Genomic DNA, 144,179 nt, shown 5'->3' with positions numbered 1-144,179 from the left:
GAGTTCATACATAACTCTATATCTTTGTGTTTGTTGTATTCACGAGTATTATTAATTATTGTTTGTTACTTCAGGTCTTGTTGATAAGGCACCAGCTAGTCAGGACAATCGGTGGGCAGGATCATTTTAGCATATAGCCATTCTGAAATCCAGCAACCCAACGCGACATGTCTATCCTGTCACCACTCCCGTAAATAGTCCCTTAGTAGTATAATTTAATAATACTTTTTATTGTAGGTTAAGGGATATAACTAAACCTAAAGAGTAAGCCCTAGACTATAGTCGTGCTTTCCTAAGAAAGTACTAGTTCGCAATAGTCAACAACTCTGACACCAATCTGTCATACACCGACCGTCGGCTGAAACACCAGGCGATGTAACGTCATTCCTTGTATCACAGTTATATAACATACACTGAACAGTACTAAAGAATTTTATAAAATACATACCTTTATTGATGGTTGAAAGTTATATTATGTTTTTCTAGAACCTATTGCATAATATATGACTACCGTATACTTCTTAATGAACAGAAAGGTAATAGTAAAACTTCTCCTGTTCGAATAACATACCAGCTTTATCAAGTTACTGAAAACACATGCATTTTAAAAATACGTCAACATAAAGTTGGTAGGTCCACATGTTTTGACTCCAAATAAAATAATACATCTTTCAAGTTCAAAAGTATAGTTTTGAAAGTATCATTTTGAAGCTCCAACATTTAGTTGATATATTAGGTATAATAGTTTACTTATCAAATAAGTGATATACCTAAACATTCCGTGTACCTAGGGTATAAGTATGGGGACACTTATACTTAACATTAATACTTGTATCACGACAAAGTATAATGTTTCTAACAATTTGCTACCATGAGTCGGTAACTACTGCTAAGACATACAATGCCTTTGATAGATCCAACTCATGCTTTCCATGAGGACAACCCACTCATGATTTCCATGAGGATTTCCACAACATATGTTCAACACCGCACGCTTCATCGACGTCAGAACAATAAATAAAAGGACAGTCGTCACTCGCTTTTGTTGGGTTGTAGCTAGCAACAACGAAACATGACTTCCTCGCTCACACGAGATTAACGGTTATAGGTCAGAGGACTTTCACTAAGATGCCAAATCTTAGTTGATGAATACAATAACTCATGTAGACTTTGTCGGCTTCTTATAGCTCTAACTGCAAAAGCATTTTCATGTCTAAAACCCTAAGTTACTAGACTATGCTTTTAAACATTACTCCTAAGTTCATAATACTTTAGGCAGTACAACGGCTATAACTTGAGGCAAAACCAACTTTTATCTTGAAATAAAACCAAATAACATACATATAACATACCTGGTTTTATCTTGACATAAAACCAATAATAACAACATATAACATACCTGGTTTTATCTTGACATAAAACCAACAATAACAACATACTTATCAATTAGTATATAGAACTTCCGAGTATAACTCTGGAACTATATCTCACACAAAATATTTATAGAATCCTAAGTATAACTCAAGATCTACATTAATATACAACTATAACAATAAAATGCTAACAAGTTTACGATAGTTGTATAGATACAAAATAATTATATCCCGATTAACGAACATACTATCATATAAGTATAGTATCACCTTGTATTCAATATTTAGCATGCATTCCCCCCCCCCCCCCCCCGAAAACATTAAAAAGTGGGGCCGTGAAACTCACCCTAGTAGCATGATCTATAGAATCTAAACTGTCAGAGGCTAGTCATTGTCAGGCTCGGGAACGGAAACGGCCTCCGAAAATGAGAGAGAATGAGAGGATAATGTGTAAGGATTGAATGAGCTTTGATCGCTATTTATACGCTGTTCTAGGCTCATTAACGTCGTGAACATGATAATTTCACATCGTGAACTTCCATGAGTCATCTCATAGCCTTAACGCGTGTTTTCTAGCTCTGATTAGTGTCTATTGAATCCTCACGTCATGAGAAATGTTGCTTACGTCAATAGTTTAGTCTGATTAGGGTTTCTGATAGCTGTATCTTAGGGAGGTCATAACTTTTGCATACGAACTCTGTTTTTGATATTCTTTATATCCACACGTAGGTATTTATGAGCAACACAACTCTCTTTTACACTCTAATAGTTAATTCTCAGTCTATTTTATATTCCTATTATTATAGAGATTCATAGTGTTCGGTTTATCATAACTTCTTCATGCGAAGTCAGATTTAGATGTTTTGTATGTTGTTGGAATTGTATGGACATATACTTTGAGTTGTATCATAAAGAAAGTTCATATTTGTATTGGAATTTATCATGAACTACATAGTTAGATTATCACATTACTAGTTTAACAAAATCACATTACACGATTGGTATAATCACATGTGATTGTTATTGACCTATTTTGACTGGTGTAACACTTTTAAATGAGACTAAGCCCCCAAAATCTAGATGTAGCCTTCTAAGGATGAAATATCACGTAAAGCTGCAAGCTTTACGTCAATGCATGGCATTTAGGGTTATGTTTGCCAAAACAAACTCAACAAAAGGGTTTATGGCATGGAAGTTGGCCAAAGTTTGATAAAGCTTGAGTCTTTAAGCTTAAAGGGCCTACTAATCTCCAGACTTGAAGTCTTAGCTTTGTGGTAAGCTTAAAACCATTAATGACTCAAGAAATGCTAAAATTGTCCGTAAACTCCCTAGTGGAGAGATCTAGTAAACGAGTGATAAAGGTAATGGATTTTTACCTCCAAATGGTCGTAAACAATGAATGGATGCTAGATTTAGAGACTCCTTCTCGTTCCGTGCCTTTTACTCCTCTAGTTCCTTCAATGGAATGCACGAAAACACACACTCTTAGCCTCACTCTCCCTCACAATGGAAGATAGTTGTATTATGGTTTTCCTCAGGGTGATAAAGTGGTGAGGGAGGTGGGGTAAAGGATTTAAGGTTGTTTAAATTGGGTGAAAACCCTGAAAATTAAGGTTTTCATGCTGAACTCCTACTCGTCGAGTTGACCCTAAAGTCCACGCGGCTATCTCAATCTCCATTCGACGAGTTGGGGCCTCCAGCACATCGAGTTGCCTTGTCAAAATGAATAGAAAACAAATTAAATTTATACCTGGGATTCGAGATGTTACAATTATCCCCCACTAGGATCAGACTTCGCCCTCAAAGTCATTCTCCGGACACAGCTCTGGGTACTGCTTACACATCTCGGACTCTGGATTCGAGATGTTACAATTGCCACTGGATTCTCTATGTAGTTCAGGCGATCATCAACCTAAGTGTCCTCTAAAGGGACCGCTTCCATCTCGTCAACTACATACTTCCTCAGCTGGGATACATGGAAGGTGTTATGAATCTGGCTCAACTTTGCATGAAGCTATAACTGATAAACCACCTTACCTACTCGAGTAATCACTCTGAAAGGACCAATGTATCTAGGGACGAACTTCCCCTGCTTCCTAAATCAGATCACCCCTTTCCATGGGGATCCTTGCGGGAGGACAAAATCACCGAACTGGAACTCTAGCTAGGAACGTCTCCGGTGTGCGTAACTCTTCTGACGATTCTAGGCCATCGGCAACCTTTTTCTGACATGCTGGATATGCTCTGTCATCTTGAGCACTATCTCAATGCTCCCCATCACTCTCTACCCGACCTCCCCGCAACAGATGGGTGTTCGGCACCTCCTCCCATATAAAAGCTCAAAGGGAGGCATACCGATACTGGAGAGGTTGTTGTTGTTGTATGAAAACTTAGCCAAGAGCAAGTAAGTGTCCAAACTCCCATCAAAATCCGTAGCACATGCACGTAGCATTTCCTCGATTGTTTGAATCATCCATTCGCTCTGCCCGTCTGTCTGTGGGTGGTATGCGGTGCAGAAATGCAGTCGGGTGACCAACTCCTCATGAAATTTCTTCCAGAACCTAGAAGTAAAATGCACATCATGATCTGACACTATCTATGTTGGCACCCCATGCCATGCCACCACCTCTCGAATGTAGACCTTGGCCAATTTCTCTGCATAAAAGAACTCACTTTTAACCAGGAAGTGAGCACTCTTTGTCAACCGATCTACAATCACCCATATCGCATCGACAGCCCGTGCAGTCCTCAGTAACTAGGTAATACAATCCATGGACATCTGTTCCCACTTCCATAGGGGAACCTCCAAAGGTTGCAACTGGCCATGAGGACACTAGTGCTCCGCCTTGACCTCACGACAAGTCAAGCATCTATCGACTACCCATGCCACATATTTCTTCATACAGGGCCACCAATAATCCTTTTCCCCCAAGATGGATCGAGAATCTCCACCTATATGCCTCCTGTATCAAAATTCGTTACGCTCCGCCCGAATATGGCATGCATACCCGCCCACAGAAGGTCATACGCCCTCGACTATCAGTCTCAAACTCAGAAATCTGCCCAATCACCCGCTCTATCTTACGGTTCTCTGGTATCATGGCCACCTCTTGAGCCTCTCATACGGTATCTAAGACTGGAGTCATCACCGTCATCCTCATACACACATCTTGGATTGGAGCACTCGTCATCCTCATACGCAGCCTTACAACTCAGGGCATTAGCTACCTCATTAGCCTTTCCAGGGTGATATAAAATCTCACAATCATAGTCTTTCACTACATCCAACCATCTCCTATCTCTCATATTTTGGTTGGGCTGATCCGTAGGGTACTTCAGGCTCATATGCTCCGTGTATATGGTACATCGGACACCATAAAGAAAGTGGCGCCAAATCTTGAGGACGAATACCACTACCCCCAACTCTAAATCATGGGTGGGATACCTCATCTCGTGAGGCTTCAACTACCTTGATGCATATGATATCATGTGCTCCCTCTGCATCAACACGACACCCATTCCAGATATGGATGCGTTAAAGTAGACTACGAAATCCTCTACTTCCTCCGGAAGAGATAACACTAGAGCTTTGCACAATCTCTGGCAAAGAGTCTCGAATGATGCCTGCTGCTCAGGCTCCGAAGTAAAGATAACACCCTTCCTGGTCAATTTGGTGAGACGAACAACAATCTTGGAGAAATCATTGATAAACCTTCGATAGTAGCCTGCCAGGCCCAGGAAACTCCTAATCTCGGATACAGATCTCAGTACCTTCCATCACATAACTACCTCAATCTTGTCCGGGTTGACTAAAATCCCATTTTGGTTAATGAGGTGTCCTAAAAACTAGACCTCTCGTAAGCAGAAATCACACTTAGAAAATTCGGCATAAAGCCCCTCCATCCTCAACACCCCAATAATCTCCCACAGATGCTCCTTGTACTGTTCCCTAGACCACGAGTACACTAAAATGTCATCATTAAACACGATCACTGACCAATCCAACATGAGCCTGTATACCCAGTTCATGAGGTCCATGAACGTTGCCGGTGCATTGGTGAGTCCGAAAGGCATCACCACAAACTCATAATGCCCATAACGAGTCCGAAAGGCCGTCTTCTGGATATCCTCCTCACAGACGCTCATCTGATGATACCTAGATCTCAAATTAATCTTAGAAAACCAAGATGACCACTGTAACTGATTTAAAAAAATCGTTGATCCTCGGTAGTGGATAACGGTTCTTGACCGTCAGCTTGTTCAATTCCCGGTAGTCGATGCACATCAGGTGTCAACCACCCTTTTTCTTAACAAAAAGGATCAACGCTCCCCATGGTGAGCCACTTGGTCTAACGAATCCCTTCCCCAAAATCTCCTAGAGCTTCGAGGATAACTCCTGTATCTCGGGTGGCGCAAGGCGATAGGTGCCTTAGCAATAGGCGCCGCCCCCTGAATTAGATCGATCCTAAACTCCACCTGTCTCTCAGGAGGCACACCTGACAATTCCTCGGGGAAAATATCTGGGAACTCACATACTTCTGGAACATCGAAAACAGAACTCGGCCTCTCAGTCGCAACTCGTGTATCCATCATATATGCTATAAATCGCATGCATCCCTATTGTAGACTCTGCCTGGCCGTGGAGGCAGATCAAAAGGTTGATACCGATCTAGTCCCCTCGCCATAGATCGTAAGCACTCCCCCACTAGGATCTCGTATCATCACCATTTGACGCTCACAGTCAATCACGACTCCAAACATGCTCAACCAATCCATGCGCACTATGACACAGACATCACCCATCGCTATCGGCACCAGATCTATCAGAAACTCAACACAAAAAAACTATAAAACACATTCTTGATATACATCATTGGCAAAAACTGCATGCTCATCGGCTATAGAAACCCTCAACAGTCGACTCAACGCCTTGCGTTAAAACTAATGTGAGGACTAAAGGATAAGGACACGAAAGATTGACTGGCTCCCAAGTCAAATAACACCAAAGCAAGCACAAAATTTACAAGAAAAGTACCTATATGAAACACCGTATAAGCATAAAAAAATCTCAAAATAACATGAATAAGGACACTCGGCCTTCCGGTGGCCAGTCTGGTTGCAATGAAAACAAACCGAGAATCCCTTGGGGCAGTCCTTTGCCATACGCCTCTCCTTACCACATTTGAAGCAAATCCCTACTTGGCAAGATCCCTCATTAATCTTGCCGCACTTGCCACAAGTGTATCCCCTTCTGGCCTTCTGTTCACGTATTAGCTGGCTTAACCTGCTTGGACGCTGGATGCGACTATACTGGTCTTCTGTCTCTATCCTAAGACTCCCCTTCCTCTCTGCCCTGAAACTCTAGCTCAATCTCCCTCCTCCTAGCATTGGTTTGTAGCTGAGCCAATGTCCGGTAAGATGAGTTCACCACAAAATCCCTAAAATCTCGCCTCAAAATGCTCAACTACCGGCTCATACATGTCTGTTCTGTAGACACGTGCTCAGGGTAGAACAACGCCATCTCATGAAACATCCTCGTAATCTTTGTCACAGTTTCTGTCTTCTTCTTAAGAGATAGAAACTAATGGGCCAATCGCTCCCTCTATACGTGGGTAACATACTCATCTCAGAATAACTTAGTGAACCTTGCCCAAGTTACTACTTTTTGGTCTGTAGGAGAATAATCAGTCTTCAGAAACCTCCACCAGTCCTTTGCTCCCAAGCGAATCTGGTTTAGTGCAAATCGAACCATCAGGTCCTTAGGGCATGAATAAGTATAGAAACATCCCTCTGTATCAGCAATCCATCTGATAGCAGCAATTGGGTCCTAGGTCCAATCGAACATCGGTGGCTTCGTGTTGCTGAACTCTCGGAGAAACAACGAATCACCCCTTGTGGCCTCGCAGGTGTAAGGGTTGCAGCAGCAACAACCTCTGTGACAGCAGCATATCACTCGTGAAAAGTCTCATTCAGTATGGTCTTAATAGACCCAAACATCTCTGGAATGGCCTTCTAGATAGCTGCGACCACCTCCTCGGCAATGATCATGCGGATCTCCTCGTCTTTAGTACCACCACCCACGGGGTTGTTGCGAGTAATCACCATAGTCTCTCTGAACCACAACACAAAATCATCATGGGCTAGATAATGTGCACACACAATTACCGACCCCCTACATTCTCCTTAACATCCTAAGGTTCTTACTTTGGTCACATATAGAACCGGTGCTTTCAGTAGTATGAGCCAAATACTACCTTCCACACCAACCCATAGCCGCCCCAAGTCCTCCTCCTAGGATCCTAATTCACAAGTACTCTATCCCTCACATATATCAAACTACTCTCTCAGTAGATTTCTCAAATGCACATCTAGGTATCTCACTTAGATTACTCCTCGACTCAAAACTCTCTCTAACAGATTCCTTCCAGGTACCCCTACTCATCACACACACAGAGCAAATAGTAGAATATATCAATTAATAGCATCCCCTTAGGGTAAGGCATCATGAATCAGGCAACTCCATCTCTAAATTCCTGAAATACCTAGCCTACCATCTAGCATGCACTTCTAATATCTTATAAGTATCTCATCTCATAATATAAACAAGTAATGGTATTTTGGGAAATCATCGTTCGGGCTCTATCTGATTATACACATTGTTTCATCTCGTTTCCTCTTAAAATCTTTTGCTCATTTAGAAAATCATTTCTTCTTAGAAAATTTTCTCAAATCCTCAGTATGATTCTAGATCTACCCGAGGGTATATCTGAATACCTCAAACCAAGGCTCTTATACTAACTTGTAACACTCTACATTTTCAAATAAAATTTTCATTTTTAAATTTACACAAAACACAATTAACACTTCTTAAACCCAATTTTGTAAATTGTTCCAAACACTAAACAATAAATTGTTTAACATTATCCCAGAATCCTCCAAAAACACAATCAACTAGCTGGTGTGTATAATCATGCCGACGCCTTCCCGCGATCCTGAGATGTACCTGAAACACATTTCACACAACACTGTAAGTACAAAGCTTAGTGGGTTCCTCAAGATACCAGACACAAATAATTAGCCTCTCATGGCTATATCTCGATAAGGACCCTCCAGTCATGTGTCTCCGTAAAGACCCTCCGGTCTCACAACTCAGTTGGACCCTTTGATCCTATCCCTATAAAAGCATAGAATAATATACAACATAAACCACAAAGACAGAAAGCATAATATCACATGTCCAAATATAATCACATAAGACACTCTGGTCGATAACACAAATAAGACCCTCCGGTCGCACAATGATTATCACTCAGGTAGGTATAGTGAAAAGACTCACCTCGTAAGTAAAGAAAATGTGTCTCGTACTCAATGATTTGTCTAGACTCCGTCTACATATATAATAATCATCTCTAATTAACAATTTATAATAACAACTCCAAATATGTTAACCTAACTCCTTTACTAACTTCTTGGAAAGGGTGAAAAACCATTTTACCCCTCCATGGTGTCCAAAGTCCACAACTTGACCAAACCCTAAAAGTCAACGAAAGTCAATGCTTAAGTCAATAGTCCATGTTGACCCAACTCATCTAGTGCATCTATGTGACTCGTCAAGTTCCTTTTATTCTCAAAAAATCGAGAAAATTCAACTCAACTCACCAAGTTATCCCACCAACTCATCGAGTTTGTTCATCATCCAGGATAACAAGGAAAACCCTAACCAAATCGTCGATTTAGCTAACCAACTCGTTGAGTTCCTCCATCCCAATCACTCATTCAGATTCTGTTAAACGAGACTTAGGTCCCAACCTCTAGATCTAGCCTTCTAATGTTGAAATACCACGTAAAGCTGCAAGCTTTACGTCCATGAATGGCATTTAGGGCTAAGTTTGCCTAAACAAGCTCAACAAAAGGATTTAAGGCATGGAAATTGGCCAAAGTTTGATAATGCTTGAGTCTTTAACCCTAAAGGGCCTAATAATGTCCAAACCTGAAGTCTTAGCTTCGTGTTAAGCTCAAAACCATTAATGACTCAAGAATTGCTAAAAATGTCCATAAACTCCCTAATGGAGAGATCTAGCAAAAAAGTGATCAAGGTAGTGGCCTTTTACCTCTAAATGGTCATAAACACTGAATGGATGCTAGATCCAAATACTCCTTCTCATTTCATGCCTTTTACTCCTCAAGTTCCTTAAAAGGAATGCACGAAAACACACACTCTTAGCCTTACTCTCTCTTACAGCGGAAGATAGCTCGATTAGGGTTTCTCCCAGTGTGATAAGATGATGAGGGAGGTGAGGTAAAGGACTTAGGATCTTTTAAAGAGGGTAATAACCCTGAAAACTAAGGTTTTCATGCTCAGCTCCTACTCGTCGAGTTGGGTCCTCCAACTTGTCGATATGACCCTAAAATCCACGCGGCTATCTCAATCTCTACTTGACGAGTTGGGGCCTCCAACTCGTCGAGTTGCACTGTCAAAATGAATATAAAGCAAATTAATTTTGTACCTAGGACTGAGGGTGTTACATTTTCACTAAAATTCTCTAAACTTTATCATCTTCAAAAAACCTTTGCACCTTTAGCAATGGCGACTTCTACTACAAATGTTGATCCATCAAACAACACAAATGAAGAAGAGATTTTACAAACTTTGTTGAAGATTCATAGTTCGAATCTTTGTCTTCTGCAAACTACTTATCAGTATCCTGAATAGCTAGAAATGTTGATTTTACCCTTAAATCATTATGTTCTTTGAACTGTCTTATCATCATCATTTGCAGTTCCAATGATCTGGTTATCTCTTGTTGGTTCAACGACATATTTAACAAAACAACTAACGTTGTTACTTTCCAACTGACGAATAATAAGTTATGGAAACTAACCAAGAAACACTTTGCACAAATTATGAAGCTACCATACTTGGGTACTTTTTATGTAGTTACGAATGAATAGGTTCTTCATATGTACAATGAGATGGGTCATCAACCTGTTCTTATTGGGATTAGCACTTTTCTCAAGTCCCGTATTCCCTGTGTTTGGAATTTTCTCTTTGGCATTATACTATAATGCTTGACTTGTCGTAGTTCAGGGTTAGATATAGAGAAATTGAAGGTTTATGCGATGATTGCTGGTTTATATTATGATTTGAATGTTGATTATGTTACTCAACTTTGGGAGGGGTTTGGTACAACTATTACTGGCACAATTGTATCAAATGGTGTTTCTTGTGCATGCTACTAGAGTCTAATCCTCGAGGAGGTTTATAAACAGGAAGGGATTTTGGTTCCCTCAGAAGATGAAAAAGCTGAATTCTCTACTTTGCAGGCTCCAAATTTCTTTGTTGATGATCCACTTCTTTTTCCAAGTGTTTCTAGCATTCCAGACACGATGTTAATGCGAATTGATCCTGCAAACCCATTTCCTATTCAGTATTTGTCATCCATTGATACAAATGTTTCATTTGGAGTTCTCTTGCCAAAAAGGGATGAGGGTTCATTGAAGGTTGTTAAAGCACCAAAGAAAATGAAGCAGACTATGCAACCAAAACCTATTTGAGGAAGTCTTTAAGGAAGTTATTCCATCGAATACTGGAATTCTCAAGACAACCAAGAAACCAGTTAATAGACCTGATCATTTTGCTATCAGGCCATCTGTTCTAGAGCTTTAAGTTGATATCACTACACAACCTCAACATGAGTCTTCACACACTCAGTCTTCCTAAAAAGGTATAAAGAAGATTTTTAAAGCTTATATTAACAGACGAATTGTGCTATTTCGAGAATTTCATGTTCCTCTTTCACCCGATTCAAAGAAGCGTCAAGCCCGGTAAATGGTTAGAAAGATTAAGAAGAAGAAGAAACAACTTGAATACCCACTTGACAAAGTCATTATGGAAACAGATCATGGAAGTGATAGCAAAAGTTCTGATATTCACATTAAGAACTCTTGCTTTGGGTCACCTCAAAGGGATTCTCCTGTCAAATCGATTTTCAAGCAGACTGGAAGTCCTGGTGCAAATGTAATCGTATCTAATATAGATAGAATCACCGATTCGAGTAATGCCCCATCTAAATCCATCCTTGAGATGACCGAGGTCATACCACCTGTGGTTTCGTTAAATGATTCCTATAAGGAGGAGGTTCGAACCTTAGACATCAATGTGAATGTATTTAATATGGACATAAATGTCAACAAGGGTGAGGGGGTGTTGAACAACGAAGCTTTTGCTACTTCAAATCTTGAAACATCTACTATTCCTACATCACTCATACTTCCATCCACCATCGAAACCTCAATCCTTGACACATCAACTTCGTTACCACCATTATCTTCACCTATTCCATCTTCACTTCCTGTTTCCACCATATCACCAACATATTCCACCATAATGCAAGAACCAATTACCACTCACTTTTCTTCGTAATCTATAGAAGCTGAGAGGATAGTTCAGTACGATGAACCAAATGATGATGACAACATGGTTTTTTTTGCTGAATTTTAATTCGATCCAGAGGAAAATAATGTTCTTGATAACATGATAATGTCAGGTAAACAATTCAAGATCCTCAGCAACAAACTCAATTCTCTCATATAGATCCAAGCAGATATTGGGGGTCAAAATTTCGTTACTGGGGTCGAAATGGAGTACATGTTAAAGTCACAAGATAGTCATCTTATAAGTTTGGTGGAAAATATTGAGAAGCAACAAGTTGAAAGTTTGGAAGTTCGTACCAAAAGTTTTGAGTACAAGATTCAATAGCTTTGTGATATTGCTAAGGAGCGTCATGAACTCTTCATTGAGGAAGTGAAGACTATGAAAGGGTCTGTTGATCTCAAGATGGCTGAACTATAATCGGAGATGGCCAATGAGGTTGAGAAGATAGAGAAAAGTTATTTTTTTTCTACATGGAAAGTTGATGTGGATGCTGAGGCAATTGCAAAGATGGTTGAATACAATACCGCTTATTCGAATAAGCTTGATTCGAAGACGGAAAAGGCTTCCGAAGTGTTTGAAAAGTTGGAGGAATTCTTAGTTAGTATCAAGGAATCCCTTTCGAAAGCTACTCTTTAAAATCAATCTTGTCTTTCTCAAGAGTCAATTTCTCAGTTGATTTCATCTATTGAGACAAATCTCAAAGCGTAACTTGCTCCCATCCTTGAGTTGGTTCTTCTTTTACCAACTAATGCTCCACCTACGAAGCAAGTGTCACAAGAAGGAGACAAAGGATGTGGAGGTGTTGGATCTTCGAAAGATACAAATAAAGGAGCAGTTATTGCGAAGGTGATGCTCACTCAAATACCTACTTCACTTCTAATTTCATTAACAACAACCTCAATTAAAACCACAACAAGACCTATTATGAAAGGGATTGTTATAGGAGAAAGTACTTCAGGTTCTGGATCATCCTCTATGCCACATCCTTCCAAAGACAACCTGGGAAACTTCTCATGTATTATGCTTTTTCCACTCATGTGGTACCTGAAGACATAAAATTACTATTTTCGCTTAATAATTTCTTTTTTATATTTTTATATTCGTTATAGTTTTTGAATAAAAAATAAAATTTAATAAATACCACCCCCCCCCCAACCATACATCCACACCCTAACCCAACCTACTCATTCCCCTTCTCTTTCCCATTCTCCTTTTACCCCCTAGATACCAGGTTAAATAACAACCTCTGATATATTCAACTCCGACTACCACCGCTTCATCTCAGTAGGTGATCTCTATTTTAACTGCAACTCCGATTGTTTTCTTCTCCCTTTCGAAACCTACAACTCCGACGACAAGGATAAAACATATATTTTTCTATTAATTAGGTTTATGTTTATTAGAGTTCTTCTGTTTGTCTGGAGGCGCAATTGGAAAAGGCGAAAATGAGTTGAAGGATGGAGGTGGTGGATTAGACAGGTGCAAGTTTCCGACAACTATTGCAGCTTACCCACCAATTATTTCATCTTACCCTCTCTCTCTCTCTCTCTCTCTCTCTCTCTCTTTCTCTCTTGGTTGCTCACCAACACAAACAAAAAAGGTGTCATTGTTTTGTGTTTCTCTGATCTTTCCCTCCTGATTAGTAACAATTTAGGGTTTTGAGGGTGGATGTTAGGTGATAGGATTTAAGTAATGCGACATTTGGAAAAATGAGAAAAGAGGGGTAGGAGGAGACATGTGTGTGTTCAAATAAAAAATTTCATGTTAAAATTCATAGCCTGTAGATGCAATCGATGGTGGTCCTTGCTGCGTTTTTAATCAATGGTTTGTTCCGAAAATACAAGATTAGCAATAGAAGACTCTAAAATTTTAACATAAACTACTTTTATACCCACCAAAGGATCTACTTGAAAAGATTGGAAAGAAAACAATAACCATAGTGTTGGTAAAAGATTAACAACCTTCGTAGTCCATTGAGTCCTCAAGGGGAGGCTTGAAAGTTGATGAAACCGGAAAGTATTAAAGCAATAAACTCTCTAGGTGTATCCATCAACAAGTCACCAAATAACCATTAGATTCTAGTCTATCACTTGTATATATAGTTTTTCTTGAACCTCAAAGACTTATAATAAATAAGTCCTCAAAGGTGAAGAAAGTAGAACACCAAAATCTACACAAGAAGTTTGCTACAGAGGGGAGAGGGGAGCTTGACGAGCTCTCAACTTTTCAAGCAAAAAAAGAGGGAAAGAATAAAATATCTTTGGTATACTCAATTACTTATATACTTACACATGCTAATGAAATCCCATGCTTTCATTAAATGACTTCATTACATGCAAGAAATCTATGTGTAAGATAAAGTCAAAGCAATAAACCAACCAATATCTTGAATAGATATGGCAGGCCCTTAAGAGATAGAAAAAGATGGAGTGCCTAACACTTCTTCTTATTATTTTAATGTACGTATATGCTAGTAGTATTTTATAAGTACAAAATGTTGTACACAACTTATTTAATCATACCATGAGATATAAATAAATAGTTACACTCTTTATTATTATTATTTTCATAAAACAATAATTCCCCAATTAAATACAAGAGTTAATTATATTTATTAACAACATATTACATAATAAATAATAAATTAGAATTTACATGTTATATGGTGTGGCCTTATAGGATCATAGGTTATTAGCAAATATCATTTGCTAATTATTCTTGATCATAAAGATCTTTCAATCTCCCACTTGCACAAGTTTCATTACGAAATGATAATAACAGTGGTGAACGACTACCAACATTTAATTCTCCACAATAACACACTATGAAGTGTTATTCATCAACATTCAATTCCCACAAGCTCAAAGCTACAAATGATGTGCAAGGTAAGTAATTAGTTATCCCTTTGTCACAAACATCATGGTAAACATGAGATACGGATCACAATCAATCTCATTAAGTGTTCAACTTTTGTAAGGCCTATAATGTCTAAATTTCAACGAATAAGAGCAACAAATCTCATGTTGACTACATATGCCTCTTGCATGGTTCATATTAAACCTAAGAACAACCTTCTTATAACTGACTGTCTAAAGAACAACATTTGAATACATCAAGGCATAACATTTCCCATACTTAAGTCCCAAATAACAACTCAGGTATTAAGGATACAAATATATTACCTTTGTGAACTACATTCATGATAACGATCCAGTAAGTGATTTTGAACTGGTTATTTCCAATACTTGTTCTCTAGCAAGTACATATGAACCTGGTTATAATGCTTTGTCCACCAATCCAATTCATATTAGTCTTACTTCATTATTTCACCACAATAATAACTGACTATGCATTTTAGACTGACTATATTACTCAAGGATTAAACATGTTGATATAGAACAAAAAAGTAATTATTGAAAAAAATCATATTCTCCCTCTCTCTCTCTCTCTCTCTATATATATATATATATATATATATATATATATATATATATATAGTGATTACATTAGTTAATGTCTTACATTATTCTAATATTCAATACAAAAATAAAGATCAATTCCAATAACTAGAATTGTGAAGTCCAATTCCTCGAGCATCACCTTTAACTTTATCTTGAAAAAAGGGCTTCGTGAATGGGTCTGCCAAACTGTGAAAAGTCTGTAATTTGTGAACACTTATTTTACCCCTTCCAACTTTATCATGAATGTATTTGAACCTTCGGTTAATGTGCCAGGTCTTCTGATGTGATATGGATTCTTTGGCCAAAGAAATAGCACCCTAATTGTCATAGAAGATCTCTAAGGGTTCTTGAATGGATGGGATAACCTTTATTCTCCAATGAATTTCTTCATCTTAGTATATTCCCTTACAGCTTCTGAAGCAACAATATATTCTTACTATGTAGTAGACTGTGCTACAACACTCTGCTTGGAGCTTTTCCTGGAAACTACACCCCCATTGATGATAACAACATATCCTTATTGTGAAATACAATCATCTGTTTGGAAAGAAGCATCAGTATAATTCTTTACATTTAGATCTTATTACACAGCTCCAAAAATAACAAACATATCCTTAGTTATTCACAGGTACTTAACAATGTTCTTTACATCCATCTAGTGATTGTCTCCTATATTTTTTTGTATTTGCTCATCATGCTCAAGGCATGCGACACATCAGTTCTAGTACTAAGCATGACATACATGATGGATCCAGCAGCAGAAGCATATGGAATAGATTTCATTTTTTATAGCTCATCCTTTGTGCTAGGGCATTGAGATGAGCTTGGTATTGTGCCATGTAAAATTGAAACATAACCTCTCTTACAGTTTTCCAACTTAAACCACTTCAATACTTTGTCAACGTACATACTTTGGCTAAAACCTATTAATCATTTTGATATATCTGTATAGATCTTTATACCAATAAAGTATTCTACCTTAACTAGATCTTTCATTGAAAAACACTTCCCAAAATAAGACTTTACACCATGCAAAGTCGGAATGTGACTTCCCACGATAAGTAAGTCATCCACATACAAAAGTAGTAATATCACCGAGCTCCAACAAGTTTTCGTATAAACACAAGATTCATATTCATTTCTAAGAAAAACATACTTTGTGATTTCATCATCAAAATGATGATTCTAATTTCGAGATGCTTAATCTGACCCATAAATTAATCTCTTGAGCTTACACACTTTATTAGGATGTTTTTTATAAAGAAAACCTTTAGGCTGAACCATATAGACATCTTATTCCAAGTTTCCATTTAAAAAAGCGGTTTTGACTTCTATTTTTCATATCTCATATTCATAATATGCAGCTATGCCAAATAGTATCCTAATAGATTTATTTATAGCTCTGGAGAAAAAGTTTCATCATAATTGAGCCCGTAAGTCTAAGTGAATCCTTTCACAACAAGTGTTACTTTAAATGTGTGTAAATTTCCACCCATGCTAGTCTTCTTATTGATGACCCACTTGCTCCCAATAGTCTTACAATGGGGAGGAAGTTCAACTAAATCCTATAGTTAGTTTTCATCTAGGGATTGCACCTTTGCGTTGCTAGGCTCATCAACATTCATCATGATGTAGCTGATGGGTTTTGCACATTCTAACAATCCTATGGTGTACATGCAACCCTAGAAACCTTGGATCAATATTTTTCTCTATTATACATGCAAACTTTCATTTTTCCAAGGTTTTATCCAAACAAGCATATCATGGGGTATATGTAATACAAAAACTAGTAGAATAACATACCTTTCTTGTAGCTTTGATTCCTTAAGACTTTATGAGCCTAGCACCCCAAATGTGATGCCTAAAATGCTTCACACAACACCACCAACAATTGGAATGACTTGAGAGAAGATTATTATGCACCAAAATCGGCTAGGCCTCACTTGTATCTCTTTAGTGCCAATTTTTCTAGGATGACGGTTCATTATATAGTGTGCACATTACGGTTAGACCATGTAACTCATGACTTTCCACATTCCTCAAGATCAATGGATTTTAACCTCCATGGAGTATCCATGGGTCACGACATGGGTTTAGCCCAATCATGAAGAACTATGGATCATAAGCCCACCATATAATAATGAATGATCTACCAAATCAATCCCCATTTATCTAATTAATCTCTTTTGATCACAAAATTAATTCCAAACTAATTCGTGATCATTAGTAATTAAATAATTCATATTAATATATTAGAATTTATTATATATTAATAAACCATAAATATCCTCTTCTCACAAAACTCTATCCAAATTGTTCTGATGTCATGCAACCAAAATGGACCATGCCAAATCGGGTCAAGTACATATCAAATATAGTTATGGACTTAGACACCTTATCCAACAGTCTCCTATTTCGATAAGTCTAAAAAATATAGTTGCGAGTACGACTTAAAGATCTGACGAGCAATCATAGCTCCTCAAAGTCCCGTGGAACTAACTTGTGCCATTTTAGATGAGTGATCATATAATCCTGTGTTCAAGATATCAGCCGGCAAACTACATGGACCAACGTCATAGTTATTGTTTAGCAGTTTGTTTCCCGATTTCCGATTTGTTTGACATAGAAATTAATCAAACACATCAATTGACTTCTTACCGGTCCGGATACATAGGTCAAAACAAAATCATCGAGGGGACCAAGATATCACTTTTAATCCTCCAAGGACTAAAAGCAACAGATAAACTTCGACTCATATTCTTGTACTACTAATGATCAAATTGTACACAGCAACACATTTTATAAAATCAAGTAACTGATGTGTTTTCGTCCTATCAATGTATAACCAACTCATACTCAACAACTCATATCTCTTGGTTTGAAGACTTATATAATATTACAGTCTCACGATCACTCGAGATAAAATTCCATTAAGTGATACAATTGAGCGTGGGTTGAATCCAATACTCAGAACTTATGAGCACTCATGTATGTTGCGGCAACAATTGTTATGTGTAATACAATTTAGAAAAATCTACAAACCCAATTCATGAAATTCTTATCTCAATACCAACTTGCAAAGTATGATCAACTATGGACAGTTTGAATAATATGATATACCATAACATAATTATTCAGGTATTTAAAACAAGCAAAATGAAACAATAGTAAATGATTAACACAAGACAGTACCATACTAGTAAATAAAAACACCTTTTATTTAAATATCAAATGTCAATTACATTTCAACTATTACAAGTTTCGAAAGCTATCTAATTACTAAAACTAATATCATCCTTCAGCCCTATGCGCCTCATATGCTGTAAATGCTTAACGTTGCATAGTCCCATTGTGAGGGGATCTGTTGGGTTCTCATCTGATGATACCCTCTTTGCCACGAGGAGTCCATCTTTTATTTGATGTCTAATGAAGTGTTATTTTCTGTCGATGTGCCTGGATCTGCTGTGATCCCTTGGTTCCTTGGATAAGTTAGCTACACTCTTGTTATCATAGAAAATCTCCATAGGCTCCTTTATAGCTGGTACAACTCCAAGGTCTCCAATGTAGTTCTTCAACCAAATTGCCTCCTTCACCGCCTCGCTTGCTGCTATATACTCTGATTCGCAAGTTGAATCAATTACTATCTCCTGCATGGAACTTTTCCAAGTAGGTGCTCCTTCATTTAGGGTAAAGACCCAGCCCAACTGAGAGCGAAAATTATCCCTGTCAGTCTGAAAGTTGGCATCACTATACCCCACTACTTTCAAGTTATCACTCCCACCAAGGGTAAGGACCAAATCCTTAGTCCTCCACAGGTACTTGAGAATGTTCTTCATCGCAGTCCAGTGAGCCTAGCCAGGATTCCCATGATATCTGATGACCATGCTTAAAGAAAAGACCACATCATGGCGAGTACAAGTCATAGCATACATGATCGATCCTAGAACGGAAGCATACGGTACTCGACTAATCTCAACAACCTCATCCTCTGTACTCGGGCTCCGAGTCTTACTCAGTTTGGCGTTACTTTGGATCATCAAGTCACCTTTCTTCGAATCCTACATGTTGAATCTTTTCAACACCTTATCCAAGTAGGTACTTTGACTAAGTCCAATTAGTCTCTTACTCATGTCTCTTAATATCCTTATCCCTAGGATATAGGTAGCTTCTCCAAGGTCCTACATAACGAAACACTTCCCAAGCCAGGACTTAACCTCCTGGAAGGTTGGGATGTCATTTCCTATGAGTAGTATGTAATCCACATACAATACCAAAAAGCTAAATATACTCCCACTAGCCTTAACATATGAGCGACAGTCTCTACGACATACCCTCATAATGAGATTGGTAATGAAGCTCGACTCATCATGGAACGAACCATGTCTAACAAGGTTCCATTGTGCCTCTCAGTCACACCATTCAACTGTGGTGTCCTAGGAGGTGTCAATTGTGAAACAATTCCACATTCCTTAAGATAGTCAAGGAACTCGATACTAAGACACTCACCACCCCGATCGGATTGGAGCATCTTTATCGTCCTCCCCAATTGATTCTCCACTTCTTGTTTAAATTATTTAAATTTCTCAAAGGTTTCTGACTTATGGTTGATTAAGAAGACATAACCATATCTACTGTAATCATCAATAAAAGTCACATAGAAGCAGTTAGCATCCCTTGTGGCGGTTCTAAAGGTTCCACACATATTTGTGTGTATGAGGTCCAACAAACCTTCACCCCTAGCACAAGTACCAGTGAAGGGTGACTTAGTCGTTTTTCGAAGTAAACAAGATTTGCAACTATCATCAGACTTTAAGTCAAATGACTCCAAGACTCCAGCCTTTTGGAGTTTGCTTATGTGCTTCTTGTTAACATGTCAAAGACGATAATGCCACAATGATGCCTTATCTAAACTAGTGGTACAATTAATATACAACACATTATTTCCTAAGTTGTCTAAAATCGACATAGTTTCATATAAACCATCACAAGGTAATGCTTAAAATTAAAAAACACCATTATGAAAAGCATTAATACCACCACATTCATTATCAAATGAAAAATTAAATCCTTGTTTGTACAAACCATGAAAGGAAATAATATTTCTCGCCATTGAAGACGAGTAACAACATTTATTCAAATCTAATATTAGCCCACTACTAAGCAATAAAGAATAAACTCGAATCTTGGTGACAAGTGAAGCTTTCCTATTCCTGATGATCAAGTTTATCTTCCCGTGCTCCACTTCCTCACTTATTTTTCGGTCCTGCAAATCAGAACCAATGTAAATTCCACACCCTGAATCAAGGACCCCAAGAATTAGTATGTGGTGAGTTATTAGACAATATAGTGTAAATACCTGCATGGGTGGGTTTCACTTTCCCATCCTTAACATCCTGCAAGTACTTGGGGCAACTTTGCTTCCAGTGCCCTTTTTCCTAATAGTAAAGCCATTGTACATCCTTCGGGTTGGAAGAGGAAGTGGCAGAACAATCTTTGGTTACACTCGAAGAGGAGCCATCCAGAGACTTTCCCTTGGTACCCTTCGAAGGGGCCTTCCTCTTTTTCCCTTTACCTTGCCAGATTTCCAGAACAGGGGCGGTGGTAGGAGTGGTAAGAACATTCTTACCTTTGAGACTACTTTCAGCAGTCCTCAAAAGTCCTTGAAGTTTGCTAAGTGTGACCTCCTCCTTGTTCATATGATAGGTCATGTGGAACTGATCATAACAGGAGGGTAAGGAGTGTAGAATGATATCTATTGATAACTCCTCATTATATTTCACATTTAACTTTAGCAATAGGTCCACAAATCTTTACATTTTCTGCAGGTGGCTCATGATGGAATATCCATCCTTCATTTTTGTTGTTATCATGGAGGTGATGATTTCATACCTTTCCTGACGAGCACTCTGATGGTATCTTTCCATAACGTCGAGGTGCATCTCATACGGGTAGAAATCTTTATGGGATTTCTAGAGTTCTACTGTCATGGTAGCCAACATAATACAAGATACCTTAGTGGCATCCGTCTCATGGGTAGTGTACTCAACAATCTTCTCGGGAGTAGCAGACGACTCACCGATGACCTTAAGCTCCTTGTCGAGGACATATTCCTTGTCCTCACAAGCAGGCCCTTGTTGTTGTACATGGTTATCACTGCGATTGGGATTGACGATAACATTTCCACCTATATTTGCGTTGTTATCACTAAGATGCACCAAGACGGCTGCTACGGCGGCTGTGACCGCAACTTGAAAAGTAGAAGAATCTATCTACAGAATTGGCGTTTTTCTGGTGGGTTGGTTACATTTCTTTGGAGGCATGATTCTGTTACACAGTGAGAAAACGAGCTCGTGAGTAACAATGGTTGTTTCTAGTTCCATTCTAATTATTTTTATATACGTATAACTTTTTCGTTTTGTTATATGGATCTCAATGTTTCGACCTACATCCCTATGATGTAGTTCTGGTAAAGAACAGAAGTAAGTTTTTAGAATGGTTATAAACCAAGTGTCGTCCAAACTATGTTATCTTTTATTGATTGATATCATGATCCAACTTTCGAAAAGATTTGAAAAAATTCATAATTGAGACTAAATAAAACAGACTCATGAATTTTTTTTATAAATAATCACTCTCAATTGAGATATCGTGATCCGATTTACTGTTATTACTTAGGACGGAAAAAGGCGATAAGCTTAACACCTAACGTGAGTATTATAATCACTAAATCAGTAGGTTGTATCGTTTTATTAGTTATTAGAGTGATGCAAAAGGTACTTAAACAATTCGCATGTTTCATACATGGCTTCCCTCTGTTCTCTGTTCTACTCCTGGAAGTAAATATTTGTTCTCTCCTGGTATCTATATGGTGTCCATCTCCTTCGTAAGTATATTGAATTTCCATGCCGTCATACTTCAGGTTTTGGCACTAAACCCTCATTACTACATAATGGAGAGTTTGAATCCTAGAAGTGCATACGAACTTCTCATCGGTGCCCTTAATAAGGTAGGGGCACTTAATGATTTCTATAGTCTCTTTAGTCCTCATCTATTTCTGTCTTAGAATCCTCCTAATGACTTTCTTCTGGATCTTCATTGATTCCTCTGTTGATTGTTATTTTGGAGTGGTTACATCTATCTAAGTGATTTATACGAGAAGAGGAATGTCTAAAGGATCTACGAGATTAATAAAACATTTTTGTAAACTAAATTTTTACGAGGACGATCCTTTCCGGTCTTTCTATAATTACATAGTGTGTACAGATTATATATAATACATATCAAATAGACCTTCGAATAAGTGATCCTACTCTAAAACGACAACCAAACAAGGAACAGGACGTAGAGTGAAAATCACTTATTCTGAGTATATAAAATCTCAACTATATATAATTTTAACGTATACACTTAGTAATTATAGACCTAACAGTAAGGATCTTTTAGTTTTCACCAAAGTTATTTATGGAACCTAAAATAATCCTATAGTATTTTAATTATATGTTTGATTCTAGGACCTTCTTGGTATAAGAAGTTGATACATTTTTAGTTTTGTTGTTATTATATAGTATCATAAAATACTAATATAGTATTTTAAACTTTATGTTTGGTTCTAGTATTCCTTTGTGTATATGGTTGGTAAGTCTTAGACTCGTTGCAACACCACTATCACTCCCAAACACATGTTGGTCGTATCTCAAATAAATATAGTTGATCAGGCTATGTTTATCCCAGATATGACTACATAACAGTCCAGGTTTGACTAGAATGTCCAACCTCCAAATACTTTTGTTTTGTTCTTCTTGTGATACTCCTTCTAGTATATATATATATATATATATATATATATATATATATATATATATATATATATTCTACATGTACTTACACTTTTATAAAATATTGTTATATTTTAACATATAACTCTTGGTCAGAGTGTTTTTATCCCTTTGTGTTTATAGTTGTATATCTTTTATGAATTGATATATTGAGTTCATATAAACAATGCCCTGATACCAATATGTCACACCCCTAAACCAGAACCGCGGAAACGTCCAGGGGTGGGTGACTTCATGTCAAGTATCACAACACATGCATTATAGTAATCAAAGTACAACAACTATTCCATTAATAAGTATAAGATTTACATAACTGTTCAAACATTGAAAATTTGACATCAAAAGTAGGTAAAGTAAAAGACAAAATAGGCAAAACGGCATCATGTCGTCTCCTCAAAAGCTCTGGTGGTGTACCTTTCTACTGCATTCCCTGAGAATACAAGTTATTTTGAAAGAGAGGATCATCAACATTTAAATTGGTGAGTTCATAAATATTAGTTTCATTTATCGTTGCAATAGTTTTAAGAAAGTGATTAATTACATTCCAGAAAATCCTATATCTTTACAACTATAAAGTAGTTTTAATCCCATAAAATCGTTCTGTTTAAGTGTTATTGTACGTATAACATGGTATGAAATAATTTTAACTCACCATCAAATTATAAGAATAATGCTTGTTGTTTTGTTTGTGGAAAATAATTGATGTAGTAGTATTTCTTAAAAATACACTATTGGTGTAATAACTACCCTATTATTAAACTTGTTATTGAGGGTTAAAATGTGATATGGTTATAACCATGCAGATTGACTTGTATAAACACGACGACCTTCTGGCGTCGAGACTGATGTAACATTTGCCACCTGTAGACCAATAGGTCCCATTGTATCTAGCAGCGAGGTGTAGGATTTTCAATCCTGTATAGATCTATACACATAATGCATGCTCTCCCTCCATGAGAATCTGGTTATAAAACGCAAGATAACAAGTATATTGCTATATCGTGAAGTAGTATCTGGCATTTTGGGTTGTCTAGTTTAAGTAAAGATTGAATTTTATCCTTTTCTTAACAAAGTAGTTTAAAGCTCGTATACTTATCTAGAAAATAGATTTCTCGTTTGTTTCATAAATTATACCTATTATAATTTATATGTTCTATCTTATTAGTATGATCTCTCATGAATGCACCCCTTTGCTCACCATGATACAAAGTTAATGATACCGACTAAAGTAACCTTATATATATATATATATATATATATATATATATATATAAAAGAAGAAAACGACCTTCGGAGAAATAAAACCACCTTAAGTCCATATCAGTCCTAAGTCCTTCACATCCTATTTATGTATATATACAAATATAAATATGCTTTTGACAAATATAAGGTTAAAGAGTTTATAAAACATTTAAAAGAGTTCAACGGTATTCTAAAAGTGTTTATGGGACTTTAAAAGGGTTTACATGACTTTAAAAGAGTTTACATGAATTTAAGTCATTTTGGAAGTATTTGGTAATCCTTTATTGTAAAAACAATATTTAAAAGCATAAGAAAATCTTTTATGTGATTGATATCACATGTAATTATTATCACAATTAGATTGTCTTCAACTTGTATTCTCCCCCTAAAAGGCATTTAAAACCATTTAAAAGGGCAGATTGTAGGGGTATGAACTCACCTTATGTTGGGGATTCGATTGAAGATTTGGTATAGGACGTTAGCTCCACAAGTGAAGTCTTGTTAACAAAACTAGTCCTAAACACAAGTTATGTAATATAGGTATACTATTAATGAATATACTCCTAAGAATGCTAGGAAATCGAACTAATTTGCAAGTTTAACTTACAAATAAGGGTGTTAGAAGAAAAGATGGAGGGCTTTCTGCTGTTCACGGCCAGACCGTGTGTTTACGGCACAAGAACACTTGGTGTTCTTGAGTTCTCGACCCAATCTGGGTGATCACGGCCCAAGAGTCTTGACAAATGATGAAGAATAAAGGTTGAAATCAAGAGAACTCCATATGAATTTCAAGAAGAAGGGTGCTTCTTATGATCTTGAGGAGAGAGGAGGGTTTTAGGCCGATGATACGTGAGAGAGAATGCTTGAGTTCATGGCTAGAAGTGAAAAAGTGAAGAATAAAATCAGCCAAACTCATATATATGGACGAGTGTACGGCCCGAAGAAGGGTTTATGGTTCGAGGTATGTTCATGGCTGAAAACCGAAGGGAGTTCACGGATGCGAGGGTGTATTCGGTTCTGCGAGGTTTGCAATCCATATGAGGTCTTCTCGGTTCTTAAGTGATTTTCTTCCTTAACACACTACACATTGAATATAAAGTCCATACATCTATAACTTATTACTCTAAGTATTTTAAGGTAATTAAAGAAATAAATTTGACCTTTAATTGCTATGTTGGACTTTCATTGATTATGTTTGACTTTTATAAGAATAAAATTTTCGAGTTGTCACAGTTGGCCTATCTTGGCCAATGATCTCGGGTGTTGTCGGGGCACCCTGATCGCCTAGTGCCGATCCCGATCCAGATCCAGTCACGAAACCCCTCGTCACCACCATTCTGAGATTACACCAGGAAGATATCAGATAATCCTCATAAATAATAGGGTACCAACTCCCAACTAAACCCTAGGGGTTGTGACTTCCTTGCTACCCGTATGGGTCCTGTGCTTTTAGTAGTACGGGTCCATAATACCTTCCACACCTACCCATATTTGTCTCAAGTATCATCACAACACCCTAACAATATACACATGCATGGAGATCGCTCGATCCTCACTCCTACAGGAAGGATAACTATCTCATAACTGGCCTACTGACCCCGCACAACTCAACCATCCATGAAACTTCCACCAACCCTGCAACACTAGTGTATGCTATCCATACATACCATTGGACCCTATAGAATTTCGAATAAATGATCCTACCCTAACCTCTTCATCAAACAAGAACAGGAAATAAGGCCAAACCAAACATTCTCCAGTTATAAGATCTTAATTATGTACAACCGTGATGCATACACTAAGTAACTATAGTAATGATGTAAATTTCATATAAGGAAAACCCTAGGCTACCAGACATCATATAATCAGGAAATTATATCTTGTAATTCTTGAAGATCCCTAGGCTAGTACTAGCATGTTGTTCTAACATATCTCAATATCAAATATCTGCATGGTATTTTAGGGTTTAATTATTGCCTCCGGCTGATCGTACACTCTGCATCCTCCTTTAATTACTTTGAAAACCTTTTTGATAACCATTTTGAAAGTGTTTTCCTTAGTTTGAGACTGGATCCACATGAGTGATTCTCCAATTCACTCAAACCAAGGCTTTGATACCAACTAGTAACATCCATAAAAATCAAGCAAATTTAAAACTTTTTAAAACATTTAGAAACCAAAAATTATTACAAATTTGTTTTCAAAATATACCTATATCAGAGTATCCAAGAAACAAGTCAATGTGAGGAGCTGTATGATCATGCCTTTGCCTTTCCACAATCATCTGAGGTACCTAAAACCAAAATTGAAACTGTAAGCCTGAAATTTAAAGAGTTCCCCCAAAATAATGATACATAACAAATAATACGCATAATAACAACATGTAATAGGTCCACAACTCTGTAGACTGGATTACCCCTGGGCCCACAGTATGAGTTTGGCTAACCTCTCGGGCCCACAACTCACATATGGCTTGCCTCCGGACCCACATCATAAGTCTGGTTTGCTTTCAAGCCCATAGATTATGAATGGCTTGTGCCTTTAGTCCTGAGACTGAAATTTAACTGGTCAGCCCTCAGTGCGATTCTGGCATGCTCCCTTGGTCCTCAGCTCGCAACTGGAACGCTCCAGTACCCTCAAGCCCTCAATATAAGTATGGCTTGCCACTTTATCCTTAGCTCGTATTTGATATGCTAATGAATCCTTAGTATGAGTCTGGTATGCTTTCCCAGCCCTCAGTTCATATCTGGCATACTCTAGGGTTTGTTGGTCACCACACGAAGCAGTGTAACCTTAACTACCCACACAACATGTCTACATATACAGCTAAATGCACATATAGATATTCAAACAGTGACATAAGTAGTCCTACAAATCTACCAAACCGGCATAGTAAACTAGCATGTATAACTATCTCATACTCAACACATCATCAACTACTGGGATATCAAATCCATTGGGTTAGCATTGGTGCCTTCAACCCCTTATTATAGTGAGGATAACTCACCTCACAGTTTTCGAACTGTAGTGATAAGATCAAACTCTCAAATTTTTGCCACTAACTCTACCACCTATATTCACCATAAAACCACTTCCATAATTTCCCAATTTACTAAAATAACCCCGGAAGTCTGACCGGTTAACCCTTGGTCAAATTCAAATTCAACGGTAAAAGTTAACAGTCCATGTTGACCCGACTCGTCGAGTGCAGCTAGCAACTCATCGAGTTTCTTAAGAACTCAGACGTCACCCAAAACCCTAATTGACTCGCCGATTTTTCAACCAGCTCATCGAATCCATACATGTCCAAATGTCGGCGAAGACCCTAACTGACTCGTCAAGTCCTCTTAGTGACTCGCTGAGTTCATGCATAATCAAATACGAGAAATACTTATCCAACTTGCCGAGTCGGCTAAGCGACTCGTCTAGTTCATGAAGTCCTTTACTTGTAAAGATGGTTTTAAGCCACCCTAATGCTCCATATTGCAGATGCAACCTCCTAGGACATGGTTTCGACGTAAAGTTGCAAACTTTACCTGAATGCATGGTCCTAAATGCGAAAACTAGACTAAGGGAAAGGTTAATTACAAAGGAAAAGGTCCATGCTTGCCAAATCTCATAACTTTATAGCTATAGGGACCAAGGGAAGTCCAGAATTGAAGTTACAACTTCAGATCTTGTCCCAATACTCGAAATGACTCCCAAGTGTGCTAAAGGTGGCCCTAAACCCAAACATAAAGAGATTTAGCTAGAGATAAACCAATATAACGACTTGTTACCTTCAAAATGATGCCAACACGAAGTAGAGTCATATCCATAAGCTCCTTTTTCCTCTAAGCTTCTTATACTTCACACCTTCTTCACACAAAGCACCAAAATCACTCTCTAAGCCTCACAATCACTCAAGAACAATATTAATAGCGATTAGGGTTTCTCTCAGCCATCAACGGGGGTGGTAAAGGACTGTAGGAAGGGACTTAAGGTCCTTTAAATAGGGTGCAAACCCTAAAAATTAGGGTTTCATCTCCCACCTCCTACTCGTTGAGTCTGGGTCCTCCGAATCGTCGAGTAGATCCAATGATCCACTCGTTGAGTAGGTCTATTAATATGTATATAATGCTTTTCAAACATGTACCTTGGAGTCAGGGTGTTACACAGATGATCTAGCGGAAACAAGTAAATGAAAAATAAAAATGGGTTATTGAAGCTATCAAAAAAGTCAAACAAGCTAAGAAGTCGATTCAAGATGCAAATGTGGAAATTGATAACTTTTGTGTAGAATGAGACCGTCTAATAGATGTTGTTACAATTAGAGGAGATGTTATCGATTGTGAGAAAAATATGAATCATTTACTTTTACATAATGAAAAACATTTTCATTTTAGAAAACCCAACCATTTCTTTTACAGAACATTTCTTTTACATAATTAAGTTTCAAAAGAAATTACAAATTTTAAAATTATATTACATTTTTAGGATAGCTGGGAACTTGCATCTGGTGCAAACTAGTCGTGTCTACATGATTTTCAAACAATTCCATGTAGGTCTCAAATAGGGTGAACCCATTATCAATAATTTCCATTCGTTCTTCTATTCTTGCATTTGTCGTGCGTTCTTCTTCGATGATCATGTCCATTGTGTTCACAAACTATTGACTTAATTAGGGTGAACCCATTATCAACAATTTCCATTCTTTCTTCAATTGATGCATTTGACGTGCGTGCTTCTTCGATAATGTTCGTTGTGTTCACAAACTGTCGTATATCTTTAGATATTGTGACGAAGAGCATTTGTATATTAGACAATTCTACTTTTCTACGCTCCTCGGTCGTAGAAGGCGGTAATGTGATTTCTAGTATTATCATTCGTTGTTTCGCACGTTGATAATCATGAATCATTTCTAACGCAGTCGTATCAACAAAACGTCTTTTCTCGTCTACAAGACGTACTATTTAATATTCTATTGCCAACACATCATCAACAATCGATTCACTCGATGTTGAAGGTTGAAATTAAAATATATTGCTAAACCGTATTAAAAACCAAGTTCCATACACTTATCAAATAGTAAATCCAAGTTGCTAGAACGTATCCATGACAAAAATTACTAATTTCCAACTAATCTATAATAACAGGTTTGTCTAAACTTACGCTGGTCTCATCTTTTGGAGTTCTATGTACTTTAAATTTAAACTTTAACACCCTTTTGATTTCTTTCTTAATTTTATAGGTGTCTTTGGTTGGTTTTTTTTTCTAACTCAACATCTTGGATTTTTATTGCAAAACAAAATCACCATAACATTTAATACATCATCAAAAAAAATCAGTTTTCATTCAGTTATACATTTGTTGGTCGCAAATCTGAAAGCTCTTGTCATGGAAGACAATTTATCCATCCGTAAAACCCATTTTTTTAACATCCACGTAAATTGGTACTCGGGCTAATACAGGTAATTCATAAATAAATAAAAAACATAATTTAAAATTTTATTTCGGAGTTTCATTCTAGAACATTTTTCCGGCATTGTTTTCTGTATTCTTGGACTAACTTCTTTGGATTCCGGTGTTACACGACCATTCCGGGTTCCCTTGTATTGTCTATTCTAGACTTATTTCATGATTAAAAATTGATCGTAAAAAAACTTTAAGATATTATATGGGTATTATATGTGTAAAAGGAAAAATAATATAGAAAATAGATATTTCGGACTTGTTCTGTGCCATCCTAGAATACTATATTGGATACTGTTTGAAAACTCAAATACAAGTAAATTAAAGGGTATAAGTCACGTGGTTTGTTAAGTCCATAGTCAAAACTATGTCCGAAATGTTGATAGAACGAACTTCGAAATTTCAAAAATCGGAATGTTTATTTTGGATTTGTGTGTGTGGGACCATATATATATATATATATATATATATATATATATATATATATATATATATATATATATATATATATATATATATATATATATATATATATATATATATATATATATATATATAGGGTTAGGTTCATGTGAGACGACCTAATTTTGTGAGACCGTGAGACGCATTATTTTATTTTTTTTATTTTTTTTAGTTAACTCAAGTTCCGAAAATAATATTTAAAAAAAGAATTTTTGGATTTTTCCATTTATTTTGCATTTTAAAATTATTGTTTAGAATATATACAGTGTAATATTCTATTAGAATATTTCATGTATTTTTCAAAAAAAATAGAATTTTTATTTTATTTTATTTATTTATTTATTTATTTTTTAGTTAATTCAAGTTCCGAAAATAATATTTAAAAAAAAACAATTTTTAGATTTTTTCATTTATTTTGTATTTTAAAATTATTTTTTAGAATATGTCAGTGTAATATTCTATTAGAATATTTCACGTATTTTTTAAAAAAAAAACGTGATTTTTTATTTATTTATTTTTATCTTTTTCTAGTTAATTCAACTTCCGAAAATAATATTTAAAAAAATAAATTTTGGATTTTTTCATTTATTTTGCATTTTAAAATTATTTTTAGATTTGGTCTCACAGTCTCACAAAATTAGAATTGTCTAAAATGAACCTAAACCTATATATATATATATATATATATATATATATATATATATATATATATATATATATATATATATATATATATATATATATATATATAGATCCGGTAAAATTTTTTTTTTTTTTGTAGGAAGGTAAGAAGTTTTTTTTTACATACTTTTTTGACGAACAAAAGAAATAAATCATTAGATGAATCAAAAATAACATGATTCACCAAAAAATATATTCAAAAAACACACTGATGATTCATTTATACAATGATTTCATTGTTATTCACTAAAATTGTCATAAAATTGAATTTTTTCTTAATTTACTTAAAAATAAATCATGAAGATGTTTTTTTGGGAATTTTTTCTTGTGAATTATCTTAGCTTTGAATCATCTAATGATTCATTTTGTATGTTCGCTGAAAAAATATACAGGAAAAAAAAACTTTTTATCTTCCTACAAAAATTTTCCTTCTTATTTGATCTTGACTATATATATATATATATATATATATATATATATATATATATATATATATATATATATATATATATATATATATATATATATATATATATATATTAGTGTGCTAGACCCATTTTGACTTGATCCGAAACGGCCCCTGAAGCCGGTAGTTAGTTTTCAAAATAATAATAATAATAATAATAAAATAGTTATTGTATTTAAAATAGATTAGATTAGTCAATTTCCCAGAAATATATTCACCATAATCAATCCCCTTAATTTGAAAACGATATAACATTTGCTTTTTATCATACCTACTTGTTCGAACGTTGTCATTATGTGAGAATTTCTTGTTCATGTTTGGTATACTGTGTTTATAACTTTTTTGGACCTTTGGTATCTTTGTCTCGTTTTCGAAAATCTCTAAGAAAAATAACAATAAAAAATGCATTTTTTGACAAAATATATATGAATAATATTAACTGCCACCATCAACTTCATTTACTTTCTTGATCAAATCAAACTATGAGACAAGACATAAAACCATATATTTGATAGTACCAACAAATGTTGATCTTGACAATCAACCCATACCCTTTTGACACCCCGTCACTCGTTAGTGTTGTTATTCACATGGGCTGGTACCCTTCGCCATTTAACATCGTAGTCTAAGTCATAGTTGATGGTGGGAAGTTTTCACTTCAATTAATAGACCAAAGAACATGGGGACACATGGCTCATAGATCACATATGACCCTTCTACACCACAAATTTAATGGATCGTAGTTTTCTAAGTTTCTTTTGATAGTATTTGGCCCATGTCTTTGACAACTGAATAACATTGATGGTTTTTGTTTCCATAGAAACAAAATGTAAAAAAAAAATGTGTATAGTCAACTAATATCTCACTCAACCTTTTTAAGTCAATCATTAAAATTCTATGGAGTATAAATGGCACTGTCGGTTCACTGTATTACCAATCATGAATCAGTATATTACCAATCATGACAAATTTTATTTGGCCTTAAAAGATGGTGTCATTCAAAATTTATGTATGTCATGTTAAAATTGGTAATATTCGCTTGTTTGTGTTGGTGTATTATTAGTGTATTATTGTCCTTATGTATGGGTACCAGGCCATTGTTCACAATGCAATTTCCTATATATGTTTTTCTTGAGAAACAAGTTGAATTTTACATTAACCTTGAATTACGGTGTGATTCCGGCCCTAGAGGAGGGGTGCGTGTATTGATTCTTCTGGTCTGGTCGTCTCTGAACGGTATTGTAATCAAATATTCACAACTATGGTTGCTAAAGACAGATGGGAATGGAAGACTAGAACAAGAACACGCGAGAAGGATGCAAATCATGTTGACATGGTATTCGTTTCATATTATGTGACTTGTTACCATATCTCACATCGGTGTGACAGAGTCTCTTATGTCTCTCTCTCTCTCTCTCTCTCTATATATATATATATATATATATATATATATATATATATATATATATATATATATATATATATATATATATATATATATATTGGAGCCTCCTCTCTCTCAACTAGGGCTCTTACTAAGAAATAATTTACGGCTCCACATATATTTATATGGTATGAGAGTCAGCGTCCCGCACCCCCATGACTCGGCACATCCATATCTATCCCGATCGAGTCTCTGATTCTGAGGTGAGTGTTAGTATATCTTGATGGGTTTTGGTCCTAAGAACATCCTATGTGCTCATACAAACCCTAATGCTTGGATCTAGGTTTCTCTATTGTACATGCAAGTTATCCAAGACTATAAACCCTAATTCTAGCATTCAAGTAATCATATTAGCATGAGAATAGGTTTAAGATGTTACCTTGATTGTTATGTAGCAATAACAATCCCAAATCTCCTTGTATTGACTTTAGAAAGCTTAGAGTCACAATTGTCACTCCTCTAATGGTTCACAAACACCATAAGCAAGAGGATGAAGAGGAGAGAGGATGGAGGCTACCAAAACCGTGTGAAAACCCTAGCAAGAAGCTTGTCCACGTTTTTGGTCCTTAAGGGATCTATATATAGTGAGGCTATTAGGGTTATCTAACAAGGAAACCCTAATTTGGATGCTTAAGCCCTAAGCAACCCATGGAGCCCTTTCCTTAAGGCCTTGGACGATTTCATATGGGCTTCCCCCATAGAATTCATCCACCTTATAATAAAAGGCAATCCATGGCCCCAAATTGCAATTATCTTATAATTACAATTCCAGTCCCTTAAGTTTAATTAATCTTTTTTAGTCACAAAACTAATTACCAATTAATTATTGACTAATATTAATTAAACAATATGATTTCTCCTTTAATATATTATTCCTATAATATATTAATAAATCATATTTAATCATTTCTCTCCATAATTCATCCTATCAAGTTGCTTTGGTGAAGGCAACCCAAAAGGACCATGCACCATCAGGTCAAGTACATACCAAAATAGTTATGAACTTAGACACTAATCCAACAGTCTCCCACTTGGATAAGTCTAATAACTATTATGCGTATGACTTCAGATCCTGATCTACAATCGTAGATTTCTAAAGCCGCTGTCAACTCTGATCCTATCAGATACGTGTGTCCTTAGATAAGGGATCATATATTCCTCCATTCTAGATATCATATGAGATATGATTTCTGATCATTCTCTTTGTACTATATCTCGATTCCCGATTTATGACGACTGACTAATTGAACAAATCAAATTAGCCCTTGCCCGGCCGAACATTTACGTTTGTCATCACAAAAGCATCAAGGGGCCCAAAAATATCGCTTTTATCCTACTTTGGATAAAAGGAACGGATAAAATTTGATACAATGCTTGCTTGCACTCACTCACCGAATCACACACAACAATATGTTTTATAACACCAAGTTACTAGTGCGTTTACATATTATCAATGTGCAACCAATTCACAAGATACAACTCACACATCTCGGTTTCAAGAATATAAGATGTTATCGTCTCACCAATCACTCGTGATACAATCCATGGAGTGATCCAAGTGAGCGTGGGTTTAATCCAATGCTCAAATCATATTCATAAGCACTCATGAACGTTGCAGCAAACATTTGCTTATGTCTAATGCTCTTTAGACAATCCACACACCAATTCATGACAGTCTTCATTCATATCTACTTCCAACATATGAACGACTGTGGCCCGTTCAAATAATTCGATTATTCTTAATAAATTCAATTATTCTAGAAGTCAAAACATGCAAAGTGAAACACAAGAATAATACTAATCCCATATGGCCTCAAACCTTTGAGCATAAATAAAACACCTTTTATTTATCACCATATCGATTACTCATTATTTGTCGTTTCGGGTAATCAACTTCTTACTTGAATTATTACACTTATCCCATGCTCCTAGCATGCACACAATGTTTACCTATGGTTCTTACTTTGTGAAATAGACCAAATTGAGCACTTTTCCAATCATTCTCATTTCACAACTCCAAATCCTTTTTCATAAGTGAAAGAATATCAAATTCTTGCTACTTATAGAATATGCTAGATTCTAATATTTTATGCAATTGTCCATTCGTAAATTCACTGCACCAAAGTCACAAAGACTATTGCCAATGATATTACAAATTCCTCTATCGGAGATTGTTACAAGACAATTCCTTAGATATGATGTCTCTCACTCAAAGTACACTCCTTTGAACATCCTTTGCACAAAAGTTTCTAATCTAGACATAGATTTTCAATATTCGATTCCCAATATGGACATGCTTCCATATTTTCCATATGACAACTCATTCTTAATAAAATCTTATCTATTCATAATAATGTTGATATGGTCCATCCAATATGGAAACATTTCCATATCTTTCAATATTATACTTCCAACTACTCACAAGCGACCAATCATCGGCGAACTTTGGATTGTCCTTTGATAGTTGTTTAATTATCTTAGTCAAAACCGATTCTTGTAGTTTTTCCCTCTAAATGCGCTAGACATTTGGAAAATTTTAGAATGGTGAAACATTAAAGCATTTGCAATCGATCCTATACCCGAAGCGTATGGGACACGACGCATAATGTTTTATTTGCTATGTTCTCAAAATTCGAATTGTGAAGAGGAATGCCGTAAGCATAATCAAAATTTTAAGAACACACTATGTACCCTTGACTAAGTTTATTAACATTTCTCAACCTAATCCTTTATATTTGAAATGAAGCATAATATTCTCTCCCTTAATTATAGCAAAACAACTTTATAACCCTTACGACTTTGCAAGGTCTTGTTTTCTATAATTAATATTGCCAACTTGCAATACGTGCCTTAATAATCATACAATCATAACTTTTATGTTCCCACTATCATGATGATTATTATAAAACATAACATTTATGCTCCCACTAGCTTCGACATGTATTCATAAACATCTTAACTTTCAGAAAAACAATACCTATTGAATTTCTTAAGTCCATGTTTCTAATACTTAATGCTTTGATAATCTTTTACCAAGGCTTCTTTAACTTATACACTTTTGCCTTAGATAGCTCATATGTGTGTCTAAACAATTAAGACTAATTGCCAAACCTCACAATTCAAATCATGGAAAGGGATACCGTAACCATAATCGAATTCGAGAATGCAATTTTACAATCACTATCTTCTTAAAATCCTTCTTAGTGAAAGCATTTCCTCACAATCATTTTCATGAAGGAGGAAATCTTATGACACTTAGATTTAAACGGTGTATATGTTCTTATCCATGTGAATTTGTCAAAACCAAAGTTTACGACAAATTCAAACTCATATGGATCGAACTTTCTTGATCTCGATTTCTTGCCTTTATGGTAGCACAGTTGCCCACCATGTCTTCCAAGTAGTTAAGCAGCTCACCCTTTTCTTATCAATGTACTTTCCATTGATCAAGGTGCCTTGCCTTTTATGCACTCAAATGAGAACTCATAGGACTCACATGCATAATTAACTCTATTGGAACGACACAGAAACAAAATAATGTCAACATGATAGGTTGTAAACCTCAACTCGTGTGCTAGTGATGATCAATAAGGTTTATTTGATTTGTTCTAGAAACCTTTCAAGACCAATAAGACTCCCACTGACTCCTTGACATATAAGAATCTCTTGTCAACAACCATTTCTTGACAAACAAATATTTAAGAGTCAGTGTAGCTTTTATCAAAACACTTCATAAATGGGTCCTAGTTGGTCTTTGTCTTATCCAAGACATCACAACTTTCCACATTTGATGAATGTTATAAACCTTTTTAATACTTTTCCACTCAATGTCACAATCTTAACTCTAAGACTTGTTTTGGAACGAAGCATGATTGACTTCTTGATTTAACCATTTCTTCAATTCTTGATTTCTCTTCTTAGACATACAATTGTACTAAGACTCACTTAGAGGATCAATTGAGATATGGTTCTTAATCATTAAGACCCATCATAAAGCATAAAAGGTACTCTCCCTTCTTCTTAGAATGGAGAAACTTTTATCCTTCTGCCTACTCGATCCTTCTTATTCGTTCTACTATTGATTTAAACCTTTTTAATCAATTCCGAATTACACGTAATCTTATAAGTGTAGTCATATTTACTAAACTTTTAGTAAACCATGACGAATATCTTGTTACTCTTATGGTGAACTTGATCAACACGCAACTTTGTGTGCTCGATCTCCTAGTCCTTCACTTGACACTTTGTCAACGTATTAGTCTAATTTCCAAATATGAAATTTCTCATTCATCATGCAACCAAGTTGCGTGATTCCAATTTTTTGTCCAATTGAAACTTGGGCGATGAGAAACTCTCCCTATTTGGTAAACTCTCGACTTTCCATAACATAATAAGAACCAAATCCATTATTGCTAATAATAGAAACATTCAAACATCAATTTTTCATATACGCCACTGCAAGGATAAATAAATAATATAAAATCAAAATTTATTTTATTGAGGAAAAAAAATTTGTCCTTACAATGCAATTCATTGAAAAACTATGCTAATACATCTTTCTTAGCAATCTAATTCTAACTCTAAGTAGTAGCTCAAGAATCTAATCTTCAAGTAATGCGATCGAAATCCATTCCTTTACGGTTAGATTCTGCTCACTTCTTCCCTTAAGCTTCCTTTCTTTTCTTCGATCTTACAAAACATCAATTGTAATCTTATCACATTATGTGTTAAGAATCTAGAATAGAAGCTTAAAGGGTTAGTTAATGGATTTTATCTATATTAGAGCCATACGTTTCGACTCTCCCATCTCTTAGATCTCTTAGGTAAATGGGGCAGCTTCGTCTCCAATGCCCTTTTTCTTGGCAATAAAAGCAAATTGACTCTTTTGGAACATGACATGGAACTACTTCAGACATTGCCTTTCTCTTATGATCAAACTTTTTGATCATAGCATGTCTTTCGTTGCCATTGTCTATATCCATAGAGGTCTTGAAGGCAGATTCACCAATCAACATTGTTTTTCTATTGCGCCAAACCATTGCTGATTCAGTAGCAATAAGCATATAGGTGAGATCTATAAGGGTCACATCGCGGTTCATCATATAGTACTCTCTTACGAACTCACTATATGAGTTAGGAAGTGACTGAAGAACCCAATCAACATCCATTTCCTCACAGACAACGGATCCCAACATTCTTAACCTATCAATGTGTGACTTCATCCCTACGACGTGTGCACACACCGACTTTCCTTTCTTTATGTTTACTTGCCAAAAGGGTTTGAGTGATCTTGAACTTTTCAAGCCTTCGAACTTGTGGGTTAGGGAGAATAATTAGAGGAGGTGGAGGAAATGAAGCATGATTTCTTGTTCCTCGATCGAATCGTGGAATATCATCTTCATGTGGAAAGCTTGTTCCACGGGATTTGGGAAGACCATAGTTGTCGAACATTGACATCTACAAAACGGGAGAAAACAAATTCAAGTTAGTTGATTGATTGAGTCCTTAGTAAATAACCCAAATGAGATACTAAGGCTTGGACCCAACTCAATATTCTACAACTCGAGAGAGGGATGCCATAACCCAAATTGCAGAACATTTGAAGGTAAGTGAATGACGATTCACTAATTTCCACCATGAAAAACGAAAAAGAAATTTAAGTTTTAAATCTATGAAAACTCCTAGATCCTTTGAGATTCATTGAATATTTCAATGGCATGTTTAAATCTCGATATGCCTTTCTTGTTTGTGACTGAGATGCTGAGGTTCACAAAGTGGGTGTGAATAACCATGCAAGCTTACATGGTTCCCTCACATGTTACAGTCACCTATTCGATGTGCCGGTAAACCACACACGCTCCACCGAACTATGACAAACATTGAGTCACCCTTTGCTACCTTTGCTTAGAACCATTTAGTGTGTCGGTAAACCACACACGCTCCACTAACGTCTTCGCAAGGGCACAAAGTGTAATTTCATGGAATTGCATCAATTCACTTTAGCCTAAGTAACTAAGATTGGGAATTTTATGAAAACATTTAGTTACTTTAACAATTCATTATACTTATAATGGAAGGTTTCGTCCTATCCTACCCGTTCGGTTAACGACCCTCCACTAGTCAAGAGTGCGGTGGGTAAGAGTGGATACCCATTCAATCGCCATTTTATAGGCAATTTCCTTAAACACCCCTTAAAGACCAGCTTCGTGAATGAGGCCTACTAACGGTAAGACTGACTTTTACTCATACATATATAATGTTAGACTTTTAATGTTATATATATAGTATAGGGTGTATTTTACACTTTTAAAATACTAGGTGGTTTAATTTAACAATTATACTTTTAATTCAATTAAATTGTTCACCTAAACTTTTATGGATTTATTAAACCTCTTTTAATTATACACCTTAATTAATTAATAAAACCATAAGGGAGTGATTTGAACTTTTCAAAACATTACTAGGGTTTTAGAATTTAACATTCCTAATTAAACTTTTAATCAACTTTTAAATTCCAAAACTTGAGGGTAAGTTTTGAAACATTTCAAAACATTAGGGTTTAGAATTTAAATCTACATCAAAATTAAACTATTAATTCAAAATTTAAATTCCAAAACTTGAGGGCAAGTTTTGAAACCTTTTTCAAAACATTAGGGTTTCAACTATTTAAATTTCAAAACAACAGAACTTTTAGGTTTAAATTTAAACTATAAAACCTAAAGGGATTAATTTGAAACTATTTCAAACTTTGTCAAGAACATTCTAGATCACATAATTCAAATAAGGCAATTAACTATAATTGGTGGTTATCTAATTAGATCTAGTTCAAATTCTTGCAAGATAATGATCAAATAATTTCCATAACTTAACATATATCAAATAAGATAACAATTATCTAATTAGATGACCAAAATCTTTTATTTTGACAAGGATAATCATAAGGGATTAACAAAATTCGAATTTTATTAAGTTTAAACAATTATGGCAATTATCCTAAGTCAAAATAGGTAAAAATCCCGAAAATCCGCCTGTCTGACAGCTAAACTCGCCGAGTCCCCTTATGGACTCGCCGAGTAGGGGCCTACTCGCCGAGTACATCAGGCAGGAGGCAAAAAACGATTTTTTTCAAGCATGAACAAATTAACAAGGCATCAATACAATAGAAACCAATCAAGGCTCTGATACCACTGATGGGTTTTGGTCCTAAGAACATCCTATGTGCTCATACAAACCCTAATGCTTGGATCTAGGTTTCTCTATTGTAGCAATAACAATCCCAAATCTCCCTGTATTGACTTTAGAAAGCTTAGAGTCACAATTGTCACTCCTCTAATGGTTCACAAACACCATAAGCAAGAGGAAGAAGAGGAGAGAGGATGGAGGCTACCGAAACCGTGTGAAAACCCTAGCAAGAAGCTTGTCCACGTTTTTGGTCCTTAAGGGATCTATATATAGTGAGGCTATTAGGGTTATCTAACAAGGAAACCCTAATTTGGATGCTTAAGCCCTAAGCAACCCATGGAGCCCTTTCCTTAAGGCCTTGGACAATTCCATATGGGCTTCCCCCATAGAATTCGTCCACCTTATAATAAAAGGCAATCCATGGCCCCAAATTGCAATTATCTTATAATTACAATTCCAGTCCCTTAAGTTTAATTAATCTCTTTTAGTCACAAAACTAATTACCAATTAATTATTGACTAATATTAAGTAAACAATATGATTTCTCCTTTAATATATTATTCCCATAATATATTAATAAATCATATTTAATCATTTCTCTCCATAATTCATCCTATCAAGTTGCTTTGGTGAAGGCAACCCAAAAGGACCATGCACCATCAGGTCAACTACATACCAAAATAGTTATGGACTTAGACACTAATCCAACATATCTCACATATGCATGACATAGTCTTTTTAATGGATGTATATGTTGGACTCTCCCCTGTAACATCCAAAAAAATCATGACCAAATATTTCATTTTTTATTATTAAATAAAACCATAGTTATCAAAATCATCTCATCAAAATATAAGTAATAGTATCTCATATCAAAACATCTGTCAAAATATATCAAAGTAAACATCCCAGGCTAAAACATCATGGTGCATGTAATGCAATCATCCCTAGGTCTTCCATTTGCTACCGGAAGTACATGAAACCAAAACTGAAAACTGTAAGCACAAACAGTGGTTGACGCAGACTGTTTTAGTAGGGGTGTCACTCGTACTTCAAGCCGATGCACCTAATAGAAAAAAAAATTACAATACATTCTGGAAATTGGGTAGTGGCCCAGGACCCCCAATGCTCCAGTAATGTCCGCCACTAAGTACGATGCTTAGTGAGTCTCCACAAACTACCACATACCATACACATAATCACATAATCACATATAAACATATCGTGGGCCCCACCCCTTCATCAGGCCCCGCCCGGCATCAGGCCCCGTCCGACATCGTGCAAACCTCGGTATACATAAAAACATATTAGCATATACGTATAGAATAATCACATAGCATAAGCATATAAACATTCCTCAGGCCCTGCCCGGCATCAGACCGAAATCCGGAAGCATACAAACAATCATCGTGCATTGCCCAACATTGGACCATAATCCGGAAACATATAACACAGACACATACAAGAATCACGAAGACATCAAGCATACAAACATTCCTTGAGCACCGCCTGGCATCGGATTGAAATCCGGAAACATACAAACCTACATCGGGCACCATGCGACATTGGACCTTAGTCTGGAACATACTAATATAACTATACGGGCCGACATTGGTGCCTTCGACCCGTTCATACAGGAGGAAAACTCACCTCGCAAAGCTGAATGCAAAATCTCACGGTAAGGAATCTCTAACGGTTGCTCCGACGACTCCCCGAGCTTTAAGTACAAAATAACACTTGGTCAAAACCCATCAAGTCTTCTTAGGGTACAATGACCATTTTACCCCAAATCTAATCCGATCCATGACCTAGGCCCAAATCCATAACATGAAAGGCACAATTCTAGATAGCCTTTCCAAGCCTATTAATAGCCCACCAATGGGCCTTCCTTTAAGCCCAAACATATTCTTAGCCCAAAACAACTCATTCCTGATGGCCTACTATGGCCCAAAATAGCAAAGTCCATGGATTGGCCCAAACCGAGGCCCAAATGACGAAAATCCCAAATCCAGTGACTACGCGGGGCATACTCCTCTGTACGCTAAGCGTACAAGCTGCATGGCTTATATGTTACGCGTATGGGCCTGTACGCCCATCGTACTACCCTGTTAAGCCATAATCTCCAAAAAGGCTTAATCCCTTAAGACCTTAAGCTCCAAACACATATCTAAGTCCAATAAAGTATCTTAACCAATAAATTCGATTACTTGGTGGCTTGCAAACCCCAAATGGACCCAAACTTGAAATATGGCAACCTACCTCCATAGAAATGACAAATACTCATGCATAGCCACATTAAGACCTTCAAGATGGTAACGTTTTTGTCTTTGGCACTCAAATAGCACTAAGGGTGGCAACCCTAAGCATAAAAACGGATTTGGAATCATAAAGGACCATTCTTGGGACCAAAATGGTCCAAAACCCCATTACAAGAGATTAAGCATTCATGAGGCAAGTTTTGAGCTTTTTACCTAAAATGAGTGATAAATGATGATGATCTCTCAGATCCTTAAGCTTAAGCTACATAAGTTCTTCTTCACCAACATCCTCTTTCTCCTTCCAAGCTCCAAACCACTAAAATGAACTCAACTCACTGGTGTTACAATTATCCCCCACTTGAATTCCACTGCCTTGAACAACTACATATAGTGCTCCTTCATCTCCTCTTTGCGCTCCCAAGTCCACTCGTACCCTTTGCGGTGGCCCCACTGCACCTTTACCAGCTCCACCCTCTTGTACCTCAAGTCCTTCATCTTCCTATCGAGAATAGCTACTAGTCTCTCAATGTAGTTCAGGTTGTCATCCACCTGAATATCCTCTAACGGTATAGCTGCAGAGTCATGCATTAAGCACTTTCGTAGCTAGGAGACATGAAAAGTGTTGTGGATCTGGCTAAGCTCTGTTGGAAGATCCAAACGATAAGTAACCTGGCCTACCCGACCCAACACCCTGAACGGACCGATGTACCTGGGGCCCAGGTTCCCCCACTTCCTGAATAGGATGATACCTTTCCTAGGTTACACCTACAGGAGGACCATATCTTCTACATGAAACTCTAGTTCTAGTCGGCGCTTGTCGGCATAGCTTTTCTGCCGACTCTGAGTAGTCTGGAGCCTGCTCCGGACCTGCTGGATCTTTGTCATAGTCTTGAGTACCACCTCAGTACTCCCCATGACTTTCTGACCGACCTCACCCCAACAGATTGGGGTCCTACACTTCCTCCCATAGAGCATCTTGAAGGGAGGTCATTTTATGCTAGCATGATAGTTGTTGTTATATCAAAATTCCGCTAATGGAAGATACGTATCCCAACTCTCTCCAAAATCTAATACACATGCACGTAGCATGTCCTCTAGAGTCAGAATCATCCTCTCACTCTACCCATCCGTTTGAGGATGTAAAGATGTACTGAGTGAAGACGAGTACCCATCTCTTCATGAAATTCTCTTCCAAAACCTGGAAGTGAGACGAACATCTCGGTCTAACACAACCAACACCGGCACTCCATGATGTGCCACCACCCCAACTACATAGATCTTGGCTAGCTTCTCAGCCAATATACTCTCTTCAATCGGGATGAAATGAGCACTCTTAGTCAACCGATCCACGATGATCCATATTGAATCCACTCCACGTGTTGTCATGGGAAGCTTCGTGATAAAATCCACAGCGATATCTTCCTATTTCCACACGAGAACATCCAATGGTTGCATCTTGTCGTGAGGTCGTTGGTGTTCGGCCTTGACTTTCCTACAAGTCAAGCACCGCTCCACATACCATGCTATGTCCTGCTTCATGCAGGGCCACCAATAATCAGGGAGAAGATCCCGATACATCTTTGTCGCCTCGTGATGGATGGAGAATCTCAACTTGTGAGCCTCATCCATCAACACCTGGCGTACACCACCCCAGTAAGGAACCTAGACCCTCCGATGTAGGGTCAACAACCTACGGCTGTCATAATCAAATGATGCCAGCTGACCTATGATCCCCTCACACTTCCGATGCTCTTCCAGCATACACTCGACCTGCGCATCCCGAATCTATTCCAGCAATGGAGGAATCACTATCATCCTCAAGCATATACCTCGAATTGGAGTTGCAACTACCTTATGGCTAAGAGCATCAGGCACCCTATAGGCCTTCCATGGGTGATAAAGGATCTCACAATAATAATCCTTTACCACATCAAAACATCAACGTTGCCTCATCTTCAGATTCGGCTGATCCATTCGGAACCTCAAACTCTTACGGTGCGTGTAAATGGTACAACGAACCCCATAGAGTTAGTGTCACCAAATCTTAAGAGCTAAAACCACAGCCCCTAGCTCCAAATCATGCATCGGATAGTTCGTCTCATGAGGCTTCATCTGCCTCGACACGTATGCAATCACGCAACCCCACTACATCAGCATTGCACCCATACCCGTGATCGACGCATCATAGTAAACCACGAAATCAACAACGCCCTCCGGCAAATTCAGAATTGGTGCCTCGCACAATCACTATCTGAGAGTCTTAAATGTTGACTGCTGCTCAGGCCCCCAGCAAAATGTCACCGACTTCTTCGTCAGTCGGGTCAATGGAACAAAAATCTTGGAGAAATCCTAGATGAAACTCCAATAATAACCCGCCAAACCAAGAAAACTCTAAATCTTAGATGGAGACCTCGGAACCTCCCACTTCATCATTTCTTCTACCTTGGCCGGATCGACTAGAATACCCTTCCGGTTGACAAGGTGCCCTAGAAACTACACCTCGCACAACCAGAACTGACACTTGGAGAACTTTGTGAAAAGTCTCTCCCTCCTCAGTGTCTCCAGCACCTCCCTTAGGTGCTCCTCGTGTTGCTCCTGAGTCTTGGAGTAAACCAAGATATCATCGCCGAAGACTATCACAGACCGGTCCAGCATCGGTCTGCACATGCGGTTCATAAGATCCATGAACACGGCAGGAGCAATTATGAGCCCAAAATGCTTCACCACGAACTTGAAATGACCATAGCGAGTCCGAAAGGTTGTCTTCTGCACATCGTCGTGTTGACTCACATTTGGTGATAACCCGGTCGCAAATCAATCTTGGAGAAGCAAGATGCTCCCTGAAGCTGGTCAAAAAAATCATCAATACTCAGGAGGGGATAACGGTTTTTCACCATTACCTTGTTCAACTCCCGGTAATCTATACACATCCGATGTGACCCGTCCTTATTCACAAATACGATCAGGGCTCCCCATAGCGAACTGTTTGGCCTAATAAATCCCTTTTCTAATAGCTCCGATAGTTGTGTAGAAAACTCTTGCATCTCGGGAGGAGCCAACCGATATGGTGCCTTGGCTATTGGAGCCGCACCAGGAGCTAGGTCAAATCGCATACTCAGCGCGATCGATAAAAAAGATCGGGTAGCCCCTTAATCAAATAACAAAGTAGATATATTGTTCACAAGGAACGATCCTATAATAAAACACATAAACATAAGCAATAATCAATATAAGTAAAGACATAAGGAGAAGAGACATACCTACCACAACATCGGGAGCGGCATGTGCCTCCTCCGCAGTCGGCTGAAAAGCCCTGATCCTCGCAGTAGGCGCCTCTGTCTGGCCCTGACGACCATCAATAATCGTCAGTGTTGCAGGAGCGGGTGCTGCCACATGTCCCGCTGCTGCTACTGCTAAACTCAGACACTCGGACCTCTTGTGGCTCCTTTGATTGCATTGAAAGCAAATCAGATCAGATATTGCAGTGGTGGTAGTGGTAGTAGTACAATCCCTACTGACGTGACTAGTCCGACCGCACTTCAAGCAGCCCGAACTACCCGCCTTGCACGCCCCCTTGTGCATCTTGCCACACATGCCATAGCAGCTATGACCCTACTGACTCCACGATCTGTGATTTGATAACTTGTCCTTCTTTCTTGAACTCCCTGTCTAAACCCCATCTGATTTCCTCTTCCTTTCCATCTCTAAATGTTGCTCCCTTTCCCGATCCCTCGCTATCATATCCTCCAATGTCTTACATCTAGAGCAGCTAAAAGCTGTCGGATATCAATCTGCAACATCTCATGGTATCAGGTGTTTTTCATCTCCTCGTCCGCCACATATTACGGAACAAGAAGGTCTCTCTCCCTGAACAAGGCGGTCATCTTAGCCACCGTCTTAGCAGTCTGATGTAGGTCCTGGAACTCCCTAGCAAGTTGTTGCACCTCGATCACAGGTGCAAAATCAGCCCTAAATCTGGCCGAGAAATCACTCCAAGTCATCGCATCAATAGTGACATCAACTCCAATAGCTCATCCAACCTCCTCCCACCAATCATGTGTCTTGTCGTTCATAAGGCAGGAAGCTAGTTGGTCCTTGTCCCCTCGAGACAAAGGTTGGTGCGAATGGCATTGGTGACATCCGCCAACCACCTGCTTCTAGCAATGGGGTCCCGTGTGTAACAACTCGTTATATCAGATCAATATATGTCTAAACTACAGTAGTATGCAAGTGATTTAACATCATAACATCTATACAGTAAGAACTTTGAATGCATAGGGCATGTTTATATAAGTTACTGTATAAACATACTTTAAAAACCATACTCCCATGAAATATATATATATATATATATATATATATATATATATATATATATATATATATATATATATATATATATATATATATATAAAGAAACATATATTGATTTAAGTTCTAGTTTAAATAAAGGGGCTTATACTTAACCTAAAATATTAAAATGTAAAGTGTGTGTGTGTGTGTGTGTGTATATATATATATATATATATATATATATATATATATATATATATATATATATATATATATATATAGAGAGAGAGAGAGAGTTAGGTTCAAATGTTTTCACTATCTATTGTGTGCATCTATGATTGATTCTGGACCAATCATTTTAGTTATTTTAAGAAAGTAATTAATGTATATTAAATGCTGAAGAATCAATCATACATGCACACAATAGATAGTCAAAACAAAATAACCTAACCCTGTATATATATATATATATATATATATATATATATATATATATATATATATATATATATATATATATATATATATATATATAGTGTTTATGGATTAGGTAGTATTATCCCAAAAGCACAAACCGTGAACCCTCTTATGGAACAAAGAAGCAAACCATGAATACCCTTTAGAATAAATAAGCAAACCGTGAACACCTATGGAACAAAGACCAAACCGTAAACCCCCCTTCTTTGACTATAAGATCTGAAAACACCATTTCTTTTTTTTTTATCTAAACTGTAAACACTTCATATTTGGGAGTATAGGACTGTAAACTCTTCAAATATCTTCATAGTCCAATCCAAAGTTAGCTTCCCAATGTGATTATAGCCGTAAACCTCACATTCACCGCCTCATGAGTTTACTTCATATTTAAGGTACAAATGAATTCATTTTACACTTACAGTAAACTCATTTCACTCATATGCTCTCAAAACACATATCAAAGTTCTTCGCATCTGCAAGCAGTTACCCAGAAACCTTCAAACTTTCATGTGAGCTTCTTCACAATTTGTAAGTAGTCTATACAATCTAGTGTGTATTATCATGTTAATTTATTATTTAGCTAGTTTATGGATATAATTATGTGTAAAATATAATTAGGATATGGTTAATTACACGTATTCTATCTTGGGAATCATCGCAACCACATTGTACCTAACCAAGAACACATACACGAGGTAAGTTCATACCCCTACGTTTTCATGATTTTTCATTGTTTTAGGGGGGGATTGTAACACCGTAAATTTTCAAAATAATTTCTCATTTTCAAAATCACATAATGTATCACATCACAAATCAAAATCCATAATCAATCCTGTTTTCAAAACAAATCCCAAGATCTCTACATATAAAAATCTCCATCAGTGTGTGTGTACGTGTCAAGCCGTCGCCTTCCCACGGTCCTCGCTGGTACCTGAGACATCAAACATAACAACTGTAAGCATAAATGCTTAGTGAGTTCCCCAAAATACCACATACCACAAATACGCCACTCGAGGCTAACCCAACCCTCTGGTCAAGATGTCTCAGCGGGACCTTCCAGTCCCGCAGCTTGTCGGACCCTCTAGTCCAGTCATAGCTCATTGGGCCCTCTGGCCCGATCTGAATCGTTGGACCCTCCGGTCCGGTCTATATAGTCATACAGCATACAAATAACACATAGCATACAATCTCATAAATAGCACATAGTCTCATACATAGCACATAAGACCCTCTGGTCAACTCATAATACCACTTAAGGTAACGTATAGTGAGAAGAATCACCTCGCGTGTCTCGGTAACTCATAAAGCTCTCAACCACTAGTGCTCGATCTCCCGAGCTATCGTCCTCCTACAACACATGTGTATTTTTACTTAATACTACTTGACTCTGGCTGACTAATACCACGAAGTCGAACCAGTCAACACTGGTCAACGGTCAACCCGACTCGCCGAGTCTGGCGTGGACTCGCCGAGTCCCTATAGGAACCCGATTCCCTCTGAATCTCTTCCAACTCACCGAGTCACTCACCCGACTCGGTTACTCAGTCCTTGGTCCGAAGTCTTTGAACAACCCGCACCAACTCGCCGAGTCTGGGATTGGACTCGACGAGTGCACTCCATGCACAACCTCAAACGACCTTCTAAGGTCAGATCCACTCTAGTAACTCATAGATCCAGTCCCCTTAAGCTTATTGATCACGTAAAGTCCGAGTCTTGGTGCTCATTAAGCATCAAATAGCTCATTAATGGAGGTTTACCCTCAAATACATAGATCCCAATCTAAAACCTCCATGGATGCACATAAAGCTTGGGCAAGGAGGTGCTCTGGACCTCTATGGGTCTAGATTCAGAGCCATAACTCGCCAAGGGATCATGATGATGCTAGATCTAGCCACAAATGGGTTCAAAAACCCTAAATCTATATGAACATCACAATAACAAAGAAGGATTTGAATGGTACCTCAGATGTGATGTCCTGGACCTTAGCTCTTCAAGAATCCACCCCTTTCTTGCTTCCTCGTGGCTAGATCTTCTCTTCCCTTGCTAGACAATAACTCCAAGAATCAACAATGGCTCCTTCCCTCACTTGAATCACTCAAATGTTCTAGGGTTTCACTCTGGGGACTAATGAGCGCAAATGACGGCCATAAGGCCCTTTAAATAGGCCACAAACCCGAGAAATTAGGGTTTCATTAAACGACTCAGACTCGTCGAGTCCACTAAGGCGACTCGCCGAGTCCGAGCATCAATCCGGATGAGAACCCGCGTCTTAACTCGGCGAGTCTACGCACCAACTCGCCGAGTCCCTTCTCAAAACTCAAAATAAAAAGATTAATTAATATACCTGAAATCCCGGATGTTACAATTCTCCCCCACTAGAATCTGACTTCGCCCTCGAAGTCTCATTCCTGAAATAACTCTGGATGCTGCTCCCGCATCTCCCGCTCCGGTTCCCAGGTCAGCTCGGATCCCTTCCGATGCTTCCACTGAACCTGTACCAGAGGCACTTCCTTGTTCCTCAGAACTTTGATCTTTCGATCCACAATCGCAACTGGTCTCTCTGCGTAGTTCAGGCTCACATCTACCTGAATATCCTCCAACGGCACCACTGCCGAATCGTCGGCAATACATTTCCTCAACTGCGAGACATGAAAGGTATCATGGATCTGCCCCAACTCAGCAGGTAGGTCCAACCGGTAGGCTACCCTGCCTACCCTAGCAATTACCCTGAAGGGTCTAATGTACCGGGTTCCCAACTTGCACCTCTTCCTGAATCGTATCAATCCTTTCCAAGGAGAGACCTTTAGGAGCACAAGATCACCGACCTGAAACTCGAGCTCGGACCGACGCCTGTCCGTATAACTCTTTTGGCGACTCTGCGCGGTCAACAACCTCTGCCTAACCTGCTAAATCTGCTCGGTCGTCTGGAGTACAATCTCCGTGCTACCCATCACCTGCTGCCCCACCTCTCCCCAGCAGATGGGGGTGCGACACCTCTGCCCATACAACAGCTAAAAGGGTGGCATACCAATGCTCGAATGATGGATGCTGTTATACGAAAACTCTGCTAAAGGTAGGTAGGTGTCCCAGCTCCCTCCAAAATCCAGAACACATGCTCGGAGCATATCCTCAAGCGTTTGAATCGTTCGCTCGCTCTGTCCGTCCGTCTGCGGGTGGTATGCGGTACTGAAATGCAATCTCATACGTAATTCCTCATGAAACTTCTTCCAAAACCTGGAAGTAAAACGCACATCCCGGTCTGAAACAATCGACATCGGAACCCCATGCCGCGATACCACCTCTCTCACATATAATTCTGCCAACTTCTCCGCAGAAGAGCTCTCGCTGATGGCTAGAAAATGAGCGCTCTTCGTCAATCTATCCACGATCACCCAAATCGCATCAACTCCTCTCGCAGTCCTTGGCAATTTGGTGATAAAATCCATGGTAATCTGTTCCCACTTCCACTCGGGAATCTCCAACGGTTGTAGCTTACCATGTGGACGCTGGTGCTCGGCCTTAACTTGGCGACAAGTTAGGCACCTCTCGACGAACCAAGCAACATCCCTCTTCATACAGGGCCACCAATACTCCTTCTTTAGGTCCAAATACATCTTGGTAGCCCCAGGATGGATCGAGAACTTCGATCGATGTGCCTCCTCCATCAAAATGGTACGCGTCCCGCCCACAAACGGTACCCAAATCTGACCCTGAAACGTCATAAGTCCTCGACCATCGGTAATAAATTCCGATACCTGACCAACCACCTGCTCCCTCTTTTGATTTTCTGATCTCGCAGCCTCAGCCTGAGCCCCTCGGATGGTGTCCAAAATCGGAGTCGTCACCATCAACCTTAAACAGATGTCTCGCAATGGGGCACTCTCTGCCCTACGACTCAGGGCGTCGGCTACCACATTAGCCTTGCCCGGGTGGTACAGGATCTCGCAATCATAATCCTTTACCACATCCAACCATCTCCTCTGCCGCATATTCAGATTTGGCTGATCCATCAGGTACTTCAAACTCTTGTGGTCCGTGTATATCGTACACCGAACCCCATACAGATAGTGACGCCAGATCTTGAGGGTGAACACCATAGGCCCCAACTCCAGATCGTGGGTGGGATATCTCGTCTCATGAGGCTTTTAACTACCTCGATGCATACGCGATCACATGCCTTCTCTGCATCAACACCGCTCCCAACCCCGATATCGATGCATCGCAGTACACTACAAAATCCTCCATCCCTTCCGACAATGCAAGCACGGGAGCTTCGCACAATCTCTGGCGAAGAGTCTCAAATGAGGTCTGCTGCTCCGGACTCCATGAGAAAGTAACACCCTTCCGGTTTAACTTGGTAAGTGGCACAACAATTTTGGAGAAGTCCCTGATAAATCTCCGATAGTAGCCTGCCAGCCCCAAGAAACTCCGGATCTCCGCAGGTGACCTCGGCACTTCCCAACTCATCACGGCCTCGATCTTGGCCGGGTCAACCAATATCCCATTCTGGTTAACGAGATGCCCTAAGAACTGGACCTCCCGTAACCAAAAATTGCACTTGGAGAATTTGGCGAATAGCCTCTCCGACCTCATAACCCCGAGGAGCTCCCTCAAATGCTCCTCATGCTGCTCTCTGGTCCTCGAATACACTAGGATATCATCAATGAATACAATGATTGAACGATCCAACATCGGCCTACACACCCTGTTCATGAGATCCATGAATGCCGCTGGTGCATTGGTGAGCCCGAATGACATCACCACGAACTCGTAATGCCCGTAACGAGTCCTAAACGCCGTCTTCTGGATATCCTCATCCCGAACTCTCATCTGGTGATATCCCGATCTCAAGTCAATCTTGGAGAACTAAGACGCCCCCTGTAACTGATCGAATAGATCGTCGATCCTCGGCAACGGATAACGGTTCTTGACCCTCAACTTGTTCAACTCCCGGTAATCAATGCACATCCGGTGTGAACCATCCTTTTTCTTGACAAAAAGGATCGGCGCTCCCCAGGGAGAGCTACTGGGACGGATGAACCCTTTCCCTAACAGCTCTTGCAGCTGTGAGGATAACTCCTGCATCTCTGGCGGTGCCAGCCGATATGGCGCCTTAGCAATAGGTGCAGCCCCGGGAATCAAATCGATACGAAACTCCACTTGCCTCTCAGGAGGTACGCCCGGCAACTCCTCGGGGAACACGTCCCGGAACTCATGCACTATCGGCACATCATCCACTGAACTTGGCCTCCCAACGGCCTCTCGTACATCCGTCACATAGGCCACGAATCCCTTGCAGCCCTGCTGCAAACTCCGCCTCGCTCTGGCAGCCGAACAGAATACCGAACCACCACGAGTCCCCTCGCCATAAACTGTCAGCACTCCCCCACTAGGATCTCGGATCGTCATCAACTGACGCTCGCAATCTATGACAGCCCCAAAACGGCTCAACCAATCCATGCCTACTATGACACATACATCCCCCATAGCAATCGGAATCAAATCAATCGGGAACTCCACCCCGAAGATCTCCAGCACGCATCCACGTATCACCTCGGTAGCACATACCTCACGCTCATCTGCTATGGAAACCCGCAGAGGTCAACTCAACGCCTCTCTTGGAATACTAATGTGCCGACTAAAAGCTAAAGATATGAAAGACCGACTCGCACCCGAGTCGAATAAAACCAATGCAGGTACAGAACTCACAAGAAAAGTACCTACGCACAACATATAGCAATTACAATAGCATAAACTCAACATAAAATAGATAAAGATTACATACCCGCCACGACGTCAGGTGCTGCGCGGACCTCCTCCGCAGTCAGCTGGAAGGCTCTCCCCCTAGCCTTCGGTGCTTCGGCCTTCACTGGCCGGGTCTCGGTAGCTCGAACCACAGGTGCAGCTCCCTGCGCTGATCTCTGAAGCTGGGGGCACTCGGCCTTCCGATGGCCGGTCTGGTTGCAATGGAAGCAAACCGAGAACCCTTTCAGACAGTCCCTCGCAAAATGTCCTTCCTTCCCGCATTTGTAGCATACCCCAGTCTTGCACGGCCCGTCATGGCTCTTGCCGCACTTCCCACAAGTGCGGCCCCTCGAACTGCCTGTCCTCGAATCAGCGGGCTTTGCCCGCTTGGCGGCCGGCTGTGAATGTGCCGGTCGCCGATCACCCCTCTGCAACTTAGTCTCCTCCCTCGCCTGTGTCTCAAGCTCGATCTCCCTCTTCCTAGCATTTGCCTGGAGCTCGGAAAATGTCTGATAATTAGAGTTCGCCACGAACTCACGAATGTCCCTCCTCAAGATGCTCAGATAACGGCTCATGCGAGCCTGCTCAATGGACACCAACTCCGGGCAAAACAGCGCCTGCTCATGAAACATCCTCGTAACCACTGTCACCGACTCGGTCCCCTGCTTGAGGGTCAGAAACTCCTGAGCTAAACATTCCCTCTCCACCTGGGGAACATACTCGTCACGAAACATCGCAGTAAACCTCTCCCAGGTCACTGCAGTTAGCTCAGCTGTAGAATAGCTCGCGGTCACGAATTTCCACCAGTCCTTCGCCCCCAAGCGAAGCTGGTTGAGTGCGAATCGTACCCTCAAGTGCTCCGTACACGAGCACGTATAGAAACACCCTTCCATGTCTGAGATCCACCTCATAGCGGCGATCGGATCCTGTGTACCATCGAACTCCGGTGGTTTCGTGTTGCTGAACTCTCGGTACAGCAACGAATCACCACCCTGGGGTCTCACAGCAGCAACAGCTGCGGTGGCTGCAGCAACAACAGCATCAGTCAAAGCAGCGTAACGCTCGTCAAACGTCCCGATCAGTGTGGTCTTAATAGACCCAAACATCTCCGGAATCTCGGCTCTGATGGTAGCGGCCACCTCCTTATGGATGATCCGACGGATCTCCTCATCGCTCACCCCACTGCTCTCGGGGTTATGGCGTGTCCCAACCATGATCAACCTCTGAAATACAACATAAGAAATATCAGGAATACTCTCGAGTATACTCACACTCGATAACTCAAACATCCTCTCTCCTAGTACTCCCAAGGATTCTTACTTGGACTGCGCACCAATCCGGTGTCTTCGATAGTACGGGCCCAATACTATCATCCACATCGAATCGATATACAACCCAAGTCCTCCTCCTAGGATCCCAAATCGTAAACACTCTACTCTCGCTATGCACTGGCTACTCTCAATAGCCCTCCCCTGAGCTCCTCACTGCTACCTACTCACTCTCTCAAAGTGTCTCCTAGCAGCAGCGATCTCCTAAGCTAAGGCATCACAAATCAGGCCCACTCTAGTTCTAATAGGAATACCTAGCCTCTCTAACATGCACCACATAATATCTCATAACTCATAACATATAATGTAAAGGTATTTTGGGGATTCACCGTTCGGGCGCGGGCTGACCGTACACACCTTCCACTCTGCTCGTTTCCAAAAACCTCTTTTTCTTTTTAGAAAATTTTAGTTTTATTTGAAAATTTCTCAAATCCTCGGTTTGAGTTCAAACACACCCGAAGGTGCATCCGAATCCCTCAAACCAAGGCTCTGATACCAACTTGTAACACCGTAAATTTTCAAAATAATTTTTCATTTTCAAAATCACATAATGTATCACATCACAAATCAAAATCCATAATCAATCCTGTTTTCAAAACAAATCCCAAGATCTCTACATATAAAAATCTCCATCAGTGTGTGTGTACGTATCAAGCCGTCGCCTTCCCACGGTCCTCGCTGGTACCTGACATATCAAACATAACAACTGTAAGCATAAATGCTTAGTGAGTTCCCCAAAATACCACATACCACAAATACGCCACTCGAGGCTAACCCGACCCTCTGGTCAAGATGTCTCAGCGGGACCTTCCAGTCCCGCAGCTCGTCGGACCCTCTGGTCCAGTCATAGCTCATTGGGCCCTCTGGCCCGATCTGAATCGTTGGACCCTCCGGTCCGGTCTATATAGTCATACAACATACAAATAACACATAGCATACAATCTCATAAATAGCACATAGTCTCATACATAGCACATAAGACCCTTTGGTCAACTCATAATACCACTCAAGGTAACATATAGTGAGAAGACTCACCTCGCATGTCTTGGTAACTCGTAAAGCTCTCAACCACTAGTGCTCGATCTCCCGAGCTATCGTCCTCCTACAACACAAGTGTATTTTTACTTAATACTACTTGACTCTGGCTGACTAATACCACGAAGTCGAACCAGTCAACACTGGTCAACGGTTAACGGTCAACGGTCAACGGTCAACCCGACTCGCCGAGTCTGGCGTGGACTCGCCGAGTCCCTATAGGAACCCGATTCCCTCTGAATCTCTTCCAACTCACCGAGTCACTCACCCAACTCGGTTACTCAATCCCTGGTCCGAAGTCTTTGAACAACCCGCACCAACTCGTCGAGTCTAGGATTGGACTCGACGAGTGCACTCCATGCACAACCTCAAACGACCTTCTAAGGTCAGATCCACTCTAGTAACTCATAGATCCAGTCCCATTAAGCTTATTGATCACGTAAAGTCCGAGTCTTGGTGCTCATTAAGCATCAAATAGCTCATTAATGGAGGTTTAGCCTCAAATACATAGATCCCAATCTAAAACCTCCATGGATACACATAAAGCTTGGGCAAGGAGGTGCTCTGGACCTCTATGGGTCTAGATTCAGAGCCATAACTCGCCAAGGGACCATGATGATGCTAGATCTAGCAACAAATGGGTTCAAAAACCCTAAATCTATATGAACATCACAATAACAAAGAAGGATTCGAATGGTACCTTAGATGTGATGTCCTGGACCTTAGCTCTTCAAGAATCCACCCCTCTCTTGCTTCCTCTTGGCTAGATCTTCTCTTCCCTTGCTAGATTATAACTCCAAGAATCAACAATGGCTCCTTCCCTCACTTGAATCACTCAAATGTTCTAGGGTATCACTCTGGGGACTAATGAGCGCAAATGACGGCCATAAGGCCCTTTAAATAGGCCACAAACCCGAGAAATTAGGGTTTCATTAAACGACGTAGACTCGCCGAGTCCACTAAGGCGACTCGCCGAGTCCGAGCATCAATCCGGATGAGAACCCACGTCTTAACTCGGCGAGTCTACGCACCAACTCGCCGAGTCCCTTCTCAAAACTCAAAATAAAAAGATTAATTAATATACCTGAAATCCCGGATGTTACAGGGATACAAGTGTAACACAAGAAATTTGTGTTAATATCTAAATGTTTTCAATATTTATTAATTGTTACCGTTATTAAATTTATATATATATATATATATATATATATATATATATATATATATACACACACACACACATATATATATATATATATATATATATATATATTATAATTAGGGTTCAACCGACTTAGAATTGATAATTTGACTCAATTTCCTGTTCCTTGTGTGGCTGGGGTTTGGGATAAAATTATTTATTAGACTGTCTATTTAATCATAATTATATAAATATTATATTTTCAAGCTATCTTAATACCATTAGGGTATAATGTTGAATTTCACAGGACAACCGTATCACATAATTTTCGATTTAAACTTATCAAGTTATTAACAATACAGAGGTTTCCATTTCAATAAAACAAAAACATATAAACTATAATAGGTATGGTTTATAGGACTTACATGTTGCTTTCCAAAGTTCAGATTACAATATGGAAAACAAACATATAATCTATATTAAATATAGTTTATGAGATATATTTACATTTTATTGATTTCAAAGTAACTTTTCATTATTCTACACGTAACCGTCAATATAGCATTTGTGACACTTACTTCAAGACTTATCCAAGTACCAACGAAGTCTTGAAATTATAACCAGAGTCTCCTGGAAGGAGAGCATGACAATTGTGTATAGATCTATATGGGACTGACAATCCCGCACCAGAGTTGCTTGCAACAGCTAGTGTAACGCCCGTAGATCCGGTCTAGGCAATTTAGAGATAATAGGGGTTGAAAACGACTTTTTTACAAAAGATTATTTAGAATAAATAATCTTAACCAAGTTTTAGAATACGTCTCAAGGTTTCCGTATATATAAAGAACGTTGAAATCCGAGGTATAACAAAGAAGTTTTGGTCCATCGAAGTTTTACGGCAAAACCGGCACGACACTAGGAGACGTAAATAGTGAATTTATGATAGAGGACTTTTTAGCCTTATAAATCTAAACAAAAGTTGTAGTATACGTTAAACTGAGAACATACAAAACAAGAACGCCCAAATCTGACTTCGTATGAGAAAGTTATGAATTTTCTAAGATTTGGCTTAGCAGTGCACAACCCGAAACTCGAATTTTAGATCGAGCGGTTTTTGGCCTAAGCGACGTAAATGAGAATTAAAGATCTTATTAATAGGAACTCAAAGGTAAAAAGATAGATGAAAACAAAGTCCTTATGTAGAAGTTATTAATTTTACGCGGACATTTAACAGTATAATCTCCCCGTACTGTTACATTTAAGATCGGTCGAGAAATAGCCGACGGAGTCAAAATGAAATTTGTTGATCTTATTTTAACCTACGTGTGGATATAAATAACGTCAAAAACGGAGGTCTTATGTGAAAGTTAAGGATTTTAGAAGTCAGAAGTGTGTTGTGCGAAAATGGGTGATGTGACACAATCTTGGTCATTGCTTTCTCCCCAAGTCTTGCCACTACATGGTGACATGTGGCACCAAGTTCAGCCATTTTTCACCCTATAAACAGAACCTCTCCCACCTTTATTTTCTTCACACCTTTCTCATTCTTTCTTCTCTTTACTCTCTCTCTCTCTCTCTCTCTCTCTCTATATATATATATATATATATATATATATATATATATATATATATAACCTCTCTCCAGCCCTGAAACCCCTCGAAAAGCCTAGGGAACCTCCCTAGCACGAGGCGGTAGCCACAGAGTGCTCAATGGCTCTGATTTGACAACCCGATATTTCGAATCAATGTAATGACCTGAAAAGTCAAGAATTGTAACCTCTTTTGATATAATGAAATTATTATCAAAAAATAAAATGTTCAAAAGTCATCTACTGGATTTCATACAAGATAGATATCGTGTCAAGGGTTTCAAAAATATAAAGAACATTGAAAACCAAGTTACAACGAAGAAGTTCTGACCAACCAAAGATTCACGACAAAAAAACTGTCAATACGGTTAAACGTAAAACGAGAAATTTCAATAAAATACTTATTAGCCTTAGGTATCTAAATTAAAGTTATAGATATCATTAAAACGTGAACATACATAAAAAGAACGCCCAAATCTGACTTCGTATGAGGAAGTTATGATTTTTCGAAGTTTCGGTATAGCGGTAGACAACTAAAAACTCGAAATAGAGATCGAGCGATTTCTAGCCGAAACAACCTAAATGAGAATCGAAGACCTCAACAATGGTAGTACAACGGTAAAAAGTCTGTCGAAAACACATATCGGATGAAGAAGTTATGGATTTTTAACAGACTTTTCGTGTCCCGGCCTGTTAAAAATAATATAGTTAAAATAAATTCAAAATTAGCCGACAGAGTCTAAATGAAAGTTGTAGAGTACATTCTCACCTAAGCATGGATATAAAGAACGCGAAAAACGGAGCTCGTATGCAAAATTTATGCAATTTAGAAATTGGAAAAATCCATTTACGCCCCGCGTAAAGGATTACGCCCTGCGTACAAGAGGATAGGAGCCTCGTCGCATCGGCCACAGGCTATCCCATCAGACAGAAGCCCTCCCATCCAAAGTGCATAAGCAATTACATCCACTACGCCCCACGTAACCTTGTACGCCCAGCGTACCAAGGCGGTTCAGCCTCCCTATAAAAGGGATGTGAGGGTTCCGGGCATAATTGCTCATTTTCTCTCCTTCTCTTGCGTTTTTACTCCGTTTTGCGTGCAAGCAATATCCCGAAGCCCCGGTTTTCATACCCAAGTCCCAAAGGAAGTTTTACGCTACCGAGATTCCTGAGAATCCCGAGAAATCCGCCTTCTCCTGTCAAAGTTCTGCTCGGTTGTCGTCTCACTTTCTTCAATCTATCAGGTGAGTTCATACCCCTATAACTACGTTTTCAAATGCTCGTAAATGATTTTATACACTTTTAAGGGGGGGAATGAAAGTAAACACACAATTATTCTCGCATGAATAACATCAATCTTTTGCTATACTTTTGTTATATAATCAATCATATGTGATTTATAGCTATCATACGAAAACTTTCTCATGCAACTTATCACGATAACACTTTGTCCTTTTGAAAGGAAACATGTTGTTATATAAATGTCAAACACTTTATTTATATTTTGAGTATAAATGTGCAATAATGTTATTTTAAAGGTTATACTTTACATACAAAGACGACACTACACTAGGGTTTACCATACAAACGGAACATACTTTTAAAAAAACTATAATAGGTATAGTTTACAAGAAAATCATGAGATTTTACATACTACAAGTACTATATCAAGTAAATACTTTCATATACAAGAACAAATGGACTTTTCATAACGTAAATATATTTAATACTAAGTTTGTGATTCATTCAACTTCACGTACTTTCAAGTATGCAGTTAACGTCCTGTATTATATATATATATATATATATATATATATATATATATATATATATATATATGTATATATATATATATATATCACAATCTCTTGTAGGGAGAGTGTGATACTTGTGTATAGATCTACACAGGACTGACAATCTCGCACCTAAACTGTAAGCTACAGTTAGACCGGCAGGTCTAGGGTGACAAACATTATAACATTCCAACACTTGAAGAACGTTGTTACAGACGGTCTAGGTCAATAGAATGGTTATAAAACTCACATGAAGTATTAAAAACACGATGACTTACGAGGTTATCAAATGTCTTAGTGCTTTTATACATACATAAATCTATTATTCTAGGCATGATAACTACTAATGCATTACAGTTTGGAACTTTTAAACTACCATACACTCATGGAAAAATATTGGATTTTTCAGAAACAAAATCAGTGATTTTATACCAAACTTACAAATTTTATACATAAACGCTTATGAACTCAACAACATAATTGTTGACACTCTTTCAAAATTACTTGTATTTCTCAGGGATTCAGTAATACAGGTAAACCGCAGCTTTTGGAGAAGCGACGCTAAGGCATTAGTTTAAAACTCATTTTGACATCATATTCTAATTTGTTTTGAACAAGTATCATTCAACAATGTAACTTTTTAATTATATATATGATGGTTGTTTTACTTTCTTTACTATGTATTCAACTGTTACGATACCACATGAAGTCATCCGCCCCCAAACGGTTCCGCCATTCTGGTTTGGGGGTGTGATAGATTGGTATCAGAGCATTATTTATAGTGAATTAAGTATATCGAACCACATAAGATATACAACTATAAATGCATAGGGACTAAAACTCTCTGACAAAACCTTTTTACACCTTAACCACATTTCATTTAGCTTAAATTATTTGGGTCGTAAAAGCACAAATACATGCATACAACGAGTCATTTTCATAGTTAGAACTATACAAGAAGTATTAAGAACAAGTTGGACACTACGACTAGGCCTCAGAATATGTAATCGGATTTGGGACAAGTCAAAACATACCAAAATAACACTGTTGTCAAACATACAAACTTAAATACTATAGGAGTATTTGGTAAATACAATAGTTAACTTATGTATTTAGATGTACATGTTTCAAATTCTAGACAATTCTCATATCTCTATTCTCGCACATATACAATGGCTTGATTCCACCCACCAATGGATCCCTACTACCCGAATCAGGGTAATGGAGGATGGGTAGAGGAAGACCCGGAAGAGGACGAAGAACCCATAGAGTTGGAGGAAGGGGATGACTCTGGGACAGACTCAGAACCAGAAGTAATCAACCTACTAATCGCCCAACCTCCCACAGTTAGGAGGAACTTTCAGGGACCAACTCCCATTAGGGGAAGTCACCTTCACCATTGGAGCCAACGGCAAGGAGTATGTCCTCCCTACGGTATGTGTTGGGACTTCTACGATGTCAGGGATGGAGGTTCAGCTGACCGAGCACTCCCAGTCATGGTAGGCAAACTAGCCAATCAGTCCTATCAATCCGGGGTCCAAGCAAAACGGATTCATGAAGTCAACGTGGAAGTACAAGTTCACACTTCCGACATCCGTTGACTGAACAGGTTGCAGGATGATGCCCAACTCCGCGCTGACACATTTAAAGCATAACTGATTGCAGCCCTCTCTGAGATAAGGGAGCAACAAGCCGCCTTTGATAGGCGACTTATGGAAGCAAAGCAATAAGACACGGAGTCGAGCTCCAAGCGCAACCTACGTCGCAAGTAGAACTTACCCAAATCCCGAAATTTTGTTATAGAATAGGAACTCGGCTAAAAGTATTACTTTTCTTTATCTTTTGTATCAGAGACCCTTAGAAGGATCGAAAATTTCCTAACTTCAAATGTAACTCAACGTATGTTTAATATATATGAAGAAATTCCTTTGCGTGTTAATTCTTTGAATACCATTCAGATTCATAAGTTTATCTATCACTATACAAAATTTTGTTGTGAGTCAAGCTCTATACCTTGGGTAGGACAATCGAATTTATAAATTGATAACATAACAAATTTATTAACACAAAACTTCCAAATCATTAAAAAATTACATTCTTCATTCTATTTCTTTATCAGCATGATGCCGCCCCGTAGATCTACATGCCGTGTCAACCACGCAACACCTCCACCATCACCACCTCCATCGACGGATAATGCCGCCTTGATAGCTGCTGTAACAGCTGCAGTGACAGCAGCAATGGCGCATATGAGTAATAATGGGTCCGGAGGGGGGAAAATAGCTCTATGAATGGCCAAAGTCAGGGTCGTTCAGGGGATTGCACCTTCAAGGACTTCACCAATAGCAAGCCCATGACTTTTAGCGGATCCCGAGGGATAATGGCTCTATCATAATGGATAGAGAAAACAGAAGCGGTTTTCGAGATCTGTCCATGTATGGAAGTGAGCAAGGTAAAATTTGCCACTTGTACATTCTCTAAGAGAGCTCTGACGTGGTGGAATGGCCACGTCAAGTCACTAACTCTGGTAGTGTCAAATTCTATGGGCTGGGAGAATCTAAAGCAAATGTTAATGCAAGAGTACTATCCAAGGGGCAAAGTACAAAAGCTAGAGCAGGAACTTTGGGGCCTTATTATGGTAGGCTCGTGTTGGATTAGTGTCTAAGTCCATAACTATTTTGGTATGTACTTAACCCGATTATGAGCATGGTCCTTTTGGGTTGCCTTCACCATAGCAATATGTAGGATGAATTAAGGAAATAAAGGTTTAATTATGATTTATTAATATATTATAAGAATAATATATTAAAGGAGAAATCATAATGTTTAATTAATATTAGTCAAGAATTAATTAAGAATTAGATTTGTGGCTAAAAGAGATTAATTAAACTTAAGGGACTGGATTTGTAATTATAAGATAATTGCAATTCGGCTATGGATTACTTAAATAATATAGGTTGGACGAATTCTATGGGAAGCCCATAAAGAATTCGTCCAAGGGATATGATAAAGGAGTCCATGGGCTGCTTAGGGCTTAAGCAGCCAGATTAGGGTTTCCTAGTTGTAAACCCTAATAGCCTACATATATATAAAGGCTCTCTATGCACCAAAAACGTGGCTAACACTTGGATTAGGGTTTCTAGCCGTTTTGGTGCCTCCCCTCTCTTCTCTTCTTCATCTTGTTGCTTAGTGGTGTTTGTGACTCCATTAGAGGTGCAACACTTGAGGCACTAAGCTTTCTAAAGCTAAGGATTGATTGTTATTGCTATATAACAATCAAAGGTCAGATCTAAACCCTATTTTATGTTAATATGCTTAATTGTGTGCTAGATCTAGGGTTTATAGGTTTGGATATTCATATGCATGTTCATTAGACAAACTAAATCCAAAAGCTATTAGGGTTTGCATGTACACCATAGGATTGAGGTATTGCTCAAAACCCATCAGTAGTATCAGAGACTAGGGGCTGTTTGTTTGATGTATTTGATGCTTTGGTTGATTATTCATGCTTACAATCGACATTTTTTTGGTTATGGTGGCTGGACTCGCCGAGTCCATGGCTGAACTCGCCGAGTCCATAGTGAACTCGACGAGTCCATGCCTGACTCGATGAGTCGGAGTCGTAGATTGAGCAGATTTCGGGATTTTCACCTGTTTTGGCTGTAGATAATTACCTAAAACGTTTTATATTAATAAAATCCGATTTTTATCAATATTTGTAGTTTATCCTTGCCAAAATTGAAGATAATTGTCAAATTTAGATAGTCTTTTGTTTTATTAGATAAATATTGATTATTTGTAAATTAGATTTGAATTATCTAGTGAAAAAGTTTCAACTTCCCCCTTTAGGTTTTATAGTTTAAATTTGAACTTAAATGTTTTGTTTTTGAAATCTAAATAGTTAAACCTCAATGTTTTGAAAAGTTTCAAAACTTGCCCTCAACTTTTGGAATTTAAAAGTTGATTAAAAGTTTAATTTTGAAATGTTAAATTCTAAAACCCTAGTAATTTGAAAAGTCCAAATCACACCCTTATGGTTTTATTAATTAATTAAAGTGTATAATTAAAAGAGATTTAATAAACCCATAAAGTTTTGGTTTACATTTAATTAAATTAAAAGTATAATTTACTAAATTAAACCACCTAGTATTTTGAAAGTGTAAAATACACCCTACACAATATATAAAATTAAAAGTTTAATATTATATATATGTATGAGTAAACAGTCAGTCTTACCGTTAGTAGGCCTCATTCACGAAGTTGGTCTATAAGGGTTGTTTAAGGAAATTGCCTATAAAATGGCGATTGAATGGGTATCCACTCTTACCCACCGCACTCTTGACTAGTGGAGGGTCGTTAGCCGAACGATTAGGATATGACAGAAACCTTCCATTATAAGTATAATGAAGTACAAAGTAACTAAATGCTTTTTCAAATTCCCAAATCATAGTTACTTTAGGAAAAATGAGAAACTATATGCTAATCCATGGAATGACACTTTGTACCCTTGCCGAGACGTTAGTGGAGCGTGTGTGGTTAATCAGCACACTAATTTGGGGTTGTCATTGGTGGCGAAGGGTGGCTCGATGTTTGTCATAGATCAATGGAGCGTGTGTGGCTAACCAGCACATTAATTAGGTGATAGTGGCATTGAGTGCACCACGTGATTCGTATGGTTATTCACACCTGATTTGTGATCCTCGGCATCCCAGTCACAAATAGTAGGGCATAATCAAGATTTAAACATGCCGTTGAAAAGTTCAATGAATCTCAAAAGATCTAGGAGTTTCAATTCATTTAAAACTTAAACATCATTTTCATTTTTCATGGTGGAAATTGGTAAATCGTCATTCATCTACCTTCAAATATTCCGCGACTAGATTACGGCATCCCTCTTCTAGGTTGTAGAATATTGTGTCGGATCCTAGCCTTAATAACACATTTGGGTATTTTACTAAGGACTCAATCAACTTAACTTGAATTTTCTCCCATTTTGTAGATGTCTGAATCTTACAATGGTCTTCCCAAATCCTTTGGAACAAGCTTTCCAAATGAAGATGACGTTCCGAGATATGATCAAGGAAATGAAAGTCATGCTTCACTTCCTCCACCTCCTCCAATTGTTTTCCCTAACCTACAAGTTCGAAGGATTGAAAAGTTCAAGCTCACTCAAGCCCTTTTGGCAAGTAAACACAAAGATAGGAAACCTGTGTGTGCACACGTCTTAGAGATGAAGTCATACATTGATAGGTTAAGCATGTTGGGTGTTGAGATTTCAAGTAACTTGGCTATTGACTGGGTTCTTCAGTCACTTCCTGAATCATATAGTGAGTTCGTTATAGATTACTATATGATGGATCACGACGTGACCCTCATTAATCTCACCTATTTGCTTATAGCTGGTGAATCAGCAATGGTTTGGCATGCTAATCAAACAAATTTGTCTGGTGAGTCAAATTCCCAAACTTCAATGGACACTGGCAACATTGGAAGTCCAGAAAGAGCTAAGTCTGTGATTGTCCGATGTGTTATGCCAAAGGAGTCCATTTGCTTTTACTGCCAAGAGAAGGGGCAGTGGAGATGAAGTTGCCCAAACTACCTGAGAGATCTAAGAGATGGGAGAGTCAAGACGTATGGCTCTACTTCAGGCAAAATCCATTATCTAACTCTTTTAAGTTCCTATTCTAGATTCTTAATACATGATGGGATAAGATTACATTTTGATGTTTTGTAGGATCGAAGAAAAGAGAGGAAGCTTAAAGGAAGAGGTGAGCTGAATCTAATCGTGAAGAAATGGATTCCGATCGCATTGGCTGAAGATTGGATTCTGGAGCTACTACTTGGAGTTAAAATAGATTGCTATGAAATATGTAATAACATAGTTTTTCAATTGAATTGCATTTTAAGGACAAATTTTTTCCGCAATAAAATGAATTATGATTTTATCTTATTTATCCTTGCAATGGCGTGTATGAAAAATTGATGTTTGAAGGTTTCTATTATTAGCAATAATGGATTTGATTCTTAATTATGTTATTTGTGGAAATGTCGAGAATTTGCCAAATAGGGAGAGTTTCTCATCGCTCAAGTTTTAATTGGACAGAAATTTGGAGTCATACAACTTGGTTGTTTGATGAATGAGAAACTTCATATTTGGAAATTAGACTAATTCTTTGACAAAGTGTCAAGTGAGGGACTAGGAGATTGAGTACACTAGGTTGTGCGTTGATCAAGTCCACTACAAAGAGAGATAAAGATCTTCGTCATGAGTTACTAAAGTTTAGTAAATATGGTTATATTTATAAGATTAAGTGTAATTCTGAGTTGATTGGAAAGGTTTCACTAAATAGCAGAATGAATAAAAAGAATCAAGTAGGCAGAAAGATAAAAGTTTCTCTATTCTAAGAAGAAGGGAGAGTACCTTTTATTGTGTTTTATGATAAGTCTTAATGATTATGAACCATATCTCAATTGATCCTCTAAGTGAATCTTAGTGCATTTGTATGTCTAAGAAGAGGAATCGAGAATTGTGGAACTGGTTAAATCAAGAAGTCAATCATACTTCATTCTAATATCAAATCTTTGAGTTATACTCCAAGATTGTGAATTGAGTGACAAGTCTTAAGAAGGTTTATAATACTCAACAAATGTGGAATTTGGAAAAGTTTTCTTATTCTTGCACATTTGAAATTGGTAAGTTGTGTTGTCTTGGATAAGACAAAGACCAACTAGGACCAATTATGTGAATTGTTTTTTCTTGATAAAAGCTACACTAACTCTTGAATATTTGTTTGTCAAGAAATGTTTCTTGAAAAGAGAACCTTATATGTCAAGGAGTCAGTGGGAGTTTTAATGTTTTTGAAAAAATTTCAAGAACAAATCAAGAATAAACCTTATCGATCATCACTTGTACACGACTTGAGGTTTACAACCTATCATGTTGACATTATTTTGTTTGTGTGTCATTCCAATTGAGTTAATTATGCATGTGAGTTCTATGAGTTCTCATTTGAATGCATAAAGACAAAGCACCTTGATCAATGGAAAGTACATTGATATGTAAGGATAAGTTGCTAAACTACTTGGAAGACATGGTGGGCACTCGTGTTACCATAAGGCAAGAAATCAAGATTAAGAAAGTTCAGTCCATATGAGTTTGGATTTGTCGCCAACTTTGGTTTTGGAAAATTCACATGGATAGGAACTCATACACCATAAAATCTAAGTGTCATAAGATTCCCTCCTTCATGAAAATGACTGTGAGGAAATGCTTTCACTATGAGAGATTTTAAGAAGATAGCAATTGTGAAAATTGTATTCTCAAATTCGATTATGTTTACGAAATCCCTTTCCATAGTTCGAATTATGAGATTTGGCAATTAGTCTAACATTTGGGATAAGTTCTGAATTGTTTAGACACACGTATGAGCTATCTAAGGCAAAGGTGTATAAGTTTAAGAAGCTTGGATAAAGGATTATCGAAGCAACTGGTATTAGAAATATGAACTTCAGAAATTCAATAGGAAAATGTTTTATGGAAGTTCAGGTGTTTTCTGAATACATGTCAAAGCTAGTAGGAGCATAAGTGGTATGCTTATATAATCATCATGATAGTGGGAGCATAAGTGTTATGTTTGTATGATTATTATGGCAAGTATTGCAAGTTAGCAATATTAATTATAGAAAACAAAGATTCACTTTGCAAAGTCGCAAGGCTTGAGAAGTTGTTTTGCAATAATTAAGGGAGAGAATATTATACTTCGTTTCAAAATCTAAAGCTTAGATTGAGAAATTTTAAAAAATTTAGTCAAAGAATACATAGTATGTTCTTAAATTTCGATTATGATTACGGCATCCCTATTCATAGTTCAAATTGTGAGAACGTGACACATAAAGTATTATGGTAGAAGATTGATAAAGTATCATATCTTTATGTAAGACATTATGCATCGTGTCCCATACGCTTCAGGTATAGGATCCATTGAAAATGCTATAATATTTGACCATTCTAAAATTTTCCAAATGTCTAGCGCATTAAGAGGTAAAAGGGATTAGAATCGGTTTTAACTAAAGTAATTAAACAACTATCAAAGAACGATCCAAAGTTCGTTGAGGATTGGTCGCTTGTGAGTAGTTGGAAGTATGGTATTGGATGGACCATATCAACATTATTATGAATAGATAAGATTCTATTAAGAATGAGTTGCAATATGGAAAATATGGAAATTTTTCCATATTGGGAGTTGGATATTGAGAGTCTATGTCTAGATTAGAAAATTTTATGCAAGAAGGATGTTCAAAGGAATGTACTTTGAATGTGAGACTTCACGTCTATGGAATTGTCTTGTAAAAATTTCTGATAGAGCACTTTTTAATTTCATTGGCCAAGTCTTGGTGACTTTTGTGCTATGATTTTGCAAAAGGATCGTTGCATAAATTGTTAGAATCTAGCATATTCTAGTAGTGGCAAGAACCTTGTGTTCTAACACTAATGATAAGGATTGGGAATTATGAAATGAGCATCACTGGAAAAGTTTTCAGTGGATCTATTTCACACAGTAAGGAGCATAGGAAACATAGTGTGCATGCTTTGTGCATGGGACAACTATTATTGTAATTTGAGTAATAAGTTGATTTTCTGAAACAGTAAACAATGAATAATGAGTAATCACTATGGTGTTTAAACAAAAGTGTTTTATTTACTCCCACAAGTTTGGGGCCATATAGGATTAAGTATTATTATTGTGTTTCAGTTTTCATGTTTTGACTTCTAGAATAACTGGGTTATTCGAACCTCCACAGTCGGTCATACGTTGGAAGTAAGTATGAAGGAAGACTGCCATGAATCTGTCGGTAGATTGTCTGAGGTGTTTAGACATAGCACAAGTTTGTTGTAGAGTTCATGAGTATTTTGATAAGATTAGAGTATTGGATTAAACCCACGCTCACGAGAATCACTTCATGGATTTTATCACGAGTGATTGTGAGACGATAATATTGTATATACTTCAAACCGAGACGTGTGAGTTGTTACTTGTTGGTCGGTTGCACATTGATAACAAGTAAACGCACCAGTAACTTGGTGTTATAAAACTTATTATTGTGTGTGATTCGATCGGTGAATGAAAGCAAGCATACGAGTCAAATTTTATCCATTCCTTTTACCCAAAGTGGGATAAAAGCGATATATGTGGGCCCCTCGATGACTTAGTGATGACACCTAAGCACTTGGCCAAGCCGAGACTAAGTTGATGTGTTCAATTGTAGTCTGTTGTCAGTCGTCATAAATCGGAAGTTGGGAAACAATATAGAGAGAATGATTAAAATTCATGTCTTATATCTATACGATATCTTGAGAATGGAGGAATATATGATCCATTATCTAAAGGACGCGCGTATCTGATAAGATCAGAGTTGACAGCGGCTTCTGAAAACCACGATTACTGATCAGGTTTTGAAGACATACGGAAATTAGTTATTAGACTTATCCAAGTGGGAGACTGTTGGATTAGTGTCTAAGTCCATAACTATTTTGGTATGTACTTGACCCGATTATGAGCATGGTCCTTTTGGGTTGCCTTCACCATAGCAATATGTAGGATGAATTAAGGAGAGAAATGTTTAATTATGATTTATTAATATATTATAAGAATAATATATTAAAGGAGAAATCATAATGTTTAATTAATATTAGTCAAGAATTAATTTTGTGGCTAAAAGAGATTAATTAAACTTAGGGGACTGGATTTGTAATTATAAGATAGTTGCAATTGGGCTATGGATTACTTAAATTATATAGGTTGGATGAATTCTATGGGAAGCCCATAAAGAATTCGTCCAAGGGATATGCTAAAGGAATCCATGGCCCGCTTAGGGCTTAAGCAGCCAGATTAGGGTTTCCTAGTTGTAAACCCTAATAGCCTACATATATATAAAGGCTCTCTATGCACCAAAAGCGTGGCTAACACTTGGATTAGGGTTTCCAGCCGTTTTGGTGCCTCCCATCTCTTCTCTTCTTCATCTTGTTGCTTAGTGATGTTTGTGACTCCATTAGAGGTGCAACACTTGAGGCACTAAGCTTTCTGAAGCTAAGGATTGATTGTTATTGCTATATAACAATCAAAGGTCATATCTAAGCCCTATTTTATGTTAATATGATTAATTGTATGCTAGATCTAGGGTTTATAGCTTTGGATATTCAATTGCATTTTCATTAGACAAACTAGATCCAAAAGCTATTAGGGTTTGCATGTACACCATAGGATTGAGGTATTGCTCAAAACACATCAGCTCAGACATCACAACCAATACCAATAGGTTTAGTGATCTGACAATCCTTTGCCCAGGGATGGTTGTTCTAGAGAGCAAGAAGATCGAAAGATACATCTGGGGACTGTCACCCCATATTCGAGGAAGTGTACTAGCTTCCAAACTAGTCACTTTCGATAGCGCCAAACAGTTGGCACAAGCTCCCGTTGACCATCGAATCTGTCAAGGCTTCACAACTACTATCCCGAAGCAAACCATAGGAAACAACAACAACAACATCAGTACCAACAAAAATAGCAAGAAGAAGTTTTGGAACAAGAGGAAGAGTCAGTTTTCACTAGAACCTTCCAAGAAGCAACAAATAGTGGCAGTCCATGCCGCTACTACCCCCACTGCTGCTCCTGTTACCTCTGCACCAGGAAAGCAATACGCTGGGAACCTACCGAAGTGCAAAAAATGCAATTTCCATCACAACGGAAATTATCGGGAGATGCACTGCAACAACTGCAACAAGAAGGGGCACACTGCCCGTTTCTGTAAGGCACCGGCACGACCAATCACTCAAGTCCCTGGAGTCGGTGTGGGCCAGGCGTGCTATGGGTTTGGTGAGACTGGACACTACAAGAAGGACTTCCCTAAGACAAGGAATGCTGGCGGCATAGGAAGAGTGTTGGCAATAGCTGACCCCACGGTGGTTACGGGTACGTTTCTCCTCAATAACGCTTATGCGTGCATACTCTTTGATTGTGGTGCAGAGAGGAGTTTCGTGAGTCATAAATTCAAGCACGTACTAAAACATAACCCTCAATCACTCAATAATATATTTACAATAGAAATGGAAAATGCTAGAACAGAAAGCACAAACGATATGTACATAGGTTGCACACTAACTCTAAACGAACATTCATTTCAAATCGATCTAATGCCGATCACGATAAAGAGCTTTGATGTCATCATCGGTATGGATTGGTCAAGCCTACACCATGCCGATATACTTTGTCATGAAAGGGGCGTTCGCCTAAATCTGCCAAACGGCGAAACTCTTGTCATTTATGGTGACAAGCCTGGTACCAATTTACAGATCATCTCTTGCGTCAAAGCCTAAAAATACCTGCGTAAGGAGTACCATGCCTTCTTAGCCCACGTAGTAGATAAGGAAAGTCAAGTGAAAGACCTCAAAGACATTCCAAAAGTCTGTGATTTTCCTGATGTCTTCCCTGAAGATCTTCCAGGAGTCCCACCAGAATGACAAGTCGAGTTCAGGATCGATTTAATCCCCGGAGCTACCCCAGTAGCTAAGTCGCCGTATCACCTAACGCCAACTGATATGCAAGAATTATCCAGCCAATTAAACAAACTACTCAACAAAATATTCATCAGACCGAGCTTCTCACCTTGGGGAGCGCCAGTCCTGTTCGTGAAGCAGAAGGATGGATCTTTTCGCATGTGCATCGACTACCGGGAACTCAACAAGCTCACTATCAAGAACCGATATCCCTTACCATGCATCGACGATTTGTTCGACGAACTCCAAGGAGCGAGTTACTTCTCAAAGATCAATTTGAGATCTGGGTATCATCAGCTACGAGTCTTGGAAGGAGATGTTCCCAAAACAACCTTTCGAACTCGTTATGGTCGCTACGAGTTTGTAGTGATGCCCTTTGGATTAAAAAATGCACCGGCGGTGTTCATGGACTTAATGAACCGAGTGTGTTGTTCATTCCTGGACAAATTTGTGATCGTGTTCATAGACGATATACTCATTTATTCAAAGAGTAAAGAGGAACATGGTCAACACCTCCGACAAATCTTGGAAACTCTAAGAAAAGAGAAGTTATACGCAAAATTCTCAAAGTGCGAATTTTGGATTCGGAAAGTAGATTTCCTAGGTCGTGTGGTTAGAAAAAACGGGATACACATGGACCCCTCAAAAATCCAGGCAATCGAGAACTGGCCAGCTCCCAAAACCCCAACGAAAATCCGACAATTCTTGGGCCTTGTTGGCTATTACCGAAGATTTATACAAAACTTCTCGAAGATTTCTAAACCACTTACCACCTTGACGCAGAAGGGTGTAATTTTCAATTGGGAAGAAAGACAAGACGCTGCATTCCAAACACTGAAGCAGGCACTATGCAACACGCCTATATTGTCCTTGCCAGAAGGAATAGAAGACTTTGTCGCCTACGCCTCGAGACAACTCAAGACGCACGAGGTCAACTACACTACACACGACCTCGAACTGGGAGCAATCGTTTTCGCCTTAAAGATTTTGAGACACTATCTCTATGGCACAAAATGCACAATCTTTACCGATCGCAAGAGCCTTCAACACATCCTCAATCAAAAGAAGCTCAACATGAGGCAAAGACGAGGAGTTGAACTGTTGAATGACTACGAATGTGAAATTCTTTATCATCCAGGAAAAGCTCATGTGGTGGCTGATGCTCTTAGTCGAAAGGAATACTCAGGCCGCCGAGTGAAATCCTTAACCATGACGATCCATTCACACCTATCCACGCAAATCAAGGAAGCTCATAGGGAAGCCTTGAAATCAGAGAATGTGACGGGTGAAGCCTTAAGGGGAATGGATAAGAATCTTGAAGTCAAGGGTGACAGAGTTCGTTACTTCATGGATCGGATCTGGACACCAAAGTTTGCTGGATTCAGAGACATGGTCATGAACGAGGCTCATAAGACTCGATACTCTGTGCATCCAGGTTCGGACAAGATGTATTTGCACCTCAAGAAACTGTATTGGTGGCCGAACATGAAAGCAGAGATCGCTACCTATATGGGCATGTGTGTGACTTGCGCCAAAGTCAAGGTAGAGTACCAAAAGCCATCAAGATTATTACAACAACCCAAAATACCCGAGTAGAAGTGGGAGCGGATAACCATGGATTTCATAACCAAATTACTCAAGACAGTAGGTGGGCTAGACACCATCTGGGTAATTGTCGATAGATTAACAAAATTCGCAGACTTCCTACCCATAAAAGGAAACCGATAAGATTGAGAAGCTAGCTCGAACATACATCTGAGAGATTGTATGACTACATAGTGTACCAATATCCATTATCTTCGAAATAGATCGTAGGTTCACCTCGTGATTCTGGAAGTCACTACAAAAATCTCTTCGAACGAAACTAGACATGAGTACCCCTTACCATCCACAAACCGACGGTCAAAGTGAAAGGACCATACAGACCTTGGAAGATATGCTAAAAGCTTGTGTAATCAATTTTGGTAAAGCATGGGATACCCATTTACCACTAGTCGAATTCTCATACAACAATAGCTATCACTCCAGCATTAAAGTTGCTCCATTCGAAGCCCTCTATGGTCGGAAGTGTAGATCACCACTATGCTGGGCTGAAGTGGGTGACACGCAACTAACTAAGGGACAAGTACCCGACATCGCTCTCACAGGCCTGGAAATTATAAGAGAAATGACTGATAAGATTGTACAAATTCGGGAACGACTAAAGGCTTCAAGAGACAGACAAAAGAGTTATGGGGACAAAAGACGGAATCCCTTAGAATTTCAGGTTAGAGACCGAGTGTTATTGAAGGTCTCGCCCTGGAAGGGGTTGATAAGTTTCGGAAAACGTGGGAAACTAAACCCAAGGTATATCGTAACATTCGAGATCCTTGCAAGGATCGGTCCGGTAGCATACAAACTTCGACTACCACATGAACTCAATAACGTACATCCTACCTTTCACGTGTCAAACTTGAAGAAATGTTTGTCCGATGAGACCCTCGTCGTCCCTCTAGACGAAATTGAAATCAACGAGAGTCCCCACATTGTAGAGGAACCAATTTAGGTCATGGATAGGGAAATTAAAAGAACAAAACAAAGTTGCATACCCATTGTTAAGGTCCGTTGTAATGTAAAACGGGGACCTGAATACACTTGGGAGCGAGAAGATCAGATGAAACAAAAGTATCAGCATCTCTTTCCCTAATCCACAAATAGTTACTTTACATTTAATTTCAGGACGAAATTCCCTCTAACGGGGGAATGATGTGACAACCCGATATTTCGAATCAATGTAATGACCTAAAAAGTCAAGAATTGTAACCTCTTTTGATATAATGAAATTATTGTCAAAAAAATAAAATGTTCAAAAGTCATCTACTGGATTACATAAATGATAGATATCGTGTCAAAGGTTTCAAAAATATAAAGAACATTGAAAACCGAGTTATAACGAAGAAGTTATGACCAACCAAAGATTCACAACAAAAAATCGTCAATACGGTTAAACGTAAAACGAGAAATTTCAATAAAATACTTATTAGCCTAAGGTAAAATAAAAGTCGTAGATATCATTAAACCGTGAACATACATAAAAAGAATGCCCAAATCTGACTTTGTATGAGTAAGTTATGATTTTTCGAAGTTTCGGTATAGCGGTAGATAGCTAAAAACTCGAAATAGAGATCGAGCACTTTCTAGCCGAAATAACCTAAATGAGAATTGAAGACCTCAATAATGGTAGTACAACGGTAAAAAGTCTGTCAAAAAAAGACATCGGATGAAGAAGTTACGGATTTTTAACGGACTTTTCGTGTCCTGGCCTGTTAAAAATAATATAGTTAAAATAAAGTCAAAATTAGCCGACGGAGTCTAAATGAAAGTTGTAGAGTACATTCTCACCTACATGTGGATATAAAGAACGCAAAAATGGAGCTCGTATGTAAAAGTTATGCAATTTAGAAATTGGAAAAATCCATTTACGCCCCGCGTACAAGAGGATAGGAGCCTCGTCCCATCGTCCACGGGCTATCCCATCGGACAAAAGCCCTCCCATCCAAAGTGCGTAAGCAATGACGTCCACTACGCCCCACGTAACCTCATACACCTAGCATACCGAGGCGGTTCAGCCTCCCTATAAAAGGGATGTGAGGGTTCCGGGCATAATTTCTCATTTACTCTCCTTCTCTTATGTTTTTACTCCGTTTTGCTTGCAAGACATATCCCGAAGCCCCGGTTTTCATACCCAAGTCCCGAAGGGAGTTTTACGCTCCCGAGATTCCCGAGAATCCAGAGAAATCCGCCTTCTCCTGTCAAAGTTCTGCTCGGTTTTTGTCTCACTTTTTTAAATCTATCAGGTGAGTTCATACCCCTATAACTACGTTTTCAAATGCTCGTAAATGCTTTTATACACTTTTAAGAGGGGGGGGGGGGAATGCAAGTAAACACACGATTATTCTCGCGTGAATAACATCAATCTTTTGCTATACTTTTGTTATATAATCAATCATATATGATTTATACCTATCATACGAAAACATTCTCATGCAACTTATCACGATAACACTTTGTCCTTTTGAAAGGAAACATGTTGTTATATAAATATCAAACACTTTATTTATATTTTGAGTATAAATGTGCAATAATGTTATTTCAAATTGATGACTTTATAAAACTCTTTGATCGATTAGATCTTATAACAGGCAAATCAAGAAAGCAATAACAGTAAGATAAAAACACAAGAATGGATCTGAATGAGTCGAATGATTCAATTAACTCAATCCTCAGCAGAGCTCGATGAAGAACTTCCGCTGTAGAGGATATTAGGGTTACAAAAGAATAAGAACGTGAACGCTATAAAAATCTCTATCAAATCTCTTGTTCTAGAATGCATGCAAGCATCTATAAATAATAAACCCTACAAAATAACTCACGGATGGACAGGCCCATACCAGAGACTAAACTGGACTAGCTAACGAGCCCAAGACACAACACAAACTAGACCTAACAATCTCCCCCTTTGCATCGATTGGAGCGAGACTATAACTTCTTCTTGCTGGGTCCAGCTGCCGGAACCTTCTTAGTGGTATCAAACAGACGAGGGATAAGAGCAAGGATTGTCTGTCTGAAGCGAATGTACCACTGGATCATATCATCGAAGTACTTCTTGTCGTCTGCTGAGTTTTGCTTGCAACAATGAACGATACCCAAAACATGTTCCAGGCATGCAGTGGTGTATAGATGTTTGTCTGCCAAAGCAAACAGGCATTTTGGCCTTCGTTTCTAGTAAACATAACAGAATTTGTTTTCGGGTCTATCTTCCCCATCTGCATCATGTTCAGATCACTTGCAGAGCCAACAGGAGAAATAGTGGGCTTTTTCTTGAAGACACTACCAATCTCCTGATCCATCTTGGAAACTTCCATTATGTAGCAGACAAGCATCCTCTTGAAGTGGTCAATGATTGGACCATACTCTGCTTCATTTGTGAGAAGGATGTTGTGCAAAATTATCCAATCATGTGGATTTAAATTGGGAAGATCTGCTAGCGAAATGGCATGTTCGGTCTTGGCAGAACCTCTCAGCACCTTGAACCGAACGTTCGTAAAGTTCCCTTCTCGATACGGCTTGAGGACCCAAACGTTGATAATCTTCTTAGCACTCCATATTTGATACTGTGGTTGAGCAGCTCTCAAATAGAACTCGACAAGATCCCTGTCAACCTTAGGATGAGGATGAGGGATATCTGCAACGTTGTCAAAGGCATCGAAAATGAAGGCCTTTCGGGTCACTAGCATGTCGAACTGAGAATCGACAAAATTGATACGATCTAGTGAGATCACCGGTTCGAGCCACAAGATGCTTGGGTTTCAATCGCTTCTTTCAGCAACTTCTCAAGAGTCCAGGGAGGAAAAAGAGTTTTCCTACTCTCAAGAAGGTCGTGAGCTTCTTTCATCTTTCTTTCAGCTTCCTCAGCCTCTCTAGCAACCCGAGCGCTCATATCAGCGTCCTTGTCCCGACCTTGCTTTTTCAAGAGATCAGCAATCATCTCTTTGTCGTCGTCACTATCTTCAGCAATTTGTTTCCCTTTGTCTTTGACACCCGAACCTGAGGCTTGGCCTGTTGGAGGAGGTTCGGTTGTTTTTGTTGCTGTAGAAGTGGGAGGCGGTTGAGATACGTTCTCTCCCCCTTGTTTCGGAATGGACACGAACTCAAGGAGCCCTTCAATTTTGCCCAGGAGAGAAAGAGCGGGAGCAAGCTTTTCCGCAAGAGTACGCCTCACTGAATAGTTTAAAATTGGATCATGTGCTTCAAGGATGTTTGAAAGGGTTGCGTGGACATCTGAAACACATGATGAAATCACTTCTCTTTCAGATCGAAGAGACTCAATCTCCTTTTGAGAATTGGAGAATTGAAGATTCTTGACCTTAAGAGCAGTGGTCTTTCTAGCGAGAGCATCCATGAGGGAGTTCTCAGCAGCTAGATCTTCATGAAGCTTGGTGAGTCGCTCCTCAATGGTCTCCTTAAACGCTGAGTTGTCGTCGGTGAGAGTTTGACGAAGAGTGTCGAAAGACGTCAATTCTGAGGCAACTAAGATAGCCAGCATGTTGACAATCGGGTCAAGCTTCGTTTTGGTGGCTTCGGCAGTTTCCTGTAAAGACTGCAAAAGAGAGGAGGCATCAGTAAATAGTTTTTCGACTTTTTCGGTCGCATCGGCACAGGCTTTGGTGGAGGCGACAATGGCGGCAGTAGCTGAGCTAACGGAGGCTTCATGAGCCTTAGAAAGAGCATCAACAATCTTCTGAATAACAGCCTCAGAGATGGTAAACTGTGATAAAGAAGAAGAGGAAGCGATGAGAGAATCAATCTTCTCGTGAAGCTCCTTGAGATGCTTTTTGGTGACGGGAGCATCATCATCATCGTCACTCTGCACCTGATACGGACTGTAATAGACCGAATCAAATGTCATATTCTCCCCCACCAAGAAATGGTTCTTCATCCTCTGCGGACTGAGCAGGAGATGAGGGTGGAGTTGAGGGTGGAGGCTCGGTAGTGGGAGTGGGTTCGGGTGCTTTAGTAGGAGCCCCCGTATTAGATACGTTGGTTCTTACTTCAGCGGTTGTTGTGGTAGCTTCAGTAAAAATGGGAGGGGGTACTGGGATAGAGGTAGGTGGTATTTGACTGGTAGAGGTTATGGGGGAATGGAAATAGGAATGGTGATTGGTGGAGAAGAGACACGTGAACTGGAAAAGTGTACTTCTGGGGTAGGCGATCATGGAGGAGTGTTACCACGAGGAGACTCGTCAGATTCTGAATTTTCTTCCTCAGATTCGCTTGAGGAGGAAGCGAGTATCAGTTTTCGCATGGGTTGGGTTTTTCGCTTCTTCAGTGGAGGAGATTGAGCAGCCTTGGTAGGTTTTCATTTCTTGGGAGAAGGGCCTTTCGCTCCCTTGCCAACCTACTTGTCTTTTCCCTTTTCATTCTTCTTTCCCCTTGGAGCGGGCTTATCAGCTTCGTGGATGGATTTAATCATCTCAGGAGTGAGCTCTCTAGGACCAGAGCGACGAAACTCCTTGCAAGTTCGGATGATACGGCTTTCGGCAGGAACGTCTCCAAACATTGACTCAGGGATGGAGCCAATAAACTGAAATTTTGATGCATCGGAGACTATTATCTTCGTGGTATGGAAAGTACCTATCGAAGAGAGTGGAGAATCAGCAACAATGGGGACTTGATACTTGTCCATCACCCATTTTGTGACTAGAGTCCAGAATCAAGCGTAGGAGATCTCGGAGTGTCGAGACGTGGATGCAAGGCTCTGGATCAGTTGCTGCCATAACACCGACCCATAGTCGAGGTTGATTCTGTTGTATACCCCATAAAGAATCGTGATGAACAGACGACTTGCTCCATCTGAACCGGTACTGCGTTTCGATAACCCCTTGAATAGCACCATAAATAACATGTTCCATTGTGGAGGCAGGCATGATTTCTTGAACTTAGTGACTGTCGTCAGAACCTCGGTGTATCCCATGTTATAGAACATAGAAAACAGGTGACCCACCGGAATGGATTAGAGACTAACCCTAGATGAATCGGGTTCAAACCCTAAAAGTGAGCAGAATCGCTGCTTGGAGATTGATGCCTTGTGATCAAGAATGTCGAAGAAGATCCTATCGACAGACTTATCATAATGAGCAGTGGCAAAGATTTGGGATAAACATTCCATTGGAACAGCTTTAGCTTTGGTGAGAGCGGGATCAAGCGGCGAGTATTTGAGGCATTCGATGATCGGGAACATGAAGACATCATAAAACATGTGGAGTAAGATCGATGATCAGACTCTGTTGAGGACGAATCGGCAGGATGTGGGAAGTGGCATGAACAGATGATGAATCCGCCATAGAAGTAAAGAAGTTGGGAGAGATGATGAACAGTAGAATTCTCAAAGCTTTTCTTGCTCTCTGAATTTTGGGTGCAGTAAAGAGGTAAATAATGGTCAAGATTACCTTTTATACTGTGGCTAAAGGAGAGAGAAGAATTCGTTCCCAAATCTTCGAAGGAAATACGAAGGGTTTTTCGGAGGTGATTGATGCGTGACAGTTGGTAGCCCCGATGATTACGCAGGAGAGAGAAGAACTGTCCCGATTCACGCGCCTTCCCATCAGGCGCCTTTTTAAAAAAACGGTTCCACTTCGCACGCCTGTCAGTCAATTGCCGTTTGAAAATCAAAGCGATTGGACTCCCGCCTAAGTCAGCATCTTATCCCTTTAGAGGGAACGCCATCTTAAAGCAAAATGACCACGTGTAACAATGTGAACCACATCTCTTTTAAAAAAAATGCCTTGTAAGTAATGAGACCAGAATAATGGAAAATCAAAAAGATTTTTGTGGTTAGTTTGTAAAAGAAAAAGAAATAAAGCAACACATATGTGGGAAATTGTGATGTCAATAAAGAGACGAAACAATGGATCCCGGGCACGAATCTCTTCCTTCAAAGTCAAGAGAGACCTTAAAGTGATTGTTTGGTTTCCCGTTGAATAATGATCAGACACTTATTGAGAAGTGTTGAAAGGCTTCTTTTAATCAGGTTAATTTGGGTGGCTTTCGCTTCAGTTTAGAATTCCTGATCTTGACATAAGATAGAAATCTATCGAAGTACTTGTGAGACCAATGTAGTCTGTTGAACAAGTATGTTTTAAAAGAATCTAAGTGGCATCGTGAAAATATTTTATGTGAAATCTCAAAGAAAAATAAAACTGGATTCCAAGGGAAGAAATGTTATGGGATTTAACAATTTCATAGGAATCACACAAAAAGAAATTAGAGATTTCATGGTACATCCCCATGGATAAGTTCGTCAATTCGTTAGTGAAAGCTAGAACAAAGTTGATTGTTCACCGTCAATGCATAGTAGGTATTGAATTGTGGATTTCACGTAGCACGTAGTGACACAAAGCTAAGATCATGAATACAGAAATTGTGTAACCATAAACCTCAGTGGTAATTTCTGAGAGTCTCAAGGGTTACGTTTATGAAGTGAATGAGATGGAGAAAGGTAGTGTAGATGGTGTAAAGAAACCAAAGTACCTCTGCTATTAAAATAAGGACCAAGCAGAAAACTCTTATCTCATGTGAAAAGAGAGTAAGGTAGCTCATGATTAGAATAAATATAAAAGCCTAATTGGGAAGACAAGGTTTGTATATACCAAGTCAGTAAGGCTATTATTCAAAATCGAGTGAGGCTTTGGACACATACAGCAGCATGCTTCTAGGGACACTTAACTAATGAAAGAATCTCCACACAAATAGCCACACAAAAAAAAATTAACGAACACAAAAATAAAAATTGTTTTTGGAGTTTTTGATTGATAGAAAATAAAAAAAATAAGAAAAAGATTTTGGAATTTTTGATTTAAAGAGAAAAAAAAATGAGACAAAAAAACAATTTGGAACCGAACCCGAGCGTTCGGTTTATTTCGGTTGCAAAAAATAAATTTGAAAAAGAAAAGAACTTTGAGAAAAAAAACTTTGAAAATAAGAGAGATGAAATTTGAAAAAGATACAAAAGGTTTATAGCCAAAGAAACTACCTTTGAGTGATAAGCGAAGATAAGAGAATAGGACCGAACCCGAGCGTTCGGTTCATTTCAGCAGACACGTGAACCGAACCCGAACGTTCAGTTCATTTCGCTTCCAACTTTTAGTTTTGAGAAGTAGTTTTTGGTACTGACTCCGATTCCATCATTCCTAGCCCTTGTAAAATTTTATTGAAACTCGCTTCAGGAAGAGCTTTGGTGAAGATATCGGCCAGTTGATCGGTGGTTCGAACAAAGTGAATTTCGACGTTTCCATCTTCCACATGATCCTTTATAAGGTGATACCTCAGTGCTATATGCTTGGTCTTGGAATGTTGCACTGGGTTATGAAAGATCCTAATTGCACTTTCTGAATCACAATAAAGTGGGATCTTTTTCATATTGAGTCCATAATCACGAAGTTGGCTTTGAATCCAAATCACTTGAGATGTACAGGAGGCAGCTGCGATGTACTCTGCTTCGGCTGTAGACAGAGAAACACATGTCTGTTTCTTTGATTGCCAGCTAACCAACTTCCCATCTAGAAATTGGCAGCCTCCAGTGGTGCTTTTCCTGTCTAAACCAGATCCTCCAAGGTCTGCATCTGAGTAGGCTTGAACGAAGAAACCTAAGTTTGATGGATACCAAAGACCGAGGGAGGTGGTTCGTTTCAGATACCGGAGTATGTTTTTCACAGCAAGCATATGTGGTTCACGAGGATTCGCCTGAAACTTAGGACAATAACACACAGAGAACATTATATCAGGCCTGCAAGCAGTGAGGTACATCAAAGAACCAATCATCTGGCGGTATAACGTAATGTCGAATGCCGGTTTTTCCAAGGATGGTGTGAGCTTGGTGCCAAACGCCATTGGAACTTTAACCTTTGAGTCTCCCATCATGCCAAATTTAGCAAGAAGAGTCTTAGTGTATGCTTCCTGGTTGATAAAGATTCCTGTGGGTCCCTATCTAATATTTAAACCAAGGAAAAAGTTAATCGGACCCATTGAGCTCATTTCAAATTTAGTCTCCATCAGCGTTCTGAATTCAGCTGTTAAGCTAGGATTTGTTGAGCCAAAGATGATACCATCGACATAGATTTGAACTATCATAAGGTGGTTACCTTTCTTCTTATGAAAGAAGGTTGGGTCAACCGAACCTTGTTTGAATTTTGACATCTTTAAGAACTTAGTTAGCATTTCATACCATGCCCTAGGTTCTTGTTTCAGACCATAAACTGCTTTGTCCATAATATGACAGTGATTTGGGTACTTTTCATTGACAAAACCTGGAGGTTGCTCCACGTAAACCGTTTCTTCAAGTTCTCCATTCAAAAAGGCGCATTTTATATCCATTTGGTAGACCTCGAAGTTCTTGTGTGCAGCATAGGCCAGAAATATTCGAATAGATTCCAGTCTAGCTACCGGAGCAAAAGTTTCTTCGTAATCAATTCCTTCTTCCTGGCAGTATCCTTTCACCACGAGACGAGCTTTATTTCGAATTACATTACCTTCCTTGTCCATTTTGTTTCTGAAAACCCATTTGAGACCAACGACTGAGGCATCTTTAGGAGTTAGAATGAGGCGCCATACCTTGTTTCTTTCAAACTCATTGAGTTCATCTTGCATGGCTTGTACCCAATCGGAATGATCAAGAGTTGTGTTGACAGTCTTAGGCTCAACTTTGGATACAAAAGAATTATACATGCAGAACTCTATTTTGGAGAATAGAGATGATTGCTTTGCCTTCAGTTGAGATCGGGTCAGGACTTTTTCAGAGACATTACCCACTATCTAAGATACAAGATGATCTCTGGTCCATTTAATAAGAGGAGGATAATTTGGATCATAAGATGGATCCAATTCGGCGTTGACCATTTCTTCCAATTCAGATTGACTAGTCATCGAAAAACATGTCAGAATTCTTCCCCTTGACTGATGAGCTCTCAGGTGCTGCAGAACTCTCAGGTGTAGCTGGACTTTCTGGTGCTACAGGACTCTCGGGTGTAGCTAGACTTTCTGGTGCTACAGGACTCTCGGGTGTAGCAGAGCTTTTGGGTACTACAGGATTTTTGGGTGCTACAGGACTTTCGGGTGTAGCAGGAATAGAATTCTCCCCCTGAAAGTGTGAGTTCGGTTGATTTGAAGGAAATGGATTCTCCCCCTCAACTGAAGTACCTTGCTGAGGAGGTTCGTTTGGAACTTGTTCTCCTTCACCCATTTGTTTGGCTGCATCTTCGACGATTTGCCTTAGATGGTCGATTTTGTTGTCTGCTGCCTTGGCTTCCGAGAGAGTAGCTTTCTCAGGTTCATCGAATAATTCCACAAACTGATCAAAAAAATTAGCAATGGTGGCCGTGACCTGACCTGTTTGAGAGAAAATCTCTCCAATTGCTTCATCAGCGGCCTTTAGTTTCTTGACGTAGTTATCATCGAAAGTCACATAATATGTTTCTTCGATCTTCCTAGAACGCTTGTTTAAGACCCGGTATGCTTTTGAAGTAAGAGAATATCCCAGAAATATTCCTTCATCAGCTTTAACGTCAAACTTGTTACGATGTTCTTTGGAGTTGAAGATGAAGCATCGTGAGCCGAACACATGGAAGAATTTTACGTTCGGCTTCCTGTTATTGATGATCTCATAAGGAGTAAGAGAGAAACGCTTGTTGAGATAAGACCTATTCTGCGTAAAACACACTACAGCAATAGCATCAGCCCAGAAATATAAAGGAAGAGAAGCGAAACTTAGCATAGTTCGGGCCGCCTCACACAAGGATCGGTTTCGTCTTTCGACAATTTTGTTCTGTTGAGGCGTGTAGGGGGCTGAGAATTTGTGACTGGTTCCTTTTTCTGCCAAAAAGTCTTCAAATTCTCTGTTCTTGAACTCCATTCCATTGTCACTCCTAATGTTGCGAACAACTTTTCTCAGTTGCACTTCAACCTGCTTGATGAACATCTTTAGCTTAGGAGTAGCCTCAGATTTGTGCTTCAAAAAGAACACCCATGTAAAACGTGAGAAATCATCAACAATAACAAGAATATACTTGCTACCGCCAATGCTTTCGATTGATGATGGACCACACAAGTCAATGTGAAGCAACTTAAGTGGTTCAACAACTTTTGTGTTTATGATGGATGGGTGACTTTGACGACTTTGTTTCCCCATTTCACATGCAGCGAACAAGTGTTCTCGATCAAACTTGAGCAATGGAAGACCCCGAAAATGAACTCCGGTGACAAGCTTGTTGATGTCTTTGAAGTTGAGATGTGAGAGCCTTCGGTGCCACAACCAGCTTTCGTCAGGATGAGCTTTGAACAAAAGACATATAACTGGATTTCCTTTGATTGGTTTGAGATTGAGAGGAAACATTTCGCCTTTTCGGTCTGATTTAAGAATGACCTTGTTGGATTTCTTCTCTATAATCTCTGAACCTTCGTCGTCGAATGAAACCTTGAGACCGGTACCGCCCACTAGTTGAGATACACTGATGAGATTGTGTTGCAGCCCTTCAACGTACGCCACCTTTCTTATTGTAAAGTCTCTATTGGTTATCATCCCATAACCCTTTATCGTTCCATAAGAGTTGTTGCCGAACTTGACATTCCCACCATTTTGAAGAGATCGAAACTCCCTTAGCTCTTCCTTCCTTCCTGTCATGTGACGTGAGCAGCCACTGTCAATGTACCATTCTTCGTCGAACTGCTCGTCACTTATAACCTGCAAAAATTAAGCAGATTTAGGAACCCAAAGTATCTTGGGTCCACGTGAGCCTTTCATAGGAACAGGAATAGTACGAGAAACATCAACAAGATATGTTCTTTTTATTAATTGTGTTTCATCTTTCCTCTTAATAGTGAAAACTTTGATTTTGTTAGGGTTAGTTACAGACGTTTTGGTTTCAGATTTTGGTGTTTGGGTATTAGTCTGCTTTCGGTCTTCCTGGACTGAGGAAATCTTCGATTTTCCTTTCAAGTTCGTTGATGATTTTGAATTTTGTGCAGGAACAGAATAGGGTTTAGAAGACAATTGAGAATGAGAAGAATTAGAATGGGTGAACTTAGACTGGGAGTTTTTCCTGACTTGAGGTTCTAAATGACCCTTTTGTTTTTGGTCATTTGAGGAACCGAACCTGGACCTTCGGTAGCTTTTGCCTTCGTAACCGAACCTATCCTTTCGGTTGCTGTTGCTCTCGGGACCGAACCTATCCTTTCGGTTGCTTTTGCTTTCAGGACCGAACCTAACCTTTTGGTTATGTTCCTCATGCGGCCGGAAAGTCTTTTTCTCTGACTTTGAATTTCTATCATGATAAGAGAAATGAGTGTTTTGAGAGCGCCAAAACTGCTTTCACTCTGAGAGATTCTTTTTGTATTTTAGGTTTCTTTGCTGCTTTTGATTTTTCACCTGTTTCGGTTGTCTATGGATATTAGCCTTTTTCTTTAGCTTCTTGACAGCCGGTTCGCTCTTCGTAGATGAGGTTTCGCTTGTGGAGTTGACTTCTTCTACAAGTATTTCTTTTGTGCCGCTTGTACTTGGCACGTCAAAGTTGTCAGGCTTATTCAGCGGCTCTGGTACATATCGTCCTTTTGTTTTCCAGGACGTTTGCTCTGACAAACCAACTGTTTCGTCGGCATTATCTATAGGAGCAGACCAGAAAAACTCATCACAGCCATCTGCGTTATCTTCGTTTACTATGGCAATGAGTTCGGCTATTTGATGTTCAGTTACTCCTGTGACTTTATACACCTAATTTGGAGTAGTTCTAACCTTCTGAAACACAAGAGCTTTTTCTTTGAGGGCTGGGGACTTATTCTTGGACAAACGAGCGAATTCCATAGAATTTTCAGAAATTAGGTTTTTGTGGTTTTTGGGTTCGCTCTTGACAAACTCAGAACAGTCAACTTCAACCTCTACAGAAATTTCACTCATGTTATCGTCCTCATTAAGTTCAGATGCGTTTTCAACATCAATTTTATTTTCTGAACTTAACTTGGCACTCAATGAGTCGAATTTTTGTATGATTTCGGTCCTTAGTTTCAGCTTATCGTTTTCATCCAAAAGATTTTTCAGCATGTCCTTATGGTCTTTGGACTTTATAAAAGATTCTATTTTGTCCAGACCGTACATATAAGTAGGATTCACATCATCAGACGATACAACACTTTCATAGTTGTATGCTTCAGCATCGATTTCATCCTCCTTAAACTCAAGGAAGGGTAAAATCATGCGATGTATTTTCTGCCCTATTTCACAATTCAGATGCAGTTAAGTAATGTTAGCATAAAGTCTTTTAGCAATCAAACAAAAAACATTTCTTTATTTTAAAAGTTTCAAATTTTCTCTTTGCAAATAAATGTTTTCATCCTTAGACTTAATCAGCTCTAACTCCTTCTGCTCAATCCACATCCTTCGCTCCTCACTCTTGGATGACACCCTGCTTATTTGGTCAGTTAGGTTAGAATTGGTGACCCGTGTATGAGTTAAACAACTATCCAGATTTGAGATTCTAGAATTTAAGCTATTTAATTCCTTTTCATATGATTTATGTGGAATTTTGAACGAAATAAAAAGAGATTGTACCTTCTTGATCAATTCATCAAGTTCATTGATCTGCACACTAAGAGGTTTTGTTGTGAAGCATAAGTCCTCTCGCTCCTTGGTGTCCTCATTTCCACCATCTGTATTGTATCCCCTCATGTGAGATACGTCAGTCACCATCAGACACTTTCCACTGCTTTCACCACCTCTTGCGACATACGCCTTTCCATGCGAAGGCTTTCTCACCTCATCATCTTCTGAGTCGGTCGACCACACCTGTACGCCACCGAACTCATCATCCTCTGCCGAACCCTGTACAATAAGAGCATTCATAGAAGGATTAGTAGCAGCTTTCTTTCTCTTAATCTCTTCTAGCTTTTTCATCAGGATTGCTTCTTCATCTTTCTCCTCATCTTTCTCTGCCATTTTCTTCAAAACACAATCTTTGGCATAATGATTCTTTCATCCACAGTAATAGCAGCTGACACCAGAATCTCCTTCAACCTTTGCCTCTTTCTTTGGTTCCTCAGTCTTCGGCTCCTCCCTTACTTTTTCTAAACTGTAGCTTCCCTGCCAATTTCGGTTCTTATTGGTAGGAAACCTCTTCTTGATGAACCTTTTTGGATTGGACACCATCATAGCATAATCTTCTAAAGTTAGATCGTAGCCCTCCAGGTTCAGATCTTCATCTTCTACTACATTCTTGCTTTTAGACAGGAGGGCCAAGGACCCCAAATTTGAAACCACACTCTTCTCTTGCATCACTATCTTTTCTTGGGATTTCAGAATTCCCACCAGTTTCGCCAGCAAATATGACTTGAACTACTCGTGAGCTTTAACTGTAGACACAACCGCTCTCCATTCGGATCTTAAGCCATTCAGAAAGGTGACCTTCTGTTCAATCAGCTTCCTTTCGATATCGTGTTTGATCATCTTGCTGAGAAGATGATTGAAGCGATCAAACGTCTGTGTAACAGACTCATCGGAGTTTTGCTTGAACTCACCAAACTCAGACAAAAGCAAGGTCTAAATTGAGTGTTCCAAATCTTCATCTGTAGAATACAGCTCTCGCAGCCGATCCCAGATTTCTTTAGCTGTACTGCAGGAACCCACCAACCTAAACGTGTCAGACTGAAGAGTGAATCGGATCAGTCTCAATGCTTTGATGTTGCACTGAAACTTCTCCTTTTCGTCTTGAGCAACATCTTTCACATCTTTTAACAGATCATTATACTCTTTCTGAGTTTTAATGATTCTGGATGTTCCTGAATGAGCAAATGGTCCAGACACAATAGCTTCCCATATAAGATACCCATTATCTTCAGATCTGATGACATAGTCTTCAAAGTGATGCGCCCATACCTCGTAATCTTGAGTGTAAAGAATTGGAATCTTTTTTGTTGATCCAATACTGTTTCATATGTTGATAGGATTAGATTGAGAATCGTCCATGCTTGATCGTTTAACCTGTTGCAAGATCAGACTTGTAATATGTAATATTAGGGCAAAACGAATAAATAATGAGATACGTCAATTATGGAGTGACGGCTCAATAAATATCAGTTAATGCGGAATAACCCTAATCACTTCTTTCACAGAAGAGATGTGTATGAATTACACAGCCTCCTGCTCTGATACCAATTGATGAGTTTATAAAGCTCTTTGATCGATTAGATCTTATAACATGCGAATCAAGAAAGTAATAACAGTAAGATAAAAACACAAGAATGGATATGAATGAGTCGAATGATTCAATTAACTCAATCCTCAGCAGAGCTCGATGAAGAACTTCCGCTGTAGAGGATATTAGGGTTACAAAAGAATAAGAACGTGAACGCTATAAAAATCTCTATCAAATCTCTTGTTCTAGAATGCATGCAAGCATCTATAAATAATAAACCCTACAAAATAACTCACGGATGGACAGGCCCATACCGGAGACTAAACTGGACTAGCTAACGAGCCCAAGACACAACACAAACTAGACCTAACACAAATGTTATACTTTACATACAAATACGACACTACACTAGGGTTTAACATACAAACGAAACATACTTTTGGAAAAACTATAATAGGTATAGTTTACAAGAAAATCATGAGATTTTACATACTACAAGTATAATATCAAGTAAATAATTTCATATACAAGAACAAATGGACTTTTCATAACATAAATCTATTTAATACTAAGTTTGTGATTCATTCAACTTCACGAACTTTCAAGTATGCAGTTAAAGTCCTGTATTATATACCATAATCTCTTGTAGGGAGAGCGTGATACTTGTGTATAGATCTATACAGGATTGACAATCCCGCACCTAAACTATTAGCTACAGTTAGACCAACAGGTCTGGGGTGACAAACGTCATAACATTCCAACGCTTGAAGAACATTGTTATAGGCGGTCTAGGTCAATAGCATGGTTATAAAACTCACATGAAGTCTTAAAAACACGATGATTTACGAGGTTATCAAATGTCTTAGTGCTTTTATACATACATAAATCTATACACTCATGGAAAAATATTGGATTTTTCATAAACAAAATCAGTGATTTTATACCAAACTTACAAATTTTATACATAAACGCTTATGAACTCACCAACTTAGTTGTTGACAATCTTTCAAAACTACTTGTATTTCTCAGGGATTCAGTAATACAGGTAAACTCTAGCTTTTGGAGAAGCGACGCTAAGGCGTTAGTTTAAAACTCATTTTGTCATCATATTGTAATTTGTTTTGAACAAGTATCATTCAACAATGTAACTTTTAAATTATATATATGATGGTTGTTTTACTTTCTTTACTATGTATTCAACAGTTACGATACTACATGAAGTCATCCACCCCCGAACGGTTCCGCCGTTCTAGTTTGGGGGTGTGACATCCCATAAGAAGAGCTTTTTGGCTCGGGAACGATGCTCCAAGCAAAGCCCGGTTTTTATAAAACCCACTGTAAGTGACCTACGCCTACGCTATTTTTAATATAGCTTTTATTTGATTATAGTAACGTTATTAGGAACTTATAATAAGTACTTGGGCTATTATGATGGGTTATATAAGTATTGTTTAACGCTTATATAATAGTAACAATAGCTAGACTATTAATTAGTCTCGGCGAATAATATACTAAACTCTAGTGGTAATAATACTAGGTATCGTCGAAGGAAATTATTTTTAAGAAGCGAAGCGCTGCCTGAGTTCGGAATCACGACCTTTTCAAGTGAGTGCATACTCTCTTTCATCTTACACATAGATATGATGTATTTTATATAAACTAGGTGTTATGTGTGCATATTATCTGTATACTTGCTATCTATGCTGGATGAACGATTTTATAAAAGTTTTATATCATTTAAACTGTATATGTATTTTTATCTACATAATATGTTTGGTAAAACATGGGTAGATGAAATATGAGTTGGATGATGAGTTGAGAGGTAATATAGACCATGAGGTAAGGGTGAGAGGTGGACGATGTGAGAAGCCTTGTTCCCAAATGTTGGCCCCGTCATCTAGCAGAGTATAGATGACAACCACAAACTATTCTAGACAGTCCATGATGGGTTTTAGCCATAAGAATTTTCCTATGTGCACATGCAAAACCCTAATGCTTGGATCTAGACTTTCTAATTAAACATGCTTTGAATCCAAGACTTCTAATGGCTAATTAGGTTAAATAACAACATTGAAATAGATCTAGAACCATACCTTTGAATTCCTTGTTGATCTTGTTGTCTTGGAGCTTCTAGAGTCACAATTGTCACTCCTCTAATGACTTACAAACACCAATAGCAAGGAAGATGATTTAGGAGAGAGGAGAGGGAAGGAAATCGGCCAGGGTTCTCTTACTTTAGGTGAGGTACCGATTTCCCATGCCCATGGGGTCTATTTATACTTGTAGACTCCTTAAGGGTTACAATCTAAACCCTAATTGGATAATCTTCTCTTAAGGCTATCCAAATCCTTTCCTTAGATAACTCATTGGACGATTTTGAAGCTATCCTAGCTTCTAGAATCCGTCCACTATATATCTATAAGGATTTATAGTATAAAGCTTAACTATCAAACAATTGACAGTTTATACCCCTTTATTTAATTAACCTCTTTAAGTCACCAAATTAATTCCAATTAATTCTATGACTTATATTAATCAAATAACAATATATTATTCTTTATGTTATTCCCATAATATATTAATAATATTTACTCTCTCTTAATAAATCATCCTATCAAGTTGATATGGTGAAGGCAACCCAAAAGGACCATGCACAACTGGGTCAAATACTTGCCTAATATAGTTGCAGCCTTAGACACTATTCCAACAGTCTCCCACTTGGATACGTTTAGCAACTATATGCACAAGTAGAATTCGGTTTGCAATCATAGCTCTCAAAGACGCTGTCAAACTCTGATCTAATCAATCTTGTCCTTTAGATAAGGGATCGTACAGTCCTCTGTTAGATATCATGCTGACAATCCTATGGAATGGTTAGTCAAGCATTTAGGTTTCTCGATCTCTGATTTATTCGACATAGAACTTAATCGAACACATCAATTCAGTTCTGACTGGGCCCGGCACATAAGTCAAATCAAATCATCGAGCGGCCGAGATATCACTTTTACCTTTTTAGATAAAAGTTACAGATAAACTTCGACTTATATGCATTTACTTATTCAATAATCAACTATACACAACAATGCATTTTATAACACCGAGTTACTGATGCGTTTTCACATTATCAATGTACAATCAATTAACAAATAATAAACCATATATCTAGGTTTTAAGACTATATGATATTATCGTCTTGCGATCACTCTTTTATATCATATTCCATAAGGTGATTCCAGCAAGCGCGGGTTTGTTCCAATGCTCAAAACTAGTTCATAAGCCATCATGAATGTTGCAGCAACCCTTTGCTATGTCTAAAACCATTTAGACAATCTACACACCAATTCATGACAATCTTCATTCATATCTACTTCCAACATATGAACGATTGTGGATAATTTGAACAATTCGATTATTCTTAATAAACTCAATTATTCTGGAAGTCAAAACATGCAAAGTTAAACAATAGTTAAACAATTAACATAAGACAGTAACATTACTCATAAATAAAACTCCTTTATTTAATCGTCAAATGTTAATTACATTTATCTATTACACGTTTCTAATACTATCTAATCTATGCTAATATCATCCTTCAGCCCAATACTCCTAGCATGCTGCAAGTGCTTAACCCTACTCAGTCCCTTCGTAAGCGGATCTGCTGGGTTATCTTCAGATGATATCCTCTTCACTACGAGTTGTCCTTCTTCTACACGATGTCTAATGAAATGATATTTTCTGTCGATATGTCTTGATCTACCATGATCCCTCGGTTCCTTGGTCAAGGCAACCGCTCCTTCGTTATCACAGAAAATCTCCATGGGCTCCTTTATGGCAGGTACAACTCCAAGATCACCGATGAAGTTCTTTAGCCATATTGCCTCCTTCGACGCTTCGCTCGCTGCAATGTACTCTGATTCGCATGTTGAATCAGCTACGGTCTCCTACTTGGAACTCTTCCATGTCACTGCTCCTCTATTTAAGGTAAAGACCCAGCCCGACTGCGAACGGTAGTTGTCCCTGTCGGTCTGAAAACTGGCGTCACTGTACCCTCGCACCTTCAAGTCATCACTCCCTCCGAGGACTAAGAACCATTCCTTCGTCCTCCGAAGGTACTTAAGGATATTCTTCACCGCAATCCAATGTGCTCTGCCAGGATTTCCCTGATATCTGCTAACCATGCTCAAAGCGAAGGCTACATCAGGACGAGTACAAATCATAGCGTACATGATTGAGCCAACTGCGGAAGCGTATGGTACTCGGCTCATTTCTGCTATCTCAACTTCGGTACTCGGACTTTGAGTCTTACTCAACTTGGCATTCCTTTGTATCGGTAATTCTCCCTTCTTCGAGTTTTCCATACTAAATCGTTTTAGTAATTTATCCAAGTAAGTATTCTGACTAAGTCCAATTAGTCTCTTACTTCTTTCTATTACTATCCTTATTCCCAAAATGTAAGAAGCCTCTCCGAGGTCCTTCATAGCGAAGCACTTCCCGAGCCAGGACTTAACCTCCTGCAGAGTCGGGATGTCGTTTCCTATGAGTAATATGTCATCGACATATAGAACGAGGAAGCTTACTATACTCCCACTGGCTTTGACATATACACAAGATTCGTCTTCGCTTCGTATAAATCCAAACTCTTTTACCAGTGGTGTGTGATTATCCGGAAGTATTTCCCAAAGATCTTCCTGGATTACCACCTGATAGACAAGTGGAGTTCAGAATAGACTTGTTACCAGGAACCACGCCAATAGCAAAAGCACCTTATCGATTAGCACCGACGGAAATGAAGGAGCTGATGATGCAACTTCAGGAGTTATTGGACAAAGGTTTCATTAGACCTAGTTCATCGCCCTGGGGAGCTCCGGTGTTGTTCGTGAAGAAGAAAGATGGAAGTATGAGAATGTGCATCGATTACAGAGATCTGAACACGGAAACAATAAAGAATAGATATTCGTTGCTGAGGATTGATGACCTATTTGATCAATTGCAAGGTTCGAGCTATTTCTCGAAGATCGATCTAAGGTCAGGATATCATCAGCTGAAAGTAAGAGAGCAAGATATCGAGAAGACTGCATTCAGAACTAGATATGGACACTACGAGTTCTTGGTTATGTCGTTTGGACTAACCAATGCTCCGGCAGCGTTCATGGATTTAATGAATAGGGTTTGTAATCCTTTCCTTGATAAATCCGTGATAGTGTTCATAGACGACATTCTGATTTACTCGAAAAGCCAGGAGGAGCATGGCAGACACTTGCGAGAAGTGTTAGAAGTTTTGAAGCAGGAGAAGTTGTATGCGAAGTTCTCCAAATGTGATTTTTGGATTCGTGAAGTCCAATTCTTGGGTCACGTGGTCAACCAAGAGGGGATAATGGTTGATCCAGCGAAGATCGAAGCTGTGATGAAGTGGGAACAACCGAAAAGTCCCACGGAGGTTCGAAGCTTTTTACGATTAGCCGGATATTACCGAAGGTTTATCCAAGGCTTTTCTTCGATTGCTACTCCATTGACAGCTTTGACCCACAAAGGAGCTACTTATGCTTGGAGTGATAAGCATAAGGAAGTATTCGAGAAGCTAAAGAAAAAGCTATGCGAGGCATCGATACTTTCTTTACCCGATGGATTTGAAGACTTCGCTGTTTATAGCGATGCGTCTGGGGTTGGATTGGGTTGTGTTTTGACCCAAAGAGAAAAGGTGATAGCATATGCGTCTCAACAGCTGAAAGAGCATGAAAAGAACTACCCGACTCATGATTTGGAGTTGGCAGCGGTAGTTTTCGCTCTGAAAATATGGAGGCATTACCTCTATGGCACGAAGTGCAAACTTTTTACTGATCATAAGAGTCTCCAATATCTCTTTAATCAGAAGGAATTGAATATGAGGCAACGACGCTGGCTAGAATTACTTAAAGACTACGACTGCGAGATACTTTACCACCCCGGTAAAGCTAATGTTGTTGCTGATGCTCTAAGTCGGAAGGTCAATCTTGAAAGGAAGAGGCCAAGAGCGTTGAGAATTGAAGTTGTCTCGACTATTGTGGAAATTATAAAGAAAGCTCAAGAGGAAGCTTCTGAGAAAAATGACCGAAAAGAGGAACGTTTGGGTAAAACGTTGGTGTTTGGTACTAACGGTCAAGGACTAAAGGTATTCCAAGATCGTATTTGGGTACCTAAGTCAGGAGGAATTAGGGATCTTCTGATGGAAGAAACTCACAAGACCATGTACTCGATTCATCCGGGTAGCACTAAAATGTATAGGGACCTGAAACCCTACTACTAGTGGCCGACGATGAAGCTTGATGTTGCAAAGTATTTGGCTGAGTGTGTGACTTGTGCGAGAGTAAAGACACAACATCAGAAACCTTACGGGAGTTTAGAACCGTTGCCTGTGCCTATGGGTAAGTGGGAAGACATTGCTATGGACTTTGTCACTAAACTGCCCAGAACAAAGAATGGTCACGACATGATTTGGGTGGTCGTTGATCGATTCACTAAGAGTGCGCATTTCATAGCAGCCAAGGAGAAATGGTCTATGGAAAAGCTTGTGAAATCTTACGTGAAGGAAATTGTGAGGCTTCACGGTGTTCCGTTAATGATTGTATCGGATCGTGATAGCCGTTTCACCTCAAGGTTTTGGAAAAGTCTACAAGAGGAATTGGGTACCAAGTTATGTTTAAGCACAGCTTACCATCCGCAGACTGATGGTCAGAGTGAAAGAACAATACAAACACTTGAAGATATGCTGAGAGCATGTACCTTGGAATTCCTAGGTAATTGGGATGAACATTTACCATTCGTAGAATTTTCCTTCAATAATAGTTTTCACTCAAGCATTAAGATGGCACCTTATCAAGCTTTGTATGGACAGAAGTGTCGTACGCCGTCTTGGTGGCTTGAGGCTGGGGAAAAGCAGTTTATGGGACCGAAGATGGTTCATCAAACTGCTGAAAAGTTGAAAATAATTAGGGAAAGAATGTTAGCAGCTCAAGATCGTCAAAAGAGCTATGCTGACAAAAAGCGAAGACCGATGACTTTTGAGATTGGAGATTCGGTTTTGCTTAAAGTCTCGCCGTGGAAGGGACTTATAAGATTTGGTAAAAGGGGAAAGTTGAGTCCAAGGTTTATTGGACCGTTTAAAGTTCTTCAGAGGATTGGGAACCAAGCTTACAAGCTCGAATTACCCGAAGAACTGAATGGAATTCACAACACTTTTCATGTGTATTATTTGAGGAAGTTCACTGGAGAAGTTCCCGATATAATTCCAATTTCTGAATTGAGAGTTGATGAGAACAAAAGGTTGATTGAAGAACCAGAGGCAATTGTTGACCGAAAGACTAAGAAATTGTGACGCAAAATGGTTGGGTTAGTGCTTGTCCGATGGAAACACACGAATGGGCCGAATCTCACCTGGGAGACGGAGAGTGACATGTTGAGTCGCTATCCGCATTTGTTTGTTGATGTGTGATTCCGGGGACGGAATCATTCTAAGGTGGAGAGAATTGTAACTCCTGTGTTTCCGGGCTTGCCATTTTTAGCAATGTAATAGTCTAGGTTAACCTCTGTAACCCGTTTTGAAATAATAAGATTGTATTATTTGAGTATTGTGTGTTTTGTGCTTAATTGCTTAATTATGTGGTTTGATTAATTAAGAATAAAAAGTAAGCGTCAAAATTTAAGTGTAAAATAAACTTAATATCTTTGAATAATGTTGTAGTAGTTGAAACGAGGTTTCCGAATATATTTAGAACGCCCAAATCTGACTTCGTATGAGGAAGTTATGATTTATCGAAGTTTCGGCTTAGCGGTGAGCAGCCTGTTTTACTCGATTTAAGATTGAGGTGTTTTTAGCCGAAGCAATCTAAATGAGAATCGAAGATCTCATTGTTGGTATCAAAGCGATAAAAAGTTAGGCGAGAACGGACGTCAAACGAAGAAGTTATGAATTTATAACGAAGTTTTCTGTCGTGGCCTATTAAAAATAAATAATAAAAATAAATTCGAAGTTAGCTGACGGAGTCTAAACGAAAGTTGTAGAGCGTAGTCTCACCTTCGCGTGGATATAAAGAACGTCGAAAACGGAGTTCGTATGAAGAAGATATGAATTTCCGAAGTTTATTAATTATTTTGTATTTAAATTTAAATGGAAATTCGGAGGCATTATCCGAAGGCGAGTCACCGGTCTGATCCGAGGTACGCCCCAGGTACGCGAGTACGCCCCGCGTACTCCAAAGAGTGTCGACATTTCGGATGACGCATGCAGTGATGATTTCGGAAGCAGTACGCGCTGCGTACTACAGTACGCCCCGCGTACTCCGAGGCTCCAGCCTCCTATAAATAGGAACCGAAGGCAGCCGACCCAATTGCCAATTTCTTCTCTTCTCTCTCCCGTTTTGCATCGTTTTGCATGCCAGAAATATCCCGAAGCCCCGGTATCATTCTCAAGCCCCGAGGCAAGTCCCGAGATCCCAAAGATCCCGAGAAGTGCGGTTCCCAAGCCAAAGCTCTGCCCGCGAGAAGTTCGATTTTTGTGAAGATCTTCCAGATCTGCTGAGGATTACTACTTCTGCAAGTCGTAGTGTTGTTCGATCATCTTCTGATCAAGTGAGTGTATACTACCTTTCATAAACACGATAATAATACAAGTTTGGTTCGAGTGTATTAAGTATATTGTTGTTTATAAGTGTGAGTGTGTAGTTACCTTCTTCCAAATACAATAATATGAAGTATTTTAAATAAAATACGTGCTATGTGTATATATTTGGTTGTGTTATGTGTGAATGTGTATTCACTCTCTTCTATCTCATAGATATGATTTATTCTCTATGAGATATGTGCTATGTGTGTGTGTGTGCCTCATCTGTTATGTGGATTTTGTGTTGATTAAAGTATGCTATACAGGTTTTCAAAACTATGTATAAAAATGTATATTTTATCTACTAATATGTTGGGTAGAACATGGGTAGATAGTTGGTGTGTAATAAACAGATGAGAGGCCTCGTTGTTGTTTGATTTAGTCATCTAGCGGAGTTTAGATGACGACCACTGGCTATTCTAGATAGTCTTGTGGAAACATTAGCAGGTTCGCCACCTGTAGGTGTTAATGAACTCGGGTGTTCATTTGTTGTACTCCATCCCCCTCATGGTTGCCTTATTTGACTTATATTGCTGAGGTACCCCCGAAGCATGTGTTGTCGCCCCGATGAAATATTCTTAGACTAGGTCCCTTGTGTTAGCTGTTTTAGGGACATAAAGTGAGAATAACGGGAATGGGTAATTGGGTTATTGTTGGTTTGTGAAAATTAAATATGATTATTTATTGTGGGTTGAAAACCTTATATGCTCACCAGACTCCCAAGCCTGACCCACTCAGTTTTATTTGTATTACAGGAAGTGGCGCGAGGGCATGAGATGGATGAACCATCAGTTGTTTTGTTTACAAGTCTGTATATGTATATATTTGTTGAATGACTTGTAATGTTATCGTTTATGCTTATTGGTCTGTATCGGAACATGACACCCCGAGTTTTGATTATATAATCAAAAATACATTTCTTTTACGAAATGCTTTGGTAAACATTGCTTTATCATGTTTTGTTTTTTGGGAACAAATTCCGCAACTCTTTCAAATCAAAAGGATTTACTCTGAAAATATTTTTAAAGCATAAATGAAAATCGGTCTTTTCTGGCCGAGATTTTGGGGATGTCACAATATGCAAATAGCTTGATAAAACTTCCAAAGCCAAAAGAAATGTTGTCAAACTCTGGTCGGATTAATCCAAAAATACCAACTCTTCCGTTGCGACATGCCAAAATTGAATTCTAAGTTGATACAAAGTCACACTTGAAAAACAAAACAACCCTACCTCAACATCCGAACTTCCAATAACCAATGATATCTTCCAAACCCGAGCCCGCTATGAACAATACTTCCATAACCAACAATTGAGGGTACCCAAACCCATAACTCAAATGTACAATGTATAGGTCTTGACAATAGATTGACGCATCCGTTGAACTTCAACTGATAAAGCTTGAAACTTTCGAAGAACCTCAACTATTAACAATGAACAAAATGACCAATAATCGAGAATGCATTGATAACTTATCCATGATTCAATTCACTACTAATAAAAACCATGTTGATCTAAACATACCAAACTATGAAGTTGATTTACTAGTCAACAACTGCTTATCCTAGACTATAAATATCAATCTATACAATGAGATGACAGATCCCTCAACAATCGATTCTCAACTTGAGCGACCCAAACGCCTCTCAATCTATACATCGGAATTTCCGAAAGGAACCATTGGCTACAACGAGTTCCCTGACCAACGAATTCTTATCACGAAGACAACTCATGCATTCCTGAGCACATACATCTGATGGAAACTTACTCTGTGGCCTCGACTTGACCAAATCTTTAACCACAGCCTCGCATACCCGAACTGTAGATTCCTGTGACCCATTATTCTGAAACAGACTCTCCAAACAGATCGAATATCTATCAAGTTGAATACCCAGTTCTCCCCCACTTAGGGTTCGACCTACCACCAACTGACATTGCAAACCGACCAAAACTCAAATTAGCTTAACCAGATACATAGCATTCCTGACCCTTGGAATGTATAATACAACGTAAGATGCTCTTCCAGATAAAGACCAAGCAAACTCAAAGAGATTTTGAATCTCGGATGGAGACCTTGGAAACCTCTCAATCATAACCGCCTTTAACATCAAGAATCCCATACAGATGTATAAACAATAATTGACAGCCCATTCATAACACCGATTTCCTATCCAAAATAAATGGACTACCACACTTCCTGCCTGTAAATCCCCAACTATTAATTCATCGCAAGGACCATTCATCAATGCAAGGGGCAACGTCTTCATAGTCGAGATACATCAGAGATAATACAAGTTGTCACTCTCAATTCACCTTCCTTGATCACAATGAACAATTAACTAGCACCAGATCTAACCAAATTCAAAGGAAGCAAACCTTGATCTCATCTCAAGGCAACCATCCAACAAGAATCCTCTTGTTCATTCCTACACTGCCATATTGGATGCTATCAAAACACAACCATCTAGCCCCATGTTGAGTCTACATCCCAACTCTAAAAATCTTATTAATGCTTTCTCTTTCCTTCGAATACGAAAATCTGGACGAACATAACTCCCATCGAAGATAGTGACAACCTAATTCGTCTGCCAACCACTCGGCCTCTGGTTTCAATCCTCGAGTCGATCATCATAATCGCTTCCTTATTTATTCAAACCACTCAACTGAAACTACATCAAGCAAGTCCCTTGAGACCTCGAAATCAACTAACTCACCTATGTCTGCACCATTCAATCCCAATCTAACAAGGCCACTATGGCCCAAACAATCACTAGGCCCTTCCCCAGCATGAACAACCATATTCGATAAACTGAATAAGACGAAAACACAATGTAATGAACCATGGTGCCAAACCATACAATCTATGCTTAATCAGATCCTTAGAATCATCGAAATTTTCCTCGATTCGAGTACAGATCCTATGCTTTCAATAGTACGGGCCCAATACTACCTTCCACACCTACCTATACTTTCCTCAAGGATAGTTTTGCATCCTGTAAGTAATTACTTAGGTCCACTACTGATCAATCCAAACAGATATACCCGTTCTCAAATGAATACACATTGCTAAACAACACATCAATTCCTCTAAGGCACTTCCTGGGCACTACTAGGATTCCAACCCACCCTACCATCAGCTATTGCAAAACCCCTACTAATATCATCTAACTAATTCATCAATACATTAACATGCAAAAAACCTTAAATAATCTTTCGAATATAAGACCCAACCCTACGACGGTTGGACTCAAACAAGAGCTACAAAATAGGGCCAAGTAAATTAATCTGTAATTGTTTAATCTATACTGCATGTAACTTATCATATTCACTTAATAGTTAGCTCACATCAATATGAGTCCAAAAAGCACAAAGCAAGAAACATTCAGGTAGTAACACCCTAAAACATAAAGGCATCCTCCAACTCACTTGCTACTACGATGCTAAGAATCTCCATTAACACTGTTGATTGCCTTGTACATAAAAATAATACACAAAACGGGATCACATAGACCGTCGAATGAATGATTCTACCCTAAGCCCACAACCAGACAAGGAATAGGAAACTAGGCCAAACTATAATCGGTATGCACTTGAATTGATAGCAGCACAGTCCTTTTGGGTTGCCCTCAGACCTAGCAACTAGACAAGGAAATTATGAAAGCAGAGATATTAATTTGTAAGATTAATAAATTAATATAAATTATTTATTAATATGTTAAAAGAATAATATATTAATTAGAAATCATTATGTGTAATTAATAGTTAGCCAGAAATTAATCAGAATTAATTTCCGGGTTAAAAGTACTAATTATAAAGTGCAGGGACTAGTTTGCAATTATCAGATAGTTGAGTGGAAGGCTCCAGAACCTCCTTGGAAGGAGGTGGAAGAAATCTATAGGGGAAACCCTAAGTATTTCGTCCAAGGGGGCTTGGATAAGGCCTTGGATTAACTTAGGCCCCAAGCAAAGGAGTATTAGGGTTGTCCCAAAACCCTAGATCCCTCAGCTATATAAGGAGCCTCCCAGCTCCTAAATTTGGTCACTCTTTCTTTGAAGAAACCCTAGGGCCGAAAATTGGATACTCTCTCTACCCTCTCTCCTTCAAGTTTCCTTCTTGCTAGTTCTTGGGTGTGATTCCATTAGAGGCATTACCTTTGTGGTGCTAGGCTTCCAAGAAGATCAAGTTCAAGAGGATTATCAATTGATTGCTATAACAATTAAAAGGTATGTAACTCTTAAACCATAGTTAGTTATTTTTGAAAATAGCCTCTCTCCTCTAAGGTTCTTGTTTGCAATTCAAAGTTATATGTTCAATAGTTAAAACATAGATCCAAAGTAGGTTGCATGTGAACATAGGAATTGTTTTCTAGTTTATTTGTTTTACCTAAAACCCATCAGTGGTATCAGATCCATTGTTTGTTTTAAATTGAATTGCTATAATAGTTGAATTGCAAATTAGGGTTTATAGCTATTAAACCCTAAAAGGCCAAATTTTCGATTTCTAGGGTTTTTGGTTCAAAGGGTTTTCGAAAAAACCCTAGCCTCCATGAACCCTAATCGAAATTAGGGTTAGGGTTTTGGAAACCCTAGCCTCCTCCCTTGATTTTAGAAATATCCTAGAAAAATTAGGGTTCTTTGTTTTGGATAATAGTTGCCTTATTGGATAATTAAGAAAAATAAGGAAATTATCCTATCCCCATATTTTCGAAATCTAAAAGGGATATGGATTAGGATTAAATTAATTGTTTAATTTAATTAGATAATCCTTACAAGATTTAATTAATTAATTAAAAGTTAATTAATAGATAAATATTAAATCTAGTTATTTGGTTTATTTAAAATTTAAAATTAATGTCTTAATTTTCGAAATTTATATATAAACCCTAGAGTTTTAAAAGTTTAAAACACACCTTATATATATATATATATATATATATATATATATATATATATATATATATTATAATAAAAAGTTAAATATAATATATGTATAAGACTATGGTCAGTCAAATCGCTAGTATGCCTCTTTCACGAAGCTAATTTATAAGGGGGTATAAGGAAACTACCTATAAAATGGTAATTGAATGGGTGTCCACTCTCATCCACCGCTTCCTTGATTAGTGGAGGGTCGTTAGCAGAACGAATTTGATAGGATAACTATATCTCATTAAAAGTATAATGTTATTAAAGAAAGTACTAGAACATTATTTTACAAAATCCCAACTCTAGTTACTTAAGGAAAAGTGTGAAAAGTATGCTAATCCATGAAATTGCACATTATGCTTTATTGGTCGTTAGTGGAGTGTGTGTGGTTAACCAGCACACTACAAGGCACTAATAAAGAGTAGTAATGGGTATCTCATAATTGTCATTTTGACGGAGCGTGTGTGGTTTACCGGCACATCAATAGTTAATGATAAAGACAATGAGGTTACCAAGCACATTTGCATGGTTATTCACATCTTGTTTGTGATCCTCGGCACCCCAGTCACAAATAGAATAGCATAATCCGAGATTAAAACATGCCATTGAATAGTATCAATGTATCTCAAAATATCTAGGAGTTTCCAATACATTTAAAACTTAACCTTTTTTATTGTTTTTCATGGTGGAAATTGGTAAATCGTCATTTACCTACCTTCAAATATTCTGCAAATTGGATTACGACATCCCTCTTCCAATTTGTGGAATGTTGTGTTGGATCCTAGCCTTAATATCTCTTTTGGGTGTTTTATTACGGATTCAATCGACTAACTTGATTTCTTCCATTTTGTAGATGTCTGAATCTAACCATGGTCTTCCCGAAACCAAGGGAAAAGGTATTCCTGTTCAAAGTGAAAGTTTGTTCCACAATGAAGGTGAAAGATCAATCCCTGCCATGTGGACTAGCTTGATTTCACTTCCTCCACCTCTTCCCATTGTTCTCCCAAACCCACAAGACCGAAGGATTGAAAAGTTCAATATCACTAAAGCCTTATTGGCAATGAAACATGAAGATGGTAAACCCGTGTGTGCTCACGTCCTAGGGATGAAAACACACATCGATAGGTTGATAATGTTGGGTGCGACCTTTCCTAAGAAGTTAGTTGCGGACTGGGTTCTTCACTCACTCCCTGAATCACATAATAAGTTCAAAAGAGAGTATTATAAGATGGATCTTGACGTAACCCTCATTGACCTGACTTACATGCTTATTACTGCTGAATCAGAAATGATTTGGCAAAGCAATGGAGCATATTTGTTTGGTGAATCAACCAACCATGCTTTCAAGGACATTCCAGGAGAACCCACCTGTTTCTGCTGCCAAGAGAAGGGGTGTTGGATACAAATCTGTCCTGAGAACCTGAAGAGTCCAAGAGATGGGAGAGTCAAGGAGTATGGCTCTACTTCAAGTAAAATCCACTATCTAACTCCATTCGTTTCCTGTTCATTGATTCTTAATACATAATGTGATAAGATTACATTTGAATGTTTTGTAGGATCAGAGAAAAAAGAGGAGGCTTGATGGAAAAGCAAGATGAGTCTGATCACAAAGAAATGGATCACGATTCCGTGGATTCGAAGATCAGATTATGAGCTTAGAAAGTTCTGATAGATTTGTTAGGAATATTTGATTACATAGTTTTTCAGTTGATTTTGCATTGTAAGGACATGTTTTCCGCTTCTTTTATGAATAAAATAAATTTTTGATTTGTCTTATTATTATTATTATTATATATATATATATATATATATATATATATATATATATATATATATATATATATATATATATATATATCCTTGCAATGAAATCGTTGTGAAAAATTGATGTTTGGATGTGATTCTTAGTTATGTTATTTATGGCAGTGTCAAATTTTCTAAGTAAGTAAAGATTCCCATCACCCAAGTTTCAATTGGATAGAAACTTGGAATCATATGATTTGAATCATATGATATATGGAAATCTTGGTACTTAGGAAATTAAGACTAATTCCTTGATCACACAAGTATGTGAGTCAAGTGAAGGACAAAAGAACCAGTCAAGTCCACCACATATAACAATGAGACTATTCATCATAATTTACCAAAGTCTGGTAAATGTGGTTATACTTACAAGATTAAGTGTAATTCTAAATCATTGAAAAATTTCAATGAATAGTAGAACAAATAAGAAGAATCAATGATGGCAGAGAGATAAAAAGTTTCTCCAATCTAAGAAGAAGGGAGAGTACTTTTATATCAGATTTATGATCGTCTTAATGATTAAGAACCATATCACAATTAATCCTCTAAAGGACATCTTAGTGCACTAGTATGGCTAAGAAGAGGAATCGGAAATTGTTGAAATGGTTAAATTAAAAAGGGTGAGTCATACTTCGTTCTAGAATCAAGTATTGGAATTGTACTCCAAGATTTTGAATTGAGTGACACACACTCATCAAATGTGAAGTTGTTTTCTTACTCTTGCACATTTGAAAGTGGTAAGTTGTGATGTCTTGGAGAAGACAAGCACCAACTAAGACCAAATGTGTGTAATGTTTTGTCTTGATATAGACACACATTAACTCTTGGAAATTTGTTTATCAAGAAACGTTTCTTGATAAGAGAATCTTATATGTCAAGAGGTCAGTGGGAGTCTAAGTGATCTTGAAATTTTTAAAGAGCTGATCAAGAGTAAACCTATCATTAAACACTAGCACGTGACTTGAGGTTTCTAACCTATCGTGTTCACATATTATTGTTTCTGTGCAATTCCAGTTTGGTCAACTATGCATGTGAGTTCTATGAGATTTCAATGGGTTGCATAGGGGCAAGGCACCTTGATCAATGGAAAGTACATTGAAAGATAGTGGTAAGCTGTTAAATAACTTGGAAGCAAAGGTGGGACCCTTGATAGCAAGAAATTAAGAATGGACAAGTTCGATCCATATGAGTTTGGATTTGTCACAAATGTTGTCTTATGATTATGGTTATGACAAATTCACATGGATAGGAACACATACACCATAAAATTTGAGTGTCATAAGGTTTCTCTCCTTCATGAATATGATTGTGAGGAAACGCTTTCACTAAGAGAGATTTTGAAGATAGCATTATGTAATTTGTATTTCTCAAATTCGATTATGATTACGGCATCCCTCTTCATAGTTTGAATTGTGGGAAATGGAAAATGGGACTGAACATTTTAGAATTATTCTAGAAATGTTTAAACACACATATGGGTTATCGAAGGAAAGGTGTATGACTTCGAGAAGCTTAAATAAAGGCTTATCAAAGCGTCTCGGTTTCAGAAATCTGAACTTTGGTAAAGAAAGTCAATAAGTAATTGGTTTCTAAAAGTCCAGCTTATTTCTGAATACGTGTCAAAGCTAGTGGGAGCATAAATGTTATGCTAGGATAGAGATAATCATCATGTTAGTGGGAGCATGATTATTATTACTTTAAGTATTGCAAGTTGGCAATATTAATTATAGAAAAACAAAAGTTTCACTTTGCAAAGTCGCAAGAGTAGAAAAGTTGTTTTTCTATAATTAAGGAAGAGAATGTTATATTTCATTTCTAATCTAAAAACTTAGATCGAGAAATTTTAATTGAAGTTAGTCAAGGATATATATATATATATATATATATATATATATATATATATATATATATATTTATTGCATTCTCAAAGTTCAATTATGATTACGACATCCCTCTTCATAGTTCGAATTTTGAGAACACGGCAAATAGAAATATTATGACAATATTATAGCAGGAAACTGGTAAAGTATCACGTTATCCTTTATGAATTGTATCCCATACGCTTCAGGTATAGGATCGATTGCATATGCTGTAATATTCGACCGTTCTAAATTAGGACCTCATCCAAAGGGAATATCATGAGCCCTAAGTCCAATAAGCACTTACTATGACCAAAACTCAAACATGGGATCAAGAACACTAAAGCTAAGAGCGTTTTCTCACTAACCCATAAGTTTAAGACCATGGGAAGACCATATCGAGCTCTGGAGTTCCTCACACTCCAAGAGCATCCAAGAATGGGACCAAAAATCCAAAAATGGGCTCAAACATCAAACAAGAAACACAAAGGTCAAGATATGCTCTTTATATCTCCAATAACTCATAAATGTGGAGAAGATGTCGGATCCAAGCTTGTTCCTTGCTTCCTTATACCAAGATGAACTTCTTTCTTCTTTAAGTTTCACCAAAAGAAAACATTAACCACAAGAAAAAGCCACCAAGCTCATTTCCATGGAAGAGAGGCAAGTGTTTCGAAAAGAAGGGATGGAGGCTGAAGAAGATGACCTGGAATGGGGGTTAAGGTGCTTAAATATGGAAGAAAATCTGGAAATACATGGGCATGAGTCTGAATAGCTACCACGCAGTGGCGGCCTTATGCCACGCAATGGTGGATCCATAAAACACACGTTCCTTTCCGACATGGCCATGTCGTGGGCATCCTTGCACCACGTCGTCGCATAGAGTTTTCTTCAAAACTCCATCTTTAGTCCTTGATGACAAAAGGCTTAACCAATCTAGAACATGGGTGTTACACCAAGAAGGAGGGTCTAGGGAATATAATATATGCTCGATAGGACATATATTCGTAAGGTAGGGCATCGGTAGAGATGAAAAGTCCTAGTAGAGTCTAGGAAAAATCTTTTATATGTGCTCATAGGGACACATACATATTTCTGTAGTGGTTTTCATATGTAGTGACTTGGAAACTACGAGGCAATTTTCGGGACAAGTATGAGTAGTTGTGAAAGGTAGTAGAGGCCATACTACCCAAAGCATAGGACTCACCCTTGCATCAGGAAGAGTCACAAAGTTGCTAAGGCACTTGTAGTTTAGAATATAGTTTGTCTAACACTATAAATTCATCTCATTTCCATCATTACCTATCTTATGGTGATGTCTAAAAGAGTGACTCTATGTTCGGGCCCAAGTGACCATAAAAGATCGAGTCTGATTTACATAAGTAAGTTAGGTTCTAAGAACCTTGTCCGACATAGTGCCGACTTTATTCATGATATTTAAGAAGTAAGTAATCAAGATAATCGACAGAAGAGTTGCAACCTTCATTGGGGCAAAGAAACTAGAAGCTAGAGTTGCTACATATTGTGGCGCAACTATATGTCGTCCCCCGTAACCCAAGGAGAGAAAGATGGAGTGAATTTAACAACCGTCGTTGTTGTTAGTAATTTGACTATGTTAGAATATCCCCTTATACTAATTAATTATACATGTGTGTTAGTGTGTTTCAAGACAACATTGTGCTTGTCACGACCTTATCATGCTTTGGTCGTGCCTTGCGAGAAGACTCCTTTCGGTAGCCACAATTAGTAGTACTTCGAAGAAAATGTCGAAGGTCATTGGATATGACCGACATGAGTTTCTTCAAAGTCAAAAGGAGCTACAAATCACGTAGGCAAGGCCAACTTAGACTTCGGCTAGTTACGAGTAGTAGTAGATGATAGGTCGAACCCAAGTTGAGGAGAACCCGCCCTTATGGAGAAAGTGTGAAAAGTAGTACGAATTTCGATTTCGACTTCAAGGTCCAGGAGAGTTGCATCACGAATAGGTGAAGGTCGTTAGTTTCATTTTTTATTAAGCGGGTAACAGAAGAAGGAAGTCTTCTGCTAGATTACCGATAGGCCATGAGTTTCTTTCTTCTCAAGGAAAGGTTGGTCTTTCCTCCCAAGTGTCTGATAGAATTTAGGAATTTGCCAAACTCCCAGGTATGACTCAGGTAGCCAAGAGAACCATATAGGTTTGTACCTTCGATGACGTAGCATTTATCTTTGTAGTAGAGGATTAGTTACAAATTTAGTAGGTCGCGTAGATTGGCATAGAGAGCGTCGAATACTCAAGACATACACCAAATTTAGGAATTTGATTTGAACCACAAAGGATTTAGTTAACCCAAGCCAAAGGATTATAGCAGTAGGATCAACGTCAAGGGATAGATTATTTCTGTAACTATTATTAGAGACCCATAGGAGGAGACCATTTGAAAAGGACTATTCCTATTAAGGACATAGCAATACTTTACTGCGACTTTAGGTATCAGGATAGACTACGTGTTTAGTTATCCCTTTAGCCGATAAGCATAAAAAATGAATATAGAACTAGGATTGAATCTCAATGTTCATAGTTCAACATAGGACGGAAGTTAGACTTTAACACCCATACAGTGTGGGTGAAGAAACCCTAAATTAGTTGCAGTCTCAAAATCTAGAAAACAAAGATCGATGACGATAAGTAGATATCAAGGAAGGATGATGACTAGGACAGTTAGGAAATAGTTGTGAGTCTTTAGGACCACCAAAAGGTTGATCATGAGTTGTCAATCCCCGGGGATGATGACAAGAGCAATCTGGCATCAAAATCCCAGTAGTTGGATAAGTGTCACGACGTATCGCGAATAAATTACTCGAACAATAGTTGTACCTTGATATAAGTAATGTAGTTAGAGCCTTGCGAGATGGATAATTGGTAACCTAGTGTTCATCATAATAGAAGATAAGAAAGTCGTATTTTGAGTATGTCACTAATATTAGAATTGTGGTTCCAAAGTTTTCAAGTCAACAAACTCGTTGTGGTACATTTGGTTAATTTCAGGATGATCGAACTCTTGAACTAGGTAAAGAAATCATTTGTAAACTAGGCTCGTGTGCAATTTAAAGATATATCTTAAGCCTTTTAGGAGCATTTTCCCGGAAGATGGGTTATGTTAGGACGTCCTAGATAAATTTCCTTAATTAATCGCCTCAAATCCAATTGATTGTATTCCTAGCTAAACAAACCAATCGACATCACTTGTTTGAAGAAGGTGATTCGTCATAGAGTATAGTTAAAACCGACGAATTCCTAGTTTTGGAAGGTTTCTCAACTACGTCTAAGGTAGAAAACAAGCTTTTATGGCTAAATGATTGTAGGAAGATAAATTTGATGGAACAACGCCGACTATATCTTAGATTAATCTCGCGAAATCCAGTAGGTTAGTGTATACACATTATCTTAAGTTGCATTAGTATTATGATTTCGGGGAAAAATCTATATAAGTGAAAGAGAGTTGTAACACCCCATTTTTACCTCTCCATAGGATTCAATATAAACAAATGTTTATATAATTCAAAGTACAAATTTATTATTCTTTAGCCCAAGAAAAATAAGAAAATAAACAGAATCGTCCGTAAATCATAAAAATGAGTGCGCCAAAACATATATATATATATATATATATATATATATATAAAGTATACGTCGACGTGATCTCGAAAGTATAAAGCTCATAGTAATCTGAGTTCATATGAAGGAGATATGAATTCTATAAGATATAAAAATCAACTGCATAATTTAAAATTATTAACATCAAAAGGTACGAAGAGAATGGTTAACTTTTGGGTAAAGTCACCAAATGAAAATTGTAGTGCTCTTTAATATAGGAACTTTGGTAAAAGGAACACCAAAATCGGAGTCCGTACAAGAGAGTTATAATTTTTGCAAAATCATTAAATCATATAAAAATAAGGTCTAAAACTAATTTTGAATTAGCGGAGGGAGTCTAAAGAAAAGTTTTAGGTCTCTTCGATAGATTTTCGAGGATATAAAGAACTTCGAAAACAAAGTCCATTTGAAGAAGATATGGCCTTTACAAAATATGCGATTTGTGCCCCGTGCAGTGTGCACTGGGTGTGCGACACGCGCTTCTAGAAGGTGAAGACGCAAACTACTGATACGCCGACATGTGTCACAAAGTGGTTCGGGAGACATAGCCTTAAAATACCCGAAGTGCACCCCTTTTGCATTACGCGCTCCCCAAAAATGGTCTATAAGAGGGCAATAGTCCTCATTCTCTTCCTCACACCTCTCCAATCGTTCTCTCTCAATAAACTCTCGATACTAGCCTATTTTTCCTTCATTTCAGGCCTACGACAAAGTCCCGTGACACCCATGAGTACTCATCTATGTAGTGGCCTTCGATTAGGAGATCTAGAGTCATTATTTTGCCCGCTGAGATCCCGGTTCTCATCAATACTACTACGTAGGTGAGCTACACTTACTCTACATCCGTGTAATTTATAATTATAGTCATAGTCAATATTATGAACCTATAATTAAGATTTCACAATTAATTCTATGTTATAATATTGATTAATCTACTTACGGGAGAGGTTTCTAGAATGGTTACGATGACTTGTTTGTTGGATTTTAAAAAAACTATATGCCGAAGTGATCCTACCTCCTAACTGTCATACCTGGATAATTCTTACTTGATAGATCTATCATTATTCATTGGGATTAGTGAGAGGTCAATCCTACGTTACTAGATCGTCGTAGAAATTAATAAGTTATAATATTATAGGTTAATACTCGTTAGGCATGTTACCTGTTTGTTGGATCACCGATAGGATCACCCAGATCTTGTCAGTCGTCTAAGTAAGATCTTGTCAACCATCTAACTAACTGTCCATGTGAGTTCATCTCACTATATTATGTATTCTATTATATATTCATGTATGTTAGGATATAGTAACTAGCAGTGTAGAACCCAGAGTATAGTTTTCTATGTGCATGTAGAGCCGAATATGTAGTATCTATCTGGTTGATTGTTGATATGCTTATAAGTTATTACCATCTAGTTAGGGGATGATGACGGAATGACAAAGAGGTCGGTAGCATCTAGACTCACGTGTTAACAAAATGACATGTAGGCTAGAAGTACAAATTGAAACGTGTTAACAAAATGACATGTAAGTCGTAAGAACACGTAGACTCATGTTGAAGACAAAATGGCATGTAGGCCGCAAGTCTAAAATAGGTATATTATTTGTATGCATACATAAGTATTGTGGTATATGGTATATTGGGGGAACTCACTAAGCCTAGCGCTTACCCAGTTGTTTATAAATGTTTTTCAGGACCTTCATTGGTTCATAAGAAGGGCAAGGTTCGACTGTATATACGCGCATTCACAATCATATTTTCGCATAATGTAATAAATACTCTGATCTAAATGAATATTTTGAATAAATAAAAATGAAAATTTTGGAATGAAAATCGGGATGTTACGCTCTCTCTCTCTCTCTCTCTCTCTCTCTCTCTCTATATATATATATATATATATATATATATATATATATATATATATATATATATATATATATATATATATATTGCAGTCATCGATTCTATCGAAATTGGCTCCGTCCGCCATAGCTCAAACCCTCTTTCTCTTATTGCCTTTCTCTGGACTCATCTGTTACCGGCTCCATGATCGTTGTCGTCGTCAACTCTTTTCTCTTCTACAACAGAACACATTTGGTCGCCGCTTCTTGTCTCTTCTTCTCCGACGAGCAGTCACTATTAGTTTTCATCATCGGAATGTTGCCACCACCGTTGTCGCTATCTATATCTATGTTTTTTATGTTTTTTTTCCAATTTAATCGTCCCCTGCGATCAGAGGGGGGGGGGGGTGTTAGTGATTAGGTTTTAGACCCAAACCCTTAGGGTTTAGGTATTTTCTGTATATTCATATGCAGTTGTCTTTTGAGTAATCAAACAACATATTATCATGCACATTGTTCTTCGATCTAATCTGATTGTGCTGAATACTATGTGGTGTTCTTATCGAAATTGGCTTTGTTGATGAACTAGGTTTCATTGCTAAACTGATTTCGAAGATGAAGATGGAATGATGGTACTTGGATCGATCTGATGCTCTTGTCGATAAAGATGGTTGTTCGATAGACGAAATTTTCGATGGCTTTGAAGGTTTGATTCTCTTTTTGATTTACAATGGAGTATTTTGAGTTGGTCAAACATCGAAGAACCTGGTCAATAAATCGAAAATGTGTTGGGTTGTTTTAGGTATTGGACTAAATTCGAAATGAACATGGTCAAAGTTTTGAATAGGTCAAACACAGAAACATCTGGTCATGTAGTTCCCGATTTTAAGGAAAATAGTATTTAAGTTGTCTCGTGTGATGTGGCATAGAACTTTACATAAGTGAAATAAAATTGGGGCTTTATAGTTAGCGAGGCCCACGACCATCGCCCAACTTGTTCAATCTCAATTAAATCATATCTCAAAATTTTTATTTTTTTAATATGTCTTAATTTGTTTATCAAGTGTGGTCGATAACATGACTATTGATTTGAAACAAAACCTGAAAATATATTATTCTTTGTTCGTGGGGACGAAGTTTATTTAATTCATTGATTAATACCGGAACTTATCAACACCATTCTTAACTAATATGTGACGTGGGGACAAAACATATGATTAGTTGAAGCTCTTTAAATCCAATGAAGGTCGTCCGCATTTGGACTGTGGTTGCCAGAGAAGAACAAGGGGGGGTTAAAAGTAATTATTAAAAAGTGTAAAACGTAAATTAAAAATCTATCATAATTATTTCAATTTTTAATATGACTAAATCTAACGATGAGCATAGACGGGTATCCGTCTTATTTAGCAAAAAAAGGAACCCGTGGTTTCTAGAAAGTTCGAACCAGAACCGGAACCAATCTAGACAATTCTTAAATTTTTGGAACCAGTTTCAGAACCGGTGGTTCCAGTTCTAAGAATGGGTAACCCGGTTACATCAGTTTTATTAATTATTGTCAATAAAACTGCAATTTATTTCGGTTCAAAATGGAATTAATTCGGATCATATGCCACCTCAACCAAAGACGGACAATATGAATTATGCGTTATAACATGAGTCATGCCTAACGTTCTTAAAGATGGTATTGTTAGAAAAGAAAAAAAAAATAGTTAGATTGGGAATTTAATTTTTGCACAACCACGTACACTATTTTTCTAATTTAGTCTTTCTTTAATTTGAGAAATCAATTATCCTTTTATTTTTTGTTGCTACAAACCTGCTACCCACTTAAATGATGACATTGTCATATTATTATATTAAAATATAAATAAATTTTATTAAATTAGCATTAAATGTTACATATGTCACAATTTAATTAGATAGAAGAATTTATAAAAAATAAAAAGAAATTAATTTCTCTTTTTATTATTATTTTACTCAAGGACATGAGAACTTCAATAAACAACTCAATCTAACCCATTTCGAATGAATAATTTAAACGGTGACCATAGATGTTGGTTTATTAGGGACATTTATTGGAACTGTATATGGTATAAACTTTCGACTCAATATTCAGTCCAATAACCATTTATAACCGATGATAATGATTGGCGAACTACCATAAAAAATTCTGATGCTAACTTTTTGTCACGAACCCAAATTATGGCATAAACTTATGAATAATATATAAAACAAATGCTAATAAATTACATTGATATTATTTAAGGTACTTGGATGAAAACTGATGTCAATAACTTACATCGATGTCTAAATTTATGAAGGTGAGAGTGGATGTCGATCAATCATGTCGAATAGTTCGTCTCCGATCCCAAACCCGAGCATTCTAGCCATATCCTTAACCTTCAATCTAGGCTTTGGGATGTCATTTTCTTTCAACCAAGAATATGTTATAAACACTTTTTTCATTATGAACAATTCTAATGCCTCGGGATTGAACACAACTCCCATTCTCATACTCATCTGCAAAAATCATAACACATTTAAACAGTCAGAACATGAAAACTCAACTAAACTGAAAAATAGGTCGATTTTATTTGGTTTTGGGCTAACATGATAAATGTTTTTATTGTATCTCTGGATTTAGGTTGATCGGAATCGATTGTTTGTGACCATTGAACAAAGCCAAACATAATTGATTGGTTCACTTCATCTAGAAAACTTCCGTATTTAGCAAATTTGAAAAAATCACAATGAAATAGAGCATTCTTGTTATAAATACAACAAGTCAATTGTGTTGCATGTTATTGTTAACCTGTGGGATCGGTATAATAGAAAAAAGTAACAATTAATTGAATATGTTAAACCGGTTGAAAGTCGATATATTCAAATGTTTACAACCTCATAAATCGTTTCATTGTATCTGTAATAACAAACGTATGGATTTCATAATATAGTTTATGTAATACTTTAGTTATTTATTTATAATATAAGAAAATTAATGAACAAAATATAGACATGTCAATATGCTTAATATAATATAACAAACGTATGTTCATTTTGTCATATTTAGACATATACTTTGAATGTACCTGGTGAGGCACCAACATGGCCGCATATCTAGCAAGTTCTCCAGCTCGCCAGTCCAACAGGACTGGAAGCCATGGATACGTAGCATCAAGTCTAACAAACCATAATCTTATATCAGGGAATTCAGATAGTTCTCGGGGATCGTGTTCATCGTCTCTATTGTAATTAATTGTGAATCCTATCGTGCGTTCAAGAAATTCCCTTGGCTCAACTACAGAAAGACATTATCAATCAATTAAGCGTAATGAAATTAAATACAATAAATCCTTATATTACTTGGATTTCAAGTCATCATACTAACCAGGTGAGGTTGTTGTAATTCCAGTGGCATTTGAAAATGGAAACAAATCAAGGCGGCGGATTGTATCGTTGTCTATTACTACTTCACATCTACCTTCTTTTGGTGGCATGGGTGGAGGTGCTTGTTCTACATCTATAGTACAGCATAATTTTTTTGGTTAGGCCTTTTTCTATATTAAGTGTTGTCCGGGCATAGTAATGTCCCCATAAGTGATTTTTTGAAAATATTAAAGAAAATAATGGGACTTATACATAGCTAGCAAGATTAATTTATATCTTGGATATCTTTTTATTCTAATAAAAAATAGGTTTATATATTTATTTTTTTATAATGTGTCATCCTATTAGATCTTCTAATTAATGTCATGTTATTTGTCAATCTATTACGTCATCCACACCGGTGCAATGCCAACTAGTCTTTCAAACATGCCACATCAGCTTTGCAATTACGTTTACATCACTGCAATATTATACATCTTTTAAAAGTGGTCCCCATTGCCACTTCACCAACCATTTTATATTTTACTTTAAAATATCATAAATATTATTATTAATAATAAAAAGTAAAATATAACAAAATTATAGTTATATCTAAATCAAATAAACATATTGAACATAGTAAAACATGAAAATCGAAATATTAGAAAATTAATCATCGGCATCATCATATTCCTTCCAAATTCATTTGAAATTGAGAAAGGAGGTTTATATATAATTTGTTTTGATATTTAATTAATGTCATTTTGAGTAATAAAATAATAAAAATCAACTTGCAAAAACTTTCAAACGGTGAAAGAGCAAAGCATATGTGGCATTTAAATTGATGAGGTGTCCTTACAAATAAGTTTGCAATTCCTTGATGTTGAAGGTTTTAATTTTCTATTTCAATTTTCAAATTTTAAAATTTTGATTCTAGGTATATTAAATTAATAATATTAAAATAAAAATTAAAATAAAATTAATATAGATTATAAGATGATATAATTTCACGTATTTATTTAAAATCAATGATTATAATTTTATATAATTAAAACAAATATCTCTTAATTAATATTTTCTTTAAAATAATTGATTAATAATTTTGAGTTTTTTATAAATATTTAATTAATTTTGTAACTATAATTTTATGGATTATAAACTGGTTGATAAAATAAAATAGAAAGAAACAACTCCTAATTATACAATATTTGACTAATTAACATTTGTGAATTTTTAAAAACATTTGCCGTATTTCTATAATACTGATGGTATATTTGAAGTAAAGAAAAGGAAGTATAGTGAACAGAAAAGTTAATGAACATTGGAAAACAGAAAAGAAAGACATGGAAACGAAGGACGTACTTTCTTGTTCATCATACAGATACAGTGAGAAATCGTTTGGTTTAAGTAAAACGATGGGTTTAATGAAGAAAAGTTAATGACCAATTGAAAACAGGAATCAAAAACATGGAAAGGAAGGACGTACTTTCTTGTTCATCATAGAGTGAGAGGTCGAAGTTCCCACTTGGATTGAATGCTACCGATACTGAAACCTGGCCTCGTTCACGACTGAACTGTGATGGAGATGGGAATTCGGAGATGGGTCTGAAGGAAAACGATGGGTTTAATGAAGAAATCGTTTGGTTTAATGGAGATGAGAGTGATGAGAATGGCTTGATGGAAGCCATGGATGTGGTTCTTGCTAAGGTTGAAGACACTGTATTGTGTCTTTTGTTTTTAAGATTTGTTTTTTGGTTTATCTACTTTTCTTTATGGCCTAGCGTTTGTAGTCATATCCATTTGGGCTTCGTTTTAATGGATCTCAAATCCTTTTTATTACATTATATAAAATATAAATTTAGAGGTATTTTAAAATTATTGTAACGCGTATAGTTAAATAATTATTTGATTAAAATTGAGCATAATTGGTTTTTCTATCAATAACTAACTTTAGGATTAATATGCGACTTAAATTGTTACGATTTTCTGGTTTAAACCAATTTTATATCTTAAAATAACTATAAATTTCCTAATCCTTTTCATTTTTCATGATTAGCCGGTATGTAAGTTAATTTTCGGTAAACAGACAACAAATTTTGGAAAAGCTGTATGTAAAAAGAAATTTATTTTAAACGGGAAAATCATCAAACTTATGGGTCTTTTTATGAATTTAACCCATCAAAAAACCTACAACTTCCCAAAATTTCCCTAATGACCTATATGTTTAAAAATAATAATAATAATAATAATAATAATAATAATAATAATAATAATAATAAATAATTAAAAAAAAACACTCCTAATAGCGTATCATCGTATTGTTATAACTAATACATAAACTATTTTGTAGGATGTTTGGTATCTGACGATATTTCTTTGTTAAGATAGTAAAAGTCATGGAAATATGCAAATGATATTATTTGATAAAAGATTAAACTTTGGTAAAGGTTTAATGGTAACATCGGAGATGCTCCGAGTGGACCTGGGAGCCGGAGCCGGAGATACGGGAACATTATCATAAGTTATTTGTAGCATTGGACTTCGAGGACGAAATCTAGTTCAAGTGGGGGAGAATTGTAACACTCGATTCGAGAAGGTTAATCTCTAACCCTAGACTTTTTAAGTCTTGCCATTCTGGTCCGTCGTGAGTACTCGGGGTGTACGCATGACGTACTCATGCATAAGGAACACGGGTTCACATGCATAGGTCGGGCGTACTCAACAGGTACGCGGCGTGTACGATGTTCAGACCAAAACCCTAATTTTGAGGGTTCGCACCATAAATAATCCCCTTTATGGCCCCAAGACCTTCACCCTCATCAGCCTCCACCTAAAAATCGTCCCTCTAGCTAACCCTAATTGTGGAGAGTGCACCTTCAGCTCATTTGTGTGGTTTGGTGGTATTCTTGAAGAAGAAGAAGGTGGTGGAAGGACCTTGGAGCTTGGAAGAAGTTTAGATATGGGATTCTCACCTTGGTAGCAACCTTTAGGAGGTAAAAAGTGCCTACCTTGATCATCTTTTCTTATAGATATAGTTATTCCTTCATTTAGGGCATTTTAGGTCCTAACCTTCATGATTCTTGAGCATGACATGATCTTAACCAAATAAGTCGTCCTTTCAGACCCAATGAAGGGTCTTGAGTCATAAAAATGAGATCTTGATGTTTAGTGGATCCCCATCCATGCTCTACAATGTCTTTCAGTATTAAGAAGTTAGGATTGTTGGTATTAAGCACTTAATGTGCATGCAAAGTCATAAAGTTGGAAACTTTATGACTCTCTGTGGTATTTTGGCCTTGAATCTATAATTGGAACGTAAGAGCTTAACACATTAAGATCTTATTATGGAAAAAGGGACCTCGGTGCATACGTCGTGTGTATGGGGTCAATAGCCCGATCCTGGTCAAGGCCCGTGTATGCCCGATGTACAAGCTGAGTATGCCCTGCGTACTCAGCAAAGTTGACTGAGTTGACTCGTTGACTTTTATCTTTGACCATAGTTTTGACCAAGTTTTGCCTAGGGGTATTTTGGGTATTTTGAGCTGTTAATTAAGATTAGGTCCTTAGTATTAGTTAGGTAATCTTTGAGCTGATTTTCGGAGCAGGGATTTATTCAGCTCGCATTCAGACTGAGAGGTAAGTCTTCCTTACTATAGCCATGGGTCGAAGGCACCAATGTCGGCACACAAGATTATTTATCACAGTTAGGATAGTGTTATGCTAGTTTGTGGTTGTTTAGTAGATTTGTCGCCGACAATAGCTTTAAAGAGAAATCACCATGCAGCTAACATATATTACTTTTGGATCTATACACTGAACTCGTCAGAGAAGCATTATGCTGTCGGAAAAGCGACTCTCCGATTCCGATGAATGGGTAACCCATACAACCTTGTGGCAGACACTCCCTATTCTTCTTCTCCAAATTCCTCTTGTAAATACATATATTAACACTCTTCAAAAACTATTCAAAATCAACATTACTCCCAGAAAGGCAACCACCACCACACACATCTGTGAATGAAATGACGGCCACCCGATGACTTGTCGAGTGGGTTTATAAACCCTTAACAACTGAAACCTAGAGAAATCATCTCTTGAAATGGGTTTGATTATTATGATGGTTTGCTTAAATTCTTATGTGGATTTACAAATATTGAAAATTCGATTTAGTGTGTTCTTGATGACCTTGAAAATTTCTATGAATGATTTAATTTCTCACGATGTAACTTCTCAAAATCACAAACAATTTAAACTTTTCAAAAATAGCCCATTTACATAAAAGTGTTTACATAACGATTGTCTCCAAAAACATTATTCAAAATCAGAGTCTCCCAAGATCCAACCACATAAAACCAAGGATGTGTATGGTCACACCTTCGCCTTGCCACAGTCCTCAGAAGTACTTGAAAGAAAACTAAAAGTGTAAGCCAACGTTTAGTAAGTTCCCCCAATGTACCACCACATAAACATAACAAGCAACAACATGTAAATATGATCCTTCAACCTGAATGGACCGCCTCGTGGGACCTACAACTTATCTGAACTGCTATCCGGGCCTTTAACATGATTGGACCGCTTCGCAGGGCCTACAACTTATCCAGACCACTCTCCGGGCCTTCAGCATGACTGGACCGCCTCACAGGGCCTATAGTCTATCCGAACTGCCCTGGGTATCTTGGCCTTCAGTATCAGCTAGCTCGCTTCAAACCAGTAAACCATAACATACCATTATCAATCATTAACAACAGATACGTATAGTCATACAGATCTAACAGATCACTAAATCATAACAACATCCTATATACTAGGATACAGATCTAACAGATCATTACATCATAACAGCATCCTATATCCTAGGATACAGATCTAACAAATTACTACAACTAGAAACATTTGGTAAACCAGTATATCAATCTAATGGGACAGCTTTGGTGCCTTCGACCCGCAAGTATAGTGAGGAAAACTCACCTCTCAATCCGAACACAATCTGAATGAATCTCTGCTCGTACAACCGACACTACTCGACTCCTAGTGATCAAAAAAATTCCCAATGTAAATTAGTATCAATTTCCCAAAATACCCTTGAGTCAAACTTGGTCAATTCCATAATTCACTGGTTACGTTGTAACCCAATAAGTCCAAAATAGACGAGGATCGCCATCCTCACGTTGTGACATCCAAGGTCTCACGTCATGAGGACATCTCTGAAAAGAAATTCTTAATGAAGTTCTTAATCCTTTTTGCCAAGCAACCAAATCTTTCCTAAGGTCTTAACCACTCCAGAGCATCATAAAAATCATGGCTTTTTGGAGATGCATGTCCAATGCATGTCCTAAACACTACTAAAGTGCAGAAGAGAAAATTATACCAAATCTTCATTTAAGAGTCATAAAACTCCACCATAATCCAGATCTAGAACTTATAACACTCAAGAGACAATGGAAATCCATAAAGTTCCCAACATTATGGATTCCAACCACTATTTCATCATGGTGAATGGAGGATTTAAGAAACAAAACCTAGATCTAAGCTTATAGACTCATAAAGCAATGAACTTGAAACTCACAAAGGCTCAAAAATGTGAGAGGATGCTTGATGGAAAGACTTGAATGCATAAATAATGGGTTAAATGCTCTTCCTCTTCAACTCTTTGGCTAAAATCACCCAAAATTGAGCTCTAGATAAAATATGAGTGCTAGGGTTTCAAAAACAGGTGCAAGGAGGTGATAGAAGTTGAGGGTGGGCTAACCCTGGCCCTTACTTCCTTTAAATACGAGGCAAACCCCCTAAAATTAGGGTTTCATCCTTAACTAACCTCACTTTACGAGCCAATACATTCTTACGTCGTGAGTGCAAAAGTGATGTGCGGCTGCACTAACCTCCTCACAATGTGACATCCAAGAGCTCACGTCGTGAGTAGGGTTAAATATTTAAATCTTTAAAGTTTAGCAATCCCTCACCTGAACTGAATCTTGCAATTCTCCCCTACTTGAACTAGAATTCGTCCTCGAAGTCTATTGTTGTGAAAAATTCAGGGTAATGCTCCCACATCTTCGACTCGGGTTCCCATGTCCATTCGGAACCTTTCCGATGTTGCCACTGCACCTTGACCAAAGATACCCCTTTTCTGGCACAATGCCTTTTTCATCCAATCCAATATTTGTAACATCCGTCACTTGAGGTAATAATTATTTAATATCTTGTATTTAATTGTTGGGATATGAAATAGTTAAGTGGATTATTGAGTTGGACTTTAGCAAGCGAGCCGATAAGATTGGGCTACCCGAAGACGTACGTTGGGCGTAAGCTTGGTGTACGTGGGGCATAGTGCAACCTTGGATGTGGGGGTTTCATGCACGTACACTCAGCATACCAAGGAGTACGTGCAACGTATGCAAGCAGATTTAAAACCCTAATTTTTTAGGGTTTAAGCCATATAAATACAACATTATGACTCAAACCCTAGCCTCCTTACCAGCCTCTTAACCTCAGAAACCCTAGATAGACTCTCATTCTTCATCCTTGTGTGTTTTTGGCTTTGTGAAGTTCTTGGTGGTGTATAGAAGCTTGAAAGAAGGAAGAAGAGGTTGAAGAAGAAGAAGAACTTGAGTATCTTGAGCTCAATGATCTGAAATAACATCACCATTTGGCACTCATTTGAGGTAAAAAGCTTTCAACTTGCCTCATGAATGCTTAGATCTATCTTAATGGAGTTTTAGAACTTTTTAGGTCCTAAGAATGGATTTTTACTGATCAAATTTGTATCTAGGCTTAGGGTTGCCACCCTTAGTGCTATATGAGTCCCATTAGTAGTAAAGTTTCGAGCTTTAAGGTCTTTTGTGACAATGCATGAGTTCTAGCCATTTGCATGGAAGTTAGTTGTTATATTCCAAGTTTGGGTCCATTTGGTGAGTTGCAAGCCACCAAGTAATCGAATTTATGAGTTAAGACATATTAATGGACTCAGATCTATAATTTGGGCTAAAGGTCTTAAGGGATTAAGCACTTTTGAAGTTTATGGCGTAACAGGGAAGCACGTTGAGCTTACAAGCCATGCAGCCTGTACTCTTAATGTGCAGAGGAGTACGTCGTGCGTACTCACTGATTTGGGCTTCACGACATTTGGGCCTCAGTTTGGGCCAATCATTGGACTTCATAGCTTTTGGGTATTTAGGGCCATCAGGAGTCAGTTAATGGGCCAAGGACATGTTTGGACTTAAGGGAAGGCCCATTTGAGGAGTTGGGCCCAATTTAGAAAATTGGTCATTAGTGGGCTTGGAAAAATTAGATGGAATTAGGCCTACGTTATGGTCCAAATTAGATTAGGGGTAAAATGGTCGTTTTACCCTAAGAAGGATTATGGGATTTTTACTAAGTGTTGTTATGATAATGATAGTCGGGGAGTCGTTGGAGTAGCTATTAGATATTCCTTACCGAGAGATTCCGCATTCAGCTTTGAGAGGTGAGTTTCCTCCTAAATGAACGGGTCGAAGGCACCAATGTTGGCCCGTATATGTATGCTAGTATGTTCCGGACTTAGGTTCGATGTCGGGCAAGGCCAGATGTAGGTTTATATGTTTCCGGACTTCGGTTTGATGTCGAGGAAAGCCTGAGGAATGTTTTCATGTTGGATGTCTTCGTTATTCTTGAATGTGCTTGTTTGATATGTTACGAACTTCGGTCTGATGTTGGGGATAGCTCGAGGAATGTTTATATGTTTCCGGATTTCGGTCTGATGTCGTGCGGGCCCGGGGAATGTTTTTATGTTTTGTTATGTGATTATGTTTATATGTATTTGTTGATATGCTTATATGTATACCGAGATTTCCTCGATGTCGGGCGGGTCCCGATGCCGGATCTCGGTCTGATGCGGGGTGGGGCCCAATGTCGGACGACGATCCGATGCCAGTCGGGGCCCGATGTAGTGGGAAAGGCCTAATGTTATGTTATTATGTGATTATGTGATTATGTATATGGTATGTGGTAGTTTGGGGAGACTCACTAAGCTTCGTGCTTACATTTTTCATTTTTGGTTTCAGGTACCTCCGGTAGCAAGGGGTAGAGCTCGGTATGACTGCAGGCACACGTCTGATTTTAGCCTGGGATGTTTTTACTTTGATATGTTTTAACAGATGTTTATGATGTTTTAAGAAACAATAAGTTATGATTTTCATGTGACGTTTGATAGATATGGTTTTATTAATAATTAAAAATGAAATTTTTGGACCGTATTTTTGGTATGATTCAAGTTGGTATCAGAGCCTTGGTTCGAGGGATTCGGGCACACTCTCTGGTGTGTCCGAACTCAAACTGAGGGCTTGGTATAAATTTTTTAATAGAATGACCATTTTTACAAAATGGATTTTGAAAGTAGAAAAAGGGTGTGGTGCATGCATTTAGCCGAACTTAAATAAGTACTCCCAAATTACCCATACAAGTTTATGTTATGATATAATTATGAGAACTGCATGCTAGATTAGGGCTAAGGATCTAGGAATTATTCCTTAAATGCATGTTATATGTGTTTGAGAACTACATACTAGTTTAGGGCTAAGGATCTAGGAAGGATGCCATATATGTTTGTTATATGAGCTTGTTGAACTGTATGCTAGTACTGATTAGTCAGTTATATGATGGCCTGAGTAGGATATGCTTGATTATTGTTACTCAATGCTCGAATGTTGCTTTCTTTGTGCTTTTAGGAGTCCTAGTTATCTTTAACTAACTAGTAAACGAATACGTTAAGTTATATATTATGAGGAATAAATAATTTCAGAAGGTTAGGTTTAGCTCTATTTCGCAGCTCTTGTTTTAGTCTAACCGTTGTAGGGTATGACCTCTCATTCGAAGAATTATCTGGTCTTAGTGATATGTAATGGTATTCGTGAGCTAGTTAAGGGGAGATAGCAGGGACTTCTTATGCAGTTGATGGTGGAGAGTGGGTCAGAGAATACCTTAGGGCAAGCCTAAGATGAGATTAGCAGAAGGAAGTAGTAGTAAAAGGGACTTCGTTGAGTCAAATTAGTTCTTGAGGATAGTACGGATAGGTATGAAAGGTAGTGTGGGCCCGTACTATTGAAAGCATAGGATCTGTACTCGAATCAAGGAAGGCTGAGATGAACCCAGGGAACTTGTAGTATGTGAGATCCCTCAAGTTATGATGACTATACTGATGTTTGTTATGGTGTATTTTCAGTATGGTGATGCTATGCACTAGACCAGTTGACAGTTCAGGTGCCGGTGAGGGATTAGGCTCGGCCTTTAGAGCCGGGCAACTCGACGAGAAGATGAGAGAGTTCACTTCTTCTGAGTTCACACACAGTATTTTAGACTAGACTCCTATGATCTTCGGTACGGTCAAGGAAGGCATCTTGGAGATACTTGATGAGTGGTTGGATGCATTCCACACCGAGATGGCAGCCATCTAAAGGTGCACACAATGACTTTCATGGAGTTCCGAGCTTATGGAGCTCCAGACTATCATAGGGGTCGGACCCCATTGCTAGCAACAGGTGGTTGGATGATGTTGCCAACGCCTTCTGTATGAGCCGATGTCCCGAGGGGGACAAGGTCTGACTTGTTTCCTGTCTTCTAAAGGACAGAGCACGTGACTGGTGGGAGGAGGTCGGACATGTCACTAGAGATGATACATCTATAGATGTGATGACCTGGAGTGACTTTTCGGCCAAGTTTAGGGTCGAGTTTACACCTGTGATTGAGGTGCAACAGCTTGCTAGGGAGTTCTAGGATCTCCAGCAGAAGACTGAGATTGTGATCGAGATCACCGCCAAGTTTAGGGAGAAGGCCCTTCTCGTTCCGCAGTAGGTGGTGGATGATAAGATGAAAAATGCCTGATACCATGAGATGTAGCGGAGTGATATCCGCCATTTTGTAAGCCGATCCAGCTGCAAGACGTTGGAGGATATAATTGCGAGGGCGAGAGAGAGAGAGAGAGAGAGAGAGAGAGAGAGAGAAAAAAAAAAAGAGAAAGAGAAAGAGAGAGAGAGAGAGAGAGAGAGAGAGAGAGAGAAGGAGAGAGAGTTGGATTTGGAGATGGAAAAGAAGAGGAAACCAAAGGGGGTTCAGTCATGAAGTGCGGGTAAAAAGCCCAAGGTATCAGATCACCGATCGAGGAGCCAACATGGTCGCAGCCGTTGTGGCAAGTGCAACAAGCTGCACTAGGGGACGTGCAGGACGGGTAGTTCAGGCTGCTTCAAGTGTGGTCGAACTGGTCATGTTAGCAGGGATTTTACTGCTACCACCACCACCACGACAGTATCAGATATGATTTGCTTCCAATGCAATCAGAGGGGACACAAGTGCTCCCAGTGCCAGAGTTTAGCAGCAGCAGGATAGGTGGTGGCGCCCGCTCCTGTAAGTTAAGGATTGCTGATGGCTGTTAGGGCCGGTCAGTGACGCCAGTGGCGAAGAGCATAGCCTTCCAGTTGACAGCAGAGGAGGCACGTGCAGCTCCCGATGTGGTGATGGGTATGTATCTTCACCTTATCCCTTTATTTATAGTTATTGTTGCTTATGTTTATGTGTTTCATTATAGGATCGCTCTTGTGAACAGTATATTTTCTCTGGTATTATTCGATTCGGGGGCTATTCGATATTTTGTGTCGCTCGTGCTCAACAAGCGATATGTGGGAGCTCCTGGGGAGCTGGACTGTCCACTTGATGCAGAGATAGCAGATGATAGGATCGTCCGGGTTGCGAGGGTTCATCGGGGATGTACACTGCAGTTGTTTGATGAGCAGTTTTCTGTGGATTAAGTCCCTATTCCCTTGTGAGGGAATAAGGTTATAGTAGGTATGGAGTGGTTGAGTCCCATTGGGGTAGTGATCGACTGCGACCAGCAGCTTGTGAGGGTTCGGTCCCCGAGTGCGGAAGGTTTAGTGATTCAAGGCAAGAGGCCACATGGTGGACCGACTTTATGTTCAGCAGTGAGAACGAGGCGCTACCTTTAGCAAGGTTGCACATGTTATGTCGCCTATGTTATGGATACCGGGATAAGGATAAGGCGACCGTAGATGATGTACCGATCGTACGGGAGTACCCAGACATGTTCCCAGAGGAATTGCTTGGGATACCTCCGGAGAGACAGGTAAGGTTCAGGATTGACCTATTCCTTAGTGTGACTCTGATAACGAAGGCACCATATCGGTTGGCTGCTACCGAGATACAAGAGTTGTCTACACATGTAACACCCAAAAGTTTTGAAACCAATTTAAACTTTCAGAAACAACATCATAAAAGTGAGGAGCAGTACGATCACGCCTTTGGCATGCCACGATCTGTTGATGTACCTAAAACAATAAACTGAAACTGTAAGCCCGAAAGCTTAGTGCGTTACCCCCAAAATACCCATACACATACATCAATGAACAACACATTATGGGTCCAGTCAACCATCGGATTGGAATATCCATGGCCCTCAACCATCGGGTTGGAATGCCAACATACTACGAGCCCAATCATCCTCGGGATGGAATACTCCTGGCCCACAACCATTGGGTTGGAATGCCCACACTCCTACACATACAACAACTACTATGGGTCTAATCATCCATTAGGATGGAATAACCCAGGCCCTCAACCATCGGGTTTGAATGCCAGCATACTACGAGTCTAGTCATCCTCAGGATGGAGTACTCTCTGCCCACAACCATCAGGTTGGAATGACCGCCTACTATGAGTCTAATCATCCTCGGGATGGAGTACTCTCGGCCCATAACCATCGGATTAGATTGTCCACATACTATCAAATAAACATGTACATCTATATCAGATAATCATATAACAGTCTACCAGACAACATACTAGGGCCCTATCATCCTCGGGATGGAATACCCTCAACTATAACAAGCTTGTACATATATAACACGTAATCTCCTACCAGCATACAGATAGTCAGTCCTAACTATATGTCACTAAACATAACCACATCTGCTCTACCAGGACATTGATCTAACCGATCGTACTAGCACGTAACCATCCTATCCACCAGGATACCGAGCTAACATATCACAATAGTAACTATCTCAAATAACAAATCAAAGGGCCAGCCTTGGTGCCTTAGACCCTTGAGTATACTGAGATAACTCACCTTGAAATGTTGAACTGAAGAGGTAAGATCAAATCCTCTGCCCACGGCCACGAACTCCACCACCTAACACTTGATGAAACATGTCTATAAGTGCCCAAATTACCAAAATGCCCTTGGAAATCAAACCGGTTAACTCTTGGTCAAAGTCAAAATCCTGGTCGAGTCAGCCTTCGTAGTTGACCCTACTCGCCGAGTCAGCCAATTGACTTGCCGAGTTCCTATACTCAGAAAATCCTCATATCACGACTCAACTCGCCGAGTCACCCCCATGATTCGTCGATTTCATCAATCCCCGAGTCCTAGCCTGTCCAACTCACTGAGTCACCACTCAACTCACTGATCCTTATCATAACTAGCTGGGTTAGGGTTTGCGACCCGACTCGTCGAGTCCAAGAACAGACCCTCCAAGTTCACTTAAGTCATCCCTATTCAGACGATTTCAGACCATCTCACTGATTCCAACTCATAGATCTGGAATCCTAGGGCTAGTTCCACATGTAAAGTTTCCAACTTACGTGCATGCAAGGCAATATAGGCTCAACACAAGCTAGAAAGAAGGTTCAAGACAAGAATGCTCTTATACATGCACAAAGGCAGATACTTTATGCATCCATGGACCAAGATATTATTGGATCCGAAGTTGCAACCCTAGATCTAGTCCCTAAACCCGAGATGGATCTCAAAAATGCTAAATAGCCCCAAATCATCATCCAAGAATAGATCTAAAAGGAAAGAGCTTAAAGCAACGTCTTGTTACCTCCAGAATGTGCCCAAGATGAAGTAGATTCTGGATCTACACGAATTCTTTGATGCTAGCCTCTTGATCTACAAGTTTCCTTGACTAGAATCACCTTCCAAAGCTCAAAACTCTCACTAATGGCTCATGCATGATTTTAGGGTTTACTGACTCTCAAGGGGTAACAAAGAGGCTGAGGTGAGAACATAAGATCCTTTAAATAGGGTGCAAACCCTAAATTATAGGGTTTTCTCTTTCCAGCACCAACTTGTCAAGTCATGCCACCGACTCGGTGAGTTGGTCACTTAACACGTGGCCAAAAACCCATTCTGACTCAACAAGTCAAGATACCTACTCGCCGAGTCAACTCATTTATTTACACATAGCACCCCGATCTTATATTCCTGAACTTGGGATGTTACAACTCTCCCCCACTTAAATTAGGTTTCGTCCTCGAAGCCTGCTGCAGCACACGATTCTGGATAACACTCCTACATTGCAGACACCGATCTCTCGAACTAGCCTAAATCTCTCCAGGAACTACTACTGCGTCCCTTCTAAGGACAACCCCTTCCTGAGCAGGATCTCTACCTATTGCTCCAAGCCTTCCACCGGCCTCTTCTCCTTGACATCCACACCCATCAATCTAAGTATCATCCGATGATACTTCCACCTTCCTGTCATGCACACACTTTCATGACTTGCAAAAGTTGGATACCACTATAATTCACTAGGCTCTCTTTCATAGTACTAACATGTCCTTCCCTTTCCAAAATTGGTGATAACCCGGGTAACTTGCAATATTGGAAACTCATCCAGTTCCCTTCCTAAATCTAGTCCCTTTTCCGCACTGACAGGATGACGCACCCTTCAGCTTCCGAGAAACTCTCATGAACAACCAGCTATATCGCATAAATACTCATTCCTGGCCCAATCAGCTTTGGGCTGGAATGCCAGGTACACCTACGATGGGTCCAGTCATCCCTAGGATGGTATACCCTTGTATCCTTACGCATGTTTGATCCAATCAACCCTCGGGTTGGAATACCAAACACATTAGGTCCAATCAATCATAGGGTCTGGTCATCCTCAGGATGGAATACCCTAGATTGGAATACCACTACATACATAACCCATTTCTATAACCATACTTGGTATCCAAGGATCTATCCTGGCATTTCCTTCAAAATTCTCTGATTCGACACAACCGAGCATAGCTCACCCAAATCTCAACACTATGTCTAAAACTGAACGCACTCCTACAATAGACATAATCACACAATCTATAAGCCCACAACCCATAACTGGAATATCCTCACATGGTCCTCAGCATAGGTTTGGATTGCTTCCGAGTCTGTCCAAAACTCCATTCTAGAGATACTCACCTCCTTCAACTCCAAGGAGGCTTAACCCCCTGACCTTGCAGCTTTAGTCATTGACACAACATCGAAGCTTCTCTCTACACTATCCACTTGTAGATCACGATGCCATTCCATAACACATATACTCAGCACCTGAACACACAACTGATTGTTGGAATAGTGTCTAAGGCTACAACTATATTAGGCAAGTATTTGACCCGGTTGTGCATGGTCCTTTTGGGTTGCCTTCACCATAGCAACTTGACAGGGTGATTTATAATGAGAGAAGGAATATTATTAATATATTATAAGAATAATATAAGGAATAATAATATTGTTATTTGATTAATATAAGTCATAAATTAATTAGGAATTAATTTGGTGACTTAAAGAAATTAATTGAATAAAGGGGCATAAACTGACAAATGTATGATAGTTATAGTTTGGGCTATAAATCCCTTATGGATAAAGGGTGGCCGGTTTTAAGGACTTTGGATAGGCCTTAAAATCGTCCAAAGGCTTATCATGAAGGGATTAGGATTGCTTAGGGCCTAAGTTATCCAATTAGGGTTTAAAGGTGAAACCCTAGGAGCGTAACTAGTATAAATAGACCCTAGGGGTCAAGAGAAATCGGCACTTGTGCTTTGAGAAGAAACCCTGGCTGATTTGATCCCCTCTCCTCTCTCCTAAATCATCTTCTTGCTAGTTGGTGTTTGTAAGCCATTAGACGAGTGACAATTGTGACTCTAAAGCCTCAAGGACAAGAAGATCAAGCAAGTGATTCAAGGTAAACTTCTAATCTCTGATTTCATATTGTTATTATACTCTATTAGCCATTAGAAGTCTTGGATTCAATGTATGTTCAATTATAGAAACCTAGATCCAAGCATTAGGGTTGCATGTGCACATAGGAATGTTCATATGGCTAAAACCCTTCAGTGGTATCAGAGCCTAGATTGGTTTCTATTGAATTGATGCATTGATTGCTTGTTTGTTGCTTAAAAAAAATCGTTTTTTTTGTCCTCTGCCTGATGAAATCGGCGAGTCCCATGGTGGTACTCGGCGAGTAGGCTCAACTCGGCGAGTCCATCTGGGTACTCGGCGAGTTCGAGCGTCAGAAAGAGCAATCTTCGGGATTTCTTGTTGTTTATCTTTGAGATACTTGCCTTAATCATATTAGATCAATATAAATCCGATTTTATGATATATATATATATATATATATATATATATATATATATATATATATATGAGTATATTCTTGACCTAATTGAAGATATTTATCAATTAATAAAATATTTATTTCCTTGTGTGATAATTGAGTAATTATTTTAATTAAATTGGTAAATTGTTTTGCAAGAAATCATTAAATAAATCAAATATGGATAATTATGTGATTAATTGTTAATTTAGATTATTTGTTATGTGATCCTGTATGTTTTGAAAAGTTTAAAACTTGCCCTCAAGTTATGAAATTTATGTTTTGTGATTAAAACTTTAATTTAGACAATTTAAATTTCAAACCCTAGAATTTTACAAGTTTAAAATTCAACCCTATACTAATATAATATTACAAGATTAATATATATATATATATATATATATATATATATATATATATATATATATATATATATATATATAATTAAAATGCTAGTCTTACCGTTAGTAGGCCACATTCACGAAGCCGGTCTATAAGGTGGGTATAAGGTTGCTGCCTATAAAATGACGCTTAATGGGTGTACACTCACACCCACCGCTTGCTTGATCGGTGGAGGGTCGTTAGCCAAACGGGTAGGATAGGGCAACCTCATCTCTTCATTAAAAGTATAATATGAAATACAAAGTAACTACATGTTTTTCAAAAATTTCCCAATCTTAGTTACTTTAGGAAAAGTGAATTGATGCAATCCCATGAAATTACACTTTACACCCTTGCTAAGAAGTTAGTGGAGCGTGTGTGGTTTACCGGCACACTAATTGGTTCTAAGCAAAGGTGGCAAAGGGTGATTCATTGTTTATCATAGTTCGATGGAGCGTGTGTGGTTTACCAGCACATCGAATAGGTGATCGTTACAATGAAGGCACCATGTGAATTTGCATGGTAATTCACACCCACTTTGTGATCCTCGGTATCCCAGTCACAAACGAGAGGGGCATATCGAGATTTAAACATGCCATTGAAAAGTTTCAATGAATCTCATTCAAACCTAGGAATTCTCAATACATTTAAAACTTAAAGTTATGTTTTGTGGTGGAGAATTAGTGAATCGTCATTCACTTACCTTCAAATTGTTTGCATGTTAGATTATGGAATCCCTTTTCTAATATGTGAATATTGTTGTTGGATCCTAGCCCTAATTTTCTTATTGGGTGATAATTAGGGATTCAAATTCTAATCTATCTTTGTCCTTTCTATTTGTAGATGTCAAATGCAAACAACGCTGTTACTAGTTCATTCACATTGATGAGCCTTTGTCAAAAGGTGACTTTCGATGGGACGAACTTTAGCGAATGGATAAGATACATTCGCACAATTGCTCGCTATGAGGACAAGGAGTATGTCCTCGATGAGAAGCTCGAGAAGATCAACCCAGAAATCACTACTCTGGCTTAAATGACTGCTTATGAGACTCATGAACGTGATGCAACGAAGGTACATTACATCATGATAGCCACCATGAATGCCGAATTCCAAAATTCCTATGAGGACATGTATCCGTACAAAATGAACCAAGACTTGTTGGAGAGATACCACCAAAACGCGAGGCAAGAGCGTTACGAGATTTTCACTAACATGATTTCCGCCAAAATGGGTCATGGGGAATCTTTTACCGTGCACCCGCAAAAGATGCAAAGGTATGTCGATCGTCTTCACAAGTTGAATGTTGACTTTGTGGAAGACTTGGCGATCGACATGGTGCTTCACTCTTTGCCTCCATGTTACAATCAATTTAGGATGACCTACCACATGAACAAAGAAGAGGTCACCCTAAGCAAGCTCCAAGGTCTCCTTAGGGTTGCTAAAAGCAACCTCAAGGACAAGTCTGTTGCACCCACTCCTAATCCACCCGATGCTCCTGTTTTGGCCATTGGGCAAGGAAGAGGCAAGAAGAGGAAGGCTCCGTCTAAAAGCCACCGCAAGGGAAAGTCCCGAGATGGTTCCTCCTCTAGTGGGACCAAAGTTTATCCCGCTAAGCCTAATCCTAACCCTAAGGAGGCAGAGTGCTATCATTGCCATAAGATAGGGCATTGGAAGAGAAGCTGCCCAGACTACCTGCAAGCCATCAGGGAAAGAAAGATCAAGCCATCTTTCGCAGGTATATATACAATTAAATCTAATGATCCATCTCATTCTATTTCTTGGGTCCTTGATACCGGTTGTGGTTACCACATTTGTTCTGAATTGCAGGGACTAAGAAGAAATAGGGATGTGGAGCATGGAAGAATAAATCTAATCATGGGGAACAGAAGATCGTCGCCTGTGACCAAGATTGGAGTGTACTCTTTAGTGCTTAGGAATGGTTTATGTTTAGATTTGAACAATTGTTGCTATTCGCCAGAAATGGCAAGAAACATCATTTCATTTCATGGTTTGTTTAGACAAGGTTTTAGATTTTCTTTTAATAATGAGAATAGTTCTATTCTTGCTTATCTAAATGGTGTCTTATATTTTGAAGCAATACCGTGTAATGGAATTTATGAAACTGTTATGATTGTAGATAACTTAGGAAATGATGTTTTATGCATGGATTCTTCCAATGGTATGGATAGAGCATCCTTGTGGAATTGTTGTCTTGGACATGTCAACAAGAAGCGCATAGCCTAACTCCAAAACGATGGAGTGTTGGAGTCATTCGACCTTAGGGAAGATGACACATGCGAGTCTTGTTTGCTTGGAAAGATGACTAAGTCACCCTTCACAGGTACATGTGAAAGGGGTGAGGGACTATTGGACCTAATACATACCGATGTATGTGGACCGTTTAGATCAACCATGAAGGATGGGAACCGCTTCTATGTGACTTTTACCGATGACTATAGTAGATATGGGTATATCTACTTAATCAAGCAAAAGTCAGAAACGTTTGAAAAGTTCAAAGAGTTCAAGAATGAAGTGGAAAATCAATTGGGCAGGAAAATCAAGATGCTTCGATCTGATCGAGGACGAGAGTACCTAAGTCTTGAATTCCACGACTATCTCAAGGAGTGTGGAATAGTTTCACAATTGACGCCACCTAGGACACCGCAGTTGAATGGTGTGGCAGAAAGGCGTAATCGAACCTTGTTAGACATGGTTCGCTTTATGATGAGTCGTGCTTCACTACCTATCTCTTTTTTGGGGGTATGCCTTAGAGACTGCCACCCATATCCTTAACCGAGTCCCTACTAAGAAGGTTGCCAAAACACCTCACGAGATGTGGACAGGGAAAGCTCCCTCGTTGGCACATATCAAGGTTTGGGGTTGCGAGGCTTTTGTAAGACGAGACACTCACGACAAGCTCGAACCTCGTAGTGAGCGATGTATTTTCATTGGCTACCCGCATAAATCCTTTGGATATCTCTTCTATAGACCGAAGGAAATTGTTGTCTTTGTTGCGAGGAGAGGAGTTTTCCGAGACCGAGAACTCATAAGCCAAGGAGACAGTGGGAGGAAAATCGAGCTTAAAGAGATTCAAGAGTCGATAGATGAAGGAACCTCTACCGCTGGCACTCAACCTGAGGAGGAAACTCCGGTTGAACCGATTGACGAGTCCTTACCTCTTAGACGTTCCGAAAGAGTTAGATTTCAACCCCAGTTTTATGGTTTTCATATTACTACCGAAGGGGACACGTATATTAGTGATGGTACACTAATAAATCTAGATGAACCTAATAGCTATAAGGAAGCCATGGCAGGCCCGGAGTCTGTAAAATGGAAAGAGGCGATGGACAGCGAGATCCAGTCCATGTATGACAACCAAGTTTGGAATATGGTTGATAATGTGCCCGGACATAAGACCGTTGGGTGCAAATGGATCTTCAAGAAGAAGACCGACGTGGATGGAAACGTACACACATATATAGCGCGATTGGTTGCGAAAGGCTTTACTCAAACTCCCGGAGTTGACTATGATGAGACCTTCTCACCAGTTGCGAAGATAAAGTCTATTAGAGTGATGCTAGCTATTGTCGCATTTCATGATTATGAGATTTGGCAAATGGATGTCAAAACTGCTTTCCTTAATGGGAAGTTGGCTGAGGATGTTTACATGGCTTAGCCAGAGGGTTTTGTCGATCCGAAGCATCCAAATAGAGTGTGTAAGCTTGAGAAGTCCATTTATGGACTTAAACAAGCGTCTCACAGATGGAATCTTTGCTTCAATGAGAAAGTCAAAGAGTTTGGATTTGTACGAAGCGAAGATGAATCGTGTGTATATGTCAAAGCCAGTGGGAGTATAGTAAGCATCCTCGTTCTGTATGTAGATGACATACTACTCATAGGAAACGACGTCCCGACTCTGCAGGAAGTTATGTTCTGGCTCGGGAAGTGCTTCGCTATGAAGGACCTCGGAGAGGCTTCCTATATTTTGCGAATAAGGATAGTGAGAGAACGAAGTAAGAGAATAATAGGACTTAGTCAGAACACTTACTTAGATAAGGTACTAAAACATTTTAGTATGGAAAACTCGAAGAAGGGAGAATTACCGATACAAAGTAATGCCAAATTGAGTAAGACTCAAAGTCCGAGTACCGAAGCTGAAATAGCAGAAATGAGCCGAGTACCATACGCTTCCGCAGTTGGCTCAATCATGTATGCTATGACTTGTACTCGCCCTGATGTAGCCTTTGCTTTGAGCATGGTTAGCAGATATCAAGGGAACACTGGCAGAGCACATTGGATGGTGGTCAAGAATATCCTTAAGTACCTTCAGAGGACGAAGGAATGGTTCTTAGTTCTCGGAGGGAGTGATGACTTGAAGGTGCTAGGGTATAGTGACGCCAGCTTTCAGACCAACAGGGACAACTACCGTTCGCAGTCGGGCTGGGTCTTTACCGTGAATGGAGGAGGAGTAAGTTGGAAAAGTTCCAAGCAAGAAACCGTAGCGGATTCAATGTGTGAATCAGAGTACATTACAGCGAGCAAAGCGTCGAAGGAGGTAATATTGTTAAAGAACTTCATCGGTGATCTTGGAGTTGTACAAGGAGCCCATGGAGATTTTCTGTGATATGGAAGGAGCGGTTGCATTGACCAAGGAACCGAGGGATCATGGTAGATCTCGACATATCGACAGAAAATATCACTTTATTAGACATCATGTAGAAGAAGGACAACTCGTAGTGAAGAGGATACCACCAGAAGATAACCCAACAGATCCGCTTACGAAGGGACTGAGTAGGGTTAAGCACTTGCAGCATGCTAGGAGTATTGGGCTGAAGGATGATATTAGTATAGATTAGATAGTAGTAGAAACGTGTAATAGATAAATGTAATTAATATTTGATGATTAAATAAAAGAGTACTATTTATGAGTAATATTACTGTCTTATGTTAATTGTTTAACTATTGTTTCATTTTTTCATGTTTTGACTTCCAGAATAATTGGAAGTAGGTATGAATGAAGATTGTCATGAATTGGTGTGTAGATTGTCTAAATGGTATTAGACATAGCAAAAGTTTGCTGCAACGTTCATGAGTGCTTATGAACTAGTTTTGAGCATTCGAACAAACCCACGCTTGCTGGAATCACCTTATGGAATATGATAAAAAGGGTGATCGCAAGACGATAATATCATATGGTCTTAAAACCAAGATATATGGTTTGTTATTTGTTAATTGGTTGTATATTGATAATGCGAAACCGCATCAGTAACTTGATGTTATAAAACGCATTGTTGTGTATGGTTGATTAATGAATAAGTAAATGCATATAAGTCAAAGTTTATCTGTTACTTTTATCCCAAGAGGGTAAAAGTGATATCTCGGCCGCTCGATGATTTGATTTGACTTATGTGCCGGGCCCGGTCAGAACTGAATTGATGTGCTCGATTAAGTTCTATGTCAAATGAATCGGAGATCGAGAAACCAAATGCTAGACAAATAAGTTCCATAGAATTGTTAGCATGATATCTAAACAAAGGACTGTACGATCCCTTATCTGAAGGAGAAGATTAATTAGATCAGAGTTTGGCAGTGCCTTTGAGAGCTACGATTGCTAATCGGAATATACTTGTATATATAGTTACTAGACTTATCCAAGTGGGAGACTGTTGGAATAGTGTCTAAGGCTACAACTATATTAGGCAAGTATTTGACCCGGTTGTGCATGGTCCTTTTGGGTTGCCTTCACCATAGCAACTTGACAGGGTGATTTATAATGAGAGAAGGAATATTATTAATATATTATAAGAATAATATAAGGAATAATAATATTGTTATTTGATTAATATAAGTCATAAATTAATTAGGAATTAATTTGGTGACTTAAAGAAATTAATTGAATAAAGGGGCATAAACTGTCAAATGTATGATAGTTATAGTTTGGGCTATAAATCCCTTATGGATAAAGGGTGGCCGGTTTTAAGGACTTTGGATAGGCCTTAAAATCGTCCAAAAGCTTATCATGAAGGGATTAGGATTTCTTAGGGCCTAAGTTACCCAATTAGGGTTTAAGGGTCAAACCCTAGGAGCGTAACTAGTATAAATAGACCCTAGGGGTCAAGAGAAATCGGCACTTGTGCTTTGAGAAGAAACCCTGGCCAATTGGATCCCCTCTTCTCTCTCCTAAATCATCTTCTTGCTAGTTGGTGTTTGTAAGCCATTAGAGGAGTGACAATTGTGACTCTAAAGCCTCAAGGACAAGAAGATCAAGCAAGTGATTCAAGGTAAACTTCTAATATCTGATTTCATATTGTTATTATACTCTATTAGCCATTAGAAGTCTTGGATTCAATTATGTTCAATTAGAGAAACCTAGATCCAAGCATTAGGGTTGCATGTGCACATAGGAATGTTCATCTGGCTAAAACCCTTCACTGGTAACATATACAAATTCCGCATCACACTTCCTCAACATATCCATCACTTGAAGACGGATGTACTGATTGCTATTAGCATAGCAGTATACTTCACACCTACACATAGATCTACCGTTTATATAGAGTCTTCAGCATAACTAGGCCGTCTACTTACTCCACTCTAGCAACCGCCATCCGACTACATCAGGCAGCATCTTCCAACGGAAACGTCTCATCTGAGAATTCCCAATTCTCCCCCACTTAAAGCATAACTATTGATTACTGGCGGCGAAACTGGTACGCAACTCAATTGTCCCTATCGAAGGCAACGAACTTCAAAGTATCCGAGTTCCTGCTGATGATTTCTGAATCCCTGAATCACAACCGCTCGATCTGGTCTAACGATTCTCTATCCTATCTCTTCCTCTTGGACGCACCAAAGGAGCCTACCATCCATGATCCCCTAACAATAAATCCTCCCTGGCATCTCATATGCCCTAATAACTTACACAGAAAGAAATGGAAACTCATAATACTAATATGAACAAAAGATGAGAGAAAAGACATACTGATCGTCATCTCTAGTGATGTCCCGGTCTCCTCGGCCATAAGCTGATAAGCACATCCTTGAGCCTTCGGAGGCTGTGCTCTGCCCTGACCCCCGTCAGTAAGTCTCAAAGTGGCTGGTTCTGGGGCCTACACTGGTCTGATAGCCAGAAGAGGACACTGGGCCTTCATATGGCCCACCTGATCGCAATGATAACAAAGTCGGACTCCGGTAGCTGGAGTCTGCTGTCTATAGTCCCTGGCTATGTGACCTTCCTTGCCACACTTGTGGCACCCAGAAATAGACTGACAACCTCCATCATGCATCTTGCCGCACTTCCCACAAGTGTGACTCCCCTGACTTCCCTGTCGATAATCAGTGGCCCTCGACCATTTCGACGCAGACTGAGACTGCATCGGGGCCTCTGCTCCCTCAACTGGAGCTCAATCTATAACTTGCACCGCCTGGCGGCCTCCTGCAGCTCCAACAAGGTATCACATCTCTACGTCGACACGAACTGCCTGATATCCCTCTTGAGCAGACTCAGATACCGAGTCATTTGAGCCTGCTCCGAAGCAAACTCAGGGCAAAACATCGCCCTCTCCGTGAACATCCGGGTGATCTCCGTCACCGACTCTGAACCTTGCTTCAGCTCCAAAAACTCCTAAGCCAACCTCTCCCCCTCAACCCGCGGAACATAACAAGTACTGAACATGTCCCAGAACTGATCCCAAGTAACCGCAGCCCGCTGCGCGTTGGAGTATGATCCCATAGTCAATCTCCACCAATCTTTTGCCCCGAGCCTCAACAAATTCAGAGCACACCTCATCCTCTGATCAGTAGGGCATGAACACATGAAGAAACATCCCTCCACATCCGACAACCATCTCATAGAAACGGTCGGATCCTGAACCCCGTCGAAAGTAGGGGCTTCGTATTATCGAAGTCCCGATATTGAAAGCCCATACCAGCTCTTTCCCCTGCCGCTGCTACAGCCGTTGTAGCTGCTGCGGCAGCCGTCTCTGCAAGAGCTGCATAGCGCTCATCAAAGTACTCAACCATGGCGGTCTTGATCGACCTAAGCATTTCCGGTAAGTGAGCCCGGAACATAGCAGCAACCTCATCATGTAGGATCTCACGAATCCTAGCATCCAACTCATCCGTCCTCATCTGACCAATGACCTCTGGTGGTGCTGATCCATCCTGACCACCCTCTCCTGATCCTGATCCCGAACCGGATCCCGCCCCGAAGCGTCTCGTAACCACCATACTGAAATACATCCAAAAAGGACATTAGACATTCCTCCTAACAGCCTGGAAACTAACTCCCAACCAAAACCCTAGGGGTTGTGACTTCCTTGATACGCGTATGGGTCATGTGCTTTCAGTAGTACGGGCCCATACTACCTTCCACACCTACCCAATATTTGTCTCAAGTATCATCACAACACCCTAACAACATACACAGACATAGCGAGCGCTCAATCCTCACTCCTAGAGGAGTGCTAAATATCTCATAACTGGCCTCCCGGCCTCTCACTACACACCCATCCATGAAACTTCCATCATCCCCTGAAGCACTAGTGTATGCTAGTCATACATAACGCTGGACCCTATAGAATTTTGAATATCCAATCTTACCCTAAGCTCCCAATCAGACAAGAACATAACATAAGGCCAAATCAAACATTCTCAGGCTATAAGATCTTAGTTATGTATAACCATGATGCATACACTAAATAACTACAGTAATGATGTCAATTCCATATAAAGAGAACCCTAGGCTAGAAGGCATCATGTAATCAGGCAATTCTATCATGCAATTCTTGAAGATCCCTAGCCTAGTACTAGTATGATGTGATATCATATCACAAAATCAAATAACTCTATGGTATTTTGGGGTCTACTTTCTGCCTCCGGCTGATCGTACACCCTGCATCCTCTTTTACTTATTTTGAAAACCCTTTTTTTTAAATCATTTTGAAAACTTCCCTTGATTTGAGGCTGGATTCATACAAATGTTCCTCCAATTCATTCAAACCAAGGCTTTGGTACCAACTTGTAACACCCAAAAATTTCAAACCAATTTAAACTTTAAAAAACAACCCAAGTTCCATTAGTTATTACAAAAAGGTTTCCAAATATTTTATTATCAGAGTATCCCAGAAACAACATCATAAAAATGAGGAGCGGTACGATCACACCTTTGCCTTGTCACGATTTCCTGATGTACCTGAAACAATAAACTGAAACTGTAAGCCTGAAAGCATAGTGAGTTACCCCCAAAATACCCATACACATACAACCATATACATATAACAATGAACAACACACTATGGGTCCAGTCAGCCATTAGGTTGGAATACCCCTGGCCCTCAACCATCGGGTTGGAACGCCAACATACTACGAGTCTAATCATCCTCGGGATGGAATACTCCCGGCCCACAACCATCGGGTTGGAATGCCCACACTCCTACACATACAACAACTACTATGGGTCTAATCATCCATCAGGATGGAATACCCCAGGCCCTCAACCATCAAGTTGGAATGCCAGCATACTATGAGTCCAATCATCCTCATGATGGAATAGTCTCGGCCCACAACCTTCAGGTTGGAATTCCCACCTATTATGAGTACATTCATCCTCGGGATAGAATACTCTCAGCCCACAACCATCAGGTTGGATTGCCCACATACTATCAAATAAACATGTGCACCTATATCAGATAATCATATAACAGTCTACCAGACAACATACTAGGGCCCTATCATCCTCGGGATGGAATACCCTCAACTATAACAAGCTTGTGCACATATAACAAGTAATCTCCTACCAGCATACAGACAGTTAGACCTAACTATAGGTCACTAAACACAACCACATCTGCTCTATCAGGATATTGATCAAACCAATGGTACTAGCACGTAACCATCCTATCCACCAGGATACCGAGCTAACATATCACAATAGTAACTATCTCAAATAACAAATCAAAGGGCCGGCCTTGCTGCCTTAGACCCTTGAGTATAGTGAGGATAACTCACCTTGAAATGCTGAACTGAAGAGGTAAGATCAAATCCTCTGCTCACGGCCACGAACTCCACCACCTAACACTTGATGAAACATGTCTATAAGTGCCCAAATTATCAGAATGCCCTTGGAAGTCAAATTGGTCAACTCTTGGTGAAAGTCAAAATCCTGGTCAAAGTCAGCCTTCCTGGTTGACCCTACTCGCCGAGTCAGCCCATTGACTCGCCGAGTTCCTATACTCATAAAATCCTCATATCACGACTTAACTCACCGAGTCACCCCCATGACTCGTCGAGTTCATCAATCCCCGAGTCCTAGCCTGTCCAACTCACTAAGTCACCACTCAACTCACTGATCCTTATCATAGCCAGCTGGGTTAGGGTTTGCGACCCGACTCGTAGAGTCCAAGAATAGACACGTTGAGTTCACTTAATTCATCCCTATTCAGATGATTTCAGACCATCTCACTGCTTCCAACTCATAGATCTGGACTCCTAGGGCTAGTTCCACACGTAAAGTTTCCAACTTACGTGCATGCAAGGCAATATAGGCTCAACACAAGCTAGAAAGAAGGTTCAAGACAAGAATGCTCTTATACATGCACAAAGGCTATTACTTTATGCCTCTATGGACCAAGATATGACTGGATCTGAAGTTGCAACCCCATATCTATTCCCAAAACCCGAGATAGATCTCAAACATGCTAAATAGCCCCAAATCATCATCCAAGAACAGATCTAGAAGGAAAGAGCTCAAAGCAACGACTTGTTACCTTCAGAATGTGCCCAAGATGAAGTAGATTCTAGATCTACACAAATTGCTTGATGCTAGCCTCTTGATCTACAAGTTTCCTTGACTAGAATCACCTTCCAAAGCTCAAAACTTTCACTAATGGCTCACGCACGATTTTAGGGTTTACTGACTCTCAAGGGGTAACAAAGAGGCTGAGGTGAGAACATAAGATCCTTTAAATAGGGTGCAAACCCTAAATTTTAGGGTTTTCTCTTTCCAGCACCAACTCGTCGAGTCACGCTGCCGAATTAGTGAGTTGGTCACTTAACACGTGGCCAAAAACCCATTCTGACTCAAGAAGTCAAGATACCTACTCGCTGAGTCAACTCCTTTATTTACACATAGCACCCCGAACTTATATTCTTGAACTTGTGATGTTACAACACAACTGCAAGAGCTATTAGATAAGGGGTTTATCATGCCGAGTAGTTTGTGATGGGAGCCCCGATCCTATTTGTAAAGAAGAAGGACGGGTCACATCAGATGTGTATAGATTACTGGGAGTTGAATAAGGTAACAATGAATAACCGTTATCCCCTCCAGAGGATTAATGACTTATTTGACCAGCTTCATGGTGAATCTTGGTTCTCCATGATTGATATGTGATCGGGTTACCACCAGATACGAGTCAGGGATGACGACGCTCCAAAAGACAGCCTTTTGGACTCTTTATGGTCACCATGAATTCATGGTGATGCCGTTTGGGCTCACCAATGCTCCTGCCGCATTCATGGACCTCATGAACCACGTGTGCAGACCGATGCTAGATCGGTCTATGATAGTCTTCATCGTCGACATCTTGGTTTACTCCAAGACTCAGGAACAGCATGAGGAGCACCTGAGGGAGGTGCTGGAGACACTGAGGAGGTTGAGACTTTTCGCAAAGTTGTCCAAGTGTGAGTTCTAGTTGCACGAGGTATAGTTCAGCAGCACCTCGTCAACCAGAAGGGTATTCTGGTCGATCCGGCCAAGAAAGTGGTCGTAATGTAGTGGGAGATTCCGAGGTCTCCATCTGAGATTAATAGTTTTCTTAGTCTAGAGGGTTACAATTGAAGATTCATAAAGGATTTATACAAGATCGTTGTTCCTCTGACCCGACTGAACAAGAAGTCGGTGGCATGTAGCTGGGGGCCTGAGTAGTAGGCAACCTTTAAGACTCTGAGACAGCGGTTATGCAAGGCATCGATTCTGGCTTTTCCGGAGGGCATCGATGACTGCATGGTTTACTATGACGCCTCGATCATGTGCATGAGTGCGGTGTTGATGTAGCGGGGTCACGTAATAGCGTACGCTTCAAGGCAGTTAAAGCCTCACAAGGCAAACTACCCGACACACGATTTGGAGCTAGGGGCTGTAGTTTTTTCCCTTAAGATTTAGTAGCATTACCTCTATGGGCGTTCGTTGTACCATTTACACAGACCATAAGCGCTTGAGGTAAATTGTTGATTTGATATTATCTTGTTTTATGAGTTTAGTTAGATCAATCATGAATTATATGATAATTTTATTTGTTGAAATTGATCTAAATGTTTTTTTAATGAGTTCCATAACTTGTCCTCAATTTATGGAACATGAAAAGTCTCATCCATTAAAATAACATTAACTCATAAGTTATGGAATTCAAGAGTCTTGGATGGTTACAAAGCTTGTCATCAAGAATCCAAAAGGTTTTCAAGAGTTACAAAACTTGCCCTCAAGTTTTGGAATTTAAAAAGTATAATTAAAAGGTTTTAATTTGTAATATTGAATTCTAAAACATCTAGTAATTGAAAGGCTTCAAAAGATGCATCTATTGGGTTCATAACTTAAAAATTAATTAAATAGTTTTAATTTTGAATTTTTAATAACCTAGATGCCTTGAATAGTTCAATTACACCTTATGAACTTTATTAAATTAATTAAAGTGTTTAATTAAAAGAGAAGTTTAATAAATCCATAATAACATGGTTTAAGATTGGGAAGTGATTCATACACAACAATTTTTTGCCATACACAACAATTCATGCATTATATAGTTGTACAATACAACATTTTAAAGCACCAATTGTTGTGTATGGAAAAAAGTTTGTTGTGTACGGATCAACTCCCTTTTAGAAAATCATTTTTGCTACCGGTTTGGAATGGTTTGTTCACTATTTTACTCAAAAGCCTATCAGATAGGGTTTCAGGATCTGACAGTGCAAGTAAACTATTTTACGCACTGATTTATGGGCTTTATATTGGAACAAAAGTTGATTTTGGTACAGTTATATGGAATCAGTTTGCACAGCGTTTTAATTCGACTACTCGACACATGGAAATTTATTGTGCTAGATTTTGGTCCATTGTGGTAAAGAGAGTTCTTCTTCATTACAATGTTCCGGAGATGACAGATTCGTTGATGGTAGAAATTCTGATGATGCAGACAGCAACTTTTGTTACTACAGATCCAAGGAATTTCGATTTTGTTGGATCGATTCTTGAAGCGATTATGGAGAAAGTCCCTTTAAACAATGAAATCATTAGGGCTTATCGTAAATTACTTGCATCTGGTGTTCAGGATATTCCTATTGATTTGAAGAAGATTATTGAAGTTGGTGATTTACCGAAGCGAGGAAGGAAAAAGAAAGCCAAAGCAATTGTAACTGTTTCTAAGAAGCTTAAAAAGATGGTGAATAAGCCAAAGTCACCACCACCTATGTTCAAGGATGATTTTGAAGAACAAAAATATAGTGACATTCAAGGAGGAGTTGATATCTGAAATGATGAAGATGATACCGCTATTAATATTGCAGTTCCAATTGTTTTGGAGCCTCCTACAACAGAGGTATCTCTGAAGATATCTACTCTACAATCTTCATCTGTTCTTCCTGATTCAGATATATTTGATAATATTATCAATGAGATATTTCTGAACTTATCTCAAACTCCACCACTACCTCTTTTTCCTGCATCTACTTCTCCAATAATAACATCAATTATTATTTCATCCATTCCACCTTTACTGAAATTCAGTTCAGTAAATACATATCAACCTCAAATTTCTATACCATTGTCCACTCGAATCTTTACTGAATCCACTACGAATCCTACAATATCTCGACGGCAAATCCACCAAAAGGTTCTAATTTTGAATCTAATAAGGAGGAGAATAGGTCTTCAGGCATCACTATTAACACATCTAATGTGGAATCAAATGTCAATATTGGTGTATCTACTAGGAACATTTATTCTTCTGTTCCTAATTCAAATGTTGATGAAGATGTCATTTTTAAGGATGATCCAAAACCTATTGATGATTTCGTACTTCCATCTTTTACTATGAAAGTTGATAGGGATGATGATGATGATGCTCTGATGACAAAGGGTCAGTTCAGACAGTTGAATCACAAACTTGATTCAATCTTGAATCATTCAAATACTTTTTCAACGTCAGGGAAAATCTTGTGGCGACTCATTTGACTACGGTTGAGTTGTTAACTTCTGCAAATACAAAGGTTCATGAGATACAAAGAAAATGGCTGAAACTTCTACAAATCAAATTTCGGAAGCAACTGAGATTTCGTTGACTATTTTACAAAAATTGCATTTTTTTGCTATTTTTCAAA

The 144,179-nt window shown here is 38.6% G+C and overlaps 1 protein-coding gene across 1 annotated transcript; it reads right to left on the bottom strand.

Annotated features, from left to right (window-relative positions):
• Positions 1–112,830: 112,830 nt before the first annotated feature.
• On the bottom strand, positions 112,831–115,801 carry LOC111882253 (protein CHLORORESPIRATORY REDUCTION 6, chloroplastic). Its single transcript, XM_023878609.3, has 4 exons — positions 115,502–115,801; positions 114,038–114,169; positions 113,739–113,947; positions 112,831–113,169 (listed from the first exon to the last, which is right to left on the bottom strand). Exons 1-4 carry the CDS (start codon positions 115,701–115,703, stop codon positions 112,963–112,965), a joined length of 750 nt encoding a protein of 249 aa, XP_023734377.1. The 5' UTR covers positions 115,704–115,801; the 3' UTR covers positions 112,831–112,962.
• Between the last annotated feature and the right edge of the window lie 28,378 nt (positions 115,802–144,179).

This window comes from Lactuca sativa, chromosome 7, assembly GCF_002870075.4.
Source record: "Lactuca sativa cultivar Salinas chromosome 7, Lsat_Salinas_v11, whole genome shotgun sequence".
Taxonomy (NCBI): domain Eukaryota; kingdom Viridiplantae; phylum Streptophyta; class Magnoliopsida; order Asterales; family Asteraceae; genus Lactuca; species Lactuca sativa.
The sequence above is the reverse complement of the archived record's forward strand: the minus strand, read 5'-3'. Positions and strand labels throughout refer to the sequence as shown.

Bases quoted from the DNA above. Each gene is read 5' to 3' on its own strand.
- LOC111882253 (XM_023878609.3), bottom strand. From the start codon at position 115,703: ATGGCTTCCATCAAGCCATTCTCATCACTCTCATCTCCATTAAACCAA. The intron at 113,948-114,037 runs GTTAGTATGATG...GTCTTTCTGTAG, and splicing joins AATTACAACAACCTCACCTG to TTGAGCCAAGGGAATTTCTT. The intron at 113,170-113,738 runs GTACATTCAAAG...TGATTTTTGCAG, and splicing joins CCATGTTGGTGCCTCACCAG to ATGAGTATGAGAATGGGAGT.